This window comes from Adiantum capillus-veneris, chromosome 7 (assembly GCF_014529385.1).
Source record: "Adiantum capillus-veneris isolate H3 chromosome 7, ASM1452938v2, whole genome shotgun sequence".
Classification (NCBI taxonomy): Eukaryota; Viridiplantae; Streptophyta; class Polypodiopsida; order Polypodiales; family Pteridaceae; genus Adiantum; species Adiantum capillus-veneris.
Genome location: NC_140937.1, coordinates 74,931,565 through 75,075,743, shown reverse-complemented (window position 1 = coordinate 75,075,743; position 144,179 = coordinate 74,931,565). Strand labels below are relative to the sequence as shown.

The following is a 144,179-nucleotide window of genomic DNA, read 5'->3' as shown; positions in this document are numbered from 1 at the left end:
TCTCTCTCATTTACACGCTCTCTCTCGCTCTCTCTCCCTCACTCCCGTTGACTCTCCCTCTCTCGTTCTCTTGTCGGCAGCCCATAGGGCGCATAAGCTCTCTCTCTCTCCCTCGTTACCTACACACACACACTTACACACCCACACACAACCCCATACACACATACACACACTCACAAGCACCTAGACCCTCACACAGTTACATACACCCACACACATACGCACTTACGAGCACCTGCACATACATACACGAGTGCATTACACTCGCACGCACACAATCAAACAAACACAGCACGCCATACACATGCACAAGAAGGCGAAACCAAAGAAGAAACTCGAGATCGACGCCCAACACAACAACAAAAAGACGTCAAATCATGAGATGGCGACCACGGTTCAGGAAATGATGCTGAAGGCATGCCCCGGTCGACCACGAAAGTGGAAAACCCGCTACACCGACGCACCAGCGAGGCCCACCATTCACCGACATCTTGTCCACGACAATGTATCTCCGCAATATATCCGTAGGATATTATTTTTCTCATTTTCAAGCCAAAATCTTGTATAAAAACCAATTGTATATTGCCATCTCTCTCTAGGTGATGGTCACAAAGGCCCACCTAGGAGATATTATTTAAAAGTTCTCATAAAACAAAGCAAGCATCAACCATCTGGAACCCGGCTCCTTGCTTTGTCTCTCCTGATTAGAGCCCTAACCTAATCAAATTATCCTAAACTAATGCAGCTTGCACCTATAAAAGGGCACTAAGAGGTCACTATCAAGGGCGACGGGGAGAGCATTTTGGGTCACTTGAGCACTTGGGGGACTAGGGCACTTGCAAGACTGGCAGCACTTGGTGGAGCACTTGGGAGTCAACACTTGAGAACGAAGCCATACACACACCCTGACTCCAAGGGTCGCCACACACGAGTAGAATCTTTGTGTATATGGAATTTTCTCTAGAGAACACACTATAGGCTCTCTATCTCTCACCATCTCTCTCTATCTCTCTATCACCATAGTTGCCATCTCGTCAAAACTAAGGTTTCTGTAAATATCGCTTTGAATCAAGATTCCCTCACATTCAGAGGGGTTTTCATCACCTACGTCTCTCTCTCTCTCTCTCTCTCTCTCTCTCTCTCTCTCTCTCTCTCTCTCTCTCTCTCTCTCTCTCTCTCTCTACGGTGTGCAGTGTTTGTGCTATTTTAAATTAGCGTTGTCCGCATCCTAGCCGCTCAAAGCTAGGTGGTGCCCCCTGTTCACTTACCGTGACAAGCTCGACATGCACGGTCCTGGCGTTGGCCATCAGGGTCCGTTTTGCGCTTTGCGCCTGTCAGTGCTACTAGCATAGAGAATTAACAACAAAGAGTTTGTGATGTTATCCATAGGGTTATTGAGCTGGAAAGGCAGAACAAAGGGATCCATATGCCTTCAATGGGCCTCATGAGATTCTTGGATAAAGGGAAGCCTAGGCAACTAACTTTATCACAAATGGAGACTCCCTCGGTAAGTCCGATGGATCCTCCAGATGTTGTTTTGCTAGGGGTCTCAATACAATCTGAGCCCACAAGTGATAGCTTTACCTTTCCAAGTTTAGCTCATCTCTCTCTTGATGACACCATGACTACCATGCCTACCCCTGTGATGGGCATGAAAAAAAACACGCCATGGACCTCATTTGTTAGTAAAGCACCGCTACATGGTAGCCCAATGCCTGCAACAGTACCTACAAGTGTGTATCAATCATATGCACATATGGTTCCTCATGCTCATGTAGCTCCTACCCCTCCCATTGTTTCCACAACTTATGCTCCACAACCACAACATCCAAGCTCTTATTTCAATGGGACCATACCGGCTAGCATTAGCATGTCACATCTAATGTCTGATATGCCTAGGGCCACACATATGAACTCTGGGCCACCACATGGCACAACATTGTACCCAACTTGGAACCCAAAGGCTGTATATACGCCAAGCCCAATGCCAATCCCCATTCCACATGCAATCTCGAGAGCGCTTGTCCCCACTATACCTGCTCACTTAGGTGACTTGGAAACCTTTGCTCAAGCTATTGGTCGATCCATTGCTGAAAATATGCGTAACACGTCGGATAGAGAGCCTAGAAGTAAAGCAATGCAAATAGCCAAGCTCACACAAAAATATAGTGGAGACGGGGACATGAGAAAGCATATCAAAGTATTTGAAAAAATATGCGATTCCCTAGGAGAACACAATGACCTGCATAAGAGTAATGCTTTAAGCCTGACCTTGAGTGGGAAGGGTGGGGATTGGTATAGAACCCTAAGGGTGGAAGAAAAAACTATTTACCCTACTCTTAGGAGACTGTTCTTGAAAGAATAAATACAAGAGGGATTGCTTTGGGTGTAGCATCTCAGCTCCAGAAAGCCCAATGGGAGGAAGGAGAGTCCGTGAGAGACTTTATTAGTCGCTTGAAGCATTTGAATTCTTGTTGTAATCCAAATGAGCGCTTCAATAATAACCAATTGCTTGATAGATTCATTACGGGACTAGGACATGAGGATATATACAATGGCCTAGTCATTAGAGGTATCACCACTTGGGAAGCAGTCACCACCAATGCGATCCAATTGGATGATAATTTAATGATTCAAAAAGAAAGAGCATTTGTTGAGCCTAAATCTACTAGCTCGCAAGCATCGGGGCATCAGCCAACAACCCTAAAGCCTATTGCTAAGGTGCCAAAGATATATGAGATGACTTTAGTAAGTCTCACCAAGGCCATTCAAGAAAGTCTTAGAGACAATCATGCTCCGCAAAACAATCATATGTATCCAAGAAGAGAGCAACAATGGTGCTCGGTTTGCTATGGTCCGCATAGTATTAGTGAATGCCCTACTTTTAGAGTAAAATTTAATGGAAATTGCAATGCTTGTGGGAGGTATGGTCATCAAGCTAAGGATTGCATAGTATTTAAACACGGGATGACAAATAGACCAACCTTAGCATGGATGGATACACCTCGAGTGCCTACATTGATGCTAGTCCCACCTCTTGAACAAACATCACAACATATGGTCCCTAGGGCCCAAAATGTTGTTCAAACAACACCCTTATCACCTCCAGTGCTACAACCACAACCACCACATCCGAGAATCACTTCTGTGAATCAAGTGGGTTGTGAGACACCTATTGTTGCTTTGGAAGGCTGTGAGGAAGATATAGACCCTAATGTTGCCTATGGGATTGATGCACTTGAAGGAAGTCCACAATACTACATGGAGGACTATTGGGGACAAGTCAAACCCGTCTATCGAGTAGCTGCTCTTGCGACAAGATGCCAAATATCAATTACACTGCCAAGAGACTACCTCTTCAATGCGATGAGTGTGGAGGTCCACCTCGTGTAGCCAAATGTCCTATTAAATTACGCAAGAATGCCACACCAATGCAAACCAATCAGGTGAGCACATCTACAATGTTGATACTCATCTGTAATCGATGTGGCATAGATCATTTGATTGCCCAATGTCCTAATAATCCAAATGCACCAAAGATAATGCCTTTGAATTTAATTGAGGTTATTGAGGAGCCAACACAAAGTACGCTTGTGGTACCAGTAAATGTACTCACACAATCGATGCTGCAGAACCAAAATTATATCCAAAGGAGGGAAAATAGGGATCCAAAGGGGGACCATCTCCAGAAGAGCAATGTGCAAGTAATTGGCTTCAGAGACCTAAGGTTTAGTCCATTAAGACTTCCAAAATGCTAAGGTTCCAAAATTCAAAGGTTAAGTCTAATGGTCAATGCTTAGGAAAATTGGATGCTTGAGAGTGTACAAAAAGTCTTTGCAAGCTCCTAAAGAGGAGGGGGTGAGTCCTTTTAGTAGGGGATGAGAGAGAAACACACACACACACACACACACACACACACACACACACACACACACACACACACACACACACACACTCATGCAAGCCCCTTTACACAAAGGACATAGTGGACACCTGTCAGCTCCCTAGCCCAATTGCCCACAAGGTGCATTCAAATCCTATTGGATGGCCATAGAGGTGGACCGATAAGAATTAGGCTAGAGTCTACTTTAATTCATTTAAAATCACTTAATAAAAGAACCAATAAGAATTAAGCTCTCTAGAAGAATATTGGCCAGTCTCCCAAGGGGTCCAATGAGCATTCAACAACCCAATGACTTGCCTGATTCCTATTGGCCAGAAGACTAAGGGGTCCAATGAGAGTTTAATTGCATTAATAAAGCTCTCACAAAAGGGAAAACGGGGACACATGTCACCAGGCTATCACGTATGCTTCTTAATTATCATTGGCTAGGCTTTGCAGGGTCCAATGGGGTGTCAACATGAGTAAAAAGCATGAGGGGTCAACCAAGAGAGAGAGGGGGATGATTTTGTCAAGGCACTATCACACACACACTCACACAATCTCATGTGTGAAGCAAAGAAGACTCTATCTCCTTCTCAAGCTTTCATGTAAAGCTCATCACCTACTCCAAGCTTGTGAGAAGGGAGACCTACACTAACAACTCTTGGCTTTGTGATGCAAATCCAACCAAGAGCCAAGCTCCAATGCATGCTCATCTCCTCTCCCATGCTAATTACTAAGCTATGCTAAGCTTTTATGAGTATTATGTGAGGAGATATACTTATTTCTTATAAGACTACTCCTTATTCCTCTCAATCTACTCTCATACTCCACTAGCTCTCACCATCTTCGAAGGTGTGTGAGATCTTGGGTCTGAGACCGTGAGGGAATTGATGTGTTTTATAAGTGTGTGCATGCCGCTTGAAGCTTCCATCTTCATTGCATCAGCAAGATATTGAAGGAACACAAAGTATTGTATTGTAAAATGTCTCCCTTGACGGGAGAAACCTATAATACAAAGCCTTTTGGAGGGGGGACCGGCTCCATGTAAATCCGGTCCTCAAATGTTTTCAATAGCTTAATTTCTCTCTCTTTTGAAGTATTGTTTATGCCTATCTAACTAGGTGTTATGCTTTTTGTTGCTCTCTCCATCCAAGCACTCTTGCTATGCTCATTAGGCATCTATTCTAATAAAATGCTCACTATGTCTATGCTATTTTCCGCTACACACAAGTTACCAGGCCATTATATGTTACACAAACTATATGGAGACCCCGAGCTATTCTTAGCTCTTCGAGCTTTCCGCAATGGAGAACTAAAAGTCGGGCTACCACAATTGGCACAGATGGATGGAGCTAGGGAGATGCCAATGAAGAAGGAACACTTAGATCCACAACCCAACCTAGACGAGAACTCTGTTGTTGAAACACTTGTTAACAAGTTGGGATAATACTTTGAAGGCAATGAATCCAATGCAACCATACCAATGACTACCAAGGGATTAACTGTGAAGGGAATCCTTGATGGTGGCGTTGGGGTTAGCATTGTGACTAAAAATTGTTGGGAAACTATGGGAAGACCTCACCTTGGGACCACAAACATAGTGATAAAGATGGCCAATGGGACTATTGTTAAGCCTATTGGGATACTAGAAAATCCCAAGATCAAGATCTTTGGACACAAAATAAGGAATAACTTCATTGTTATGGATTTCTCCAAGCACACTATGTCATATGAGATGATCTCAGGATGTCCTTTCACGAGGGAAGCAAAAATGGTGCATGCCCGGTCTAGAAACCATGTCTACTTGCAGTTCCAAGACTCTGTCATTCGAGTGGATCTTTTAACTGTTCGGGTACATCCTCTAAGAATTAAGCTAGGGTAAATCTACTTTTATTCATTTAAAAACACTTAATAAAAGAACCAATAAGAATTAAGCTCTCTAGAAGACTATTGGCCAGTCTCCCAAGGGGTCCAATGAGCATTTAGCAGCCCACTGGCTTGCCTGATTCCTACTGGCCAAAAGACTAAGGGGTCCAATGAGAGTTTAATTGCATTAATTAATTTCCTAAAGCTCTCACAAAAGGGGAAAGGGGGACACATGTCACAAGGCTATCACTTATGCTTCTTAATTATCATTGGCTAGGCTTTGCAGGGTCCAATGGGGTGTCAACATGAGTAAAAAGCATGAGGGGTCGACCAAGAGAGAGAGGGGGCTGATTTTTTCAAGGCATTATCATACACACACTCACACAATCTCATGTGTGAAGCAAAGAAGACTCTCTCTCCTTCTCAAGATTTAATGGAAAGCTCATCACGTACTCCAAGCTTGTGAGAAGGGAGGCCTACACCAACAACTCTTGGCTTTGTGATGCAAATCCAACCAAGAGCCAAGCTCAAATGCATGCTCATCTCCTCTCCCATGCTAATTACTAAGCTATGCTAAGACTTTTATGATTGATTATGTGAGGATATATACTTCTTTCTCGTAAGACTAATCCTTCTTCCTCTCAATCTACTCTCATACCCCACTAGCTCTCACCATCTTCGAAGGTGTGAAGTCTTGGGTCTGAGACCGTGAGGGAATTGATGTTGTGTTTTATAAGTGTGTGCATGGTGCTTGAAGCTACCATCTTCATTGCACCAGCAAGATATTGAAGGAACACAAAGTATTGTATTGTAAAATGTCTCTCTTGATGGGGGAAACCTATAATACAAAGCCTTTTGAAGGGGGGACCGGCTCCATGTAAATCTGGTCCTCAACTGTTGTCAAGAGCTTAATTTCTCTCTCTTTTGAAGTATTGTTCATGCCTATCTAACTAGGTGTTATGATTTTTGTTGCTCTCTCCATCCAAGCACTCTTGCTACGCTCATTAGGAATCTATTCTAATGAAATGCTCACTATGTCTATGCTATTTTCCGCTACACACAAGTTACTAGGCCATTAAACGTTACATTGGTATCAGAGCAAAAGATTTCTCTTTTCTTTCTCAAGAAGTGAGGTCCTCGGGCTAGCTATAAATGGTTGGTATTATTAATTGCAATTAAGTAAGTAAAATAGGGATTTTTCAGCCTTGCAATGCGCCTGCCTTCGTGCAGATAACGAGGCATCACCATCGAGAGCTATGGTTTTAATAATGGAGTCCTACGGGGCTTGCCTACGGCTTAATCACTATTGAGTCATTAGAAGCTTGACAAGAGTCGGTACTGTTTTGGTGTTGAAAGATCCTCTCTTCTATTCCTTGCAATTAATGATATTTGAGCCACGGGTACAGTAGCTTGAGTGCTTTTCTAAAGGGGTAAAGAGGAGCAACAACTAGGGCTTCAAGTGATAAAGTACACCTTAAAAAATTGTTAGAATGGCTGACAATAGTAAAGAGAGTGAAATTAATGTTGATAGCTTTGATTTTGCTAATGAGCAGGCTACTAATGATGCCCCTATACTTGTTAACTACCTTGTTTCTAGGCTTCAGTAAGCCGTGGGAAATCCATCCCTCCAAAGTGAAGTGCAATAGTAGGTACGTGCTCATGGGATCCTCCAAACTCCCCACCATGACTAGAGAGTACCTAGGAAGCCTCCTTGCGAGACTTCCAAACTCAAGAGCCCCCACCAAAAGAACGAGAGAGAAATGAGTCTCCTGCCACCTCGGCGGAGATGGCTCCACGAAGACGGCGGGAAAAACGCTCCCCATCACATCCTAAACAGAGAAGATCATCGCACACCTCTCCACACCATAATTCAAAGAGGGATGATAAAACACAAGAGAAGAAAAAGGCGAGAAAGAGGTCACCCTCTTCTCCATCTTCTTCATCCTCTTCCTCTTATGAAGAAAGTGATGGTGTAGACAAGGAGGACCAAGGCAAGAAAAAGTTTCTTGCAAGAAAAGGTCACCCTCTTCTCCATCTTCCTCAAATTCTTCATCTTCTGAAGAAAGTGATGGTGCAACTTTTGAACCACCAAAAAGAAGAGGCCATAGGAAATCCTATGCCGCGTGGAAGAGGTCGCCCAAGCTCAAGAAGTTCAAAGAGGGAGGAAACAACATCTCTTTCCTTACCTATGATGGCACCTTTGGTGCTACGGACAAAGTCTTGGCTTTCATCCAACAATTCGATGTGGCATTTGGAGATGAGGGCTTCACGGAGTCCTCTAAGCTACGCCATGTAGCTATGCATTTTCAAAAGTCCACCAAGAAATGGTGGTCTAGCCTACAAGCAAACGGTGAAGCTCCACAAACATGGAAAGCTTAAAGAGCTTCCATCATGAAGGAGTTTTTGGCTACCGATGCCAAAGACAAGGTACTCACTGAATGGCGAAGCTTGAAGCTCTCTCCTTACGAATCTATTCATAAATATGTAGACAAGTTTTGGGACTTACATCTCGAAGACACTGTCTTAAAAAAGATAGATTTTGGAGAGCAAAAACAACAATTTTTGCGGGCTTAACTGAAGATATGGCGGAGTATGCCAACTCCCAAAGGCCACGCACTATATCTGCAGTCATACACCATACCATGGTGGCTTCATGAATCAATTTCCAAATAGGGGCTAAGAGAAATCTTAAGCCCATGGAGAATAAGGACCGTAACAATGAGCCTAAGGGGAAGGACAATGTCCAAAAGTCTCCTAAAGGCAACGCCAATAACAACAAAGCTAAGGATAAGGGAGTTTATAATGGCAAAAATAAACTCTCTCCTAAAGAGCTTGAGCATTATTGCAAAGATAACCGTTGTTTCAATGCGACGAGCAAGGGCATGCGTATCGTGCTTGCACCCAAAAGAACACCTGCCATGACCCTCTTAGAGCTACCTTGGTCAAAATCCAAGAAGAGGAAGCTCACCACAAAGGATCTCCTCTATGTCATGCTTGGGGAAAGGTAAGAGAACATGATGCTTTTATTCTCTTTGAGCCTGGTTCTACTCACAATTTCATATCCACAGTGTTGGCCATCAAGCTAGGCATCCAAGCCTATGAGATGGGAGATGTCCTCCCCGTCAATGGTGTTTTCAAGGGGCAAGAAGCTTCAGTCACTCCCTTAATCAAGAAATTGAGGCTCCATGTCCAAAGCTATGTGGACAAAGAGGACTTCTTTATCTCTCCTCTCAAGCACGAGGATGTAATCCTATGGGCACCATGGTTTGATTGCATGGCTGCCAATGTTAAATTCCCTGAAAGAAAAATTTACTTTAGGTTCAGGAAAAAAGATATGTACATAGATGCTAAGGAGTTGGGTAACACCATACTCATTGTACATACGCAAGCTTTCAATAAGTCAATAAAGAGCTCTATTTCCGTGTACATGATTTTTATTAAAGATTCTCAAAATGAACCTAATGCTTTAGCAAAAGAAAATATAAACAATCACAAGAAATTAGAGTTATCCAATTTTCTCAAGGGATTTCAAGATGTTTTTATTGACGACATCCCTTGTGAACTACCTCCTAAACAAGGCAATGATGACCATGCAATTGAACTTCTTCTAGGAAGTTCACCGCCTAATAAACCTCCTTATAGAGTTTCTCAAGCTCAGCAAGAGGAGATTATGCGGCAAGTGCATGAGTTAGTTGAGAAGGGCATGGTTAGGCCTAGCTCATCTCCATTTTGCTCACCCGTGTTACTAGTGCAAAAGAAAGACGACACATATCGTATGTGTGTCGACTATAGAGCACTAAATAGGATCACTATCAAGAACAGGTTTTCCGTTCCACGGGTAGAAGACCTATTTGATAAGCTGCAAGGTCAACCTACTTCAGTAGGATTGACTTAAAAAGTGGCTACCATCAAATAAGGATAGCTAATCAAGACATTGTAAAGACCGCATTTCGCACTACGTTTGGTCTTTACAAATACATTGTCATTCCTTTTGGCTTGATCAATGCACCATCCACATTCAACCGCTTGATGAAGAAGCTATTGAGGCCTCACCGAACCTTTACTGGAGTGTTCTTTGATGATGTTATCAGCTACTCTAATTCATTAGATGAACACAAGCAACATCTCCAGGTAATATTTCAATTCTTACGAGTGAATAAACTTTATATTAATCGAAAGAAAAGTGAGCTTTTCTTGCAAGAGATTCAATATTTAGGTCGCATTATCTCTCAAGATGGCATCCAAATGGATCCATCAAAGTTAGAGGTAATAAAAGGATGGCCTAATCCAAGGAATCGTCATGAATTAAGAAGCTTCATAGGTATGTGTGCATACTATAGACGCTTCATAGAAAAGTTCTCACAAATCGCGGGACCATTACATGACCTAACAAAGAAAAACATTAAGTATACATGGTTTACCAAGGAGAACAATGATTTCAAAAAGCTTTAAAAGAAGCTTATCTCTCAACCTGTGCTTACATTGCCGGATCTCTCAAAGCTATTTGAGCCCCAATGTGACGCGTGTGGTGATTGCCTTGGAGCTGTTTTGCTCCAAGAAGGGCACGCCATAGCCTATGAAAGTCAAAGGCTCGACCCTGTTGAGCAAGCTCTAGGCAGATATAAAAAGGAACTCCTCGCAATTCTACATGCCTTAGACTTGTGGAAGCACTATTTATTGGGGACTCCTTTTATTCTGCAGACGGATCACCAAAGCCTCTAAGTACTTCATGACGTAGACCAAGCTCTCCGACAAACAAATGAGGTGGGCAAATTTTCTTTTGCAATTTCATTTTCATATTGCTCACATTGCTGGCAAGCATAATCAAGTAACAGATGCACTCTCAAGACGGCCGAGAGTGAATGCGGTTTCCATAGGAACTCACAATGATCTATCTTCCATGATAGATGAGTAGGCTATTGATCCCGATTTTAGTAATGTGATTTCATCCCTGGCATTAGGGAAGAAAGAGGAACCATTTACTTTACAACATGGTTATCTTCTCTATGGCAATAGACTATGCGTTACTAACTCACTATGTGAGAAAGTAATGTATGAATCTCATGCTCATCCTTATGCAGGGCATAGAGGGATTCAGTCTACCCTAAAAGGAATTGAAACATATTTCTATCGGCCTTCCATAAAAGCAAACATACAAAAGTATGTTTTTAAATGTGTGGTATGCCAAAAGACGAAGTTTGATAGAGGGAAGCAACCTGGATTGCTTCAACCATTGCCAATCCCTAATTTACCATGGGAGAGCATATCCATGGATTTTATCTTTGGATTGCCCAAGTCTATCCATGGGAATACGGGAATATGGACGATAGTAGACATGTTCAATAAACAAGCTCATTTTATACCTATCAAAAAGACTATCAAAGCCCATCAAATGGCAACCCTCTTCATCTCACAAATCTTCAAGTACCATGGCTTGCCGATGTCCATAGTGTCGGATAGACATCCTAGAATAACCATTAATTTTTGGAAGGGTCTCTTTGAGAATTTAGGGACAAGGCTAAACTTCTCTTCGGCTTATCACCCCCAAACAAATGGCCAAAGTGAAATAGAGAACCTAACAATTCTTGATCTACTAAAAGCTTATATAACGGAAGTAGATCAAAGATCCCAATGGGAGAAGTACTTACCCTTAGTGGAGTATGTCTACAATAACACTATACATACTTCCACGGGAAAAGCACCTTTCGTTGTAATTGAGGGAAGATCCAAAAGTCCCCTGCTACTTAAAGTACACGGGAAGATCTTCGTGGCAAATGAGAATAGCCGAGACCTACAAGAATCTTCCTGAAAGATTAAGTATGCTATCTTGATCTCTCAGCAAAGGCAAAAGGCTATTGCTGATAAGTACATAAGAGCCCAAAATAGCTGATAAGTATAGAAGAGCCCAAACCTTTAAAGAAAATGATTGGGTCTTGCTTAAATTTCCCAAGGCTCGATTATGAAACACCACGGGCAAGAATCCTATGGTACACCAAAAGTACTATGCTAAGTTAGCAAAAACGTACTATGGTCCCTTCCAGATGCTTCGACCAATCAATGAGATGGCCTATCAACTTAAGTTGCCCAGCCATTGGCTCATACACAATGCTTTCCATGTGAGCCTACTAAAGCCTTACAGAGGAGAGCCACCTCAAGAACCAACTATTGAAGATCCACCAGAGATCAAGGACCAAGAAGAGGTGTTGCAACCCGATTCCATTCTTCGACATGAAGACAAGGTATTAAGAGGCAGTAAGACTATCTGACAATATCTTATTAAGTTTAAGAATTATCCTTTTCAAGATGCTAGATGGATGCAAGCCATACAATAAAAGGATAACCTAAACCTTGTCAATGCTTACAATGCTTCCCTAGAGTAAGCAATGTTTAAAATGAACAAAGTTTTTGTCTTAGAAGACTCTCTTTTCTTTATTGAGCACAAATGCTAAGTAGTATGCATGTTTAGAATCAAGTTTGTGGAGACGACGTCTTCCAAACACCAAGTAGAGCTTGTTACTCTACTATGAAAGATTGATAGGACTAATACGTAGACATGGTTGCGCAACCTTAGGCTCTCAAGCGCCAAATGGATTAGTCATCCATTCTGGAACGATGTCGTAGGGTAAGATAGGGATGCTCTACCTGCTAGGAAAAGGATCAATGCATAGGCTTTATCTTCTCTACCCCATAGTCGAGGACGACTATGATTTCAAGAGAGAGGTAATGTCATAATAACTAATATCTAATTCTCCTAACTGATTTTCTCATGTTAGACTGGTCGTCTAATATGGGGAAGTACTAGGGGAGAAAAATCTAGATTATTGGTAAGGCTAGTAGATTGGTCACCGTAGGGATCCAAAGGAGGGAAAATAGGGATCCAAAGGGGGACCATCTGCAGAAGAGCAATATGAAAGCAATGGGCTTCAAAGACCTAAGGTTCAGCCCATTAATTAAGACTTCCAAAATGCTAAGGTTCCAAAATTCAAAGGTCAAGTCTAATGATCGATGCTTAGGAAAATTGGATGCTTGAGAGTGTACAAAAAGTCTTTGCAAGCTCCTAAAGAGGAGGGGGTGAGTCCTTTTAGTAGGGGATGAGAGAGAAACACACACACACACACACACACACACTCATGCAATCCCCTTTACACAAAGGGCATAGTGGCATATGTCAGCTCCCTAGCCCAATTGCCCACAAGGTGCATTCAAATCCTATTGGATGGCAATAGAGGTGGACAGATAAGAATTAGTCTAGAGTCTACTTTAATTCATTTAAAATCACTTAATAAAAGAACCAATAAGAATTAAGCTCTCTAGAAGAATATTGGCCAGTCTCCCAAGGGGTCCAATGAGCATTCAACAACCCAATGACTTGCCTGATTCCTATTGGCCAGAAGACTAAGGGGTCCAATGAGAGTTTAATTGCATTAATTAATTACCTAAAGCTCTCACAAAAGGGGAAAGGGGGACACAGGTCACCAGGCTATCACGTATGCTTCTTAATTATCATTGGCTAGGCTTTGCAGGGTTCAATGGGGTGTCAACATGAGTAAAAAGCATGAGGGGTCGACCAAGAGAGAGAGGGGGATGATTTTGTCGAGGCATTATCGCACACACACTCACACAATCTCATGTGTGAAGCAAAGAAGACTCTATCTCCTTCTCAAGCTTTAATGGAAAGCTCATCACCTACTCCAAGCTTGTGAGAAGGGAGGCCTACACCAACAACTCTTGGCTTTGTGATGCAATTCCAACCAAGAGCCAAGCTCCAATGCATGCTCATCTCCTCTCCCATGCTAATTACTAAGCTATGCTAAGCTTTTATGAGTATTATGTGAGGAGATATACTTCTTTCTTGTAAGACTAATCCTTCTTCCTCTCAATCTACTCTCATACTCCGCTAGCTCTCACCATTTTCGAAGGTGTGTGAGATCTTGGGTGTGAGACCGTGAGGGAATTGATGTTGTGTTTTATAAGTGTGTGCATGGTGCTTGAAGCTTCCATCTTCATTGCATTAGCAAGATATTGAAGGAACACAAAGTATTGTATTGTAAAATGTCTCCCTTGATGGGGGAAACCTATAATACAAAGCCTTTTGGAGGGGGGACCGGCTCCATGTAAATCCGGTTCTCAAAGTTGTCAATAGCTTAATTTCTCTCTCTTTTGAAGTATTGCTTATGCCTATCTAACTAGGTGTTATGCTTTTTGTTGCTCTCTCCATCCAAGCACTCTTGCTATGCTCATTAGGCATCTATTCTAATAAAATGCTCACTATGTCTATGCTATTTTCCGCTACACACAAGTTACTAGGCCATTATATGTTACACAAACTATATGGAGACCCCGAGCTATTCTTAGCTCTTCGAGATTTCCGCAATGGAGAACTAAAAGTCGAGCTACCACAATTGGCACAGATGGATGGAGCTAGGGAGATGCCAATGGAGGAGGAACACTTAGAACCACAACCCACCAACTTAGATGAGAACTCTATTATTGAAACATTTGTTAACAAGTTGGGATAATACTTTGAAGGCAATGAATCCAATGCGACCATACCAATGACTACCAAGGGATTAACTGTGAAGGGAATCCTTGATGGTGGCGTTGGGGTTAGCATTGTGACTAAAAATTGTTGGGAAACTATGGGAAGACCTCACCTTGGAACCACAAACATAGTGGTAAAGATGGCCAATGGCACTATTGTTAAGCCTATTGGGATGCTAGAAAATCTCAAGATCAAGGTCTTTGGACACAAAATAAAGAATAACTTCATTGTTATGGATTCCTCCAAGCACACTATGTCATCTGAGATGATCTTAGGATGTCCTTTCACGAGGGAAGCAAAAATGGTGCATGCCTGGTCTAAAAACCATGTCTACTTGTAGTTCCAAGACCCTGTCATTCGAGTGGATCTTGTAACTGGACGGGCATATCCTCTAGGAAACAAATTTATAATTGAGCATAGATCTGACACCACAGTTCACTCGACCCCATTGCAATATTGTTACACGTGAAGAATGGATATTGATGTTGGGGAAGATTCTCCTTATATGGATGTTCTACCTGGGATAACTGAGTCTGAAAATGTGGATTGGGTCCACCTAGCAGCAACCATAGACACTTGGGGAAATAGGGGGACGACTTGGGTAACACATGAGGGGGATGAAATGCCACCACTGTACCTTTAAATATGATAAAAGCAATGCATATAGCTTCTGATGACCTACCAGATGAAGGCTTGACTGACATTGGGAACAGTAGCGTCTCAAAAGACTATAACCTACACAATTTGGAGTCAAAATCATCAATTGAGATTGACTATGAGGACAAAGAATCTGAGTTAAATCTTGGTGCAAATGTGGGGACAAACCATTCAGGGCCCAGTGGTACCCTAGATAACAATCTATCTGAAAAAGGAAAAGACATGAGTAGCGATTCATCTAGTGACTCTTCACTAAAGATCGGCCGTAATAAAAAATTATACAAGAAAGAGTAAGAGATATAAGAGGTGATGTTATTGAGAAAATGTGTGTGGTAGAATAAATGAAAAGAAATCTACCGCAAAAACGCTTAATTATATAGGGGCATGTGATGCTCATTGGAAGTTGGTAGATAACTAGGTGAATACCTTCAAAGCGTTATGTGGTGGTCCACAACCCATTGACATCGCACAGCTAGAGGCTAAAGAGAAGCCAAAGTTGAGCCACACCATAAGGAGACGACAAAATCGTGAGTTATCTCAACAACAAAAGGAAGCGAAAGACAAATCACAGTCCATAGAGCAACAAGACCCTACAGACTTGCACCCTGCACACCTGATCATTTCAAATCCTACACCACAGAGGAACATAAGGTATACAAAGGCCCAGAGAACACCTATCGATGGAATTAATGGAGTCTATGATGTTCCAGCTATGGTTAAGGAAATAAAGTTAGCAGACCCAGGTTAGGAGTCCAAACCTGTTTTCATTGCCCAAGATCCGACAGAGGCTGAGGAATATTTACTTAAAGAACTTCTCAAGGAATTTAAGGACATATTTGCTTGGACATATCATGATATGAAAGGCGTTCCACCTTCCGTGGTGCAACACACAATCCCCATGAATAGCATGGCTAAACCAGTCCAGCAACGACCCTACCCATTGAGTCCTAAGTATGCAAAGATTTTTCAAGAAGAGATTGAAAAGCTTGTCAAATGTGAATTCATATACCCTATTGAGCACTCAAAATGGGTGTCTCCAATAGTTATTGTGCCAAAAAATAATGGGAAACTCAGAGTGTGTGTGGATCTCAAGAAGGTCAATGCCGCCACTAGGAAGGACCATTACCCATTGCCATATTCAGAACATGTGCTTGAAAGAGTTGCAGAAAACGAAGCTTATAGCTTTTAGATGGGTACTCAATACAATCAAACCACAATTGCACTAGAGGACCAAGCTAAAACTGCTTTTATAACCGAATTTGGAGTGTTCACATTTTTTGTTATGGCTTTTTGGTTAACCAATGCCCCTGCTACATTCCAAAGATTAATAAACACTGCTTTTAGAGAATATTTAAGGGAGTTTGCGAAGCTTTCTTAGATGACCTTTGTGTTTATTCCTCTTGGAAGGAACATCTATCATGCTTACAAAAAGTGTTTGAGAAGTGCAGATTGCATCGCATCTCCTTAAACCCTTTCAAATGCCAATTTTGGGTTTAACACTTAGTCATTCTAGGGCATATAGTGTCCAAAAATGGGATTTCCACAAATGAGAGCAGAATTAAAGCCATTTCCAATTTTCCACCACCTACAAACTATAAAGGAGTTCAAAGGTTCATGGACCATGTTGGTTATTATAGGCGGTTTATTTCAAACTTTACCGAGATAGCTGATCCTTTGTAAAAGATTTGTATTGAGTTCCACTGGACCGCAGAGTGTGACCATGTTTATGAGTCATTAAAAAAGACCTTAACCAATGCTCCCATTCTATGAGTGCCCGATTGGAATGTAATTTTCCATGTGCATATCGATGCATCGAACTTTGCTATTGGTTGTGTTCTAGATCAACTAGCAGAACATAAATTGGACTATCCCATTAGCTTTGGAAGTCGTCAATTAAATGATGCTAAGAGGAACTACACCACTACAGAACGGGAAGGTTTAGCTATGATTTATGTAGTGAAGAAATTTTGCTACTACCTTCTTGCCAACAAGTTTGTTTTCTATGTTGATCATCAAGCATTGTTGTATCTACTAAATAAACCTTGTTCCACGGGAAGAATTACACGATGGTTGTTAATTCTTCTTGAGCTTGATTTTACCGTTGTGGTGAATCCCGATAAAAGACATCTCATGGTGGATCATTTGTCTCGCATATCCAATGGTGAAGCCCCTACTGGAATCGATGATGAATTGCCTTGTTCCTAGTAGAGACCATGCCTGAATGGAGTGATAAGATTGTAAAATTTTTAGTTAACGGTTTTCCACCCAAGGAGCTTCGTAAGGATATAGCCCAAAATCTATTAAAAGAATGTGAACCTTATTCTCTAATTGCATGAACTCTCTACAAGCTAGGGAAGGACGATATTCTTAGACGTTGTGCCTGTGAGGATGAGTATTTATACATATTACAAGAAGCCCACATGGGTATAGCCGGAGGACATTTCTCAGGGGAACTAAGTGCTAGAAAGGTGTTGCAATCAGGCTATTGGTGGCCTACCTTATTCAAGGATACATCACTTTTTGCAAAAGGGTGTGATGAATGCCAATGTTACAAGATCACACAACAAAAGGATAAGATGCCCTTACATCCTGTTACTTTAACTCAACCATTTGAAAAATGGGGTTTAGACTTTGTAGGCCCAATTAGTTCGGCAACTCGTAACACTCAATCTCGATATATTATCGTTGCCACTGAGTACGTGAACAAGTGGGCGGAAGCCAGGGCAACATGCAAGGCTGATGCAAGGTCAACTGCCAAGTTTCTCTTTGAGAACGTTATTACAGTATTTGGTTGTCCCTTTGAAATTGTGAGTGACAATGGTACTCATTTTATAAATGGAGTGATAAAGGAACTCACAACAAACTTCATGATAGCTCACCATAAGTCTACATCGTATTATCCACAAGCAAATGGCCAAGCTGAGAGCACTAACAAGACCTTAATTTCTATCTTGACCAAAATAATGGAAGTTCATCGCACAGATTGGGATTTGAAGCTGAAATCAGCTCTATGTGCTTATCGCACTTCTTACAAAGTGGCTATTAATTGTACACCATTCAAAATGGTATATGGCCAAGAAGCAGTTATGCCATGGGAGTTTGTAATTCCTAGTCTATGGGTAGCTTCACAAGAAGGTTGGGATGGTAACCCTTTAGTTGAGAGTTTATATATCCTTGAGAGGTTAGATGAAGAAAGGCAATTGGCTGTGCAAAATGCACTTGTGGAGAAAGATAGGAGAAAGAAATGGTTTGATCGTCATCTAAAGAACAAAGATATCAATGTTGGTGATAAAGTCCTTATGTATGGAGTGCAAAATGAGAAGAAGAAGTTGAAATATGCAGGAAATGGACCATGTAGATTATGCAAAATCACCCCACAAGGTACCATTCGTGTGGAAACTCTTGATGGAGTCGAAACCATTGGATTCCTCAATGGGAGCAAAAGATACTATGATCCTTTAAGCCAAGAGGAGCTACGTGCCATCCATAAAAAAAGGCAGCCAAGGCACAAGCAGAATTGAAGAAGATACAAGCTCAAGTTGAGGCTAAGGAGCGACAACAACGCATAAGACGCCAACGAGAGGCCAACCCTGGAGTTACACATGCATTTCACGTTGAAACAAAGGATGATTGGTTGGAATCTAACACAACTCTATGATACCCTATTGAGCTAAATAGCGCTTATGGGAAAGTATATAACGCCTTATTGGACACAAGTGCTAAATATAATCTATTGTCATATGGAGCGTGGTGTCAGTTGGGAAAGCCATCTCTATCTGAGATTACTATTTAAGTCAAGGGTGTCAACAAGAAAAAAACTATGGTTTTTGGAATTTGGCACACTTCTGTCAGTTATGAGAACGGGGTTGTAGCTTAAGACTTTTTGGTCATGCCTGCTGGATGGAATGCAATATAAAGATAGCGATCAAATGCACTATTGATTGGGGGATTGGGAGTGTCACCACATAGAAACCAACTCTTAGCCCTGCCACTCAAGCGATAGTCCTTGAGAAATCGCCTCCCGAGAAAATACAACCCAAAACAATGCATGTTCAAGAGGTTGAACCATGTCCCTATAGCCCAACTCTCTAGAGCTTCAACTTCTATACTTGAAACAAAGCTTGAGACACACAAGACCCATCCTAATATAACGAAGAAACATACAAATGAGTCCCTAAAGCTTCTTTAGCGCCAATTTTTTATGCTAAAAAACAGAAACCTTGTAAGAGATGCCCCACTCCCTCGAAGAAATGTAAGAAAACGTTGCGTTGGATTCCTAAAAGACTATTGGAAGCCCAAGGCTACTATCAAGGAAATGATCAAATCTAGGTGCCAAAATGTAAATTGTGTTCTTACCTGTCACCTGACCCATGTGAGACAAACCTTGTAACGATAAAGCCGATTGAATATCACGGGAAGGGAAAGATCACAGAACACTATACACCTAATCTGGAGCTAATTTGGGTGCCCAAGCGAGAACGGCTTGTTTCTCGGCTCAATTATAGAAAATGCAAATGAAGATTCTTACTCTTCATGTAGTTCATATACGGAAATAGAAGTTTCAACACAACCTCCACCTACCATTGTAAATATCCATACAAACAAGAAAGAATTTGCACCTCCTATTGTAAGTTCACCACCTACAACAACGTTGCAAATAAAATCGTAGGATAGTACCTTACCACCCTTGCAACTAGATGAAACACCTAGGGCGGTCAACAACTATTGGTCAAAGTCTTCACCCATGACAACTTGGAACAATTGGTTCCAAAAGGTGACGACATCATTCCAAAAGGTATGATCTACCCAAGGAAGGGGGAAGTGTTTCCTTATATCCATCATTCACTTGCTCCCCTCTTAGACTTCCTCCCTCACTTCTCACTCTCCCAATCTTAGGGAATATATATATATATAGCCCTATACTCAAGAAACCAAAAATTTAAAAAGTATAAGAGCAAGAGCCACCAAACAAAAAGCTGGAAACCTACAAGTCCTAGTACATGATCCAAAATTATAAAAACACATTATGCACAAGGACACGACCTTTTAACACGACCCTTATAATATTTGCACACTAACCATCATCTATCTGTGTGTGTACATATATGGCTAGTACGCTAGAGCCATCCACTCCTACCTTGGGTGAGAGGTACCCTCTTACTTTTCACAAGTGTTTCACACAGTCTACTCGTTGCTTGCCTGTGAATGGGATTTGGTAGATATGCTAGCATGTGAGAGGAATTTCGAGGAATTAGAATGGGTGATACGTCTCTTGACCACGACTGATCCATACTTAGTAGAGACGTCTCTCCGATTGCACAAGCTTACCCGCTTGACCAAGATGACTATAGACGTCTAGTGACGTTCTTAGTAAACATTTGTGTCTTTAATGACGAGGAAGAGTTAGATTATTACATAGATGGCACGTATGGTCTCACAGATGATGACTTTGTTTTTCTCGACGATGATAAGGATAGGGGTTTAAACCTAGGGCTACCTACCCATCTATTAAATATCCCGTTCCCTTTACTCTTTAGGAGGGTGCAAATAATTAGGTTAGGGTTCCTTATGTTGTTTGATTGTGTTCAATAAACATTGGTCCTCTTCCCACTGATGTGCCTCCTAGAGGTATTCTCTAGTGTGTACAGGAACGCATTGCCATTGTTAGCATTTTTGAACTTCATGGAATCTTTCTCTCGTTCACTGTTCGAATCGAGTGCGATCATTAACACGAACATGTGTTTCTTGTCCATTAGCATTGCCTCTTGTCTTCTTTTTAGCATCAATATTTGTCTGCTTTATATGTGATTGGTAGCACAATATTCATCACATTTGCTTAAATTAAACATTAGATTCTACATAATTTTCTGTCATAATCCCTTGTCTTGGTTTCAAAATCAAGTAGTCTGACTATGCGAGTTTGACCAAGTTAGGAGTTACAATGGTTACTTTAGATTCTTAATCCGATTTAGGCAGTTGTGTGTGCAAGGAACTAGTGCTTTCTAGCGGGCTTAGTCCCTATTGACCTTTAGCTTAAGTATTATAAAGGGAGTTTACTAGTGTGATGAGCCTGGGAGGGAAACAATGTCATATCACCCCCCAAAGTTCAAAATTGAAATGCAATAACAAAAAAATTTTAAAAATCAAAAAGTGCCACATTGTAAAATATTAAGTTCGAAGACAAATCCCAGCTTGATTTGGTACTTCACTCACATATATTGCCTATGGTACTAGAGCCCTAGAGGTTCCTAGTGTGGGCGCTTTTCCTTGAAAAGAAAAAGCCCAAGGCATACAAAATAAGCACACACATCAAAATTCAATCAATGTGAAAAAAAATTTGGGGGTCAAAGAAAAGGGAATAAGTCAGTCGATGATTTCATGAGCAATTCCTTTTATCGTAGCTTAACTACAAGGTCTTCTAGGTATAGCCTCTAGTCTGCAGCCCTCATACATGAAATACTTGGCTCTCGCGATTAAACAACTCAATTGACCAAAGAGAATTTAGAAGCTTGCCCTCTTTACAAGTGCTTATGTGTTTGATTATATTACAGTTTAATGTTTTACTGCTAACAAATTGTTTAATATTCTGTTACCAATCAATTTGTGTGCCTACAACTGCATATGCTTTTTAATTGTATATGAGAATGCAATTGAACTGTGCCAATTTTGGTTGATTTTGCAGTGATTGAAGAAGGCAACGGACATTCAATCTCAAATGCTCTTCCATCTCGACGAACGGGCTTCATCAATATAGCTTCCGAGGACGGAATCTACATCAGGAAGGGGGGCATGTTAACCCTAACAGACACCCCATCACCTTCAACGGATGCCTTATTATTTATTTGATTGAGTCATGGACCGGGCTTGTCGGTCCAATAGGTGTGTAGGTGATTGGCGATGAGAGGCGCACCACTTATCTTATTTTTACAGTAGTTTTGCAACGACCGGCCATTGTGGGCGCCCATGTATGAATGTGTCAAACTCTTATAAAAGGTCCATTTGACCTAAAAATCCTCATTCTTTGAGGTGCAAGCTAAGAAGTGCTCTTGCTCCATCTTTGTCTCCTTCTCCTTCGTGTGCTCACGTGTGTATGTGTGTGTGTATGCTTGAGAGAGAGAGAGAGAGAGAGAGAGAGAGAGAGAGAGAGAGAGAGAGAGAGAGAGAGACAGCATTGCGGCGGCAAGGCGGTTGAGCGCGGCATCAGCGACGACAGCTCCTTCTTCATGACCGAAGCATTGAGCGATGAGTGGCACACCATTGTTTCTTTGAGCTTGCTAGGAATGTCTAGTTGTGTGCTTGCAGCCTTTCGAAGCTCGTATACATTGCACAGGCAAGCTCCCAGCCTCCAACACGTGCGGCAAAGCGCACCAAAAACATTGGAGTCTTTCTAATCTTTGTGAGCAGGTGCTTATGATGGGTACATAATGCAACTTTCAAATTGAATTGTCACAAGGTTTAGGTTATTTAGAAGGCATTATTTGTTTTTGGAGTTTCTATCTACGGGTGCTTACATTGATCTTGCAATGCTCTATCTTTGTAGATAGGCAAGTGGAAAGAGGAAAAAATAAAAGACTACTGATAAACAAAGCCGTAGAAGGGTTAGACAATATTTTGATGCCTATTGCGAGTGTGAATTAGTGAGTGGAAAGCTTGGCCCAGTGGCCCAAGAATAGACAATCCTCTATATCTCAAACCAAGGATATCTATCACATCCTAATGCTTAATACTGATTGGTTCTCCCTCGAGGGCTCAATAAGTAGTGGGGTAAGCAATGGCATGAACCTAGACAGTAGTCCATAACAAGTAACATTTGGGACCAGTGGCCCCTTGCAATGAAAATATTTATGTGGAAGGTGCTATGGGGGGCTATGCGGACATGCGTTAAGATTTTTTCGAGAGGTATTGGCTCAGATAGGTTCTCGAAATGCAAAGTGGCAAGTGAAGATCCCCCTCACTTATTCAAGGAGTGTTCGGCTATTAGAGGCCTTGTGGGCAAAATCTGCAAATAAATACAAAAGACCTAGAAGATTGGGTTTTTCAAGAACGATCTATTCTTGGGAGGATAGGTTGTGAAAAGATAAGCTATATTAATCTGCATGCAAATTGTTGTCTTATGCTACTTTAAGCAAGTCTAGAAGGCTAGGAATAGGCGGGTCTTCGAAAACAGCCTCTCAACAGCTAGCTTCGCAGAGATTATCCATATCCATTAGAAAAAGGAAGAGCTCAGATGAGTGGAGTCAAGCAATCCTTGCCCTCATGGTCACAACTAGGAAACATTGCGTTGGGAATCTTTTGAATTGGATCACCCCCGTCTGGGGCTATGTATTTCCTTGATGTATTTTGTGGCCCCTCAAGGCTCGTCCAGAGCTTGAGGGTTTTTTATACATTTCTATATTGAGAACTTGACACATCCACTTACAATTGTGAGTATGGCAAAAAAAAAAGAAGAATTCATCCTTGAAGGGCGTCTTCAAGAAACACTTGTCTTTTAAAAAAGAAAACCAGAACTCACCATAGGGGAGTGAAAATTAAATTAAAAAATCCAAAAAATTACATGAACAGCTCATGCACATACCGTGCCATTAGACCAAGATGTACCATAGAGTTCAAGGGTTTCATAGGGAGCCATAACCCGCTACAAGGATCAGGAGCAAACCAAAACGTACACACATAAAGTTCGAGGCTTTTACAGGGAGCCCTGACTCGCTACAAAGAGTAGAACAAACATAGCAGAGACAGATGTATGCCGAAAGGGCAGGGCCCAAGGTCCCCATCAGCAAACGAGCCCTCTTGGGGTGCCACCATGCCGTTGCCGCCGCCACCAACAGACTGCATGCCCAAAGAGGAGCAGCGAACAATCCAAACACCCATGCTGACAAGGAAGGTGACCTTAGCACTGACTAGACACCGAACAAAAGTACCTAGGGCAGGGCTGCCACAAAACGGATGCTCCTGCCACACTCCCCCTTCAATACCCGAGTCCCATGAAGCAACACTTTGCATCAAAGGGGCGCCCTCCATTGAGGCTAAAAAGAGAAGGGTTTGGTGAAGAGAGGAATGTTATCGTAGTGCGCATCCCCAGCCCATCTTCTCAAACCAAATCCGTTGTTGTTTCGTCAACACCAAGTGATGTCACCCCCCGTAAAGACCGATCCACGCCTCGCCTTACCGCAACACCCCTTCTGAGCCTCTCGCTTTGAGGCCTTGCAGACAACAAAACAATAAAGCAGACCCCGTGTGAAACCCTTTAAAAGTCGGAGAAGCGCTCTTTCTTAAAGAAGGGCTTCTTGTGAGGTTTGTCCGTCATTGGGAAGAGCTATGAAATGTTTGCCGTAAATCTCAAAAGAAATGTGAGAAGGGTTGTGATACGATTTGTCCTACTTAGTAAGTCTTTGCACTCTTCATACACTCAAAAAGTCATTGCAAATGGTCATTATTCCTTCCACTAGATACATACTCACACACATTTACATATATTAATGTACCATATGATTGATGGTCCTATGTAAGGCATGATAATTGCTCATTTCGTCCAATTAATAAATAACAACCAAATTGATTACGTTGGTCTAATCAATAAATAAAGACCAAATTCATTCTAGAGGTATTAATTAAGGGTTATCGTCGCGAATGTACAATAGGAGGTTTTATAAAGACAAAAAGGCAGGTCACGAATGTACAATAGAGGGTTTTATAAAGACAAAAAGGTAGATTTCACAAAAGTATTAAATAAAGATCAAGGATTATTGTATGGTATCACTAGAATGTACAATAGAGGATTTTATAAAGGCAAAAAGGGTAGATTTTACAAAGGAAAGTCTCGTGTATAGGTGTCAAAACGGCAATTACGATGCATGCAAGTGATGTCTCCCAATTACTAAACAAATTTTAGGCTACAATGTGGTCAATCATGGGGGCTTTCTTTGTGCAAGTTTGAAATCAAGCATAAAAAAGAAACTTCAATTTAAACCTTGTTAACACAAATTTTTCCATACGTACACGAAGAGTACCCATTTTTCCAACATAATGAGAAATAGGTTACGTTGTATGGAGGCTCCAGAGTCCAGCTCTCAATGTTGATTCCTTGTCCTTCATTCCACCATCATTTCAATGAGAAGGAAGAGCATACTTTCTAATAGTACCACTCACAACCTCAGGGGAGAAAAAAAAAAGCGTGGAAGGACACATATTTTTTTTTTTTGCAAACTTAATGTAAACAATAAAGAAATCATCTAACTTTTGAAAAATTTAATGAGAGCAATTATAAACAGGACTAGTGTGGCCAGTGGCCTTCGGTTGCCTCTCCTTCTCTCTCTCTCTCTCTCTCTCTCTCTCTCTCTCTCTCTCTCTCGGGCACTGAGTGCACTGTCTCATCGGAGGAGCAGGGCACACATGTCGAAGGAGCACATGCCATGTGGAAGGAGAGGGGGGGAGGGGGGGGGGGGGGAAATCCTTCCCCCTTTTATAATAGTATAGATAAATGTTTAAATTTTTTTTAGATAGCATGAGAATATGTAATAACAATACTACTATTTTTTAACACACTTTTTTTTCTGGGTTACAGTTCAAGCATTCTCGCTCATCAGATACAAGAGAGCACCTTTGGACATTACTCGGTCGCAATCAAAACCATGACTCGAATCATGGAGATCGAATGCTCCACCAATCGAGCTAGCTCTCGTCGACTTAACGGTCTTTTTTTAAAGAAAAAAAGGGTAAACATTCCATCCATGATGCCTAGAGCCATGTTCATAAAGGACAATTTTATAAGCAAAACCAAAAATTGCGATATTGAAAGTTTATAAGTTTTATTCAAAAATTTGTATGTATTTTTGGAAAACTAAAAAATTATAAAATTTTATTTCACAAGTAAAAACCAAAACCTAGCAAGTGCATTGTAAATGGTAACCTAGAGGCAAAGGCACCGAAAAGTCTAATGCAACGTGTGTTAGAGCTTAGATACTGACACAACTCTCACACTCACATGCCACATACCCAACTAACTGAACTACCCCTCCTTAGTTTCTTTAATAGTTTTGCTTGAAGGTTGCAATTGGACAACGTAGCCATACTGAGCCTAGTATTTGTTATATGTTTTCTTGTCTTCCAAGGTTTCCCTTTGAGGAGCTGATTTTGACGTAACCTTAAAAAGTAGTATCAATTCCTCTCTGTTTAATATCCCATGGCCAGCTAGTACTACGTATACGTTTCACCGCGCCTTGCAGTCGATGCAGCTCTCATTTCTTTCGTTGAAAGACAACCCATTTTGCTCGTGCGGGGGCGCGAGGTGGGTTTCCTCTTGACATTCAAATTGGGCAAGCTCGTCAGTGGAGCCGTCATGGCGGACTCACAAACTACACAGGGAGCTAGGTTTCCGCTAGGCCAGCACGTTGAGGTTTCTCTTTCTGGATGCCTTTTTTCTTTGTAATTTTCTTCAATGCCATTTCTCTGCATGCTAGTTTCTGCATGCCCCAATTGCGCCTGCTGCCGCTATCTTCACTCAACCTACATTGTGCTTTTTCTTCCATAAGCTTCTCATTCACCTGCTACACGAGTTCTTTTGCAGTGCTGACGTGTGCATGGTTGTACTGAACTTGAATGGCTCTCGAGTTGCCAGGTTTTGCAGACGAACCAAGCTTTGCGAGGTTCTTGGCAGATTGCGACCATTGTCATGGTGAAAAATGGGCGGAGAGAAGTGGAGTACAACCAGATCTTTCAGAGCGATGGCTTGCTCAAGGTGAAAGAGTCATTCTCTGTCACTAAAGATTTAAAGATGGCAATCGGAAAGAGAGGATTTCTTAGACCACTTGGACCCAAAGTGACCAGCAGGATCTGGACAAAAGGGTTGCTGGTCGATGCATATAACAAGGGGGCCTGGTGGGAGGGTGTTGTTTTAGAAGACACCAAGAATGCCGAAGTAAAGGTACTGTTCCCTGACCGAAAAGAAGAGTCTGTCGTTCATTCCAAACTATTGAGAGTTTCTCATCAATGGGATGAGTTCACAGGCGAGTGGGAGGCTCGAGGATATTGGAAAGGCTTTTGTGTTTCAGGTGGGAAGGACACCTCTTACCAAGAGGTAAAAGATTTGGACTTATACATGCCTCACAAACGCTTAACCTGCCACAACCAGCTGCATCATGTGGAGAATCTTGAGGATTGTGCCTCTCCTTGTCCAAAGGATACAAGAAAACTTGTTCAAGCCAAAATGAGAGCTGCAAGGGAGTTCCTTTTTGACATTGGTTATACATTGGAATTTCACCAACGCATTGGTCGGGGGCGGGAAGCTGTGTACATTGCTCCTCATGGTAGGAGATTTTATTCTCTAACCATGGCTTGCAAAGCCTTGAAGAAAAAGCACAGCTTGCCTTGCAACATTGAGGCCTGCAAGAGTAAGGCAGAAAGACTTCTCTGCATTTATGATTTTTCAAGCCTGTCTTGTTTAGAATCTTCTCAAAAAGACAGTAAGGGACTCAAGGCTATTGTGAACTATGCTGATGTAGTGCCCATTGCTGCTCATGAAAATGATAAGTTGAATGTTTTGTGCATTGAAGGAGGATGTAGGCGTGGACGGAAACGCCGCCTTAGTGCCACTACAATTATTTCTTCTGTAGATAATGCAGTTACAACTGGTATTATAAACAGAACACCAGAAGGGATGGTGGGCAGTAGGGCTTCGGTTTCAAGAGAATCACAATTGGTAACTGTGTCTAAATTTAAGAAAGCTTACAACCGGCAAGGCTGCTTGCAGGATTCTCAGGCAATCCAAACTGCACGACCTCTTTGTAATAAAGATAAACAAAGGTGTGGACGAAAACATGGCCTTAATACCATGGCAGAGCTTTCTTCTGGTTATAATGCAGCTACAACCAGCACTACAAACAGGAACAAGTCAATAGGGAGAGTTGGCCGTAGAGCCTGTAGAGCCCTTGTATTAAGAGAACCACAGTCAGTAACAAGTTTGCAAATTGAAGAAACTAACCGACCAAAAATTTCATTTCTGCCAGCTCTAGATACACCTCTCAGAAAGCAAGGGAAAAAAGCTTCTATTAACCATGATTCTGTTTCGCCAACCTCAACATCTTCGTCAGTTGTAACTGAAGTCAACCTGCAGGTGGTTAAGAATGATAAAGCTGATGAAATCTGCAGTGCTTGTGGTGATGGTGGAGACTTGTTGTTGTGTGATTATTGTCCTTCAACATATCATGCTGAGTGTGTGGGTCTACAGGTATGCATACCACAATAAAGACTAATTGGTTTTAGAATCGTCTCAGATTCATTGAATCATAACTTTTTCTTTCACAGGTTATACCTGAAGGAAATTGGTATTGCTTTGGTTGTTGCTGTGCATCTTGCGAAGAATTCCTTTTTGAAAGAGAAGATTGCGGCCTGCCACTCACCTGCAAACAATGTGAAAAGAAATGTAAGAGCCTTGAGTTTGCATTTTTTTGAACTTTTTTTGCTAAAGCTCAGAGAGGAAAATTTCATGAGGCTTCTCTAGAACCTCAGATTAGCCTTTATTTGACTTATTTTCCGCGGAGAGAGAGAAATGAAATGTTATATTAACCTCTTCAAAAGGCCAAAATGACCTATGAGACCAGATTGTTACAATGTGGTGGATCTGTACAAAGTCAGAGTAACAAAATGAAATGAAAAAATGAAAATGAAATACTATGAAATCCTAAGCTGGTAATGTGAACTAAGCAGCTAGAGAGAGAGAGAGAGAGAGAGAGAGAGAGAGAGAGAGAGAGAGAGAGAGAGAGAGAGAGAGAGAGAGAGAGAGAGAGATGAAATGTTATATTAACGTCTTCAAAAGGCCAGAATGACCTATGAGACCAAACTGATACAAAAGTGGTGAATCTGTTACAATGTCTGGGTACCTTAGTACTGAAGTACTAAGTGTGAAAAGTGTGAAAGTAAATGTGAAAAAACTAAATACAAAGTATTAAATAAACTTCTTAGGAGCATTCTGGATGTCTGGCTAGAATGCTTCTAATCGTTTGTTGTAGTCTCCTCCGGTGAAGTGTGCTTCTGCATCTTGGTCGTGGTCGTCTCGATTTCCTAAGCTCAATCACTCTGTCAATTAGGGTGCCTTTGGTATGAATGTGGGTACTCCTTTGTGTTGGCTGCTGGCCTCTTGCTTCCCCTTCCACTCCCGCTTCTCTCGATCCGAAGAAGTCTGTGATCTGCCTCTGAGGCGGTAGTGCTCTTTGTCTTCTCATTAGATTATCCCTGTGCCGATGTAGTTCCAGTAGGTACAAGCCTAAGCATCTATGATCTTGGTATTGCATGATTCAATCTAGAGGTCCAAATCCTTCTTTAAAGAGGCAATGCAAACACCCACGTATCTCATAGTATACTGTGCAGTGGCATATATAGTGTAATTCTGTCCCCGGCTCCATTCCGCATAACTTGCAAATTCTGCTCTCAGGTGGGATTCCCCTAAATCTGCCAAATTCAATTTCCAACTGGTGTGAGGATGTACGAATCTGACCAATAGCACATCTCAAACCATGAGACAGGTGGGTATCCATGTAACTCGGGCGAATCACAAATCCATCTTTAGATAGTTGTAGGAAGTTTTCTTTGTAGTCGGCCATCTTCGTGCCCAATTCTTGTGTAGGGTCTACCCATGTCCTCTTAGTATCCAACTATATAAGATCCTGTCGGATGATTTTATTAATCTCCGTTCGTGTAATTGCCAGTGATGGAGCCTCAAGAGAGTATTGGAAGGGGGGTAATCTTTCCATACTGAACCCAGTGTCTCTGGAACCACGAGGACAGTTGCGCATACCAGCATGATGTATCCCCTTTCATTGCCAATTGTCGAGAGGATTCGAGGGCTAGTCTAGTATATCGGCCATTATTTGTATCCCACAAACCATGTATAAAGGACACTGATCTGGTAAGAGCTTCAATTTCTATTGGAGGGGCCGCTAGTTCCGCTCGGGTAATCGCGTGTGGTACGGAGGCCTTGGCTCTAATCATTCGGGAAATCATAGATACCAAAGGTCTCTCCATTGACTTCCAATTATCGTGATCCACAGATGGTCCCCAAATCTGGACCCCATAAAGCATAGCCGAAGCCACCACAGTATCAAAGAGCCAAAGTTTTGTTCGTGGTTCCTGAAACTGCACTTGTGAACACATCCTCTCCAACCCTCCGAGGGCTGCAGAGGCTCTGGATAATCTAGCATCCGTTGCTTTCTTAAGAGTAAACTTCGGTCCTGTAAATACCACTCCAAGGTATGTGTATGCATCTATGTACTCTACTGTATCCTGGCCATATGCAAATGTAGGTGCCGATCTCCTAACCCACTGCGGTGTGGTGTTAAACACCATAACTTTGGTTTTACCCAAGTTTACCGACAGTCCACTGTCCTCCGCGAATTTATGTAATGCATCTAGCTGCCTTTGCATTCCATCTGGTGATTCTGCTATCAATACAATATCATCTGCATACAACAACAAAGGGATCCATGACCCTGCAAGTTGAGCACCTTTGTCACCTTCTCTATCAATGTAATCTGATACCTCATCTATGTACATACCAAATAAAGTAGGGGACAGTGGGCATCCCTGCTTTACTCCAACGGTGGAATGAACAATGTCGGAATCCCCTTCTGGAGTACGTACATAGCCAGTTACTGACCCGTATAAGGCCATGATCCCCCAGATAATTTCTTTGGGGACCCCTAACTCTTGGATTCTGCGCATCAATCTGGCCCTTGGTATTGTATCAAAAGCTTTCCGAAAATCCACAAAGCAACAATACATCCTTCTCCCGCTTGCTCTTCCTTCCTCAATAATGGTTCTGAGCGTAAGAATATGATCTAAAGTGGAATAACCCCTTCTGAATCCAGCTTGTTCTGTTGCCCTTATGCCCTCATTCTCTGCCCGTCTACTCAATTTTTGTTCAAGAATGGATGCGTACAGTCGGGTCAAAGTGTGACCTACCATAATGGTACGGTAGTTCCCAGGTATCATAGGATCCCCTGACTTGAAAATAGGTACGATAGTAGATAATTTCCAAGATTCAGGTAATCCTTCACACATGAACCGATTAAACAGACGAGCAAGGACTTCTGAAAGTAGATCCCGGGCATGGATCAGATGTTCTGCTACTAAACCATCATGATCATATGCTCTTCTTGTCTTCATCTTATCAATGGCTTTTTCCACCATTTCCGTAGTAAAGAAAGTACTAGTAGCAAGGCATGGCTCTAGCGGATCTGGTAATGGAGGCTGTCCAGATACCATATATAATGATGTTACATATTGACCCCAGATCTCAGGAGAAGTAATCATCGGAGGCTGTGAGTGCTCGTGAAATAAGCGCCAGGCCTCATGTGAGTCCTGACTCAAGAAGAGCTGATATAAATCCTTCTCCAGTTTGGCTAAAAATGCCCTTTTCTTGCGACGTACTATACACCGAAGAGCAATCCGAGACTGCTTATATGTGACGATCCCAAGTGTAAGCTCTTTTTGGACCTGGGTTCTCATCTCTCTGCATTCCTCGTCATACCAACTGTTTTGAGGCATGTTCCCAGATCCTCTCTTTTGATCAGGTTGAGTATGTGGGTATGCCTCTTGTGCTGCTCCATGTAGTATCTCTGTTAATTGAGAAGTAATCTCCTCTACAGTATATACTGGCTCGGCTGTCCACATCCTATTATAGATCTCTTCCACAGACTGAATCAATTTCTGGCGTGAAAGTATATCTTGTGTGTGTCTTCTTCCTTTGTACTTGAGAGGCATTGTATTGGAAGGAGATTGATAAGGTCAATAGAGCATGATCCATTGCAATCCCAACCGGTCTGGGTCCCACCTTAAATTCCTTGATACTAGAAATAAAGCTTGGTGAAGTCATGACATAATCCATTGTACTGGCCCCATGCCTGTGCGGGAAGCATGTGAATCCCCCAGATAACGGGAAATTCTCTAGACCATTAAGTATGGCCAAACCATGTATAGTTGCCATCTCCATGAGATGTCTCCCATATTCAGTGTGTTCTTTATCCTGTGAGTTTCTAGTAAGCCCCCTCTGTGATAAATCCACTTCTTTGAGCATTTCCTCAGAAGTATCATAGAATACTCCTTGAGAGTTGGCCGTTCTGGCATTAAAGTCTCCTAAGAGAACGATGTCTCCATCTCTAGAGAACTCCCATATGTCATTATTCAATATGGAGAAAGGGGATTGTCCTTTACGTGAGGAGTAGACTGAGGTACTCGGAGGGAAGTAGCATATAGCGATATATAGAAATCTACTCGTCTTGGCTCTCATTCTCACCCACATATACCTTGCTTGCTCATCTTTCCTGATAATTTGTAGTAGTGGTTTCAGCTCCTCCTTAAATAAGACTGCTACTCCTCCCGAACCCCGGCTACCCTGTAGAGATCTCTTGTCTGGTTGACCAGCTGTTTCCCATAAATAACCCTTCACATGTGGCATACGCTGTCCCGGTATCTGCTGTGTCTCTGAGTAGAAAACTATGTCTTTGTCCCTAAAGCTGTCTTCAAAGGCACCTACATCTAGCCTATATGATCCATTACATTTCCACGCCGCTATCCGGAGCGTCGCCCCATAGGTCTCGCACTGTCATGCTGAGCGGTTTTCGAAAACCACTACTTTCCCTCCTCTATAAAAGGCGATTTTCCCCTTTTCTCTTGCTACCCTGATCTCTGGCATCAACTCTTGCATGTGTGTCACTTGTGCCAATGTAAGGTCATCTCCCAGGAAAATACCGGTTTTCTTAAGAGTTGGCCTCTTTTTTAGAAGTTCTTTCCTTATTTCTATATTCGGGAATCGGAGAATAAGTGCCCTATCCTTTACGTTTCCCTTCTCATCGATTCCTTTCTTGCCCACTCTCCATGCACTTGTGTGAGTAGGCTCTGTGATGCCCATGCGTTGTAGCAGTTCCTTCACTTCTTCATCTATATTCTCTTTGTCTTTGACTCCTGTGACCCGCACATGCAGAGCCCGAGTCTTCCTTTTCTGCTCTTTCTCAATGGTCATATTAATAATGGTAGAAGTAGGTGTGGTCTCGAGTATTTGGGCCTTCCCTTTCTTCGCATCCTCAATCCATTTCTCTGCTTCAACAACCTTTTCTTGTGTCTTCACAAGACGTTCTGCCCATGAAGATGGCGTTTTCGATTTTTTTCATCTCCTTACCGTAGAGTTTTCATATGATCCTTCATGTCCTCGAGCTCCTTCAGCACCGAAGGTTGGTCGTCTCCCTTCTCCTTAGTTGCAGATTTGCAAGCCGCAAGTTCTCCTTTAAGCTCATCGATTATTGCACCCTTTTCCCCCATGTGTTTTTCCATATTTGTTCTCCATGCTTCAAAACTTGCTACTGCCTCATCGAGTTTCTTTTGCATAACGCATTCTGTTACATTTACTTCGGCCTTGATTAGGTTTCGTAATTCCGTTTTCAAGATCTGAATCTCCTCATTCTGTATCCCCCGGATCTCTCTCCTTAGTTCTCTCATCATGTCTCCATACATGGAGTTTCTGTAGCTCTCAGCGCTCGCGTGCATTTCCTTCCTGATGTCATCTCTCATGTAGTTTAGCTCTGATTTGAGCATCACTTGGACCTTCTCCATCATTAGTTCATCATGTATCTTGGACGTTTTCCCCACTCGTAATGATCCTGGTGATAGTACAATATCTCTGTTTCTCCGCTTAAATGTAGCTGTTGTTTTTTTTTGGGGTGGTGTAGCTATCTACACCCGGCTCTTCCCCTTCGGTAGGCGGATCCATCGAACCCGACCCGCAAATGTGGCGACCCTTGCTACAAGCTGATGGAGAATGGAGATCGTATTAAGACTCTTCAGGCTGGCGCACACGTGAAGGATCAGCAACTGACGCGCGTGTGAAGGAGCAGCAACTGACGTGCGTGTGAACCAAACTCCGGCAACTGACGCGCCTTTTGGGGAATTTCTCGCGCGTGAAGGAGCAGCAACCGGCAGCCTTAGGCGATAGAGAGATGGGCAGCCTTAGGCGATAGGCTAACTCAATAACACGCGATAGGCAGCCTTAGGCGATAGGCTAACGCAACAACTCGCGATAGGCAGCCTTAGGCAATAGGCGATAGGCAGCCTTACGCGATGAAGCTCACGATAGACAGCCTTAGGCGATAGAGAGAGAGGAGCTGACTGCGTGTGTCTCCAGGCCACCTGCATATTGCTCTCCCGTTCGCCCTCGCTGCCCAAGGCAGGTGCGCTACCTCCTCCAGCTCACCCGCGACCAGTGCAGGTGCAGGTGCGTGCAGCCTAACTGTTCGCCAGAGAGAGAGAGAGAGAGAGAGAGAGAGAGAGAGAGAGAGAGAGAGAGAGAGAGAGAGAGAGAGAGAGAGAGAGAGAGAGAGAGAGAGAGAGATGAGATGAAATGAAATGTTATATTAACGTCTTCAAAAGGCCAGAGTGACCTATGAGACCAAACTGATACAAAAGTGGTGAATCTGTTACAATGTCTGAAAAGTGTGAAATTGTGAAAATAAATGCGAAAAACTAAATACAAAGTATTAGATAAACTTCTTAGGAGCATTCTGGGTGTCTGGCTAGAATGCTTCTAATCCTTTGTTGTAGTCTCCTCCGGTGAAGTGTGCTTCTGCATCTCGCTCGTGGTTGTCTCGATTTCCTAAGCTCAACCTTCCTGTCAATGAGGGTTCCTTTGGTATGAATGTGGGTACTCTTTGTGCTCGCTGCTGGCCTCTTGCTTCTCCTTCCATTCTTGCTTCTCTCGATCCGAAGAAATCTGTGATCTGCCTCTGAGGCTGTAGCGCTCTTTGTCTTCTCATTAGATTATCCCTGTGCCGATGTAGTTCCAGTAGGTACAGGCCTAAGCACCTTCGATCTTGGTATTGCATGACTCTATCTAGAGGTCCGAAGCCTTCTTTGAATAGGCAATGGAAACGCCCACGTATCTCATAGTATACGGTGCAATGGCGTATGTAGTGTAATTCAGAATTCTGTCTCCGGCTCCATTCCGCATAACTTGCAAATTTTGCTCTCAGGTGGGATTCCCCTAAATCTGCCAAATTCAATTTCCAGCTGGTGTGAGGATGTACGAATCTGACCAATAGTACATCTCAAACCATGAGACAGGTGGGTATCCATGTAGCTCGGGCGAATCACAAAACCATCTTCAGATAGCTGTAGGAAGTTTTCTTTGTAGTCGGCCATCTTCGTGCCCAATTCTTGTGTAGGGTCTACCCATGTCCTCTTAGTGTCCAACTGTATAAGATCCCGGTGGATGATTTTATTAATCTCCGTTCGTGTGATTGCTAGTGATGGAGCCTCAAGAGAGTATTGGAAGGGGGGTAATCTTTCCATACTGAACCCGTGTCTCTGAAACCACGAGGACAGTTGCTCATACCAGCATGATGTATCTCCTTTCATTGCTAATTGTCGAGAGGATTCGAGGGCCAATCTAGTATATCGGCAATTATTTGTATCCCATAAACCATGTATAAAGGACACTGATCTGGTAAGAGCTTCAATTTCTATCGGAGGGGCAGCTAGTTCCGCTCGGGTAATCGCCTGTGGTACGGAGGCCTTGGCTCTAATCATTCGGGAAATCATAGATACCAAAGGTCTCTCCATTGACTTCCAATTATCGTGATCCACAGATGGTCCCCAAATCTGGACCCCATAAAGCATAGCCGAAGCCACCACAGTATCAAAGAGCCAAAGTTTTGTTCGTGGTTCCTGAAACTGCACTTGTGAACACATCCTCTCCAACCCTCCCAAGGCCGCAGAGGCTCTGGACAATCTAGCATCCGCTGCTTTCTTAAGAGTAAACTTCGGTCCTGTAAATACCACACCAAGGTATGTGTATGCATCTGCGCTTTCCGAAAATCCACAAAGCAACAATACATCCTTCTCCCGCTTGCTCTTCCTTCCTCAATAATGGTTCTGAGCGTAAGAATATGATCTAAAGTGGAATAAGTTATAACCCCTCCTGAATCTAGCTTGTCCTGTTGCCCTTATGCCCTCATTCTCTGCCCATCTACTCAATTTTTGTTCCAGAATGGATGCGTACAGTCGGGTCAATGTGTGACCCACCATAATGGTACGGTAGTTTCCGGGTATCATAGGATCCCTTGACTTGAAAATAGGTACGATAGTAGATAATTTCCAAGATTCAGGTAATCCTTCACACATGACCCGATCAAACAGACGAGCAGGGACTTTTGAAAGTAGATCCCTTGCATGGATCAGATGTTCTGCTACTAGACCCTCATGATCATATGCTCTTCTTGTCTTCATCTTATCAATGGCTTTTTCCACCATTTCCGTAGTAAAGAAAGTACTAGTAGCAGGGCATGGCTCTAGCGGATCTGGTAATGGAGGCTGTCCAGATACCGTATATAATGATGTTACATATTGACCCCATATCTCAGGAGAAGTAATTGTCGGAGGCAATGAGTGCTCGTGAAATAAACTCCAGGCCTCATGTGAGTCCTGACTCAAGAAGAGCTGATATAAATCCTTCTCTTGTTTGGCTAAAAATGCCCTTTTGTTGCGAGGTACTATACGCCGAAGAGCAATCCGAGACTGCTTATATCCGAGAGAGAGAGAGAGAGAGAGAGAGAGAGAGAGAGAGAGAGAGAGAGAGAGAGAGAGAGAGAGAGAGAGAGAGAGAGAGAGAGAGAGAGAGAGAGATGAAATGTTATATTAAACGTCTTTAAAAGGTCAAAATGATCTATGAGACCAAACTGGTACAATCGTTGAATCTGATACAAAATAAAATAAGATAAAGACTAAATGGCTACTATCATGACTCTAAGTAGCTCAGAGCTTTGTAGCACTATAAAGTGTGGGATGATGAAACAGTGGGTAGTACAATCTCATTGTATGCACATCAATGTCCGAGGATGTTGGACATTGGTTGCTGTCCGAGGATGTCCTGCATCGGTTGCTACAGAATATCATCGATGCCCACCATTGTAAGTGCTTGTACTGGGCATCTCGCATGTTGAGCTAAAGTAATCCATATCCTCTATCATACTCTCCGTTGATGTTGTGAGGTACCCCCCTGTCACATGTGTCTGGGTCTCCCTAGATCAACGTACCTCTGGTGTGGGTGATATCTAGGCTCTGCTGAGTGGTCTGTGTCTCTGTCTGCCCAGTAGGTGGTTTAAAAAAATCTGTAATCTGCTTCTGAGACTGTCTCTCTGCTGCTATCCGCAAGAAGCTCTCTCTATGTCTGCGTAGCTCGAGTAAAAATAGCCCAAGACATGTCTGATCCGGATATCTCATGACCTTAGATATTGGTCTCTGAAGAGAGAATGAAATTGCCCCCGTATCTCGTAGTACATCGGACAGTGACATATGTAATGCAGCTCTGTCTTAGGCTCCAAATGGCATAGTTGGTATATCCTAGCCTCTGCAGGTATCCCCCTAAATCCACCCTTCTCGACCTCAAGCTGATGTGAAGAAGTGCGTAGCTGACCAATAGCACACCGTATCCCCCAAGATTAGTTGGAGAAGATGCTCTCTATAGAAAGCCATCTTCATGCCCAACTCTCGTGTCGGCTAAATCCAAGTCCTCCTAGTGTCAAGCTGAGACAGGTCATTACGGATGAGCCTGGTGATCTCTATGCGCGCAATAGACAAAGAGGGTGCATCCAAATAGTACTGGAAAGGAGGCAATCTATCCATACTGAAACTGTGTAACTGAAACCATGATGTCATCTGTCCATACCAGCAAGTAGTATCCCCCTGCAGTGCTAGCTGTCGGGAAGACTCAAGAGCTAAGTGAGCATATCTGTGCCTGGGGAGATCCCATAAATTGTGCATAAAGGAGACTGATCTGATGAGTGCCTCGACCAAGAGTGGAGAAACAGCTAGCTCTGCTCTGATAATGGGGGGGGGGGGGGGGGAGAAAGAGATATGATATGATATGTTAACGTCTTCAAAAGGCCAAAATGACCTATGAGACCATCGGATACAAAGTGGTGAATCTAATACAATGTCTGAAGTACAAGTACAAAAAGTACTGAAAGTACAAAAAATGAAAACTGAAAATGAAGTGTGAGATATGAAATGTGAAATGTGAAAATGTAGAAAAGGCCCTCAATGGCAATCTGGGTGTCGTGCTAGAATGCCTCTGATCCTCTGCTGGAGTCTCTGTCGATGGAGTGTGCTCCTGTGTCTCGGTCGTGGTCGTCTCGATCTCCCGAGCTCAGTCGCCCTGTCAATGAGGGTGCCTCTGGTATGAATGCGGGTACAACCCTGTGCTGGTGGTTGGTCTCTTGGCTCCCTCGATCCAAAGAAGTCTGTGATCTGTCTCTGCGACTGTCGTACTCCATGTCTCCCCAACAGACTATCTCTATGGTGTAGCTCAAGTAGATATAAGCCAAGGCATCTCTGGTCTTGATACCTCATGACTCTATCTAGGGGTCCAAAACCCTCCCTGAATAAGCAATGGAAGCGCCCTCGTATCTCATAATACACAGTGCAGAGGCGTATGTAGTGTAGCTCTGTCTCTGGCTCTCTACCACATAGTTGACATATCCTAGACTCTGGTGGTATCCCTCTGAATCTACCCGTCTCAATCTCCAGCTGGTGTGAGGATGTGCGAATCTGACCAATAGCACATCGTAGACCATGAGATAAATGAGTGTCCATGTAGTTCGGACGAGTCACAAACCCATCTCCTGAAAGTTGGAGAAGGTGCTCTTTGTAGAAAGCCATCTTCGTGCCCAACTCCTGTATCGGCTCTACCCACCCATGTCCTCCTGGTGTCCAACTGTATAAGATCCTGACGAATGAATCTAGTGATCTCCGTCCGTGTGACTGGCAGGGAGGGTGCATCCACGGAATATTGAAAGGGAGGCAATCTATCCATGCTGAGACCATGCCTCTGAAACCATGAGGTCATCTGTGTATACCAACATGATGCATCTCCCTGCATCGCTAGCTGTCTAGAGGACTCAAGAGCCAGTCTAGTATATCTGCCTCTATGTGTATCCCATAGACTGTGCATAAAGGACACTGATCTGGTAAGAGCCTCAATCTCTATAGGAGGGGCGGCTACCTCCGCTCAAATAATCGCATGTGGTACAGAGGCCTTGGCTCTAATCATCCGGGATATCATAAATACCAAGGGTCTCTCCATGTTCCTCCAACTGTCATGATTCACAGATGGTCCCCAAACTTGGACCCCATAAAGCATAGCTGAAGCAACCAAAGTATCAAAGAGCCATAGTTTTGTTCGTGGTTCTTGAAACTGAACGTGCGAACACATCCTCTCTAGCCCTCCCAATGCCGCATAGGCTCTGGATAGTCTAGTCTCTGCTGCTCTCCTCAAGGTAAACCTCGGTCCCGTGAATACCACCCCCAGATATGTATATTCATCTGTGTACTCCACAGTGTCCTGGCCATATACGAGTGCAGGTGCCGATCTCTTGACCCATTGTGATGTGTTAAACACCATAACCTTGGTTTTACCAAGGTTCATAGACAGTCCACTATCCTTTGCAAAGTTGTGCAATGCATCCAAATGTCTTTGCATGCCCTCTGGCGACTCTGACATCAACACAATATCATCAGCATATAATAATAAAGGGATCCATGTCCCTGCCAGCTGAGCGCCTCTGTCACCCTCTCTGTCAATGTAGTTAGAGACCTCATCTACATACATACCAAAAAGTGTAGGGGACAAAGGACACCCCTGTTTCACTCCAATAGTGGAATGAACAATGTCAGAAATCCCCTCAAGAGTGCGCACCTGGCCAGTCACTGAGCCGTATAAATCCATGATCCCCCATATGATCTCTGTGGGTACTCCCAACTTCAATAGCCTGTGCATCAATCTGGCCCTCGGCACTGTGTCAAATGCCTTGCGGAAGTCCACAAAGCAACAATACATCCGTCTCCCATGTGCCCGACCCTCCTCAATAATGGCTCTGAGTGTAAGAATATGGTCCAAAGTGGAGAAACCCCTCCTGAATCCAGCCTGTCTTGCTGCTCGTATGCCCTCATTTTCTGCCCATTTACTCAGTTGCTGTTCAAGAATGGATGCATACAACCGTGCCAATGTGTGCCCTATCATAATAGTACGGTAGTTCCCTGGCACCGTGGGGTCCCCTGCCTTGAAAAGAGGTACAATAGTAGATAATCTCCAGGACTCGGGTAGTCTCTCACACATGACACGGTTAAACAACCGCGCAAGAACCTCTGACAGTAAATCTCTAGCATGTATCAAGTGCTCTGCCACCAAACCATCATGATCATATGCTCTCCTAGTCCTCATCCTGTCAATTGCGTTCTTCACCATCTCAGTGGTAAAGAAGGTACTAGTGGTTGGACATGGCTCTAGAGGGTCTGGCAATGGTGGTTGCCCAGGTACTGTATATAATGATTCTGCATATTGACCCCAAATCTCGGGAGAGGTAATCACTGGAGGAGGTGAGTGCTCATGGAAGAGACGCCAGGCCTCACCTGAATCTCGGCTCAAAAAGAGCTGATACAAATCACGTTCCATCTGGGCTAAAAAGGCCCGTTTCTTCTGTCGCACTAAACGCCGAAGGGCAATCCGAGACTGCCTATATGTAATGACTCCAAGTATAAGCTCACTCTGAATCTGAACTCTCATCTCTCTGCTCTCCTCATCATACCAACTATTCTGAGGCATGTTCCCAGAACGTCTTCTTTGATCTGGTTGAGTGTGTGGGTATGCCTCTGCTGCTGCCCCATGCAAGATCTCCGTCAATAAAGTGGTGATCTCCTCCACTGTATATATAGGCTCGGCTGCCCCCATCCGTCTGTAAATCTCTTCCACATAAACTGAATCCGTCTCTGGTGTAAAAGTATACCGTGTGTGTGCACTCCTCCGTGGTGTCTGAGAGACACTATACTGGAAAGAGACTGAAAAAGTCAGGAGAGCATGGTCCACTGCTACTCCAACAGGCCTAGGGCCCACACTGAGATCCTGAATATGAGAGATGAAGCTCGGTGAAGTCAAGACATAGTCCACTGTACTGGCCCCATGTCTGTGTGGAAAGCATGTGAATCCCCCAGACGAAGGAAAAATCTCTAGACCATTAAGTATGGCCAGACCATGCGTAGTTGTCATCTCCATGAGATATCTCCCATACTTTGTGTGCTCTTTATCCTGTGAGTGTCTGTCAAGTCCCATCTCCGATATATCCATTTCTCTAAGCGGCTACCTCCGCTCGAATAATCGCATGTGGTACAGAGGCCTTGGCTCTAATCATCCGGGATATCATAAATACCAAGGGTCTCTCCATGTTCCTCCAACTGTCATGATTCACAGATGGTCCCCAAACTTGGACCCCATAAAGCATAGCTGAAGCAACCAAAGTATCAAAGAGCCATAGTTTTGTTCGTGGTTCTTGAAACTGAACCTGCGAACACATCCTCTCTAGCCCTCCCAATGCCGCATAGGCTCTGGATAGTCTAGTCTCTGCTGCTCTCCTCAAGGTAAACCTCGGTCCCGTGAATACCACCCCCAGATATGTATATTCATCTGTGTACTCCACAGTGTCCTGGCCATATACGAGTGCAGGTGCCGATCTCTTGACCCATTGTGATGTGGTGTTAAACACCATAACCTTGGTTTTACCAAGGTTCATAGACAGTCCACTATCCTTTGCAAAGTTGTGCAATGCATCCAAATGTCTTTGCATGCCCTCTGGCGACTCTGACATCAACACAATATCATCAGCATATAATAATAAAGGGATCCATGTCCCTGCCAGCTGAGCGCCTCTGTCACCCTCTCTGTCAATGTAGTTAGAGACCTCATCTACATACATACCAAAAAGTGTAGGGGACAAAGGACACCCCTGCTTCACTCCAATAGTGGAATGAACAATGTCAGAAATCCCCTCAAGAGTGCGACCCCTGCTTCACTCCAATAGTGGAATGAACAATGTCAGAAATCCCCTCAAGAGTGCGTACCTGGCCAGTCAACTGAACTGTATAAAGCCATGATCCCCCATATGATCTCTGTGGGTACTCCCAACTTCAGTAGCCTGTGCATCAATCTGGCCCTCGGCACTGTGTCAAATGCTTTGCGGAAGTCCACAAAGCAACAATACATCCGTCTCCCATGTGCCCGACCCTCCTCAATAATGGCTCTGAGTGTAAGAATATGGTCCAAAGTGGAGAAACCCCTCCTGAATCCAGCTTGTCCTGCTGCTCGTATGCCCTCATTTTTTGCCCATTTACTCAGTTGTTGTTCAAGAATGGATGCATACAACTGTGCCAATGTGTGCCCTATCATAATAGTACGATAGTTCCCTGGCACAGTGGGGTCCCCTGCCTTGAAGAGAGGTACAATAGTAGATAATCTCCAGGACTCAGGTAGTCCCTCACACATGACGCGGTTAAACAACCACGCAACAACCTCTGACAGTAAATCTCTAGCATGTATCAAGTGCTCTGCCACCAAACCATCATGATCATATGCTCTCCTAGTCCTCATCCTGTCAATGGCGTTCTTCACCATCTCAGTGGTAAAGAAGGTACTAGTGGCTGGACATGGTTCTAGAGGGTCTGGTAATGGTGGTTGCCCAGGTACTATATATAACGATGCAGCATACTGACCCCAAATCTCGGGAGAGGTAATCACCGGAGGAGGTGAGTGCTCATGGAAGAGACGCCAGGCCTCACCTGAATCTCAGCTCAAAAAGAGCTGATACAAATCACATTCCATCTAGGCTAAAAAGGCCCGCTTCTTTCGTCGCACTAAGCGCCGAAGGGCAATCCGAGACTATCTATATGTAATGACTCCAAGTATAAGCTCGCTCTGAATCTGAACTCTCATCTCTCTGCATTTCTCATCATACCAACTATTCTGAGGCATGCTCCCAGAATGTCTTCTCTGATCTGGTTGAGTGTGTGGGTATGCCTCTGCTGCAGCCCCATGCAAGATCTCCGTCAATAAAGTGGTGATCTCTTCCACTGTATATACAGGCTCGGCTGCCCACATGCGTCTGTAAATTTCTTCCACATAAACGGAATCCGTCTCTGGTGTAAAAGTATACCGTGTGTGTGCAATCCTCCGTGGTGTCTGAGAGGCACTATACTGGAAAGAGACTGAAAAAGTCAGGAGAGCATGGTCCACTGCTACTCCAACAGACCCAAGACCCACACTGAGATCCTGAATATTAGAGATGAAGCTCGGTGAAGTCATGACATAGTCCACCGTACTGGCACCATGTCTGTGTGGAAAGCATGTGAATCCCCCTGACCATTAAGTATGGCCAGACCATGCGTAGTCGTCATCTCCATGAGGTATCTCCCATACTCTGTGTGCTCTATATCCTGTGAGTGTCTATCAAGTCCCATCTCCGATATATCCATCTCTCTAAGCATCTCCTCCGAGGTATCATAAAATACCGTTTGGGAGTTGGCCGTCCTGGCATTAAAGTCTCCCAAGAGAATGATATCTCCATCTCTGGAGAACTCCCATTTGTCATCATCAAGTATAGAGAAAGGGGATTGCCCTCTAGGTGAGGTATAGACTGATGTGCTAGGGGGCAAGTGACATATAGCAATGTATAAGAATCTGCCTGTCTCAGCTCTCAGTCTCACCCAGAGAGAGAGAGAGAGAGAGAGAGAGAGAGAGAGAGAGAGAAGAGAGAGAGAGATGAAATGTTATAGTAACGTCTTCAAAAGGCCAAAATGACCTATGACACCAGAGCGTTACAATGTGGTGGATCTGATACAAAGTTAGAGTAGCAAAATGAAATGAAATGAAATGACAAAAGGATGAGATATAAATACTATGAAATCCTAAGCTTGTAGGTACGAAATAAGCAGCTAGCTGGGATAGCTAAACCACAAGTCACTAGAGATCCAACATTGGTTGCTGGCGGATCTCATCAATCTCTTCCATGGTCAACAGTCTGACCGGGCGTCGTGCATGTCGAGCCAAAGTGATCCGGATCTTGTGATGTAGCCTCCGTCGATGGTGTGTAGTCTTCCGCATTCGTGGGCGTCTGGATCTCCCCACTTCAGTCGCTTGGTCGATTAGTGTTCCTTTGTTGTGAGGCAACAAGGTCTGCTGTGGTAGTAGCTCCTCCAGGTGTCCAGTGTCTGCTCTAAAGAAGTCTGTGATGTCTTTGGGACTGGCTGACCTCTCCTCTCAGCAGGCTCTCTCTGTGTCTACGCAGCTCGAGCAGAAACAAACCCAGGCATCTCTGATCCTCGTATCTCATGACTTTGGGGAGAGAGAGAGAGAGAGAGAAGGAGAGAGAGGCTGAAGCAAAGAGTGAAAATTTTGAAATTCGAGATAAAAATGCCTGCAGTCCTCGCAGTCATCTTGCGTGACTCTTTGCCAAGGTTTGGCAGTCTAAAATGAAGGCTTTTTTAACGTGATTAATACTTTAGTATCTAATGTGTTTTTTGTAAGTTAACTTGCAGACCATGTAAATTGTTCACCATCAGAAGGCTGTCATGATATTCCCAAAAACAACTGGTTTTGTGGAGTGAGCTGTGAACAGGTATTGATGTGGACATAAGCAATGCCATGTTATTGGTCACATAGAATAGTGTGATAATGTGCAATTTGCACGTGGTTTGGTATCTATGTGTTTGCAGCTATACAAAGGGCTGTGTAGACAACTTGGTAACTCTTATCCTCTAGAAGCGGGAGGTCTTTCTTGGATGCTGCTAAAGTCGAACCAACAAGAAGGTTGCTTGAATAAGGAAAGCAAGCTTTCCATGGCTCATGTTGTCCTGCAGGAATGCTTTGTTCCAATTATTGATGTTTGCACCGGAGTGGACATAATTTCACAGACCTTGTTTAGTCAGGGGTGAGTATTTTCCTTTTACAGCTTAAGATGATCAACCAACCTTTGAAGTTGTACAACTAATGTTATAGTCACTTTATTGTAGACACATGAGAAGGATGATATTTAGGTTGAAGTTATGTAACCAAAGGTATTTTGAAAACTCTTGAACTTGCAATTTTAATAATTATTGCTTCCAAGCATTAAAATTTTCAGTAATGTTGGCATTGAAGTATCTATTAACAGAGGTTACAGTTAGCATATGTGAATATTCTGTTTTAAAGCATCTCAATGTTGACTGTATTCTACACAATCCTGTTGAATATGTGAAATAGATTCTGCAGGTCTCCTCATCAAGAACATTAATAATTGGAATATGCACTTAATGTAGTGGTAAATTTCTCTGGATTCCATTCAATGCTGTAGAAGAGTGCAGACAACTGTGAACATTCTGAAGTAGAAACATGCTGCCTTGCCCATTCGACATAATAATAAACAGAGGCATTCTTAAGAGGGATTCTGCTGTGCCTGATTGTTTACAGTCACGATAGAGATTCTTATTCTTGTCAATAAGCAGTTTAATGTGTGACTCGACCGATTCTTCTGTATGCAAATTGCTGTATGTATTGCTGTTTTTAAGGAGAAATGTCTTTGTTAGATTGTGAGGTAATTTTTTTTGAGCATTCCTAAATGGAAAGCCATCAACATTTGTGTGGAAGGTTGAAATACATCCAACACAATCTACCATCCTTTTTTGTGTTGTAAGATAATTTATATTTCTGCTGCTCTTAAATTGCGATTGGCTGCATAAATGCCATAAGCTGGGTGAGTCACCTATGAAACTGGAAAAATCACACCTTCCTGTAATTTTAATGAGATTTTTTCTAGACAGCATGTACTCTTTGACACCATACTGTACGATAACCACACCACATCCGACTCACACAGATTGCAGGCATACAAGTATGCACGTGCATCTGCGTGCATTCGCGCACACACACACACACATTTTTTTTTGGTAAATCTTTGGGATTAATTTACAAATGGGAAACCTCAAGGCGAGGAAAACCCTCAGAAAAGATCATGTACAAAAGAAAGAACATAGAAGTGTTTGGCTGTGAAAGAGGGGCTAAAAGCATTCATAGGAAAGCTGATGCATCTCTGGGGTGATATCACCAACTTCCAAGGCAAAACATAAAGATTGCCTAAGGGAAAGCTTGAAAAATTGAAAAGAATCTTCATTAGAGCAATGAAACATACAGCCATTACGTTGATGCCACAGGGTCCAATAAGCCCAAAATCTGATCCACATAAAGAAGTCCGCAAATCATTGTAAGGAAGGTGGGAGAATGCCAAAAGCCCAAAACAGTTTATAGAAGATCATAGAGGGGAAATAGAGCCGCATGCAAGCTGATATGCGGCGAAGAAAAACTCTAGTACTGGAGCAATCCCAAAGCAGGTGACTAACAGTCTCTTCTGAAGTTGAACAACGAACACAACAAGAAGAGCAGAAATGACGTGCACTAAGAAAAGTGCCCACCGGGAGAACTCCAAGCAAGCATCTCCAGAGAGACAATCGTTCCTTCAAAGGTAAGTGATGCTTCCAAAGGGCACAGAGTGGCTTCTTTTACCAGGTATCAGGATTGTGCATGGACCATAGGGCATTATAATGTTCAGCAAGCCAAGGCCACGGTAGAAGAGCATAAATCTGATCGGCAGAAATGGCCTCAAAAGGCATGTCTTGGAAAATTCAATCAGACATGCGGGAACCATTAGCCAAAGGCGCAATGGGTAAAAAGTCAACCAACATGTGTTGAAGCTCTCTCTAGAGCTGATGGTAATGCATACCCAATCCAAAACGGCGAGCGGCAAGGGGAAACTTAAAAGTATAGCCCGCCTCATCAACCACATCACCAACTACGCGAAGGTCATGACAAGAGAGAAAGTATGCTTGGCGAGGCAAACGGTCAACCAAAGTAAGAGAGAATGCCTAACTCCAATGAAGACTCTCCAAATGATGCGAATTCTCTTCTTGCTGTTGTCGACCATGCCATGATAAATGAATTGTAACATCTTTCCAAGGAGAAATCAAACTGGAAGTAAAAGGACATCCATGAATTTGTCCTTCCATCTTGCCAAACACGACCACTAAGAGAGACGATTGCCATTGACGAAAGGAGGAAGTAATACTGACACATGTAGGCAAGCATAAGAGCCCAAGGCTGAGTTTGTTGCACAAGAGTAGGCAACAACATGGCTTCTCTAACAAGTCCAAGATATTGAGACCACCAAAGTGCTTAGGAGTGCAAAGTTTCCCAATAGATGACATAAGATAAGTGAGACAATGACGAGGCCAATGCAACAATGGCAAATAGAACTGGACATAAGCCATCAAGATACTTTGAATGATTTGCAAGCGAACATGTAATGGCCATGTGGATAATTTCTAGTAATGCAATTTGACATTTAAGCGTTGCATAACCAATCTAATTTTTGAATGTGAGTGACATTCCATCCAACTGGATAGCTCAAATGCCTGGCAATCACATTCAGAGGAACAATCTCTTAAGCGGCAGAAGCGTCGATTTGCAGAAATTGACTCTAATACTAGCCGAGCCTCCCCCCCCCCCTCGCGCGCGCGCGCACACACACACACACACACACACACACACACACACACACACACACTCGTATACGTTTATCTGTTGTATCGTACTATATTACATTGTTCAGCTTATGTAGGCAGGGTTTATTTGCTTATCTGATGAATACATGCACAAGAATGCATTAAATTTGATCCTATGGATTTAGCTTGGGCATGCATTTATAATTTCTTATGGTGGCAGGTCAGCTATGACCCGCTTGAACTGTCCTGGTTTTTACACATTGATCCTAGAAAGAGGATGTGAACTGATCTCAGTTGCAACAGTCAGGTTATTGGTGCCAGAACCAATTTTATTTTGTTGTGTACTAAGGTTTTCTCCAGATGCATTAAACCTTGTGATTGTTTGGTTTGGCTGCTGCAGGATTCATGGCTCCAGGCTTGCTGAAATGCCATTTATTGGCACCCGATTTCGACATCGCCGCAAAGGGATGTGTAGGCAGCTAATGGGTGTGCTTGAGAAGGTCATTTTTTAAATTATTTATACTTTGTAATTACTGTTATACATTTGAAAATTCAAAAAAATTTCATTTTCTATTTTGATCGTGCTGTCTCTTACAGATGCTCCATGAATTGGGGGTGAGAAAGCTCTTACTTCCAGCTGTACCTCAGCTGTTGAACACATGGAAGCAGAAGTTTGGTTTCCAACATATCAATAGCTGGGACAGGTTCGAGATGAGGCAAATGAATGTGATGCGTTTCCCAGGAACCTTTATTCTGAAAAAAAATGTGGTCCAATTACGGCTCGAACCACATGGTTTCTTTTCACTGAGCACACAGGTACAGTGGTGAATATTGAGAACACAAAGTTTTCATAGCAGTGAAGTTTGATGTGGTAAAAAATCAATCAAACATGGTTTTTTCAGCAGGTCATTAATCCGTCTGGACCATCTCCTGGATGCAGAGAAGAATTCAGAAGGTTCAATCGGATGTGCATTTTGCAACTAGTTCACATAAGATCCCAATAAAACTCTAACTTTTGCTTGTCTTTTGTTTCATGGATCTTAGACGCAAGAGGTCAAGATTTAAAACACAACGGCAAGACTTGGAGGTTGGAGACACTAAAGTTCTTGTTGCGACAACAAAATATAACCGCATGGTAAGCAATTATAATCTATCTGTTTAACCAGTCACTCACAGACTACAAGCAGTAGGCACTTGTGGCAGCTAGGGCATTGACAGATCCTTGTTAAACCTCATTGTTTGAAAAAGGTAATAGATTCAGCCAAAGTCTCTGAAGAATCAGATTTGTAGCTGGGAATGTAATATGTGTAACAGACACCACACTTGATGTCACTAGTTCACTACTTGATATGGAATAAAGAAGTGATGGTTTAAGGTTTACGTGCTGGCTGGCTGTACGGACGGCCGGGATTCGCGCTGTCAGTGTTGACATGGTAGCGTACGGAATTCCGCAATTCACACTGGCTGAAAACGCTGACCAACTTTTTGGGCAATTTGCTTTTGAGTTTGGATATTTTCATGTAACTGCTTTTCAATGGCTAAGGGCCTTTAAATAAGACCCAAGGGCCACTCTCTCGCTCAGTTGTGCTGACGAGCCTTTGAATAGAGAGGACCCGCGGGCAATTGTACTTTGCTCAAGCATTAATGTAAAAAGAAATACTGAAAGGGGCGCCAGTCTTTGGGGCCAATCTCTGGGCACGGAACTATGCCGGGCTGTGTCGACTCAATTGAAATGTGGTTTAAGTGTGAAGTATTTTTAAGTGATTCTAATGTGTCGCGCCAGATCCTGGACTTGGGGTGCCCAAGTCTGTTACAGTGGTATCAGAGCTCAGCCGATTTCTCTTCTACCGGGAAATCCGATCCCTTTTTCCGCGCGACACATGGGTTCTGGTGATGATTCTTACAAGAATCAAACGAACCTTCCTGACACTTCCTTCTTCCGGAATGCGGAAAATTCAGATGGAACAACAGATAAAGAATATGAGTCACCTCGGCTCACGGAGTATCAACTAATGGAGATGCAACGTCAGCAGCAGGTTGATGATTGCGCAAAGCAGATGCTCTAATTTTCGAAGGATCCATAGTATGCCAAATTTTTGACCCGGCACCCGATCGAGTGCATACTTAATGGCAGAAAGCCATTGATTCCCAACTAAAGTTAAACCTCAAGAAACCTCCTGTCCCAAGGATGTTTACTGAAGATGAACTTGGCGACGTTGTCGAAAGATGAGGCCAAAATAGAGACTATCCATGATTGGCCCGAAGTGAAAAATGTTCATGAACTTTAAAGTTTCCGAGGCTTGTGCTCTTATTATCCTCTGTTCATTCGAAAATTTGCAAAGATTGCTTCTCCCTTGCATATTCTGACTTAGAAAGGAGTTCCTTTTACTTGGGGACCAAAAGAAATTACGGCCTTTCAGGTTCTCAAGGAAAAGATGACAACAGGACCAGTGTTGGCCTTGCCAGACTTGCAAAAATCATTTGAAGTTTACTGCGATGCTTGTGGTCGCAGTCTGGGCGCAATTTTGGTGCCGGAAGGCCATGTCATTGCTTATGAGAGTAGGATGTTTTCACATCCAAAGATGGTAGCACAAATTTATGAGAAAGAGCTATTGGCAGTTATCCATGCTCTTACGCAGTGGCGACACTATTTACTTGGAGCTGATTTTACAGTCTTTACGGATTATCATAGTTTACGCTACTTGTCACAGAAGCAGCTTTCGGAAAAGCAGATGCGGTGGGCTAACATCCTGTCATAGTTTCACTTCTAGATTGTCCATGTTTAGGGACATAGGAACTTAGTGGCAGATGCATTGTCTCGGAAGCCCTTGGTTCTGGCTATTTCCGCTATACATCACCGAAGCTTCGAGGATATGGTCGACTAGTACGCCAAAAATCTTGATTTTGTTGACATTTTTATACGGATATAGAGGGGAAAGACAGTTTCAGGCTATTTAATACGGGACGCCGAAAACGATGTTGTGCGTTACACATCCTTTGAGAAAAAGGTTTTGACAGAGTGCCATTGTCTACCTTTTACGGGCCACCGCGGCATAGATACCACCTTGAAGGGTGTTGAGCGTCACTTCTATTGGCCAAGGCTCAAAAAGGATGTGGATGACTTTATTCACAATTGCTTAGTATACCAAAAGGTCAAGTTTGACAGGCATAGGGCACCAGGACTTCTACAGCATTTACTCATTCCCTCTTGCCCCTGGGAAAGCATTGCTATGGATTTCATTTTTGACCTTCCCAAGACTCAAAGTGGGCATGATGGCATTTGGACAATTATTGACAAATCTAGCAAGCAAGCTCACTTTATAACAGTAAAAAAGACGGTCAAGCCTGTTCATTTGGCGAGACTGTTCATTGCACATATTTTTTGGTTACATGGCTTGCCTAAGTCGATAGTCTCGGACAGAGATCCTGGATTCACGAGTTTGTTTTGGAGGGAAATCTGGGAGAACATTGGCACACGGTTGCAATTCTCATCCTCATTCTACCCACAGTTAGATGAGCAATATGAGATAGCCAATTTAGTGGTTCTGGATTTATTGAAGTCTTACATTTCGGATTAGAAGACTCAAATGGGAAACGTACTTGCCTTTTGTGGAATTTACCTACAACAATACTGTTCACTCTTCAACGGGGAAGGCACCATTTGAGGTAATCGAAGGTGCTAAGAAGGTTCCTCCCTTTCTAAGCACCAAAGACAAGATTTTTGAAACAGATCAGTACACGAGGGATTTGGACACTGCTTTTGCAGAGGCTCTAGAAAAGTCTCAAGCACGGCATAAGAAGGCAGCAGATAAACATAAACACGACTTGAAGTTGAAGAAAGATGACTGGGTGCTCTTACGCTTTGAGAAGTCACGCCTATGAAAGGGAAAGGAGTGGCTTTTTCTAAAGCTTAGCATGAGGTATTATGGCCCTTTCCAGATTCAAGAAAAGATAAATGATGTATCCTTCAGACTCAAGTTGCTAGACACTTGGAAGATTCACAATGTTTTTCATGTGAGTCGCTTGAAACCTTTTAAGGGTGAGGTGCCAGTTGACAGGGAGCCGGATGAGCAACCTGAGGTGGAAGAGAGCGAGGAGATACTCGTTCCAGAATAGATACTATCACTGATTTCCCTTTGGATTTCAGGGATACTGCTGTGCTGACATGATTCTGCTGTATGACTTTATGAATAAGAAAATTGGAAATGGGAATTCCTGAACTTGAATCTGATTGATGTGTACTCTCTCATGTGATTTTGTTTGAGTGCAGGATCGAAAGACGAAATGGTTGCAACATTTCAGTCTTGAGATTCTATAGACATGATCGCAATAAGAATTAGTTAATCCGACATCAGTGAGGTCCGGTGTGGATCTAGATGCGATTACTAAATACATTGCCAAGAATCATGGTCTTGGATCTGGATGGAATTTTATGTGATTGATTTAGATATGATCTGAATGTGCACTGACTAAGTCGTTGTTAGGGGCTCACAGCCCTAACAAGTATTCAGTAAAAAAACATGCAATATAAAGGAAAACGACTACAGGAGACTGCTCATTTAATCATAGAACTGCAAAGTATATGAATAAGAAACACCATAATTAAGATAAGAAAGTATTGCTTCACTGTGTATTCATCATCACCATCAAAACTACAGGGCAAAACAGCAGTATGGCTACAGGGAAACTGCAAATTGCCCGTTTGTTACATCAAAAACTGCTACACGCCATAAGACATTCCGGGTATTTTAAACTACTCAAGCAAAGGTACTTGTGTAAACATGCCCTTAAGGTTTTAAAGCTAAGACCTTAGTTAAAACTCCAAAAAGATAAGTGCCTTGACACATTAGGCCCTAACATTCGTCTTTGTGCAAGTGCTAGATTTGTGCCGTCTAGTGCATTGGTACTTAGAGTCGGTGTCTGAATTGGTTTATGGCTTCTATCTGTTTTTGCAGGTGTAATTGAGGGCAATTACAATTCTTTTAAAAGGGGGGTATGTCACAAAATTATGACGTGGCATGAATTAATGACAAAGACCAAATGCCATAAGTTGTTCCAACTTATGGGCACCTACCAAGAGGGCCCCAAGGGCCACTAGGAATTTAACCGAAGACAGGAGACAGACTGTACAAACCCACTAGAAAACGTGCTGGTTGGCTGTACGGACGGCCGGGATTCGCGTTGACAGTGATGACATGGTAGCGTACGGAATTCCGCAATTCACGCTGGCGGAAAACACTGACCAGCTTTTTGTGCAATTTGCTTTTGAGTTTGGATATTTTCATGTAACTGCTTTTCAATGGCTAAGGGCCTTTAAATATGACCCAAGAGCCACTCTCTGGCTCAGTTGTGCTGACGAGCCTTTGAATAGAGAGGACCCGCTGGCAATTGTACTTTGCTCAAGCATTAATGTAAAAAGAAATACTGAAAGGGGCACTAGTCTTTGGGGCCAATCTCTCTGGGCACGGAACTATGTTGGGCCGTGTCGACTCAATTGAACTGTGGTTTAAGTGTAAAGTAATTCTACCGTGTGTAGTGCCAGATTCTCGACTTGGGGTGCCCTAGTCTGTTACACTTTGAGGGTGTGTGGAGCTCGTTCTCATCCTCTTCTGATAGTTCCAATAGCTCTTCCTCTTCTGATTTCAGTGATAGGACAGAAAGTCCAAGAAATGAAGAAAGACCCAAAGACACAGAAAGAACAAGAAGAAGGCTAAGAAGAGCAGAACCCACCGAAAGATAGCTCGTTCCAGAATAGATACTATCACTGATTTCCCTTTGGATTTCAGGGATACTGCTGTGCTGACATGATTCTGCTGTATGACTTTATGAATAAGAAAATTGGAAATGGGAATTCCTGAACTTGAATCTGATTGATGTGTACTCTCTCATGTGATTTTGTTTGAGTGCAGGATCGAAAGACGAAATGGTTGCAACATTTCAGTCTTGAGATTCTATAGACATGATCGCAATAAGAATTAGTTAATCCGACATCAGTGAGGTCCGGTGTGGATCTAGATGCGATTACTAAATACATTGCCAAGAATCATGGTCTTGGATCTGGATGGAATTTTATGTGATTGATTTAGATATGATCTGAATGTGCACTGACTAAGTCGTTGTTAGGGGCTCACAGCCCTAACAAGTATTCAGTAAAAAAACATGCAATATAAAGGAAAACGACTACAGGAGACTGCTCATTTAATCATAGAACTGCAAAGTATATGAATAAGAAACACCATAATTAAGATAAGAAAGTATTGCTTCACTGTGTATTCATCATCACCATCAAAACTACAGGGCAAAACAGCAGTATGGCTACAGGGAAACTGCAAATTGCCCGTTTGTTACATCAAAAACTGCTACACGCCATAAGACATTCCGGGTATTTTAAACTACTCAAGCAAAGGTACTTGTGTAAACATGCCCTTAAGGTTTTAAAGCTAAGACCTTAGTTAAAACTCCAAAAAGATAAGTGCCTTGACACATTAGGCCCTAACATTCGTCTTTGTGCAAGTGCTAGATTTGTGCCGTCTAGTGCATTGGTACTTAGAGTCGGTGTCTGAATTGGTTTATGGCTTCTATCTGTTTTTGCAGGTGTAATTGAGGGCAATTACAATTCTTTTAAAAGGGGGGTATGTCACAAAATTATGACGTGGCATGAATTAATGACAAAGACCAAATGCCATAAGTTGTTCCAACTTATGGGCACCTACCAAGAGGGCCCCAAGGGCCACTAGGAATTTAACCGAAGACAGGAGACAGACTGTACAAACCCACTAGAAAACGTGCTGGTTGGCTGTACGGACGGCCGGGATTCGCGTTGACAGTGATGGCATGGTAGCGTACAGAATTCCGCAATTCACGCTGGCGGAAAACACTGACCAGCTTTTTGTGCAATTTGCTTTTGAGTTTGGATATTTTCATGTAACTGCTTTTCAATGGCTAAGGGCCTTTAAATATGACCCAAGAGCCACTCTCTGGCTCAGTTGTGCTGACGAGCCTTTGAATAGAGAGGACCCGCTGGCAATTGTACTTTGCTCAAGCATTAATGTAAAAAGAAATACTGAAAGGGGCACTAGTCTTTGGGGCCAATCTCTCTGGGCACGGAACTATGTTGGGCCGTGTCGACTCAATTGAACTGTGGTTTAAGTGTAAAGTAATTCTACCGTGTGTAGTGCCAGATTCTCGACTTGGGGTGCCCTAGTCTGTTACACTTTGAGGGTGTGTGGAGCTCGTTCTCATCCTCTTCTGATAGTTCCAATAGCTCTTCCTCTTCTGATTTCAGTGATAGGACAGAAAGTCCAAGAAATGAAGAAAGACCCAAAGACACAGAAAGAACAAGAAGAAGGCTAAGAAGAGCAGAACCCACCGAAAGATAGCTCGGAGGAGGCTTCATCCTCTTCTGAGAGTTCGGACTCCGATGAATTGATGTTTTATTCTAAGAGGAAGCATTTTTACAGAGCCAACCAATATGACTTTCTTGAGGACGAGCAAGAAAACCAAAGATTTCAAGGAGGGTGGACAAGGACTAAAGTTTGATACTTTTTCAGGCTTCTGAGATACCCACAAGGCCCTCGCTTTTATTCAACAATTCGACATAGCTTATTCAAGAGGGCGCTATTCAAAGCACTCCAAGGTCAGGAGGGTAGCATCCTATCTGAAGGAAAATGCACAGACTTGGTGGTCCACTCTTTTGTTAAGAGAGGAAGCACCAACGAAGTGGCTACAGTTCAAGCGGCTTATCACTTCCTCTTGGCTCACTCAGGAGTACGAACGTGATGTGGTTACTGCTTGAAACTATCTTCGAATAACAAAGGAAGATACTTTGGATACCTACTGCCAGAGATTTTGGGATACTTTTCTACCGGTGTCTTCTTTTAAAAAGATCACCTTTAAGGAACAGATCGAGCGATTTTGTTGTGGTCTACCTAAAGAGATACGAGACTACCGTTCATTGCAAAAGTCCAAGTCCATTCAACAACTGATGAGACATGCGAAGCAGGGATTTTCAATGCATGCGGATACTCTTAGTATCCAATTAATCAACTCTTGACAACAAGGACCGTACAAAATTCCAATAACGGTAATAGAAGACGAGAAAGGTTTCAGAAAAAGAAAGACACGCGTCCCCGATTGACGGACGAACGGTGATCTGACTATCTAAAAACAGGGAAGCGACTTGAATGTGGAGAACATAGACATGTGTGAGCACGGTGCCCGCAAAAGGCACCCAAAGGACAACCAAAAGACAAACTAGAGAGTTTCAGAGCAGTCGAAGAGCGCAGAAGAAAAGGAAAGACGAAAGCAGGACTGGTACCAGACTATGTGGGGATTGACTTGGATCAGATGGACGAAAGCATTGAACTTTGCAGAGCATGGGGTAAAATGCGAGACCAAGAAGCCCTAATCTTCTTTGATGGAGGAGGCAAGGCCAATTTTATTTCACCTGAATTGGCAGCTCGACTTGGAATTATGCCCGAGGAAATGGGGCCACAGGCTGAGGCTGTTCTAGCGTCACCCTGTTGCCATTATACCTGTCATTGGAAAGTTTGTTTGCATTGTCAAGGATATTTTGGGCACGAGGACTTTTACATCATGCCTTTGGAAGGGTGTGACGTCCTCCTAGGAATCCCTTGGTTCCATAAGAACACTGTCGTGGTCGATTATAGGGCAAGGAAAGCCATCTTGAAGAATGAGAAGGGCCGAGAGATTGTACTTGCTGTGGAATTGAAGGGTGAGTCTATCCCACTTGTATCGGCTTCGGCCATTTTCAAATTTATGAAATCCAATGTTTTTGTTTACTCGATCTTCTTGAAAGAACTGAATGATGAACAAAGGTCAAATATGTCTGATCTAGAAAAGGAACGACAAGAATTTCTACTGGTGTAGGCTGACTATTTCTCTGAAGGCCTACCAGGCGAGCTATCTCCTTCACGTTGGTGCAACCACAAAACTAGACAACACCTTGAGCAAACCAAAAAACACTATCGTATGTACAGATGGATCCGATTGTGCGGTGAGTGCAAGAGAGAGAATGGAGAGAAGGGGGAAGGGAAAAACAATATAGAGAGTTCTTTTGGTGGAGCTTGAGAGAGTGAAAACACTCTCCTCCTTATTATCTTTATGAACAAAAGAACAGACTAATAGAAGGGGGAAGGGAAAAACAATATAGAGAGTTCTTTTGGTGGAGCTTGAGAGAGTGAAAACACTCTCCTCCTTATTATCTTTATGAACAAAAGAACAAACTAATAGGCGTCCGGCCATGGCCACCGGGCACTTGGCCTAAAACCCAATAATCTTGCACTTGAAGGCCAACGTGGCCCAAGTGGCTAAAGAATGTAGGTGCTACTATGTACAAATGTACAAAACGTGAAGCATGACCCTAGCTTCACCCTACGCCCATCATCTCTATGCAATGTGCGAACCGCTCTGCTCTTTGTTAGAGCATCCGTTGGGTTTTCATTTGTGTGAACTTTGACTAACTCAATGCGTTTGGTAGCCAAAATATCTCGTACCACATGATACCTGACCTTTATGACTTGGAGTGAAACACGGGGTTCTTTACTAACACAATCGCACTCTGGCTGTCGCAATGTAGCACTGGAATCTGGTGTTTACCAAAATCTCCCACTAGACGAGATAACCACACAGCTTCCTTATTGGAACTAGAAACTGCAACATACTCTGCCTCATTGGTGGAAGACGAAGTGCAATTCTGGAGACATGACCTTCAAGAAACTGCCGCTCCAGTGAACAAGAATTTGGTGGAATTTGCCTACAATAACACGGTTCACTCTTCGACGGGGAGGGTGCCATTTGAGATAATTGAAGGTGCTCAGAAGGTTCCTCCCTTTCTCAGTACTAAAGACAAGATTTTTGAAGCCGACCAGTCCACGAGGGACTTGGACCCTGCTTTTGCCAAGGTCTGCAAGGCTTTAGAGAAGTCTCAAGAATGACATAAGAAGGTAGCAGATCGACATCGACGAGATTTGAAACTAAAGGAAGACGATTGTGTACTCTTATTTTTTGAATAGGCATTGTTGGAATTAGGGTTGCAGAGAAACGCACACAGCTTGGAGAAGACGAAGGAAGCTCAAGGCACACAATAGAGAGTGTCTTACTTAGTGTGCAATGGAAAGATGGATAGCCCTAGAGTGATGGGCGTATATACAATGCACGGGGGAAAAAACCTCCTAAAGAGGGAAAAAATGCCCCTGCGGTCCTAGTGTGTTCACACACATCACTACCACATGTATATGGTAACAAATCCCCCTTGGAGTGATGCGGTGAACGAGAGCTGGCACATGAGTAAATGGAAGTGCCATGCCCTGAGGATATGATCAATCCACAAAGGGGAGTAAGCCCAAAGCTTTGCGGAAATCTTCGAGCCACTAGGTACTGCATCCGTACATCATTCGTGAAGCAGGTGCTAGGCCCAACCATGACCTTACATGCCTCAAAAAGTGGAGATAAAAACACTGCACTGCTTGCAAACGCCTTAAGCCTTTGAATAGGCAGGAACCCAATATGATTGCATAGTCCAAGAATCCCAATTTGCAAAACAGAATGAGGCTCCACAACAAAGAGATATGCTCGGTTTGGATCCAACGCATCTTTATCTTCCATAACCATAGTGAGAGGAAAATGACCTGGTCCATGCTTGCAGATGAACCTTGCAACACTTTCTGCACAACACTCTTCTCGAAAAGAGGGATTACCATAAGGTGGAGTAACACCGCAAATAAGGTTAAGCTCCATTCGTGATGGCATAACGAAAAGCATTAACAACAACGGGATGGCAACCAGGTGAATGCAAGCCACAAGAAAACAACCAAAAGGCTCTTTATCTTGCTCGTCTGCTGCGAAACATCAAAAGACTTGCTTCAGAAACTCCAAAAGCTAGCAGCCCTGGCAGAGCAGAGTGTACAAATTGCTTTCTTTTTTCAGCATATTTTCTAGAGAGGAAGGGGTGGGTAGAGCTAGACAGGGGTGAGGGGGCTAGGGAGGCTAGATAGGGGCGAGGGGGAAGTGGGTAGTAGGGGCGAGGGTAGTAAATGGCCGAGGGGTGGGTAGGTAGTAGGTAGGGGGTGAGGCCTAGGTAGGGGGAGGGTGAGGGGTTGGTAGGGGGGCGAGGCCTAGGTAGTGGGACGAGGTAGGTAGGGGGTAGGGCGAGGGGTAGGTAGGGGGGCGAGGCCTAGGTGGGGTAGGGGGGACGAGGGCGAGGGAGGGGGTGGGGGGCGAGGGGGGGGAGGGGGGGGGGGTAGGGGGGGGGGGGGGGGGGGGGGGGGGGGGGGGGTCAAGGGCGAGGGAGGGGGTGGGTAGGGGCGAGGGGAGGCTAGATAGGGGCGAGGGGTGGAAGGGGGTGGGTAGGGGCAAGGGCAAGGCGAGGGTGAGTGGGCATGGGCGGGGGGGGTGTAGGGGGGGGTGAGTGAGTGTGAGGGGGAGGGTAGGGTGTAGGGGATAGGGGGTAGATGGGGATGAGAGGGTGTGAGGGGTGGCAGATAGCAAATTTATATTCATCTCCAATGCAAGGTATAGCCGGAAGAATTCGTGTTCCATTGTATATGAATTCCATGGTCCACTGGTTGAGAGAGGAGATTCTACAGAGCGCAGCAGTTGATGGAGAGCATGAGGAGGTACCATGAGCAAGACAACTATCATGAGCAAGGAATTCATCAAGCAGGACGGGCTCTGTGAAGGCAGATCGCTAGACACAGAGGAGAGCTTTGTTCTGGTCGGAGAAGCAGACACCACTAGGGCTGATGTTTGAGGGGGGTTGAACTCTTGTAGAGGTGATCCCGCTTCTATGATTCTTCATAGGCTCACCAAATTCAAAGGCTTCCACCAAGGGCGCATCAGGAGCAGCTTCTGTGACTTTCAACCTTTGAGCTCGCTCAGGTGGCTCATTAGGTTTAGTTACTGTGGAAACATTGGAAGAGGGTGTACCTTCAGGTAAAGAGCGAATCGAGACTCCAAAACAGGCATAGATTTGGTAGCATCCAACCACTCCAACAGATCATCATTTGACCCGTCAGGTGGAGTAGGTTGTTCCAATTCAAGGCTGGTTGCTAGGGACAAAGAACTATGTTGCACGATGGGATCCATGCCTCCTTCTTGGCGAATTGGTTGCATCGGGGAGCCAGGAGTATGTATCCACATGGCATCGTTTCCCCAATCATGAAGTGCTTTAGTATGTCGTAGCCATGGTCTACCGATAAGCAAGGGAAATCCGCCCTCCACCTGTGGAAGACGAATCACAACAAAATCCAAACTAAAAGTGAAATCTTGTACGTATAGAGGCATGTTTTCCACTATGCCCATAGGGTGTACAATCCTCTGGTCGGCCAATGTTACTGTGAAGGGGGCAGGTTGAGTAGGCTGCAGGCCTAAAGCCATCATAGTGAACTCAGGCATCATATTGATGCCAGATCCACCATCCACAATTATTCTTGAAAATTGTTGCCCCAAGATGGACACGGTGAGACAAGGGCTTCTATAATCCGTGAGGGGAGCAGCGTGATGGGATATCATATAAGACTTGAATGGTTGCACTGGGAGGTGCCCGCCACTAGGACTTGCTCCGGGGTAAAGTGATTGAATAATTGTAAAGCTGTCACTTCGAAAACTTGCATCTAGCCGGAGCATGTCATAGAGCGACACTTGTTGAAAAGTGTTCTTCAAGATTGTCTTTGCTGTAGGCTTTTCTTTTTCTTCTAGTGGCTTTTCTGGTACCTTGATCTGCTGTAGATCAACCACTGCTTCCATGAAGGCTTCATCAATATCGGAGAGCAAAGATTTGGATTCTTGCTTCTCACTGAGTGAAAGCTTGGCGCCAACTGAAGGTAGAGTATCCATTGTTGGGAGAATGTGTGGGGAAGTTGAACGTGTTGGAATACTAAGACCGAGAGCGGCTCTCTGGGCCCGGGTGAGGACGCCCGCTGGCTCCTCTACCAACTGCAACTTCTCTTGAGTGGTAACCACATGGACGGAAGGGGGTGGTTGAGGAGTCGTGCTAACTGCTATCAAATTGAGCTGGGGAAAGGTAAACTCATTTTGGCTTTGACTTGGGTTCTGTTGACTTGGGTTCTTAGCCGTGGATGCACGAAGTTTAGGGCAATCTTTACTATAGTGATCCTTCGTTTCAGGGCAATGACGAGACAGGGAGGGGACCCTTCAAGCAGAGGGCATTTGCTTTGGTAAGACCATATTTTCCGTATCTGTAGCACAAAATGGGCCGATTCAATGGACGAGTTGGAGGACGAGGTGGTCCTTGCTCCTGGTGCATGGAGTTGGAGGTGGAGGCATAGAAGCTATGAGGTGGGGAGGGAGCATGGGTGTGATAAAACGCTCTGAGAGGTAAAAGTGCTCTGCATACCTTGCATAGGAGGGGCTGACAATAAAGGTGGCATGTGGTGTGGATGGCCACAGGGAGAGACCATGTTGGATGCAGGTGTTGTCCATTGTTGAAGAGTAGGACCAAGACTTTGTTGTATTTGTCGCAATCCCTGGAGGTAGTAGCAGTCCTTGTCCTCATGCCCAGACTTTTCGCAGAAGTGGCAATAAGCTAGAAGGGGACAATCTTGTGGAGGGTGTCCTGGAGAGCGACACGGCTGCACCATACCATAGCTTTATTCTCTTGCTGACACCGAAGCTCTTCTAGCTATCTCTTGATTTGATCCAAAGCCTCTTGATGTGGGGCCTTCTCCTGTCTAAGAGAGATTGATTTCTCCTCTTGAAGAGCGTGTTGTAGTTTTAGGGCTTCAAGTTCCCTTCGTAAGGAAGTCAAAGGGTCATACGGACTCTCCAAGAGTACAGAGGAGTCTTTACCTGAGAAGAGCTGGTAAACAGCTTCCGTGCCCCCTCTATCCTAGTAGCAGCCGCAACAAACTCCTCCAAGGTGGCATCAGGTCGGAGATTCTCTCTCAGTTTTTGCTGAGAAGTCTTTGGAAGTGCCTTCTCTACCCATTTCTTGACCATGAACTCACCTGGTGGTTGAGGAAGCTTGGCGACCAAAGACTTGGTTTTAGTCATGAGTTCTGCAAAAGTCTCCTTTGGCTGGAGCACCATGTTGGTCAACTCATCCAAAACCTTTTCAGGGTAGTCATCTGGCCCAAATGCGGCACAAAACTGTCGTCTTAAAGTTGCCCAAGTTGCAAAATGGTTCTCTGCGAACTGGCTGTACCACTTGTCTGCAAAGCCATCCAAGGTAGATTGAAAGAGTACCAAATAAGAATCTTCTCTATTAAGACCACGACCTCTACAGAGAGAGACAAACCTCCTTGCATGGTCGTCTGCATCTTTTGAGGAGAGTCCCTTGAAAGTAGGAAACTTGATGTTTACCTTGGCCAAAACACTGGTCAAAGCCTCCATATCCGTTTACTCAGGAGCCCGTTGCTCAATTACTTGCCGTAACAAAATGGGAGAGAGCTTTATTGGGGAAGGTGACCTGGAAGATGTAGAACCGGATGGAGGTATGGGTGATGAGGTTGGTGGACTTTTACTAGGTACCAAAGGTTGACGTCTTCTGTTGTAGTACTGCAGAGGACTCAGTAGTGCGCTTTGTCGCTCTAATGACCGCCTTGTATGTGTCATGCAGTGACCACAAACCCAACAAAGCTTTGGGCAAGAAAACCTTTAACTGGTTGAACACATGTCTAGACTCTACTAGACCGGGGCGAGTGACTAGACCACCTGGCTGGACCAGAGACGAGGAAGGACTAGACCAGGGCAAGTGACTAGACCACCTGGCTGGACCAGGGATGAGGAAGGACTAGACCGGGACGAGAGCTTGGTTGGATCAAGGCGAGGCGAAGTAGGCTAGGTTAGGTAAAACTAGCTAGCTTCTCGATTTGTACCTCAACAGAGAGTGAGACTTCAATTGAGGTCCCACTGGGCGTGCCTAAAATGAGAGCACCTGTAGCGCGGATAGTGTCGTGCTCTCTATAGTGGGTGCTCCTCAGTGCAATGTGCGTGACATCTCACTCAAAACAGAATGAAAACAAAGGAAACAATAGATAACAGCTGATCAACACATAGACACAGCAACAACAACAAACCAGAACATATGAACTTGACTATCTCAAAGAATCTATACAAACTCTGGCGTGGTAACACACTCAGCTCCAGCCCAAAACTCACAGGTACAATGGGGGTGTCGAGGCTCAGATGTGGAGGGATGATGCAGACATGCTGTGTGTATAGACTCGCTGCCCTAGATGACGACGCTAGACCATATATGAAGAAGATGAACCTCCTGACCCAACAGATACTACTCACATGTACCACCATAAAGAGCCACCAACGGCTCATAAATGTCAGCCATCTAAGTCTATCTCCAGACTGAGTGGAGGTGGTGACCTGGCCACGATGTCCACTAGACCACCGTCCGTATCCCTGCCACGTGTCACTGCTAGGTCAGAGAGTCCGTCCAGTGTGAACCAGACCATACCAACTGTACTAACTGTGTGTCCTGTGAAAGTGACTGTAGCATGCTACAACGTCCGAGCCATACACACTCAACCGTAGCTGTGAAGATTGCCTTGTACTCAGCCTCTCAACTCGAAGTGGCCACAGTAGGTTGCTTCTTGCTCAACCATGATATACATGAACTGCCAAGTATGAAACAAAAACCACTTGTGGACACTCGCGTGTCAAAACAACTAGCCCAATCTGAGTCCAAAAAAGCATGTAAGTCTGGCGGCAATGATCCCCACTTGGGATAAAACAAGCCAAGATGTAAAGTGCCACTAAGGTAGCGAAAAGTCCTCTTGACAGCCTGCCAATGCTTAGACCCTTGGCTATGCATAAATCTGCTGACTTGTGAGACTGCAAACTAAATATCCGGCCTCGTGTTGCATACCTAAATGAGGCATCCAACAACAGTTTGGTAAAGAGTGACATCAGCAGGATCACCAGCATCATGTAGACTCAACTTCAAACCTGTTTCCATAGGAGTGGCAATAGGTTTGCAATCCTCAAGTCCAAACTTACATAGCAATGTCTCTATGTAACTTTTCTGACACAAGGCAATACCACCATCACACTGCTTAAACTGTAGACCCAAGTAATGATGCAACAGTCCCAAATCTTTCATCTTGAAAGTAGCATTCAAATCAGCCTTGAATTCAGCAATATGTCTCTCATTTGGTCCAGTGATCAACAAATCATTACATAAAGAACCACAATGAGAAGTACATCACCCTCACGCTTTACATACAATGTGCGTTTTGTTGGACTGTTACGAATGCCTTGTTTGACCCGATGAGTGTCAGCTTTCTCATACCAAGCACGAGGAGATTGCTTCAACCCATACAAAACCTTCTTACATTTGCACACTTTGTCCTCTTGTCCTTTTATGACAAAACCGCGAGGCTGCACTACATAAACTTCCTCAAATATGTCACCATTCAAAAAAGCAGTAACAATGTCTAATTGATGTACATCCCAAACAGAATGAGCTGCCAATGCACATAGAAAACGCATAGTAGTCATACGACAAGTGGGAGCAAAAGTCTCTTCATAATCTATGCCTTTTTGCTGTGTATAACCCTTTGCAACAAGTCGAGCCTTATGGCAATCAATCTCACCATCTGGTTTGCGTTTCAACTTGTAAACCCACTTCGTATCAATGGCCTTTTTGCCAGAGGCAAATCACATAAAGTCCATGTGTCATTTTCTATAAGTGCATCATATTATTCTGATTGCATGGCATCCATCCAATTTTCTGAATTCTGTGCTTCATCAAAAGAGATGACATGTTGATTGCTGGCAAACACTTGGAAGAAATTTCAGCTTTGAAGTCAAAGATGGCAAAATCGTTTGACATGAAAGACATGGGTGAGGCAAGTCATATACTTGGTATGCACATTGAGAGAGACAGATCAAAGAAGTTGATTTGGTTATCTCAAACAGAGAATATTGACAAGGTTTTGCAACGTTTCAATATGGAGAAGGGAAAGGCATTGAGTGTTCCATTGCCACCATATGTGAAACTTAGCAAACAAGATTGTCCTGTGTCTGAGGAAGAAAAGGCTGAAATGGATAAGATTCCATATGCGTCTGCAGTGGGTAGTTTGATGTATGCAATGATTGCTACACGTCCGGATATTGCATTTGCAGTGGGAGTGGTTAGCTACATTCAGTTCAGTTTTGTATCAGTTTTGTTTCATTTGTCTTTCCGACAGACGGATGACATACACACCATGTACATTTGATTTGTCTCATAGGCTGATTTCGGCTTGACATAGACGTTAAAAATCTTTCTTTCTTTCTCTCTCTCTCCCTCTCGGTTTGGACAATATGCAGCGCTGATCATATCAACACTTTTGAGCAATATGTATGAACACTAACAGCCTCCTTCATTGCGATGACAATTTAGCAGCTTTCAGGCCTGTACACTTTGCCATATCCTGCGTAATGTGAGGAATAAATATGTTTTAAGCTGTCATGCTTGCAGCAATGGCATAACATGCAACTTTCAGACATGTGATTCAGTCCTACTGTTGGCTTCCATTCCCTAAACAATATTCAAGAGCCTGTCATCTACAAGCTTCCGTTGGGAGATACTGAATCAATGGCTTACTCTCATAGGCATGCAACCTCAACCGCTCTCTCACAGCCGCTTCATCTGAATCATCCGCTTGCACGCTTAGCTGGGAAATGCATTCTTGCGAAGGCAGGTGCGTGTTGCTTCTCATATCCTAGTTGAGCCCAGCTAGGGTGGACTGGGGGACTCCCCTCCCTGGTCTACTGCTGCAACCAGTCCCCGCCAGCACGGACTGGTTGCAGCAGTAGACCAGGGAGGGGAGGGTCAGATTTTCTTTTAAAACATCAAGCCGCGAGGACTGGTAGGGTCATGCGAGTATATGTGCACAATTTTTGGAAAATCGTTAAAGAAGGGAATCTGATGCGATTCGAGGTAAGGCGAAAAGTCACTAACAAGGCAAGTCAATGCCAGGTGTCCGCGTAGGGAGTCAACGGTCGGCAGAGGGCAGCGATGGAACTGGTTGGGCCGTGAGCACGTGGCTGTTGTCGTCTGGGGACGTTGGGCAGGAGTATCCGCAATGTCGTCATGCAGAACGACCAAGGGGCAGACGGGGGGAGGTTCGTCGGCTGGATATAAGGGGGGTATGGGCTGCGTTGAGAGCGTAAAGGTAGCAAGGAGGTCAGCAAGCAGCAAGCATCATGTATGTGTTCATGCTACTGTCCGTGACAGAATGGGACTGTCTAGACGGAGAAGTTGGTGGGTGCAATTGTGGGAAAGCAGGAAGTAGCGACGATGATGTTTACAGGGGTACGTATGCGAGGTCGACAGGAAGAAGCGCTTCAAGGCGAGGGCTGATGAAATCGCGTCGAGGTGCATTGTGGACGATGAGAGAGAGCAGAGTTATAGGCATGATAGGTCGAGAGAGACAGGTGGTGACGTTGAGCACTGGTGGGCTCAATTGTTGTGGCGAGATACAATGTAAGGGAGGAACAGAGGGAGGCAATGCAAGCTGGCATGGAGAGATAGACAGAAGGCGGTGCAGAGAGAGACAGCAGGTCGTGGTAGGCAGTAGGCAAAGAGAGAGCATAGCGACGGCCGTGGCGACAGGCAGGGTAGAAATGGACATGTGATACCTTTGAGAAGTTTAATGGGATTGGCATATGCTAAGGAATCTGAACATCTAAATTAATTTCTTTAATTTATGCCAGTATAGGGATAGGGTCATGCGAGTAGGGGGTACCGGCAGTAAAAAAATTCCAAAAATGAGGCGAATCAAATGAGATCCCTTTGGCAGGGACTAATGGCAGGTGGAGGACACCGCAGCAGGCACAGATCGAGTAGGAGCGAATGAGCTCACGTGCATACGGCGCAGCAGGCACATGGCATGCACGTAGAGCTAGAGGGCGATGGACGCAGGAGTAGTAGACGCGCAGAGATTTAGGAAGTTTTCTCTTATTAACGGGGTTACGTTGCAAGGCAAGATTACATGCTTGGTGTGCTGGTTACAGAGATTGATCATTTACGATTACCGTCCTGTCTGTCTGAGTTCGACTTCTTAATTTCCTTTTAAAGGGTGGAGGAAATCAATTCCAAGGTTATGACCCAGGGATGAGATTTGGGGGTATCTAAGCTGCCAATAGAGTAGGGTTAGTTCTTTTAAAAAAAAAATATCAAGCAAACTAGGGAGCTATTGTAGTAGGCGGTGCCACAGGCAGATAGAACGGCACATGGAATGGTTTGTGGCCGGAGATCATTTAATTGTGTACCTCTTGGGCATGATGGCGATGCGGTATGAGGTTGAGGTATTGAAGGCGAACAATAGTACAACCATTGCAACTGGGATCTTGGAGAATCCTAATTGCCACATGGGATTGAATTATCTATGTTTCAAGTATGAAGAGATTGCTTGTGTCTCAAATACTCAATTTTCATAATGGTTTTAAAATATCGTTTTTTTTTTCCGATGAGTGTTAGATTTGTGATAGTGAAAGTAACGTGCATGGAACTATTTTTTTCTTTTACTATTGTTGCTCTTGTATCAATTTGCTGGAATTTATCTTCGCTCGATTTTTTTTGCTCGGTGATTAGAAATCCCCGTCACAGACTGCTTACGTGGCATGACCCTACACTAATAAAGTTGCCCCAACTTATGGCCAAGGGACGAGGGGCCCAAGGGACACAAAGACCTTAAAGAAATTGAGTAGAAGATTGCTGACGTGACAGCTGTCCAGACGTCGTAGATTGCGCTGACTACTAACGTGGCTGCACGGATTTCCATAGATCGTGCTGATAGCGTTGACGTGGCCATAGTTACATGGGATGGCGGGTCAGGGTCGGGAACGGGGATGGGGACGGGACAACAAAAGTTAGGAAATGGGGATGTGGGTCGGAACGACAAAAAAAAAGAGCTTTTTTGGCATTTTTTGACCTACACACATGCCACACATAGAGCATCACTTTGACCACAAATTTACACTAAATAGACCAAAGAGCATGACTCATATAGGCGTAAATGTGCCAATAAAACATCGATGGGTACAAAATGAAAAGTGCATGCCATAAGGGCTCAAAAAGGACAAGCCTCAAGGATAACAAAGGGCTAGATAGACTCAGTGATCAGTGATCATCAAACTCCGGAAGTGCTGGCCTGCTGAATCTCCATATCATCGTCGTACTCGAGGTCGTCAGCGACATATGAGGCCTCGCGAGGCTCGCATTGAGGCTCGTACTCCTCCTCTAGCTCCCCCAAAAGTGTCTCGGCCATAGATGGATTCTCTTGTGCCATCTCCCACTCAGTGAAGGGATCTGCCTTGTGTGTTACGCTCTTGGCAAGCATGTGCAAGTTAGCGCTCACAAACACCAAATCATTGGCCCTCTGGACCCCAAGGCGATTCCTCTTCTTAGAGTCAATGTGGCTGTACACACTCCATAGTTGCTCCAAGCAACTAGTGGTACATGCTTGGCTAAGGACACGAACAGCCAAGCGCTGCAAATGTGGGCCATCTCCTCCATAGTCTTCCCACCACAACATCGAGCCAATCTTGCTGCGATCAACCTGTGCATCTACACATCGATAGGAGCCCTTCTTTTGCCTGTAGTTGAGTAGCTCATCTCTAATCTTGCGCCTAATGTCACTGCTAGGCTCAAAGTGCTCCAATGCAAGCCGCCATCCGTTGCTCACCTCCTTGTCGGTCTCTTGACGCCTTCTTTGAAACTTGGGGTCAAGCACATAAGCTGCCGCACGAAGTGGAAAGTAGTATCCATTCCACCTCGACTCACACAAGCCACGAATCTCCGCATATTGAATAGGGTCAGACACAAGCTTCTCAAGTGTCTATCATCTGATCCATGGCTTCGTACACTTTGCCAATGCATGGCTGCAAGCTATCCACAACTGAAGTAGGTGTAGAATAGGCTTGACCATGGTGTCAAGAGTCTTCACCTCCTCCCACCAAGCGGCGTCGTCGGCCCATTCTCGGCATTTCAATCCTGTTGCTGATGTAGACTCCGGCATGGCCTGGAACTCATCACTAAGAAAGAGGCCCCTTAAGGCTCCGCCACATGTAGACAAGCGGCTTAGCATAAGCCAATTGAATGCAAATCTTGTCTTTGAATATTTGAGCAAGGAGAAGTGGCTTCTCTTTGAGAACTCATGGCGCACTTTTTGATGGCTGAGCACAAAGGAGACAATTTGAGAGGCATCACTAATGGTGGGTGACATCCATGACAAGCTCCCTATGTCCTTGAGGAGGTTGTTGAGGCAATGCGCCATCCAAAATGTGACATGGATGCTGGGATACATGTGCTCAATGATAGCCCCGGCTGCCCTATTTGACGCCTCTCCATTTGCAACCATACAGAGGACATTCTCCGGGCCGATAATCTCTATGGTGCTTGTCCTCTCTGCAGCAAGCATCTCCGCGGCCTTGTCACTGTCGGATGCATCATGTGACTCCACAAAGTACATCCCCCCCCCCGAGAGTAGGCCACCACTCCGTGGATGGACCGCTTGCGGGTGTTGCTCCATTCATCTACAAGGAGAGTGTCATAATAATCAATATCTAATTCTCCTAAATGATTTTCTCATGTTAAACTGATCATTTAATATGGGAAAGTGCCAGGGGAGAAAAAGCTAGAATATTGGTTAAGCTAGCAGACCGGCCACAGTAGGGATCCAAAGGAGGGAAAATAGGGATCCAAAGGGGGGGCCATCTGCAAAAGAGCCATGTGCAACAATGGGCTAAAAAGACCCTAAGGTTCAACCCATTAAGACTTCTAAAATGCTAAGGTTCCAAAATTCAAAGGTTGTGTCCAAAGGTCAACCATGGGGCGAATTGGATGCTTTGTGTGTGTCCCAAAAGTCTTTTCAAATCCCTACATAGGAGGGCGATGAGAGAGAAAGTCACACACACACACACACACACACACACACACACACACACACACACACACACACACACACACAAGCTCCCTTTACACAAAGGGAATGAGGGACACATGTCAGCTCCCTAGGCCAGATGCCCACAAGGTGTACCCAATTCCTATTGGATGGCCTTGGAGGTGGACCAATGAGAATTAGGCTAGAGTAAATCTAGTTTAATTAACTTAAAAATACTTAATAAAAGAACCAATGAGAATTAAGTCCTCTAGAAGACTATTGGACAGTCTCCCAAGGGGTCCAATGAGCATTCAGCAGCCCAATGGCTTGCCTGATTCCTATTGGCCAGGAGGCAAAGGGGTCCAATGAGAGTTTAGTTGAATTATTAAATTACCTAAAGCTCTCACAAAAGGGGAAAGGGGGACACATGTCAGAAGGCTATCACTTATGCTGCTTAATTGTCATTGGCTAGCCCTAGGGAGGTCCAATGAGAGGATAGCAAGAGCAAATAGCAAATAGCAAGAGGGGTCGCCCAAGAGAGAGGGGGGGCTGATTTTTGCAAGGCATTATCACACACACACTCACACAATCTCATGTGTGAAGTAAAGAAGACTCTCTCTCCTTCTCAAGGTTTAATGAAAAGCTTACCGCCTACTCCAAGCTTGTGAGAAGGGAGGCCTACACCAACAACTCTTGGCTTTGTGATGCAAATCCAACCAAGAGCCAAGCTTCAATGCATGCTCATCTCCTCTACCATGCTAATTACTAAGCTAAGCTATGCTAATATGAGGGATTATGTGAGGAGATGTACATCTTTCTCGTAAGAATACTCCTTCCTCTCAATCTACTCTCATACCCTGCTAGCTCTCACTATCTTTGAAGGTGTGTGAGGTCTTGGGTCTGAGACCGAGGATAAGTGATGTTGTGTTTGCTAAGTGTTTTGCTTAGTGCATGAAGCTTTCATCTTCATTGCACTAGCTAGTCTTGAAGGAACACAAAGAACAATGTCTCTCTTGATGGGAGAAACCATAATACAAAGCCTTTTGGAGGGGGGACCGGCTCCATGCAAATCCGGTCCTCAACTGTTGTCAATAGCTTAATTTCTCTCTCTTTTGAAAATATTGTTCATGCTATCTAACTAGGTGTTATGCTTTTTGTTGCTCTCTTCACCCAAGCACTCTTGTAATTCTCATTAGGAATCTATTCTAATGAAATGCCCACTATGTTCATGCTAATTTCCACTACACACAAGTTTTTAGGCCATTAATTGTTACATTGGTATCAGAGCATAAGGTTTCTGTTTTCTTGCTCAAGAAGGGAGGTACTCAAGCTAGCTATAAATGGTTGGTATTATTAATTCTCTGTGAGTAAGTAGAATAGGGATTTTTCAGCCTTGCAGTGGGCTTGCCTTTGTGCAGTTAACGGGACATCACCGTCGAGAGCTATGGTCTTAATAGTGGAGTCCTACGGGGCTTGCCTACGGCTTAACCACTATTGAGCTATTAGAAGCTTGACAGGAGCCGGTGCTGTTTTGGTGTTGAACGACCCTCTGTTCTATTCCTTGCAATTAATGGCATTCGAGCCACGGGTACAGTAGCTTGAGTGCTTTTTCTAAAGGGGTAAAGAGGAGTAGCAACTAGGGCTTGAAGTGTCAAAGTACACCTAAAAAGTTTACACCTAAAAGTTGTTAGAATGGCTGACAATAGTAAAGAGAGTGAAATTAATGTTGATAAGTTTGATTTTGCTAATGAGCAAGCTACTAATAATGCTCTGATGCTTGTTAACTATCTTGTTTCTAGGCTTCAATAAGCCATGGGCAATCCATCTCTCTAAAGTGAAGTGCAACGCAGCTCCGTGCTCACGGGATTCTCCAAGCTCACCACCATGATGAGAGAACACCTAGGAAGCCTCCTTGTGAGACTTCCAAAAGAGGTCTCTCTCTGATTCGGGAAGAAGAAGAGAATCCATACGAAGGGCTCAAGAATTTACTTCTTGATGATGCATCTCCTTCCCAAAGGAGAACTCAAGAGCCTCCACCAAAGGAATGAGAAAGAAGTGAGTCTCCCGCCACCTCGGCGGAGATGGCTCCACGAAGACGGCAGGCTAAACGCTCTTCATCACCACCAAAGCGGAGAAGACCATCGCATCCTTCTCCACACCATAATTCAAAGAGGGATGATAAAAAGCAAGAGAAGAAAAAGGCGAGAAAGAGGACACCCTCTTCTCCATCTTCTTCGTACTCTTTCTCTTATGAAAGTGATGGTGAAGACGACGAAGATCAAGACAAGAAAAAGGCGAGAAAGAGGTCACCCTCTTCTCCACCTTCCTCAAATTCTTCACCTTCTGAAGAAAGTGATGGTGCAACCTTTGAACCATCAAAAAGAAGAGGCCATAGGAAATCCTATGCCGCGTGGAAGAGGTCGTCCAAGCTCAAGAAGTTCAAAGAGGGAGGGAAGAGCATCTCTGTCCTTACCTATGATGACACCTTTGGTGCTACTGACAAAGTCTTGGCCTTTATCCAACAGTTTGATGCGGCGTTTGGAGATGAGGGGTTCACGGAGTCCTCTAAGCTACGCCATGTAGCTATGCACTTTCAAAAGTCCGCCAGGCAATGGTGGTCTAGCCTACGAGCCAACGGTGAAGCTCCGCGAACATGGAAAGCTTTAAGAGCTTCCATGATGAAGCAGTTTTTGGCCACCGATGCTAAAGACAAAGTACTCACCGAATGGCGAAGCTTAAAGCTCTCTCCTATGAATCCATCCACAAATATGTAGACAAGTTTTGGGACCTACAACTCAAAGCCACTGTCTTCAAAAAGTTGGATTTTGGAGAGCAAAAGCAACAATTTTGTGCGGGCTTAACCGAAGAAATGGCGGAGTATGTCAACTCCCAAAGGCCACGTACCATATCGGCGGTAATACACCATACTATGGTGGCCTCTCGAATCAATTTCCAAACGGGGACTAAAAGAAATAATAAGCCCACGGAAAACAAGGGTTCCAACGAGCCTAAGGGGAAGGACAATGTCCAAAAGTCTCCTAAGGGCAACTCCAACAAAGCTAAAGAGAAGGGAGTTTACAAAGGCAAAAACAAACTCTCTCCTGAAGAGCTTGAGCGTTATCGCAAGGATAACCGGTGTTTCAAGTGCGGCGAACAAGGGCATGAGTACCGCGCTTGTCCCCAAAAAAGCAACCGCCAAGATCCTCCTAGAGCTACCTTCTTCCAGGAAGTTCACCGCCTAACAAACCTCCTTATAGAGTTTCTCAAGCTTAACAAGAGGAGATTATATGGCAAGTGCATGAGTTAGTTGAGAAGGGCATGGTTAGGCCTAGCTCATCTCCATTTTGCTCACCCGTGCTATTAGTGCAAAAGAAAGACGGCACATATCGTATGTGTGTCGACTATAGAGCACTAAATAGGATCACTATCAAGAATAGGTTTCCCGTTCCACGGGTAGAAGACCTATTTGATAAGCTACAAGGATCGACCTACTTCTGTAGGATTGACCTAAAAAGAGGCTATCATCAAATAAGGATAGTCGATCAAGACATTGTAAAGACCGCATTTCGCACCACATTTGGTCTTTACGAAAACATTGTCATGCCTTTTGGCTTGACCAATGCACCAGCCACATTCAACCGCTTGATGGAGAAGCTGTTCAGGCCTCATGGAACCTTCACTAGTGTTCTTTGATGATATTATCATCTACTCTAATTCATTAGACGAACACAAGCAACATCTCCAGGTAATATTTCAAGTTTTAAGAGAGAATAAACTTTATGTTAATCGAAAGAAAAGTGAATTTTTCTTGCAAGAGATTCAATATTTAGGTCACGTTATCTCTCAAGATGGCATCCAAATGGATCCATCAAAGTTAGAGGTAATAAAAGGATGACCTAAACCAAAGAATCTTCATGAACTAAGAAGCTTTATAGGTATGTGTGCATACTGTAGACGCTTCATAGAAAAGTTCTCACAAATTCCGGGACCATTACATGACCTTACAAAGAAAAGCGTTAGGTACACATGGTCTGCTAAGGAGAACAATGCTTTCGAAAAGCTTATCTCTCAACCTGTGCTTACACTACCAGATCTCTCAAAACCATTTGAGGTCCAATGTGATGCTTTATGGTTATTGCCTTGGAGCTGTTTTGCTCCAAGAAGGGCACGCCATAGGCTATGAAAGTCGAAGGCTCGACCCTGTTGAGCAAGCTCTAGGCATATATGAGAAGGAACTCCTTGCAGTTCTACATGCCTTAGACTCATGGAAGCACTATTTATTGGGGACTCCTTTCATTCTGCGAATGGATCACCAAAGTCTTAAGTACTTCATGACGCAGACCAAGCTCTCCGACAAACAAATGAGGTGGGCAAATTTCCTTTCGCAATTTTATTTTCATATTGCTCACATTACTGGCAAGCATATCAAGTAGCTGATGCACTCTCAAGACGACCGAGAGCGAATGTGGTTTCCATAGCAACTCACAATGATCTATCTTCAATGATAGATGAGTATGCTATTGATCCCGATTTTAGAGATGTGATTTTAGCCCTTGCATTAGGGAAGAAAGAAGAACCATTTACTTTACAAGATGGTTATCTTCTCTACGGCAATAGACTATGTGTTACTAACTCACTACGTGAGAAAGTAATGTATGAATCTCATGCTCCACCTTATGCGGGGCGTAGAGGGATTCAGTCTACCTTAAAGGGAATTGAAACATATTTCTATATGCTTACCATGAAAGTGAACATACAAGAGTATGTTTCTAAATGTGTGGTATGCCAAAAGACAAAATTTGATAGAGGGAAGCAACTTGGATTGCTTCAAACCTTGCCAATCCCTAATTCACCATGGGAGAGCATATCCATGGATTTTATCTTTGGATTGCCTAAGTCTATCCATGGGAATACGAGGATATGGACGATAGTAGACAGGTTCAGTAAACAAGCTCATTTTATACCTGTCAAAAAGATTATCAAAGCCCATCAAATGGCAACCCTCTTCATTTCACAAATTTTTAAGTACCATGGCTTGCCAATGTCCATAGTGTTGGATAGAGATCCTAGAATGACCAGTAATTTCTGGAAGGGTCTCTTTGAGAATTTAGGGACAAGGCTAAACTTCTCTTCGGCCTATCATCCACAAACGGATGGCCAAAGTGAAATAGCTAACCTAACAATTCTCGATCTACTAAAAGCCTATGTAACGGAAGTAGATCAAAGATCCCAATGGGAGAAGTACTTACCCTTAGTGGAGTATGCTTACAATAACACTGTACATACTTCCACGGGAAAAGCACCTTTCGAGGTAATTGAGGAGAGATCAAAAAGTCCCTTACTACTTAAGGTACATGGGAAGATCTTCGCTGCAGATGAGTATAGCCGAGACCTACAAGAATCTTTTCAAAAGATTAAGGATGCTATCTCTATCTCACAGCAAAGGCAAAAGGCTGTTGCTGACAAGCACAGAAGAGCCCAAGCCTTTAAAGAAAATGATTGGGTCTTATTAAAGTTTCCCAAGGCTCGATTAAGGCACACTACGGGCAAGAATCCTACGGGTCACCATAAATACTATCTTAAACTAGCAAAAAGGTACTATGGTCCCTTCCAGATTCTTAAGCCAATCAATGAGATGGCTTATTAACTCAAGTTGCCCAATCATTGGCTCATACACAATGCTTTCTATGTGAGCCTATTAAAGCCTTACAAAGGAGAGCCACCTCAAGAACCAACTATTGAAGACCCACCGGAGATCGAGGACCAAGAGGAGGTGCTGCAACCCGAGTCCATTCTCCGACATGAAGACAAGGTACTAAGAGGCGGTAAGACTATCCGACCTTATTAAGTTTAAGAATTATCCTTTTGAAGATGCTAGATGGATGCAAGGCATACAATTAAAGGATAACCTAAACCTTGTCAATGCTTACAGTGCTTCCCAAGAGTAAGCAAATGTACAAAATGTTAAAAATGAACAATGTTTTTGTCTTATAAGACTCTTTTTCTTTATTGTGCACAAAAAAATGAAGTAGTATGCATGCTTAGATCAAGTTTGCGGAGACGACGTCTCTCAAACACCAAGTAGAGCTTGTCACTCTACTATGGAAGACTGATAGAACTAATGTGCAGACATGCTTGCGGCAGCCTCAGGCTCTCAAGCGCCAAATGGACTAGTCATCCATGGTGGAATGATGTCGTAGGGTAACATAGGGATCCTCTACCCGCTAAGAAAAGGACTCATGAATATGCTTTATCTTCTCTACACCATAGTCGAGGACGACTATGATTTCAAGAGAGAGGTAATGTCATAATAATCAATATCTAATTCTCCTAAATTATTTTCTCATGTTAAAATGATCATTTAATATGGTAAAGTGCCAGGGGAGAAAAAACTAGAATATTGGTTAAGCTAGCAAATCGGCCACAGTAGGGATCCACAGGAGGGAAAATAGGGATCCAAAGGGGGGGCCATCTGCAAAAGAGCCATGTGCAACAATGGGTTAAAAAGACCCTAAGGTTCAGCCCATTAAGACTTCCAAAATGCTAAGGTTCCAAAATTCAAAGGATGTGTCCAAAGGTCAACCATGGGGGGAATTGGATGCTTTGTGTGTGTCCAAAAGTCTTTTCAAATTCCTACATAGGAGGGGGCGAGCCTAGCTTGTAGGGGATGAGAGAGAAAGTCACACACACACACACAAGCTCCCTTTACACAAAGGGAATGAGGGACACATGTAAGCTCCCTAGGCCAGATGCCCACAAGGTGTACCCAATTCCTATTGGATGGCCTTGGAGGTGGACCAATGAGAATTAGGCTAGAGTAAATCTAGTTTAATTAATTTAAAAACACTTAATAAAAGAACCAATGAGAATTAAGTCCTCTAGAAGACTATTGGACAGTCTCCCAAGGGGTCCAATGAGCATTCAACAGTCCAATGGCTTGCCTGATTCCTATTGGCCAGGAGGCAAAGGGGTCCAATGAGAGTTTAGTTGAATTATTAAATTACCTAAAGCTCTCACAAAAGGGGAAAGGGGGACACATGTCAGAAAGCTATCACTTATGCTGCTTAATTGTCATTGGCTAGCCCTAGGGAGGTCCAATGAGAGGATAGCAAGAGCAAATAGCAAATAGCAAATAGCAAGAGGGGTCGCCCAAGAGAGAGGGGGGGCTGATTTTTGCAAGGCATTATCACACACACACTCACACAATCTCATGTGTGAAGTAAAGAAGACTCTCTCTCCTTCTCAAGCTTTAATGGAAAGCTTACCACCTACTCCAAGCTTGTGAGAAGGGAGGCCTACACCAACAACTCTTGGCTTTGTGATGCAAATCCAACCAAGAGCCAAGCTTCAATGCATGCTCATCTCCTCTACCATGCTAATTACTAAGCTAAGCTATGCTAATATGAGGGATTATGTGAGGAGATGTACATCTTTCTCGTAAGAATACTCCTTCTTCCTCTCAATCTACTCTCATACCTTTCTAGCTCTCACCATCTTTGAAGGTGTGTGAGGTCTTGGGTCTGAGACCGGGGATAAGTGATGTTGTGTTTGCTAAGTGTTTTGCTTAGTGCATGAAGCTTTCATCTTCATTGCACTAGCTAGTCTTGAAGGAACACAAAGAACAATGTCTCTCTTGATGGGAGAAACCATAATACAAAGCCTTTTGGAGGGGGGACCGGCTCCATGCAAATCCAGTCCTCAACTGTTGTCAATAGCTTAATTTCTCTCTCTTTTGAAAATATTGTTCATGCTATCTAACTAGGTGTTATGCTTTTTGTTGCTCTCTTCACCCAAGCACTCTTGTAATTCTCATTAGGAATCTATTCTAATGAAATGCCCACTACGTTCATGCTAATTTCCACTACACACAAGTTTTTAGGCCATTAATTGTTACAGAGAGAGACTCCATTGGTCCCCCACAAATCCTTTGTTGCTTGGGCTGCTTGCTCCACGGAAAGATTCTTTTTGTCAAGGAGGGTGGTGCGAAACCTCTCCGATGAAGGTTGCACATAAGAGGGGCCATATTCCCCTATTTTCATAACCATGGTTCGAAAGTATGGAGACCTATCCACACAAAATAGAGCATGTTGTGTTAGCATGGAGAGTCAAGACCCCATAATGAAATACGAAATGGGAGATTGCGATGTGCATATCCCATAAGTCACAATGGAAACTCACCGCGAAGCATGGAAGACAATGTTGTCGTGGAAGAAGAATCGGGAAACCGACCTATCCACCTCTTCCTTCAATTTAGGATTCCAATTTTCGTCGAGGGTGCTTTGGCGATGCGCAATGGAAGCCTCCGATGTAGATGCATTTGTCTTGAACGCTTGAGAGGTGGAGCCAAGGTTGGCTTGCCTTTGCTATTGCGGTGTTGCCTTTGCAGAGGGATCAACGGCAACAAAACGGCCCCTCTTAGGCGCTTCCGCGACCTCATACACCGCGAGCTTCTCAAGAAGCTCCAACCTCTTCTCGGAAGATACTCGAGGGCAAAACTTCACCTCGTGACTGGGTTCATGAAGAAGATGGGCTCGCACTTTGTTTGCACCACCCGTTCTCTTGTACATGTATAGCTTAAAAGTCCATGGTCTTGCACCGCCACCTTGACCACGCGCGGTAGAGTCGAATTCATCCCACCACAACCATGTTTGCACGGCAGGCCTCCTGCGAGAAGAGCCGGCTTGAGAAGTGGAGTTAGCTTGAGATGACATGATGGTGGAGAGAGTAGAGGAGAGCTTCAAAGTTGAGAGGGTAGAGGAGGGAGAGAGTGGGTAGAAAGACTCAAGGGTAGAGCTTGAGCGTAGAGAGACTCAATGGTAGAGCTTGCTGAAGGTAGACCGTAGAGAGGATTGGCTTGAGCCTTGAGAGACCCAAAGGGTGCGTTTATAGCCTCCCCCCAAAAACAGACGCTGAGCTGCCCTGGTGACGTTTCAAACGGCTAAAAATTTGAATTTTAAAATTTTTTTCCATTCCCTGCCGGCCATTTTCCGTTCGTCCCTGGACGTCGCATCCGTTCCCGGTGTGTCCCCGTCCGCCATCCCCGAGACGGCAGCCAGCGTTCCCACCTGGCATGCACCCAGCCGACCGTTCCCAATCGCCCAGCCCGGTCCCTGACTTGGTTACGGCCGTCCCCGCCCCTAAGCCCCATCCCCTCTGTCCCCTGTAACTATGGACGTGGCATTGTACAGATTTCCGTAGGGTGCGCTGATTGCTTTTGGCTGCCAGCTTTTGGGACAGTTTGCTTTTGAGATTACTTGCTTTTGGGGCTCTGCTTTTAGCACCCCTTGTAATGTTTATAAGGACCCAAGGGGGGCTCACTTCTCAAAGCATTTGGACGCAAAGTCTGAGAGCGAGCACCCGTGAGAGTTGTACTTTTCTCAAAGATTAATATAAAAGAAATATTGAAAGGAGCGCCAGTCTTTGGGGCCAATCTCTCTTGCCATGGAACTACGTCGGGCTGTGTCGACTCTTGAATTGTGAATTGTTTTGAAGTGAATCTCTGTTGTGTCGCGACAAAATCTAGACTTGGGTGTTCATGTTTGTTACAATTCCCCTTCAGAAAAGATGTTGCCTTTCGTACTTTAGAGGCTTCTAAAAGTTGCCTCTAGAGAATGTAGTGTCAAACTTCTTTATGAAAGAGAGAGCTCGATGGGCATCCTTGAACTCCTTTGTTTTCTTCTTCTTCTTTTTTAGGTTGTCGTACTGAGTGGCTCGTAACTGATGTACCAAAATTGTGTGAGTCATTGTCGGAACCGTCAAAGGTGAAAGAGGTTCCCTCCTCGAACTGTTAAATTTCTTTTTGTGCTTTCTAGATTTTTTTTTGCATTTTCTTTTCTTGTTTTTTCTTTGCTTCTTCCGTTTCTTCTCATCCTCATTGGAACTAGAAGAAGAAGAAGAACTATCGTAATGTTAGAAGACGAAATTGTCCTCAAGGCGAACATGCTTCTTTGATTGTTTGTTTGTTTTCTTCTTCTTCTCTTTTAGGTTGTCGTACAGAGTGGCTCATAAAATGTGATTCTTCTTCTTTTTTTCTCCGAGGAAGAGATCCTTCTATTAGTTAATGAAACTGCCAATAGGGCTACAACCACCTCTACTAGAGAGGGCTACAACATAAGGGGAGACTCTCCTAATGAAAAAACAGCATATGTACAATGAGGCTAAATCAGGAGATGGGAGGAGGGAAAATCCACATAGGTGGACGGTAGTGCCATATGAGCACATCTTGGACCATGGTGAAGAAAGGCCCAGGGCGCTAGAGTCAAAGGAACGCCTCTCTATGCTCCCCCATGCGGTCGAGCTGCCCTAGAGTCTCTCGAACTGTCCTCTGAGAGTATGGATCAACTCTAGCCAAAAATCTCGAACTGTCTCTGCTGGTGGTACAGGGCGAGCCTCAAAGATGTTGTTGGAATTAGGGTTGCAGAGAGACACACAGCTTGAGAAGACGAAGGAAGCTCAAGGTACACAATAGAGAGTGTATTACTTAGTGTGCAATGGAAAGATAGATAGCCCTAGAGTGATGAGCGTATATACAATGCACGGGGGAAAAAACCTCCTAAAGAGGGAAAAAATGCCCCGACGGTCCTAGTGTGTTCACACACATCACTACCACATGTATATGGTAACAAATCCCCTCTGGAGTGATGCGGTGAACGAGAGCTGGCACATGAGTAACGGGAAGTGCCATGCCGTGAGGTCATGATCAAAGGGGAGTAAGCCCAAAGCTTTGTGGAAAGCTTCAAGCTTCTCACGAGACAATGCCTTTGTGAAAAGATCTGCAAGGTTGTCTTGTGTTGGCACATAAGCCAAGTTGATCTCTCCTGCTGAGAGCCTCTCCCTGACATAGTGGTAATGCACCTCAATGTGCTTTGTGCGAGCATGAAAAACTGGGTTCCTCGCAACTGCCAATGCGCTCTGACTGTTAGTGTAGATAGTGTTGGCAGTGTCGTGTCCAACACCCAAATCAGCCATAAGACGTCTGAGCCACACACACTCAACCATAGCTGTGAAGACTACCCTGTACTCAGCCTCACAACTCGAAGTGGCCACAGTAGGTTGCTTCTTGCTCAACCATGATATATATGAACTGCCAAGCATGAAACAAAAACCACTTGTGGACACTCGCGTGTCAAAACAACCAGCCCAATCTGAGTCCGAAAAAGCATGTAAGTCTGGCGGCAATGATCCCCCCTTGGGATAAGACAAGCCAAGGTGTAAAGTGCCACTAAGGTAGCGGAAAATCCTCTTGACAGCCTGCCAATGCTTAGACCCTGGGCTATGCATGAATCTGCTGACTTGTGAGACTGCAAATTGAATACCTGGCCTCGTGTTGCATACATAAATGAGGCAGCCAACAGCAATTTGGTAAAGAGTGACATCAGCAGGATCGCCAGCATCATGTAGACTCAACTTCAAACCTGTTCCCATGGGAGTGGCAATACGTTTGCAATCCTCAAGTCCAAACTTACATAACAATGTCTCTATGTAACTTTTCTGACACAAGGCAATACCACCATCACACTGCTTAAATTGTATACCCAAGTAATGATGCAACAACCCCAAATCTTTCATCTTGAAAGTAGCATTCAAATCAGCCTTGAATTCAGCAATATGTCTCTCATTTGGTCCAATGATCAGCAAATCATCAACATAAAGAACCACAATGAGAAGTACATCACCCTCACGCTTTACATACAATGTGCTTTCTATTGAACTGTTACGAAAGCCTCGTTTAACCAAATGAGTGTCAGCTTTCTCATACCAAGCACGAGGAGATTGCTTCAACCCATACAAAGCCTTCTTACATTTGCACACTTTGTCCTCTTGTCCTTTTATGGCAAAACCGCGAGGCTGCGCTACATAAACTTCCTCACATATGTCACCATTCAAAAAAGCAGTAACAATGTCTGATTGATGTACATCCCAACCAAAATGAGCTGCCAATGCACATAGAAAACGCACAGTAGTCATATGACAAGTGGGAGCAAAAGTCTCTTCATAATCTATGCCTTTTTGCTGTGCATAACCCTTTGCAACAAGTCGAGCCTTATGGCGATTGATCTCACCATCCGGCTTGGTTTCAACTTGTAAACCCACTTTGTACCAATGGCCTTTTTTGCCAGGAGGCAAATCACATAAAGTCCATGTGTCATTTTCTATAAGTGCATTATATTCTGATTGCATGGCAGCCATCCAATTTTCTGAATTCTGTGCTTCATCAAAAGACAGAGGCTCCTCAACATCATGTAAGCTAGACACCGCCAAAGCATAACAATCTGATGCATAAGATGCATGGCGAGAGCCTGAACGAGTACGACTAGGCAAAGGTGCATCCAATTCACTGTCACGCAAAGTGTGCACCAGCCATTTTGGCATACCTCTAGCCTGCTCATTTTCAGCTCTTTCCTCATCAACTACATCATGTACATCTGCATCAGTAATCGGCTGATCTATAACATTTTCAGAAACCCCCATAGGTTGTACATTTGCCTCATTGGAAATTACATTCGTATTTCCACCACTGAAAAGAGGCAACAAAGTGTCATAAATGTCCTGTGAGCTTACATTATTGTCTCTAGTACATGACAGCAAGGGCTGAACAGAATCTTCCACAAACACTACATCCCGTGAAACCAGAATACGTTTTGTTTGTGGATGATACAATCTGTAACCTTTGCTTTCAGCACTATAACCAACAAAAATACATTTGATAGCCTTATCATCCAATTTTCTGCGCTGTGTTTGTGGCACCAAAGCATATGCCAAACTGCCAAAAACACGCATGTGCTCAATAGAAGGTTTTCTATCATGCCATGCTTCATATGGAGTAATAGACTGCAAAGCTTTCGTAGGACACCTGTTTAGTACATAAGTGGCACACATGATGGCCTCAAGCCAAAAAGAATGCGGTAAAGCTTGACTTTTGACCATACATCGTGCCATTTCCGTCAGTGACCTGTTTTTCCTTTCAGCAACACCATTTTGCTGAGGTGTATAAGACACTATACATTGGTGTTTTATCCCACGACTAGCCAGAAATGCATTAAATTCATGAGACATATACTCTCCCCCCGATCGGAACGGAGGGTGCCCATAGTACATTTCGAGACATTTTCAGCCATAGCCAGAAATTGCTTGAAGCACATACAAACTTCGGACTTCGCTTTAAGCGGAAATACCCATGCATGCCTGGAGTAATCATCAATGAAAGTCACAAAGTAAAGGTAATTGACCAAGGACGGAGTTTGCATGGGCCCACAAACATCACTATGCACAAGCTGCAACTTACATGTGGCCCGAACTGAACCATCCTTTGGAAACTTAGAACGCTGCATCTTACCCAAAATACAGCCTTCACAAACATGTTTTTGACAGGTGCTTCAAGAGGTGGCAAAGAAGCAACGATATCAGATTTCTGCAAACGCAACAAACTGGCAAAATTCAGATGACCAGAACGTGCATGCCAAAGTTTTGCATCTGAAATAGCCCTTGAATGTGCAATAGCATTTGCAAAATTTTGTCCACACTTGTCATACAAAGTAAGCTTATACAGCCCACGACACAGAAGGCCAGATGCAACAATTTCATGACCAAAACTGAGATCATGAAGTGTACATCTGTCATCCACAAATTTTGACTACAAGTCTAAGTCTAGCAAGTGCGGATACAGACAAGAGATTCTTCTTGATCCCAGGTACATAAAGTGCATCAACAAGTGTGAAGGGATTGCCATTTGCAGCAGTAAGCACAATCTTTCCAACTCCCTGAACCGGATAAGAGGCATTGTTGGCACAAGTGACAGAATTCCCATGAGGGTTAGACTCGAGAAAGGTAAACAATTCACGATGTGAGGTAATGTGCTTTGTAGACCACTGTCGAAATACCACACATGTGAATCTGCAGCAATTGACAAGCATGCATCATGGACAACAGGATTGTAAGTGCACTCTGCGCTAAAAGCCCATTCTGCATCAACATCAGCATCACAGTCTCCTTTCACATAAGACTCAACAATGGTTGCATTTGTAGTGGAACCAGCATTTGTAGTGGAACCACCCTCTTTCTTCTTAGCCTCTTTGGCCTTCAACTTAGGACACGACTTGATCAAGTGATCATTAGCTTTACAATAATGGCAACGTATCTTCTTGTTGCCCTTATCACCAGAATTGCCAGACGAAGTGCTGCCAGCAGAAGCATTAGGAACAAAATTTTTGCCACTCGTAGCAGAACCATAAGAAGTGGCTACATTTCTGTTACCACCCTTTCTTTGAGAAGCAATAAAAGCCTGTTCAACTGCACACTGCCTAGTCCTGTTTTTTCTGGAAAGTGACTCTTGCAACAGCAATGTGCATAATGCATCAAACTTGACAACTTCTGGATTTCCTTGGGTCATAAGTCTCCAAGTACTAGCAAAAGTCTAGTAGGAATTTGGTAAAGCATCAAGAACAGTCTGCACAAGGGAACTGTCTGAAATGACTTCACCTGCAGAAATAAGTTGCTCATTGATATCCTTGACACTAGCAAGGAAAGTGTCCATATCATCTTCCTCATGCATAATCTTCGACTCCAGCTCTTTACGCAGCAAAGCAATTTTAGCCTCATTGCGGCTTGCATAAAGACCTGCTAGAATATCCCAAGCTTGTTTTGTAGATTTTGCTGAATGGATGTGAGGAACAATGGTGCGCTTCACAGACAACGCAATCAATGCATGAGCCTGCGCATCCTTTACATCCCAACGAGCTTGTTCTGCCGTAGGCAAAACAACGCTAACAGCAGCAATCCTTGCAGCAAGACCTGCAACATCCTCAACATTGCCTACATCCTCAGAACCGGGACGTACATCAATGCCCTGCACAATATTCCAGACGCCCTTTGACACAAGCACATGTTGCATCATATAAGCCCACATAGGGTAATTGTCCCCATCCAACCTGTCCTCAACAGCAAACATCTTGAACACATCTGTGTTGTTGTTGTCAGCCATGGTAAATGCTGCACCTGATGTGAAAACTGCCCGAAAATAGGAGAAACGGAGCAGGAACAACACGTGCTATATAGCACAATCCGTAGAAGACTATAAGGCACCTGTTATACAGAAAACGGCATTGACAGAAATTCTGCACAAAATGACGAAATAGCTTGTGCAGTACTCCCTGTAGTGGAAACAGAGGCCGAAATGAGCCCAAATCAAAAATCTGACCAGACCAAGCTCTACGAGCTTGCTCGAAGTATTTGTCGCCTTCAAACGCTCGCCAAAGCTCACTGAAATCGGAGAAAGTGAGCAGGCGTGTACTGGAGCAGCTGGCGACTAAGCCCGGGAGGACGCAACCTGCTCTGATACCAATTGTTGGAATTAGGGTTGCAGAGAGACACACACAGCTTGGAGAAGACGAAGGAAGCTCAAGGCACACAATAGAGAGTGTATTACTTAGTGTGCAATGGAAAGATAGATAGCCCTAGAGTGATGGGCGTATATACAATGCACGGGGAAAAAACCTCCTAAAGAGGGAAAAAATGCCCCGGTGGTCCTAGTGTGTTCACACACATCACTACCACATGTATATACGTTAGATAGCGCATTTCAATGTCATAAAGTTTCACAACGCTGCACCAATCGCATAATCACTAGCATCCGTTTCGATTACAAATAATTTGCTAGGATCCACAATACGCAATATTGGCGCGGTAGTCACCAAGTGCTTTAGTGTCCTGAAGCTTTCGTCAAGACGCTCATTCTAGATAGGGGGATTACCTTTACGATGAGGACCCGAAGTCTTCGGTCATTTCCTTTGCTGTAAGAGCATGAAAAGCAAAGTTTTCAACACTTTTCAATATTTCAGAATATTATAAAAACTCTCAAACGGTTAAGATTTTGAAGAAATGGTGGAATTAAAAGGTGATCCGCTCAGCAAGCTCTACGCATTGTGTGAGCGGATTTCAATTTCAACCAGCTTCAAAATTAGGGTTTCAGTAGCAAAGTAGTGTTTTTACAGAAAATGGCAGCATCTGTTCGGTTGATACTTCTTGATGCTCTTGGTTTAAAGCATATCACCGAGAGGCTATGGATGATTTCCTTGGTTTTGACATCAATAAGACTGATTTGACCTTATGTGGGAAAAGTCAAGTCAAGCAGGAATTGCGTGAATCACAAAGAGTCTTGAATGGATGCATGGCTTTCATGGTTCAAGAAAAGATGGGCTTACATACGTTTGGAAGGGTATGAAACTCTCAAAGTATCTACACCAAGATATGGAGATGGAGATCCATTCTATGGGTGAGTGGATAAGTATATGTTTTGCATTTGGTTGAATTCTCGATTGAGAATCTGTTTGGAATGAATGTTTGAACTTACTTTAACCTGTTTGGTCATGATTGAACTTGTTCGGACCTACTGGAATTTGTATGAACCTGCTTGACTTTGTTTTGACTTGTTGAGACCTGCTTTGAGCGGTTTTTCCCCCTGTTGCACGTTTTATTGAATCGTCCCACACGGTCTCCGTACTCACGGAAGCGGTCTTTCTCGATCCACTTGAGACACAATTGTGGCTTAGTCAAGACCCCGGCTTAATGGTCAAGTGTCTATCCTGAAACCCGTTCTTGTGGTCATACTCTCAACCCTACGTAACGGTTTGATGGCATCCCAGGATCCATTGGATGCCACCCCTCGGACCCATTGCACTAAATACTCGAGCAATATCCGAAGATCCATTTAGAACAGTTTATGTAACCCTAAATGTTATCTTATTCAGTGTTTGCATAAGCTGCATTTGTGGATTGCATGCCATATGTGAAAGCATACATTGATGAACCGGTGTGACTACTGATATGGCTTCTTGAGTTTGGTTGTGACTAGTTTGATTGACATTGGTTACCCTTTTCTAAAAGGGGGGTATGTCATAGTCTGATGACGTGGCAGTGTCATGCCATACAAAGAAGACCAGAGAAAGAGATTGTGGATCAGATGATGATATGTCACATGTACAGAGTGATGACCTGTCACCGATCGGCGATATTCAAGCTCACCAACACTGTTGGTGCAGGCACGTGAATCGTGGCACGATTTCCGAGCTCCTCTTTGCGGATTCGGTCTTCCGGGTTCTACTCTGGGCCGGCTATAATCTGTTGGATTTGGTTTGGTTGAGCCAAGCCACCACTTTGTGAGACGATGAGATGATCCCCCCCCTCCCCCCCCCCCTCCCGTTTTTTTCCCCTATCTTGTCACCCCTATAAAAGAAGAGTAATTGCCCTCGATTACGCCACCAACATTGATCCATTGCTTCAGATTACCATGATGCACTTTTAAGTTTTTAATGCTGAACCAGTTTTCGATGAGGAGGTTTGGTCACATGTAATTCTTGTGGTAACTACGGAGATGTCACTTGCTACTGATGCAGTTTGTGGTATCAACAGTGCCTCTTGTCTGGAGAGGATGGTCTGACTCGTCAGTGCTTGTTGTAGTATTGGGATTTACTATGTATGCTGCTGTAGTTGTGTGCTCCCACTTGGTGACATTCGTCTTCCTTCTCTAGTATGTGCAGGTGCCAAATACTTCTTCCAGTTCCAATTATTGTGGCTGAAAGACCTGCAGCCTGAAAATAATAATTCCAGGGTGCCTTATGCAACCACTGCTGAGGTCCCAGCTCATGATTTGGTCTGTTAATCGAGAAAATTAAATAGAGTAATTTCAGGTCTGAAAGTGTGTTTACAGAATAACTGTCTTCCCTTTGCAAGATAAGAATCTCCCTTCCGATCTAGCAAGGCTTAACACTTTCTTGTTTGGATTTCTAGACCTAGCTTTTCTAGTCTATGAATGTGGATGTGGATTCCCTTTTATCTGAAACTAGAGATGACGTTATTACTGAAGTGGCAACTTCAAATCAAGGTAATTGTCACTCTTTTTTGCAGGTGATATCACCTAAATGGTATGTGGACTCTATGAAAGATCTCTCCAATGATGCAAAACTCTTACAAGAGAGGAGATCAAAACCTTCGAGAAAAAACCAAACTATGACAAAATTGGTTGCCAAGAATAAGAGGAGAAGACAAACAAAGCATGGGACTATTGCATTTAGATCAAGGCTCAAATCAAGCACACCTGCTGATGGAAATCCAGACCAAGGTAGTCTTGATTTAGGCAATTGCAACTTGGAAACTTGAATTGTTTCTGGGAAAACTTTGCTAAAATTCTTTCTCACCCTTTTGGGCTGGTAAAATCAGTAGCTTACTGTAAATAAAGGTCTTTTGTCAATACCTGGATTATTGTAAATTTCAACAACTAGAGCTGGCTGGAGTTTGTCCTCTAATGGATCTTTCAAGGCAATCACGCCTATTGTTATCAACTCCATTTTGGAAAGAGCACAATCTTTTATAACCTCATAAGTTGGATAAGGTAATTTTAACTATCCGACTTGTAAATATTTTCAGGTGCAAATAAATGTAATTGGTAAAAAGACCCTTATCCTAATACAAATGTGGACCTCTTAAATAGTCGTATGCCAACTTGCTGTGTGCCCTGAATCGTGAACATGTACCCTGAGTTTGCATATCACAAGGGTTTTGGTTGTTTGCATGTTTAAAGGTTTCCGACGCTCGTCATAATACATGAGCCCTTTTTTTTCTAAATGAAAATCCATCTTTCTCATTTAATGACTTGTTTTAATCTCTCCTCCTCTACTTAAAATACTATTAGCTAGAAGAAATGCACAATCTATTTGAGGGTTACATCTTTTGGAAAGCTAGCGTCCTTTACAACATAAGGTCTTATTACACACAAAAATATTTGCAACCTCAATCCAACTGCAAAAAGTCTTTATATGAGTTTTTGAGCTCTTAATCTTATGTCTTAATTTAGTCCTTTGGAGCCGTAGAGTTAAGAGTTTCACACAAGATGTTTCGACACCCTATCAGTCCCAACCTTTTAAAAGGATTGCATGCATTGGCTTTCCCAACAAACCAAGCAGTGAGGTTTCTGATTAGCTTGCATTAGGTACAACTCTCGCCTCAACAGTGCTCAGCAGTGCAGTTTTAAACAGTGGAACTACCAAATTCCTTCATCAACTTGCAGGAATGAACTGTTATTTTTGGTCTCGTCATCCAAGGTGGCCCTAAAATAGTACACACTGCCACCGCTTCCTACTGTGAGTCTCCTTTGTTGAGTTCTTGTCGACAGTCAAAACATTTCATTCTTTACATCAACTTCCAAGCTAAGCTGTAGTACTCAGCATACACTTTTTGGCTGATTTTGTATTTTGCTTGCACTGAATGATTGTCTCGATGCTGCAAACAATGACGGGTACAGGCTATCATTGCCAAAGATCCTGCTTGATTCTCACTTTGGAGGAGATTGATGCTATCCTGCAGAGACCCATGCAGGAATTCAATAGATGATCCTCCCACATATCTACTTCACTGTTCTCTATCTACTTTTGTATCATCCAATCCCTGATTTTAGTTTCTTTGCCTATACGGAAACTCACGCACCGGTCTCTTATTGCTGGTTTGTACATACCTCATTTTTATTTCTAGGCAATTGTATCATTCTTGTCGTGTATCTAACTTTTGGTCGCATAGTTCAGTTTGGCATTTTGTGTGAGGTCCTACTGTGATCTCTCGCGATATATATATATATATATATATATATATATATATATATATAGATATATATATATATATATATATAGAGAGAGAGAGAGAGAGAGAGAGAGAGAGAGAGAGAGAGAGAGAGAGAGAGAGAGAGAAAGATGAAATGAAATGAAATGTTATATTAACGTCTTCAAAAGGCCAGAATGGCCAGAATGACCTTTAGAAATTCTTTCCTTGTTTCTATATTCAGGAAGCGGAGAATAAGTGCCCTATCCTTTACGTTTCCCTTTTCATCGATTCCTTTCTTGCCCACTCTCCATGCACTTGTGTGAGTAGGCTGTGTGATGCCCATGCGTTGTAGCAGTTCCTTCACTTCTTCATCTACATTCTCTTTGTCTTTGACTCCTGTGACCTGCACATGCAGAGCCCGATTCTTCCTTTTCTGCTCTTCCTCAATGGTCATATTAATAATGGTGGAGGTAGGTGTGGTCTCGGGCATGTGGGCCTTCCCTTTCTTCGCATCCTCAATCCATTTCTCTGCTTCATCAACCTTTTCTTGTGTCTTAAAAAGACGTTCTACCCATGAAGATGCCATTTTCGATTTCTGTTCATCTCCTTCCCGTAGAGCTTTCATATGATCCTTCATGTCCTCGAGCTCCTTCAGCACCGAAGGTTGGTCGTCTCCCTTCTTATTAGCTGCAGATTTGCAAGCCGCCAGTTCTCCTTTTAGCTCCTGGATTATTGCATCTTTTTCCCCCATGTGCTTTTCCATATTTGTTCTCCATGCTTCAAAACTTGCTACTGCCTCATCGAGTTTCTTTTGCATAACGCATTCTGTTACATTTACTTCGGCCTTGATTAGGTTTCGTAATTTTGTTTTCAAGATCTGAATTTCCTCATTCTGTATCCCCCGGATCTCTCTCCTTAGTTCTTTCATCATGTCTCCATACATGGAGTTCCTGTAGCTCTTAGCGCTCGCGTGCATTTCCTTCCTGATGTCATCCCTCATATAGTTTAGCTCTGATTTGAGCATCACTTGGACCTTCTCCATCATTAGCTCATCATGTATCCTGGAGGTTTTCCCAACTCGTAAGGATCCTGGTGATAGTACACTATCTCTGTTTCTCCGTTTAAATGTAGCTGTTGTTTTTTTTGGGGTGGTGTAGCTATCTACACCCGGCCGTTCCCCTTCGGTAGGCGGATCCATCGAACCCGAGCCACAAATGTGGCGACCCCTGCTACCTGTGTGAATGTTGTTGCCGCCTACGCGTATGCTGATGCCGCTCGTGCTCTCTTGCCGACTTGTACGTTGCGGTTCATGCTACGCTGAGGTTCCCTGCGCGCTTCCCCTGCAGCCCCGCCCCTTGCGCGCTGCAGTCCATCTTGCTCGCGCCCTGTCCTGCTCGCCAAACAACCCCGCCCCTGCACGCTGCCCCTTGCAACCCTGCCCCTGCCTACTCAAAACTCGCGTCACCTCCGCCCCTGCGCGTTGCTCCTTGCAGCCCCGCCCCTGCACGCAGCAACCCCCTGCTCCCTGCTATTGCACCCCTTCGCGAAGCTGCCCCTTGCATAAAAGCTGGATAGCAGCAGCTGGTGGTCAATAACGCAGGCAAAAACAATGCCGACGGAAAGGCCAAAATGACCTATGAGACCAAACTGTTACAAAATTGTGAATTTGATACCATGTCTGGGTACAAAATACTAGAACAAAAATACTACTACTACTAGAATCCATCCTCATCTGCACTCTGGATGTCGAGAGAGTATGGCTCGAATCCTCTGTTATAGTCTCCGTTGATGCTGTGTAGCCCATCTCCTCAATCGTGGCCGTCTGGATCTCTGTAGCTCCAGTGCTCGGTCGATGAGAGTGCCGGTAGTGGTCGAATGAGTGTGGGCCGAGCTCTGCAGTGATGGCTGCTCCTCTGCCTGTCCCATATCTAGTGAAAAGAAATCTGTAATCTGTCTCTGGGACTGTCTCTCTCTAGCTCTCCCCAGTAAAGTGTCTCTATATCTGTGTAACTCAAGTAGATATAGCCCAAGACATCTCTGATCCTCATAACTCATGACCCTAGAGAAAGGGCCGAAACCCTCTCTAAATAAGCAGTGGAAACGGCCCCGAATCTCATAGGACACTATGCAATGACATATGTAATGTATCTCTGTCTCTGGCTCTAGCCGGCATAAGCGGCATATCCTGTTGTCTACTTGTATCCCTTTGAATCTACCAGTCTCAATCTCCAGCTGACGTGAGGATGTGTGTATCTGACCAATGGCACACCGCAAACCATGAGACATATGTGTATCCATGTAGCTGGGTCGAATCACAAACCCATCTCCTGGGAGGTGGAGAAGATGCTCTCTATAGAAAGCCATCTTCGTGGCCAACTCCTGTGGCGGCATGTCCTCCTGGTATCCAGCTGGATTAGGTCCTGACGAATGAGTCTAGTAATCTCCACCCGTGTAAGAGACATTAAGGGTGTCTGAAGAGAGTACTGGAAAGGGGGCAGCCTGTCACCGTGGAAAGGGGGCAGCCTGTCTACGGTGAAGCCATGCGTCTGAAACCATGATGTCATCTGTGCATACCAGCATGAAGTGTCCCCTTGAAGAGCTAACTGTCTGGAAGACTCAAGGGCCAGTCTAGCATATCTGTCTCTAGTAGTATCCCACAAGCTATGCACAAAGGAGACTGATCTGGTAAGCACCTCAATCTCCATAGGAGGGGCAGCTAGCTCTGCTCGAATGATACCGTGGGGTACGGAGGCCTTGGCTCTGATCAGTCGAGAGATCATAGATACCAAGGGCCTCTCCATACGTCTCCAACCATCCTGGCTTCCCACATCTGCACCGCATACAACATAGCTGCGGCTACTAAAGTATCAAAGAGCCATAACTTTGTCCGAGGTTCGTGGAACTGAACCTGCGAACACATCCTCTCCAAGCCTCCCAAGGCCGCATAAGCTCTGTTGCTCTCCCCAAAGAAAACCTCGGCCCAGTGAAGACAACCCCAAGGTAAGTGTATACATGTGTATACTCTACAATCTCCTGACCATATGTGAAAGTCGGTGCTAATCTTCTGATCCACTATGGTGTGGTGTTAAACACCATAGCCTTGGTTTTACCAAGGTTTATAGAGAATCCACTATCCTCTGCAAAACTGTGTAATGTATCCAACTGTCCCCTGCATACCCTCTAGTGAGTCAGAGATCAACACAATATCATCAACATATAACAACAATGAGATCCACGTACCTGCCAGTTGGGCACCTCTATCACCCTCTCTGTCAATGTAATCAGACACCTCATCAACATACATATCAAATAGAGTAGGAAACAATGGGCAACCCTGTTTCACCCCAATGGTGGAGTGAACTAAATCAGATATCCCCTCCGGGGTGCGTACATGTCCCATCACTGATCTGTATAGAGCCATAATTCCCCAAATCAACAGTGTCCGCACCCCCATTTCCTGCAGTCTGCGCATCAATCGAGCTCTTGGTACCATGTCAAATGCTTTGCGGAAATCCATAAAGCTACAATAAATCCGTCTTCCATGTGACCTGCCCTCTTCAATGATGGCTCTGAGTGTCAGAATATGATCAAGAGTGGAGAAACCCCTCCTAAAACCGGCGTGGCCCTTTGCTCGTACACCCTCACCCTCTGCCCAATTACTCAACTATTGCTCAAGAATTTATGCATACAACCGTGCCAATGTGTGCCCAACCATAATAGTGCGGTAATTCCCAGGCTGTGTAGGATCACCTGCCTTGAAGATAGACACAATAGTAGACAACCTCCAAGTCTCAGGTAACACCTCACACATGGCACGATTGAACAACACTGCAAGAACCTCTACCAGCATATCTCTAGCATGTATAAAGTGCTCTGCTACTAGACCATCATGATCATATGCCCTGCTGGTCCTCATCCTGTCAATGGCTCTCTTTACCATCTCAGTGGTAAAGAAGGTGCTGATAGGTGGGCATTGTTGGGGTATAAAGCCCAATGTGGTCGCCCAGGTAAGTGGGCGGGCCGCCAGGTATGTACACATATTCTTTTGTTAAAACCTAATAAGAACTCACTATGCTCTACACATTACAGTAGAGCGAGTTCACCATATCGTCGTGCTCTTCTTCTCGCACTCTCTCTCACGTCGCACTTCCGCTCGTACTCCTTCAACTGGTATCAGAGCTCAGATCGAGGCTCGGGGCAGCACTGCAGGAGGCTAGAGTCACCAGCTCAGATTGGAGTGAAATTCGACAGGCGAAGACACGGCCCCAAATCCTGTGGGAGAGCCCAATGGGCTTGGTGTTCTCAGAATTTCATTCTGAGGTCATCTCGGCCACCGTTCGACTTCGACAAAGGTCTGCGCAGGCCATTTTCGACTACGTGGTCTTGGCGGGTGCAGATCAGACTCTGCAAATTTGGGGTTTTTGGCTTACGACTGCAAGTGCTGAGGATATCGACACTCCCAGAGTGTTGATTTGTGGCTGTCTACACATCGAAGGACGGCTCACAGTTCTTGGAGGCGTATCACATACGACATGGGCGCATCTACACACAGACTGTAGGCGACATCCACTAGTTCATCAGGTAGCTTGTGTTTGCTGCTTGATATTCCAGATTTCATCCTGACATTGCAGGTACTTCCACATGGGATGTATTGTCAGAGATGATGTATGTTTGTTGAGGGTTTGCTGGCTGTGAGTCACGCAGCAAACAATCGCCGCAGCGGTTACAACATATAGTGGGAAATTTGTGGATGTATGACTTTGTGGTAAGTCTATGTACTGTCAGATTTACTGCAGCCTTTGTTGAGGGTCGAGTGAGGTTTTATTGAGCTGGGGGATTCTCGAATGTTGAGATCCTTTCGGTGATACAGGTCTTGGAGCGATCCCTCGAGCACCCTTAGATAGGCAGCTAGGATGTATTGACTGTGAGTTAGACAGTTGGGATTGCATCTTTGCTTTACTGCCGTCGAGGCATTGTCACAGTCTATGCTTACAGGACAGTGAGAGACAGTACAAGTGCAGGACAGGTTTACCCGCAGCTTACAGTGTCAGAGAGACAGTGTTTTTTGAGATGTTTTTTGGTCTGTTTTTGAGTACACCAGAGCCATTTTACAAAGGAGACTCTGCCGAAATTTATGCAGAATCTGAAGCTTTCTTGGTTCATTTGACAGGTTGATATTGGTTCAGAGGTCAGTTTACAGGGGAAACTCTGCCGAATTTTTCCTAGGAAAGTAAACCACTGTGAAGCGTAGCTATGGCTGGATCACAGGACACTGCTCTTTACAATATCAAGAAGCTGGATGGAACCAATTTCCCATTGTAGAAGAAGCAGATTTGGCACGTGTTGGTACAAAAGAAGCAGATAAAACCTATAAAGCTCAAGGGGATAAAACCAGAAGATATGGACGAAGATGAATGGAGCGAAATGGATGAATTGACACTTTCTACCATTATGCTGACTTTGGCAGAAAACGTTTACTTCAATGTAGCAGACGAGATGTCGGCTTATCAAGCATGGTTAAAGCTGAGTGATCTTTATGAGAAGCAGAGTACAGCTTCACAGGGATACTGGCTTAAGAAGCTTGTTGACTTGAAGATGAAAGAAGGGACACCTATGTCCAATCATCTGAATGAATTCAACACAATCTATAGTCAGTTGTCAGCTCAAGGTGTCAAGTTTGATGAACCTGTTAGAGCTATGTTCCTGTTGATCACATTGCCGGAAAGTTGGGACACTTTTCGCACAGCTTTGAGTAATTCTGCACCTCCAGATGGTTTGAACATAGCAGGTGTAGAAGGAAGTCTGCTTAGTGAAGAAACCAATAGAAAAACAATGGACAAAGACAAAGGAACAACCTTAGTTGTCAGGGGAAGGACCAAAGAAAAGTACAAAGGTGGAAAGAGGAATCAGTCTCGTAGCAAGTCCCGCAATGCTAAAGGCAAGAGTGACATAGAATGCTACCATTGTGGCAAGAAGGGTCACATGAAAAGAGACTGCAGAGAATGGAAAGCAGAAAAAGGCAAAGAGAAAGCTGAAGACCATGGTGAGAAGAACAAGTCCTCAGTGAAGATTCAAGAAATAAATGTGACAAACACTGTTGCAGAGGATGACAGTCTAGTGTCAGGAGACATCTACTTCTTGAAGAATACAATGGACTCAGCTCTTCTTACAGCATCTGATGGAAATGCACTGAGTGACTGGATTATAGACCTAGGGGCATCACTTCATGTGTCTCCAAACAAGGAGTGGTTTACCTCTTATGTGACCACTAAAGATCATGTTCGGCTAGGCAATGGGCAGACATGTGAGATCTTAGGTGTTGGAGATGTTCAATTGAAGTTTCAGAATGGCTCTTCTTTCACGCTGAAGAATGTGAGACATATTCCCGCAATTACAAAGAGCTTGATCAGCACAGGTTTACTTGTTGATGCTGGCTACGTCACCACTTTTGGACAGAACATGTGGAAGATATCCAAGGGTTCTATGACAGTAGCACATGGAGTAAAGTCTGGAGGACTTTACATGATTTATGTATCAAATGTCTCTAAAAATGTAATCAATGTAACCGAGTAGCCGAACGTTTCTTTGTGGCATAGCCGGTTAGGACATATGTCCAAGAAGGGAATGGAAATCTTGTCTCGTTCTGGTTATTTGCTCGGCTTTTTATTTAATGATTTTGAATTCTGTGAACATTGTCTGTATAGTAAGCAAACACAGCAGCCACATAAGCATAGAAGCAGTAGAAGAGATACACAATTGGCACTTGTTCAAAGTGATTTGTGTGGACCTATGCCTAACCTATCTCTAGGGGGAGCTTCTTACTTTATGACATTTATAGATGATTACTCGAGGAAAGTATGGGTTTACTTTCTCAAGCACAAGGATGAAGCGTTTAGTGTTTTGAAAACGTTTGTGACACTTGTGGAGAATCAGAGTGGCAAGAAGCTTAAATGCTTACGCACTGACAATGGTGGAGAGTATGTTTCAAAGGCCTTTCAGGACTTTTGTGAGTCAAAAGGTATAAAACGTGAACTTACTGCTCCTTACAATCCTCCTCAAAATGGTGTTGCTGAGAGGATGAATAGGACCATACAAGAGAAGGTCAGAAGTATGTTGTCTAATGCACAACTGCCAAATGGGTTTTGGGTTGAAGCTGTATCAACAACTGTTCATCTTGTAAATAGATCTCCTAGCAAGGTTTTGCAGAAGGATTCAGTGCCAGAGATGGTATGGTTAGGCAAGGTGCCCTCATGCAAGCATCTCAGAGTCTTTGGCCGTGAGGCATATACTCACGTTCCAAAGGAATTTAGGAACAAACTTGAGCCAAAGAGTAGAAAGTGCGTCTTTCTAGGCTATGGTAATTCTGGTGAGATGGGGTACAGACTTTGGGATCCCGAATCCAGAAAGGTTGTCCGCAGCAATGATGTTCACTTTAATGAAGCCAAATATCATTCTAAACCAGAGAGGGTTGAGGAGATTAGAAGAGTTGTCTTCCAAGAAGATGGACCTGCACGTGCAAGACAAAATGTCAGGGCTCAAGAGGAGCAAGGACAGGATAGAGTGGAACCACAGGTTGTGGCTGAGCCTGAGCCACCTATTGTGCGTAGATCTGGACGTGTCACGCGACCTCCTGATAGGTTTGTTCCATCTATGAACTATGTCATGTTGACTGATTGCAATGAGCCTTCATGTTACAAGGAAGCAGTGCAAATGAAGGACTCCGGGAATTGGCAATTGGCCATGCAATCAGAGATGACAGCTCCGCATAAAAACCAGACATGGAAGCTAGTTAAATTACCACGGGGCAAAAAGGCTCTACCTTGTAAATGGGTCTACAGGTACAAGATCACCGCTCATGATAGTCAGCCAAAGTACAAAGCAAGGCTTGTTGCCAAGGGCTTTAAGCAAGAACAAGGCATTGACTTTGATAAAGTCTTCTCTCCGGTGGTCAAAATGACTACATTGAGATGCTTTCTTGCATTGGTTGCCATATTAGATTTGGTGTTGCACCAAATGGCTGTCAAGACAGCGTTCTTGCATGGTGATTTAGATGTGGAAATTTACATGCAGCAGCCAGAAGGTTTTGTTGAGAAAGGCAAGGAAGATTGGGTATCCGAGTTGTTAAAGAGTCTTTATGGCTTAAAACAATCACCGAGGGCATGGTACCATAAATTCCACAAGTTTATGCTTTCTCAAGGCTACAAACGTAGTGAGTTCGATCACTGTCTATATACAAAGAAGGCTAAGGATGGTAGTTGGCTGATCCTTATTTTGTATGTGGATGACATGTTGATTGCTGGCAAGCACTTGGAAGAAATTTCAGCTTTGAAGTCAAAGATGGCAAAATCGTTTGACATGAAAGACATGGGTGAGGCAAGTCATATACTTGGTATGTGCATTGAGAGAGACAGATCAAAGAAGTTGATTTGGTTATCTCAAACGGAGTATATTGACAAGGTTTTGCAACGTTTCAATATGGAGAAGGGAAAGGCATTGAGTGTTCCATTGCCACCATATGTGAAACTTAGCAAACAAGATTGTCCTGTGTCTGAGGAAGAACAGGCTGAAATGGATAAGATTCCATATGCGTCTGCAGTGGGTAGTTTGATGTATGCAATGATTGCTACTCGCCCAGACATTGCATTTGCAGTGGGAGTAGTAAGTCGATACATGTCAAACCCAGGCAAGAAACATTGGGAGGCAGTGAAAGGAATATTGAGATACCTGAAAGCTACAAAGAGTATGTGTATATGCTATGGGAGTCAGGAGCTAAGTGTAAAGGGTTTTACAGACTCAGATTATGCAGGTGACTTAGACAACCGAAGGTCTACGTCAGGGTATGTCTTTACATTGGCTGGTGGAGCAGTATCATGGCGTTCTAGATTACAAGATTGTGTTACTCAGTCTACTACAGAGGTTGAATATGTTGCAGCATCAGAGGCATGCAAAGAATCAATTTGGCTTAATCGACTAGTAACAGATTTGGGAATCAAAGAAGAGATGCCTGTGTTATATTGTGATAGTCAAAGTGCTGTACAATTGGCTCGCAATCCAGTTTATCACTCAAAGACAAAGCATGTGGATGTGAAGTATCATCTCATCAGGGAAATGCTCGAGGATAAGCAACTTCAGCTTGTCAAAGTTCACACCACAGAACATCCTGCTGATCTACTTAGAAAAGGACTTCCCTCAGAGAGCTTTGCGCATTTTCGCAAGCAGTTAGGTGTAGGGTAGTACATCACTTCTCTACATTTCTTGTATATTAGCTTGTATAGTAGCTTCTCTCACACTTAAAGTACCACATTGGACTTTAAGTGGGAGGTTGTTGGGGTATAAAGCCCAATGTGGTCGCCCAGGTAAGTGGGCGGGCCGCCTAGTATGTACACATATTCTTTTGTTAAAACCTAATAAGAACTCACTATGCTCTACACATTACAGTATAGCGAGTTCACCATATCGTCGTGCTCTTCTTCTCGCACTCTCTCTCGCGTCGCACTTCCGCTCGTACTCCTTCAGGCATGGCTCTGTAGGATTTGGAAGGGTTCCTGTCCAGGAACTGTATATAACGATGTCGCATAGTGGCCCACACATTAGGAGAAGTAACGACTTGGGGAGGGGAGTGCTCATGAAAGAATCTCCATGCCTCTCCTGAGTTTCTACTCAAGAACAACCGATACAAGTCTCGCTCCATCTGGGCCAAGTAAGCTCGTTTCTTCCGTCGCACAATGCGCCGGGAAGCAATACGAGACTGTCTGTAAGTGATGACTCCTAAAAGAAGATCTCTCTTGAGCTGGGCTCTCATCTCTCTGTGCTCCTCATCCTACCAACTATTCTGGGGCATGCTCCCAAAATGTCGCCTCCGACCCGGCTGAGTGTGTGGGTATGCCTCTGATGCTGCACCATGCAGTGTCTCAGTCAGTAAAGTGGTGCACTCCTCCACTGAGAGACCAGGACTAGCTGTGCATAGACGGCTATAGATCTCCTCTGTATAAACCGAGTCAGTCTTTGGTGTAAATGTATAATGGGTATGTGACCTGCCTCCTGATATCTGGGCTTACTATACTGAAATGGAACGGATAATGTCAAAAGAGCATGATCCATTGCTACACCCACTGACTTGGCTCCCACTATGAAATCCTAAATACAAGGAATAAAGCTCGGTTGTGCCATAACATAGTCCACTGTACTGGCCCCGTGTCTGTGTGGAAAGCATGTGAAACCGGCTGCTCCAAAAAATCGCTATAAGCCATTAAGTATGGCTAACCCATGTGTGGTCGTCATCTCCGTGAGGTATCTCCGATGCTCCGTCTGCTCTCTATCATGTGAGCATCTGTCAAGCCCCAACTCACCCACACCCAACTCTCTAAGCATCTCATCCGAAGTGTCATAAAGTCTGTCTGAGAGTTGCCCGTTCGGGCATTGAAGTCCCCTAGGAGGATGATATCACCATCCCTAGAAAACTCCCATATATCATCATCTAGTATAGAGAAAGGCGTCTGTCCTCTGGGTGCAGCATATACTGACATGCTGGGGGGGAAGTAACATATGGCAATGTATTAAGGCATTTATGCATGTGTCCAGTGCCCGTTCACATGGGCGGGCACTGGACACAGGCATAAATGCCTTTATTCCCAACAACCTCCCACCGCAAATGCAATGTCTGGACATGTAGCAACCATAGCATACATTAAACCGCCAACAGATGATGCATAAGGAATCTTGGTCATTTCAGCCCGCTTATCATCAGATGTAGGGCTGTCATCACCTAAATGCCCTTATGCCCTTATGTTATGTACATTGAGAGGACTTTTAATTTAAGTGCCCGTTCATATGGGCGGGCACCTGACACAGGCATAAATGCCTTTATTCCCAACAACCTCCCACCTAAAGGCAATACGCCTTTTAAGATAGAAGAAAGATTTGAGACAAACTGGAGTAAAACTACTTCCTTGGTAACTTGTGTCTTAAAAAACGTGAGACCCATAGAGGATTATTTTATCAATAGATAGAACTCAAGGTCTAATCTATAGGAACAATATGCCTAACTCCATACAGAATTGGACAAGCACATACACTTGTATAGTTGTAACTTGCTTCCTTAGAATCTTTGCCAAAACTTTTTCGTTTTCCACTTGTGCTTTAGAAAATGTACTCACACAAGCGTGCAATGAATATCCAATACACACCGACATAGGAGTGACCGAATCTGTAGGGCCATACTATTGTCGGTGAAGACAAAACATGGAGATGGTAGTCCAGGCTCTAACAAAACCTCCTCGAACTGTCGTTATAGTCAGCTGAGCATGTGGTGTAGCTAAGCATTTGGCACCACATGCTCCACCTCTAGGCCTCATCCTTTGAAGTCAAATGTGTTAGACTTACATCACTCTACTGCTTCACATGTCTAGGGCATACTTGTACGACTAGTATGCCTCCGAGCTGGCCACCCATAATCTAGGTTGTACCTGGTCGGCCGCCCGAGTTTGGGGTCCACCACTCACCTTTGTCCGGGCGCCCTCATATATTTCATTTATTTCTTGTTCGGTCGTGAGGGATTTTTCTAGGCATTGTCCTACCTCCCCTTGGGCACCTATTTATGGGGCCAGGGGGATACCCACTTCCACGTCTGCTAAACTGAGGTTCTCTTGCTCTCTCTGATCCGGTGAGAGAGAGAGAGAGAGAGAGAGAGAGAGAGAGAGAGAGAGAGAGAGAGAGAGAGAGAGAGAGAGAAATGAAATGAAATGTTATATTAACGTCTTCAAAAGGCCAGAACGACCTATGAGACCAAAATGATACAAAGTGGTGAATCTGTTACAATGTCTGGGTACCTTAGTACTAAAGTACTAGGTGTGAAAAGTGTGAAAGTGAATGTGAAAAACTAAATACAAAGTATTAAATAAACTTCTGAGGAGCATTTTGGGTGTTTGGCTAGAATGCTTTTAATCCTTTGTTGTAGTTTCCTCCGGTGAAGTGTGCTTTTGCCTCTTGGTCTTGGTTGTCTTGATTTACTAAGCTCAATCGCTCTGTCAATTAGGGTGCCTTTGGTATGAATGTGGGTACTCCTTTGTGTTGGCTGCTGGCCTCCTGCTTCCCCTTCCACTCCTGCTTCACTTGATCCGAAGAAATCTGTGATCTGCCTCTGAGGCTGTAGTGCTCTTTGTCTTCTCATTAGATTATCCCTCTGCTGATGTAGTTCCAGTAGGTACAAGCCTAAGCATCTTTGATCTTGGTATTGCATGATTCTATCTAGAGGTCCAAAGCCTTCTTTAAAGAGGCAGTGAAAACGCCCACGTATCTCGTAGTATACTGTGCAGTGGCATATGGAGTGTAATTCTGTCTCCGGCTCCCTTCCGCATAACTTGCAAATTCTGCTTTGAGGTGGGATTCCCCTAAATCTGCCAAATTCAATTTCCAACTGGTGTGAGGATGTACGAATCTGACCAACGGCACATCTCAAACCATGAGACAGGTGGGTATCCATGTAACTCGAGCGAATCACAAATCCATCTTCAGATAGTTGTAGGAAGTTTTCTTTGTAGTCGGCTATCTTCGTGCCTAGTTCTTGTGTAGGGTCTACCCATGTCCTCTTAGTATCCAACTGTATAAGATCCTGTCGGATGATTTTATTAATCTCCGTTCGTGTAATTGCCAGTGATGGAGCCGCAATTGAGTATTGGAAGAGGGGTAATCTTTCCATACTGAACCCGTGTCTCTGAAACCACGATAACAGTTGCGCATACCAGCATGATGTATCCCCTTTCATTGCCAATTGTCGAGAGGATTCGAGGGCCAATCTAGTATATCGGCAGTTATTTGTATCCCACAAACCATGCATAAAGGACACTGATCTGGTAAGAGCTTCAATTTCTATCGGAGGGGCCGCTAGTTCCGCTCAGGTAATCGCGTGTGGTACGGAAGGCTTGGCTCTAATCAATCGGGAAATCATAGATACCAAAGGTCTCTCCATTGACTTCCAATTATCCTGATCCACAGATGGTCCCCAAATCTGGACCCCATAAAGCATAGCCGAAGCCACCATAGTATCAAAGAGCCACAGTTTTGTTCGTGGTTCCTGAAACTGCACTTGTGAACACATCCTCTCCAACCCTCCCAAGGCCGCAGAGGCTCTAGATAATCTAGCATCCACTGCTTTCTTAAGAGTAAACTTCGGTCCTGCAAATACCACCCCCAGGTATGTGTATGCATCTGTGTACTCTACTGTATCCTGGCCATATGCAAATGTAGGTGCTGATCTCCTAACCCACTGCGGTGTGGTGTTAAACACCATAACTTTGGTTTTACCCAAGTTTACCGACAGTCCACTGTCCTCCGCGAATTTATGTAAAGCATATAGCTGCCTCTGCATTCCATCTGGTGATTCTGCTATCAATACAATATCATCTGCATACAACAGCAAAGGGATCCATGACCCTGCAAGTTGAGCACCTCTGTCACCTTCTCTCTCAATGTAATCTGATACCTCATCGATGTACATACCAAATAAAGTAGGGGACAGTGGGCATCCCTGCTTTACTCCAACGGTGGAATGAACAACGTCGGAATTCCCTTTTGGAGTACGTACATAACCAGTTGTACATAACCAGTTACTGATCCGTATAAGGCCATGATCCCCCAAATAATCTCTTTGGGGACCCCTAACTCTTGCATCCTACGCATCAGTCTGGCCCTTGGTACTGTATCAAAAGTTTTCCGAAAATCCACAAAGCAACAATACATCCTTCTCCCATTTGCTCTTCCTTCCTCAATAATGGCTCTGAGCGTAAGAATATGATCTAAAGTGGAATAACCTCTCCTGAATCCAGCTTGTCCTGGTGCCCTTATGCCCTCATTCTCTGCCCATCTACTCAATTTTTGTTCAAGAATGGATGCGTACAGTCGGGTGAAAGTGTGACCTACCATAATGGTACGGTAGTTCCCGGGTATCATAGGATCCCCTCACTTGAAAATAGGTATGATAGTAGATAATTTCCAAGATTCAGGGAATCCTTCACACATGAACCGATTAAACAGACGAGCAAGGACTTTTGAAAGTAGATCCCTAGCATGGATCAGATGTTCTGCTACTAAACCCTCATGATCATATGCTCTTCTTGTCTGCATCTTATGAATGGCTTTTTCCACCATTTCCGTAGTAAAGAAAGTACTAGTAGCAGGGCATGGCTGTAGCGGATCTGGTAATGGAGGCTGGCCAAATACCATATATAATGATGTTACATATTGACCCCAGATCTCAGGACAAGTGATCGTCGGATGCGGTGAGTACTGGCGAAATAAGCACCAGGCCTCATGTGAGTCCCGACTGAAGAAGAGCTGATATAGATCCTTCTCCAGTTTGGCTAAAAATGCCCTTTTCTTGCGACGTACTATACACCGAAGAGCAATCTGGACTTGGGTAAGCTCTTTCTGGACTTGGGTTCTCGTCTGTCTGCATTCCTCATCATACCAACTGTTTTGAGGCGTGTTCCCAGATCCTCTCTTCTGATCAGGTTGAGTATGTGGGTATGCCTCTTGTGCTGCTCCATGTAGTATCTCTGTTAATTGAGAAGTAATCTCCTCTACAGTATATACTGGCTCGGCTGCCCACATCCTATTATAGATCTTTTCCACATAGATTGAATCAGTTTCAGGCGTGAAAGTATATCTTGTGTGTGTCTTCTTCGTTTGTACATGAGAGGCATTGTATTGGAAGGAGATTGATAAGGTCAATAGAGCATGATCCACTGCAATCCCAACCGGCCTGGGTCCCACCATAAAGTCCTTGATACTAGAAATAAAGCTTGGTGAAGTCATGACATAATCCACTGTACTGGCCCCATGCCTGTGCGGGAAGCATGTGAATCCCCCAGATAACGGGAAATTCTCTAGACCATTAAGTATGGCCAAACCATGTATAGTTTCCATCTCCATGAGATGTCTCCCATATTCAGTGTGTTCTTTATCTTGTGAGTTTCTAGTAAGCCCTCTTTGTGATAAATCCACTTCTCTGAGCATTTCCTCAGAAGTATCATAGAATACTGCTTGAGAGTTGGCCGTTCTGGCATTAAAGTCTCCTAAGAGAACGATGTCTCCATCTCTAGAGAACTCCCATATGTCATTATTCAATATGGAGAAAGGGGATTGTCCTTTAGGTGAGGAGTAGACTGAGGTACTCGGAGGGAAGTAGCATATAGCGATATATAGAAATCTACCTGTCTCGGCTCTCATTCTCACCCACATATACCTTGCTTGCGCATCTTTCGTGATAATCTGTAGTAGTGGTTTCAACTCCTCTTTAAATAAGACTGCTACTTCTCCTGAACCCCGGCTACCCTATAGAGATCTCTTGTCTGGTCGACCAACTGTTTCCCATAAATAACCCTTCACGTGTGGCATACGCTGTCCCGGTATCTGGTGTGTCTCTGAGTAGAAAACTATGTCTCTGTCCCTAAAGCTGTCTTCAAAGGCACCTACATCAAGCCTATATGATCCATTACAATTCCACGCCGCTATCCGGAGCGTCGCCCCATACTTCTCGCACCGTCATGATGAGCGCTTTTCGAGAACCACTACCTTCCCTCCTCTATAAAAGGCGATTTTGCCCTTTTCTCTTGCTGCCCTGATCTCTGGCATCAACTCTTGCATGTGTGCCACTTGTGCCAATGTAAGGTCATCTCCCAGGAAAATATCGGTTTTCATACCGGTTTTCTTAAGAGTTGGCCTCTTCTTTAGAAATTCTTTCCTTATTTCTATATTCGGGAAGCGGAGAATAAGTGCCCTATCCTTTACGTTTCCCTTCTCCTCGGTTCCTTTCTTGCCCACTCTCCATGCACTTGTGTGAGTGGGTTCTGTGATGCCCATGCGTTGTATCAGTTCCTTCACTTGCTCATCTACATTCTCTTTGTCTTTGACTCCTGTGACCCGCACATGCAGAGCCCGAGTCTTCCTTTTCTGCTCTTCCTCAATGGTCATATTAATGATGGTGGAGGTAGGTGTGGTCTCGGGTATCTGGGCCTTCCCTTTCTTCGCATCCTGAATCCATTTCTCTGCTTCATCAACCTTTTCTTGTGTCTTAAAAAGACGTTCCGCCCATGAGGATGCCGTTTTCGATTTCTGTTCATCTCCTTCCCGTAGAGCTTTCATCTGATCCTTCATGTCTTCGAGCTCCTTCAGCACCGAAGGTTGGTCGTCTCCCTTCTCCTTAGTTGCAGATTTGCAAGCCGCCAGTTCTCCTTTTAGCTCCTCGATTATTGCATGTTTTTCCCCCATTTGCTTTTCCATATTTGTTCTCCATGCTTCAAAACTTGCTACTGCCTCATCGAGTTTCTTTTGCATAACGCATTCTGTTACATTTACTTCGTCCTTGATTAGGTTTCGTAATTCCGTTTTCAAGATCTGACTGTCCTCATTCTGTATCCCCCGGATCTCTCTCCTTAGTGTTCTCATCATGTCTCCATACATGGAGTTCCTATAGCTCTCAGCGCTCACGTGTATTTCCTTCCTGATGTCATCTCTCATGTAGTTTAGCTCTGATTTGAGCATCACCTGGACCTTCTCCATCATTAGTTCATCATGTATCTTGGACGTTTTCCCCACTCGTAATGATCCTGGTGATAGTACAGTATCTGTGTTTCTCCGCTTGAAAGTAGCCGTTGTTTTTTTTGGGGTGGTGTAGCTATCTACACCCGGCCCTTCCTCTTCGGTAGGCGGATCCATCGAACCCGGGCCCCAAATGTGGGGTAAGGTACTAGGGTGGGGGACTGAGAATAGGGCCTGCTCGCTCGACGCGTAGGAGGACCAGCTCGCGAATGGGAGAGAGAGAGAGAGAGAGAGAGACACGTGTGAACCCACTTCCCGGGCAATGAGCCAAATTTACCTTAGGCTTAAGAGTTTCTTTAAAACTTGAGCTATTGACTTCCTACGCGTAGATGAAGGGACTTGCTACGCGTAGGATGTCGGGACCTACTACGCGTAGTACTGTCGAGCACTCTGCAGCCCTGCGCGTGCTGTGTTGCCTCTGTTTTTCTGCGCGCCACCTCTGGTCTACTCTGCGCCACCTACAGCGCGCGATACAACTCCAACGCTGTGTCCTGATTTCCTTGCAATCTGCACGAATTGTGTTGAGCCCCCGTTGGTCTGCCGCGCCCCCTACTTGCACCTTTGCCCTGCATCAGAACTCCCTTGCCCCCTCTGCTGCTAGTTCCCCATCAGTGCCGTCACCGAGCCCCCTGTTGCCGCGTAGGAGATGCCCGCGTAGAGAGAGAGAGAGAGAGAGAGAGAGAGAGAGAGAGAGAGAGAGAGAGAGAGAGAGAGAGAGAGAGAGAGAGAGAGAGAGAGAGAGAGAGAGAGAGAGAGAGAGAGAGAGAGAGAGAGAGAGAGAGAGAGAGAGAGAGAGAGAGAGAGAGAGAGAGAGAGAGAGAGAGAGAGAGAGAGAGAGAGAGAGAGAGAGAGAGAGAGAGAGAGAGAGAGAGAGAGAGAGAGAGAGAGAGAGAGAGAGAGAGAGAGAGAGAGAGAGAGAGAGAGAGAGAGAGAGAGAGAGAGAGAGAGAGAGATGAAATGAAATGAAATGTTATATTAACGTCTTCAAAAGGCCAAAATGACCTATGAGACCAATCAGTTACAAAATAGTGAATCTAATACCATGTCTGGGTACAAAAGAACTAGAAAAGAACTAGAAGTGGAACAAAATACTACTACTACTACTACAATCTAAAACTACGTGGGTGTAGCAGCTGATACAATAGGTACCCGGTAAACTGGATGTAACAGTGTGTGAAACAAAGATGGAAGAAATGGTGAGGATCCATCCTCATCTGCACTCTGGATGTCGAGAGAGTATGGCTCGAATCTTCTGTTGTAGTCTCCGTCGATGCTGTGTAGCTCCTCTCCTCAGTCGCGGTCGTCTGTATCTCTGTAGCTCCAATGCTCGGTCGATGAGAGTGCCAGTAGTGGTCGAATGAGTGTGGGACGAGCTCTGCAATGGTGGCTGCTCCTCTGGCTGTCCCATATCTAGTGAAAAGAAATCTGTAATGTGTCTCTGGGACTGCCTCTCTCTAGCTCTCCCCAGTAAAGTGTCTCTATACCTGTGTAACTCAAGTAGATATAGTCCAAGACATCTCTGATCCTCATAACTCATGACCCTAGATAGAGGACCAAAACCCTCTCTGAATAAGCAGTGGAAACGCCCCCGTATCTCATAGAACACTGTGCAATGACATATGTAGTGCAACTCTGTCTCTGGCTCTCTCTGGCATAATCGGCATATCCTGCTGTCTGCTGGTATCCCTCTGAATCTACCAGTCTCAATCTCGAGCTGATGTGAGGATGTGCGTATCTGACCAATGGCACAACGCAAAGCATGAGACATATGTGTGTCCATGTAGCTGGGTCGAATCACAAACCCATCTCCTGTGAGGTGGAGAAGATGCTCTCTATAGAAAGCCATCTTCGTGCTCAACTCCTGAGGCGGCTCTATCCATGTCCTCCTGGTGTCGAGCTGGATCAGGTCCTGACGAATGAGTCTAGTGATCTCCACCCGTGTAAGAGACAGCGAGGGTGCCTGAAGAGAATACTGGAAAGGGGGCAACCTGTCCATGGTGAAGCCATGCGTCTGAAACCATGAAGTCATCTGTGCATACCAGCATGAAGTGTCCCCCTGTAGAGCTAACTGTCTGGAAGACTCAAGGGCCAGTCTAGCATATCTGTCTCTAGTAGTATCCCATAGGCTTTGCACAAAGGACACTGATCTGGTAAGCGCCTCAATCTCCATGGGGGGGGCAGCTAGCTCTGCTCGAATGATCGCGTGAGGTACGGAGGCCTTGGCTCTAATCAATCGGGAGATCATAGATACCAAGGGCCTCTCCATACGTCTCCAACCATCCTGGCCTACAGAAGGTCCCCATACCTGTACCCCATACATCATAGCTGAGGCTACTAAAGTATCAAAGAGCCATAACTTTGTCCGAGGTTCCTGGAACTAAACCTGCGAACACATCCTCTCCAAGCCTCCCAAGGCCGCATAAGCTCTGGTCAGTCTAGTCTCTGCTGCTCTCCCCAAAGAAAACCTCGGCCCAGTGAAGACTATCCCAAGGTAAGTGTATGCATCTGTATACTCCACAATCTCTTGACCATACGTGAAGGTCGGTGCCGATCTCCTGATCCACTGCGGTGTGGTGTTAAACACCATGACCTTGGTTTTACCAAGGTTTACAGACAATCCACTATCCTCTGCAAAACTGTGTAATGCATCCAACTGTCGCTGCATACCCTCTGGTGAGTCAGAGATCAAGACAATATCATCAGCATATAACAACAATGGGATCCACGTCCCTGCCAGCTGGGCACCTCTATCACCCTCTCTGTCAATGTAATCAGACACCTCATCAACATACATACCAAATAGAGTAGGAGACAATGGGCAACCCTGTTTCACCCCGATAGTGGAGTGAACTAAGTCAGATATCCCCTCTGGGGTGCGTACATGTCCCATCACTGATCTGTATAAAGCCATAATCCCCCAAATCAACACTGTGGGCACCCCCATCTCCTGCAGTCTGCGCATCAGTCGAGCTCTCGGTACCATGTCAAATGCTTTGCGGAAATCCACAAAGCTACAATAAATCCGTCTCCCATGTGACCTGCCCTCCTCAATGATAGCTCTGAGTGTCAGAATATGGTCAAGAGTGGAGAAACCCCTCCTGAAACCTGCCTGTCCCTTTGCCCGTACACCCTCACCCTCTGCCCAGTTACTCAACTGCTGCTCAATAATGGATGCATACAATCGTGCCAGTGTGTGTCCAACCATAATAGTGCGGTAATTTCCAGGCTCTGTAGGATCACCTGCCTTGAATATAGGCACAATAGTAGACAACCTCCAAGTCTCAGGTAATCCCTCACACATGGCACGATTGAACAACACTGCAAGAACCTCCATCAGCATATCCCTAGCATGTATAAAGTGCTCCGCTACTAGACCGTCATGATCGTAAGCCCTCCTGGTCCTCATCCTGTCAATGGCTCTCTTTACCATCTCAGTGGTAAAGAAGGTGCTCGTAGGTGGACATGGCTCTGTAGGATCTGGAAGGGGATCCTGCCCAGGAACCGTATATAACGATGTCGCATACTGGCCCCACACATCAGGAGAAGTAATCACTGGGGGAGGGGAGTGCTCATGGAAGAGTCGCCATGCCTCGCCTGAATGGATGCACCCTCCCTGCCAGTCACACGGACGGAGATCACTAGACTCTTTCGTTAGGATCTTATAGAGTTGGACACTAGGAGGACATGGGTAGAGCCGATGCAGGAGTTGGGCACGAAGATGGCTTTCTACAAAGAGCATCTTCTCCAACTGTCGGGAGATGGGTTTGTGATTCGTCCGAGCTACATGGACGCTCATTTGTCTCATGGTCTGCGATGTGCTATTGGTCAGATTCGCACATCCTCACACCAGCTGGAGATTGAGACAGGTAGATTCAGAGGGATACCACCGGAGTCTAGGATATGCCAACTATGCGATAGACAACCAAAGACAGAGCTACAGTACATATGCCACTGCACTGTGTATTATGAGATACGAGGGCGCTTCCATTGCTTATTCAGGGAGGGTTTTGGACCCCTAGATAGAGTCATGAGGTATCAGGATCAGAGATGCCTTTGCTTATATCTACTTGAGCTACACCGACATAGAGATAGTCTGTTGAGGAGACATGGAGTACGACAGTCACAGAGGCAGATCACATACTTCTTTGGATCGAGGGAGCCAGGAGACCAACCACCAGCACAGGTTGTACCCACATTCATACCAGAGGCACCCTCATTGACAGGGCGACTGAACTCGGGAGATCGAGACGACCACGACCGAGACACAGGAGCACACTCCATCGACGGAGACTCCAGCAGAGGATCAGAGGCATTCTAGTACGACACCCAGAGTGTCATTGAGGGCCTATTCTACATTTTCACATTTCACATTTCACACTTCATTTTCAGTTTTCATTTTACATTCAGTACTTTTTGTACTTGTACTTCAGACATTGTATTAGATTCACCACTTTGTATCTGATGGTCTCATAGGTCATTTTGGCCTTTTGAAGACGTTAATATATCATTTCATTTCATCTCTCTCTCTCTCTCTCTCTCTCTCTCTCTCTCTCTCTCTCTCTCTCTCTCTCTCTCTTCCGCACACGCACACTCTCACATGGTGTCAGCAGCTTGAGGCTCCGCTGTGTCTTAAGGCACATCCTCGCATAAGGTTCCTCTCCAAAAGGATCAGATCTGCCAGCATTTTTGCAGGAACCAGAAGATCAGCCAGCGATCTCCTTTTGCAAGGCCAAGCGCTAGCTTTCTGCAAGTTTTCGTCATGGGAAAAGTGCAGAGTTTGCCTAGCGTTTTTCAGCAGCATCAGCATTTTTGGTTCAGGCTGAGTTTTTTGGCCCTGTTGGCTGCGATCTGCTGCTCCCTCTCTTGGCGTCCCCTCCTTGCAGAAAAATGCACCACCCAGCTTCAGATCAGCCCTGCGTTTTCCAAGGCCAGATCTGCGTTTTTCTGGCAGCCTTGAGTTTTTGCCTTGCTGCTGCGTTTTCAGAAAAACGCTGAGCATTGGCATCAAAGGGAGTCTCGAGATCTTGCCCTCCACACCGGCTTGGCATCCGGTGCCTTGGCGGTCCCGTATCCTCTCCATCTTCATCAGATTTTAGCCATTACCCCTTGCTGTTTTCTCCGTTTTCAGCCGATCTGGGGCAGTGATAGGGATTCACCACCCTTCCCATACTCCTCTGCACCGCTCTGGACTGTGTCGGGAGCGTACAAGCACCCTGAGAATCGCTGGACAGCAGCATTTTCATCACCTTGCAATTGCGTTTTTGGGTGGACAGCAGACACATGGCTTGTGTTTTTTACAGATGATGAAGTTACCTCCTGCCAGGACACCATCCGTTATGGTCAGTGCGGTCTCTTACTGATTGCTGCAGTACACGATATCTTCGACATCGGCTTGATCATCTACGGGCGTACGATCCTTGGGAGATCCATTCATTCCAGCCATCATTCGGCGGTTGCGCACTCCAGAGGGGGTGGTGACTTGTGGTTTGCTATGGATACACCTATGCACTCATTAGAGGAGTTCACACGAGATATGGGCATGCTCATGGCATATGGGATTCCGACATTCTCAAAGAAGACACCACCATCTTGGGTGGACAGACACTTACCACATGACCTCGACACGTCAGATCACTTGCTTACACAGGAGCATCTACATGGACTTAGGGAGAGGATCTTGGATCTCTTCTTGGATAGGTTCATTGCTTGGATCTACAGACTGGAGTGGAACTTCAGTGCTTTGGACTCTTTTGGAGAGTTTACCCGCAAGATGCGGGAGATCAGACATCATTACGCACCTACATCAAGAGTCACCCGGAGCTTGGCTTGGATGGTAGTGCAGTTGCTCTTCTACACTCCTGATCATTTGGATTGCTACCTTCAGAGTTGCTTACACTCACCCCCTGTAATCTTACCGCTGACTTATCCCCGACCTGGGGCAGTAGGCCACTCCCAACTCATTCACATTGAGAGCCACACTGAGTTGCGGTTTGGTGTTGGTGTTGGTGCGGATTTTGTTTTGGTTGACTCCGGAGGATTGGAGGGAGGAGATATAGGCAAGACGGCGCAGACAGATTGGTTTGGCCTTTCCTCTTCTCAGAGGATATTCATAGCGCAGACTGTTCAGTCAGGCTTCCCTTCTTCATACAAGATAATTATGGTGCAGACAGCTTGGTCTGACCACACCTCTTCTCAGAGGCCCTTCATGGCGCAGACAGATTCGTGTGGCCTTTCCTCTTCTCAGATGATATTCACAGCGCAGACTTATCAGTCAGGCTTCCCTTCTTCATACAGGAGGATTATGGTGCAGACAGCTTGGTCTGACCACACCTCTTCTCAGAGGCCCTTCACAGCGCAGACTGTTGAGTCTGGCTTTCCCCTCATCTTGGATTACCCTACCTACTGATAGGACACCATTTGATGGTGGTCCATGCAGTCTCTTGGTGACTACTGTAGCTTACGGTAGCTTCTACAGTGCAAACTGTTTAGTCTGGCTTTCCTTGTTTCGAAGGACGTTTACGGCGCAAATTGCTACATCTGGCCTTCCTGGAGTTTTACACAACTTAACCACCTGGCCACACTGGGTTACGGTCATTCTCATGACGGCATGTGGGCTTCTCTATTTTCTCCAGACAGTTTGACTACAAACACCACAGATCCTATTTGGCGGGACACTTGCAGGTCTATTGACACTTCTTTCACGACAAGAAGTTTTTTCAGACTCAGTTCGGGACCTTCACGCAATAGCTTCCCTTGTATCGATGGAGTACAATAGTTGCTACACTACTCGTGACGGCACTTTACCATGGAGATTTCTTGGCGGTTGGGACACCCCAGACTGCTGATACACTCGCGGAGTTCGCCAGAGCATTGTCCTTCAGTGGACATCGCAGCAGACATCTTTATCATTTGCCTCACATCTTCGGCTTCACGCGGTTTGTTCAGCATCAGGTGCTGAGAGGGGGTGTTAGACTTACACCACTCTGCTGCTTCACTTGTCTAGGGCATACTTGTACGGCTAGTATGCCTCCAGGCTGGCCACCCATAGTCTAGGTTGTACCTGGTCCGGCCGCCCAAGTTTGGGGCCGGCCACCCTCGTATATTTCCATGTATCATTTATTTCTTGTTGGGTCGTGGGGGAATTTTCCAGGCATTGCCCTACCTCCCCTTGGGCACCTATTTATGGGGGCAGGGGGATACCCACTTCCACATCGGGAACCCACTTTGACATCGAGGTTCTCTTGCTATGGTAGTCAATGGACGGCCTGATCGCCCCCTTTCCTACACATAGCGTTTGTAGTCTCTCTCTCTCTCTCTCTCTCTCTCTCTCTCTCTCTCTCTCTCTCTCTTCAGCACATGCTCACTCTCACAAGATGATCATACAAGAAGTGGTACTGGAGATATAAGAATCCCCCTCTGCCTGCCAAAGCCACCTCCAACACATGGACTGGAACATGCACCTGGTCCATTGAATAACGAATGATCAAGAGTCGACTGAAGCCAGAACGGAAACTTCCATCTAAAAAGATAAAAGTACATCCTCTCCTTCTAGGAGGAATCCCCGTGTGTCATTCAAAATCCGCATTCCGCAAGCTGGTACAAAAGATGCAACTCTGTCATCAACTTGCTACCCCTCTATGAAGACGGGCCAAAACTCCACATTTGCATGTGCAAGAGAAGGCTGGTACTCCAGATCAGCCTACATGAAGTCCTCCATAGGGATAACTCTGTCAATAACTTCAAGAGAGTTGAACAAGATGGCACGTCTGTCCAAACACTTATCTCTATGATGAAGGAAGCTAGATTGTCTTCTTATGGATCCGACAGCCGCAAGCTTGCTCTGCTTGTGGGAAGCCTTGGCAACACTTGGAAAACCAAAGCAATCTAGCAATGTTCCACACCCTAAATCCTTTACGGGGTTCCCCTTGGCGAAGAGAGGCCGGAGTTAAGAAGGGTAGATGATAGTGAAATCATGACTGCTAGAAGTGTTCGCCCATGTGTGGGCTGCCCTAAGGAATTAGTGTTGCGGGAATGCCTCCTGGCTGAAGTTGCCGAATTGACACAGCTCCAAATCCGAAATTGAAAGAGATTGCCTGGCTGCCCAAAAACGTTGGGGATGGGCCGTACCCCAAATACGCTTGGAGGCTCCCTCCCAATAGGCTGCCCATCCCCCCCCACACTAGGACTGCCCCAAGAGGGGGCGCCTTGCAAGCTAAGCACACTACCCTAAAAAGCCTCCCCCTCCCCTACCTAAAGAGGCAAGTACGAGTGCTTCCTGACCCATTCCTCCAGCCCCACGACAAGTATTGGCTGTTCAGATGCATACATGGATGGTTTTACATAGCCCTAGTATCGATGCTCTCCCTTTTGGATTACAACTTGATTGCTTCGATCTCACTCCGTTTGCATGTTCAAGGGTATGTTGGACGGGGAGGGCCTTTCACATCATGCTTTTGGAGGGGTGTGATGCTCTCTTGGGGATGCCTTGGCGCTACAAGAATAGTGTCGTAGTGGATTCTCCAGCTAGGAAACTCCAATCGACGAATCAGGATAAGGACCTTGTTGTTGATGTAAAATTCTACCCTACTCTGTAGTTTTGAGGATAGGGGCTATGCTGATATAGCGAACTCTGGGTCGGGAAAAACCTCTCAGAAATAAACAACACAAAAACTATAAAACAAAAGTTGGGCAAAATTCATCATGCAAACGCCTAGAATCACTACCAAGAAGGTGAAAGGGTGGCCAACCTACAGCACCAAGGGCCCGAGTGCACGTGACAAAAGTTTTAAGCAGGAGTGAAAGCAGCTGGGAGGTGAATGTCAAGCTTTGACCCCCCCACCCCCCCCTTCCCCTCCCCCAACAACAGATGCTAAGAAGCTGCTGAGGAAGATACCAGATTCATAACAATTTTGGAGAACCAAATTGAGTGCCAAGCCAAAAATGACGAACCATCTAGTGCCAAGAGATGATGATCAATGGAGGTTGCACTAATTAAGTCGAACATGGAAGCTGAAAATATGGCTGAAAAATGGAATAAGTGGCAAAAGAGGTTGAAATTGAAGTTTCAAAGATGAGTATATCATAGCTCATCAGCTAATGGTGAAGCAGGTGGAGAGAGGCAAAAAAAAGGTAGCCCCTCTTGAAATAGAACACTCTAACCAAAGGAGAAAGGTTGCCTAGGTCGAAACTGGAAATACTCCAAGTCCAAATGAAGTAGCATAGAAGTAGGGCAAAGGGAGAGGCTAAAGGGCAATGCTGGCAGCCAATATCTCGGCCAAGGCATCGGGAGGAGCAAGGGTAGAAGCTGTCCCGCTCCCAAGTGAACTATCACCATTGCATGTCTGTGACGATCAAGCCGTCTCCGATAATGTCTAGTTGCTATGTGCTCATGTCTTCCTCAATAGGTTTAGGACATTAGGTTGATTTTGCCAGATAGCGGACTATGAGGGAAGCTTGACCAATCGTCGAGTAGCCATATCCTCTGAAGTGATCACCTTGCCACATACAGCAAGCTCAATTCGAAGCTGTTGCATGTGAAACATAAGAGCTCAAAGGGAAGAGAATTGCGACAATCGAAGGTTTAGCAGAGTCTTTACGATAGCAAGCAATCAACTGGGGATAACCGCCTCGTACAAATTGCAGAGATAATCTTCAACCTTATGTGTTGACCAAAATGATGCAAGAAGTGAAATCATAGAATTCGCACAATCGATGCGATAGGAAAACACCTTGCGATTGGCCTTGTTCCACGTATCAACCATGGCTTGAGTAAGAACCGATGATGAAGTACCAGATCTAGTAGATAAATCGCTAGTAGAAGAGGTAGGAGTTGCGGATCCAGAAGTAGCAGTCGAGGAACCCAAAACAGTAGGACAAGTGGCATTATTTTTGTCCATAAGTCTAGTCTCATAAATCGTTCCCCATAAGAAAAATATCTTCATCTTCCAAACCATAAATTTCGAACTGTCCAACTTTTCCAAGGGATGAAAGATCTGCATTTCATTGCTGAAAGTCGACATATCTGCAGTTTCGTGAAGTAGAGACACAGGTTCAAAGGAGATTTGAAAGCCACGCTCGATGAAGCACAAAAGCCGATGTGAGGATGAGGGGTAAATGATTGGAGTAAATCAAGGAACCCACGAAGCTGCCGATAGAGCAAGTATTAAGCTGTCCACACCAAAATGCCAACGTCGGAGGCTAGTAGCACAGACCTTGGGCTTGTGGTGGAGCAATCCTAAACTTGAAGGTGATAGAAAGAGGGTACCTAGCTGAAATCTGCAAGCTCCAAGAATCCGAAAGAGGGTGATGTTGAAGTCACACGGGAGGAAGCAACTGGGAATAGGATAACTCGCCGAGGCTGAGCATTGGTAGAAGTCGGCATAGGAAGAAGCTCGAGGCTGCAAGGGGGGTAGTAGCGATGTACAGTCAGAGTGAGATCACAGGCAGGATAAAACATTAGGAGATACAGTGCCCCCATGAAGTAAAAAGACGCTCCCAACTTTTTTTTAATAAAAAGCTCTAAGGCGTAACTGTTAGAAAACATTGGATTTTATGCGGGTAGCAAACGATGCTGCAAGCTGAAACAAAAAATGATGCCGCTCCAAGGCAATGAGAGGCGCTCTATCTTAACCCTTTCTCGAATCGTCCATTTCACCCTTAGCCCTTTCCTGAGCCTTAACCTCTACCAGACTAGCCTCAGCCATAACCTTCGTGTAGACACTTTGAGGGGTGAGTAGGATTGGGGTGATAGCAGTGAGTAGGATCGACAACTACGGTTGGGGATTAGAGGCTGGGTATGCAGTGACCGAAAGAGCGGGCAGGTAGCTGATGTCGTCCTCCTCCTAGCAGCGCACACTGGTGTAGGGTTACAGCAGGCAGCGCGTGCAGGTCTGGGGAGTGAGCAGTACAGCAGGAAGGGCAGCATAGCGAGTAGACAAAGAAGCACACAGACTTCGCACCTTGTAGCAGCACACAGCACAGCATGATTGTGTAATTGCAGAGGTAGGCAGACAGCAGACGGGCAATTTTTTGGGCTTCTCTCTCTCTCTCTCTCTCTCTCTCTCTCAGGTCACACACCCGCTATACATTTACACCGGAGACTGATTTCGTTTATACAGAGGAGATCTGGGACCGTCTATTGGAAGGCACAGGTGGCACAAATGGTACAGGCCTCTCAGTGGAGGAGTGTACCACTCTAATGACTGAGACACTGCACAGGGCTGCATTAGTTGCATACCCACACACTCAGCGGGGCAAGAGACGACAATCTGGGAGCATGCCCCAGAATAGTTGGTATGATGAGGAATGCAGAGAGATGAGAGCCCAACTTCAGAGGGATCTTCTTTTAGGAGTCATCACTCACAGACAGTCTCGGATTGCTTTCCGACGCCTTGTGCGACGGAAGAAGCGAGCTTACCTAGCTCAGATGGAACAAGACTTATATCAGATGTTCTTGAGTAGGGACTCAAGAGAGGCATGGCGACTCTTCCATGAGCACTCCCCTCCCCCAGTGATTACTTCACCTGATGTGTGGGGCCAATATGCGACATCATTATATACGGTTCCTGGACAGGAACCCCTTCCAGACCCTACCAAGCCTTGCCCAGCTACGAGCACTTTCATTACACCTGAGATGGTACAAATGGCCATCGACAGGATGAGGACCAGGAAGGCATATGATCATGACGGTCTAGTAGCGGAGCACTTTATACATTCCAGGGATATGCTGATGGAGGTTCTCGTAGTGTTGTTCAATCGTGCCATGTGTGAGGGATTACTTGAGACTTGGAGGTTGTCTAATATTGTGCCCATCTTCAAGGCTAGTGACCCTACAGAGCCTGGGAACTACCGCACTATTATGGTTGGACACACATTGGCACGGTTGTATGCATCTATTCTGGAGCAACACTTGAGTAATTGGGCAGAGAACGAGGGTGTACGAGCAAAGGGTCAAGCCGGCTTCAGGAGGGGTTTCTCCACTCTTGATCATATTCTGAGTCCTGACACTTAGGGCCATCATTGAGGAGGGCAGAGCACATGGGAGACGGATCTACTGTAGCTTTGTGGATTTTCGCAAAGCATTTGACATGATACCAAGAGCTCGATTGATGCGCAGACTACAGGAGATGGGGGTGCCCATAGAGGTGATTTGGGGGATTATGGCTTTGTACAGATCAGTGATGGGACATGTACGCACCCCGGAAGGGGTATCTGATTTAGTTCACTCTACTACTGGAGTGAAACAAGGCTGCCCATTGTCTCCTACTCTATTTGATATGTATGTTGATGAGGTGTCTGATTACATTGACAGAGAGGGTGACAAGGGTGCCCAGCTGGCAGGGACGTGGATCCCATTGTTGCTATATGCTGATGATATTTTGCTGATATCTGACTCACCAGAAGGTATCCCAGAGACTCACCAGAAGGGGATACATCATGCTTGTATGCACAGATGGCATCATGGTTTCAGACACATGGGTTCACCATGGACAGGTTGCCTCCTTTTCAATACTCTCTACAGGCACCCTTGAGGTCTTTGACGCGGGTAGAGATTAATAGACTCATTCGTCACGATTTGATCCAGCTGGACACGAGGAGGACATGGATAGAGTCGATACAAGAGTTGGGCACAAAGATGGCTTTCTATAGAGAGCATCTTCTCCACCTCACGGGGGATGGATTTGTGATTCGACCTAGCTATATGGACACGCATTTGTCTCATGGTTTGTGTTGTGCCATTGGCCAGATACGCACATCCTCACATCAGCTCGAGATTGAGACTAGCAGATTTAGAGGGACACCCGCAGATAGCAGGATATGCCGCTTATGCCATCTAGAGTCAGAGACAGAGGTACATTACATATGTCATTGCACAGTGTACTATGAGATACGAGGCCGTTTTCATTGTCTATTCAGAGAAGGTTTTAGGCCTCTATCTAGGGTCACGAGTTATGAGGATCAGAGATGTCTTGGGCTATATCTACTTGATTTACACAGGCATAGAGAAACTTTACTGAGGAGAGCTGAAGAGAGACAACCCCAGAGACATATCACAGATTTCTTTCCACTAGATATTGTACACCCAGAAGAACAGATAGAGGAGCAGCCAACAGTGGAGAGGTCTGCCCGCACTACTGGCATTCTCATAGACCGAGCATTGGAGCTAGAGAGATCTAGACGACCCCCATGGAGAAGAGGAGTTACACAGTTTTGAAGGAGGATACATCAAAGGATTCAAGCCATACTTTTTCGTCGTCCAGAGTGCAGATGAAGATGATCTCTTTGAAGATGGATCTCTACTTCCCTCCCATATTTTCTACACATTGTACTGCTTAGTTCACACATTTCACGCCTTTCACCTTTCACACCTATCAGCTTAGCTTAGGATTCCGCAGTATTTATATCTTGTTATCCTAGCTTAATTTATATTGTTAATCTGACTTTGTATCAGATACACCGCATTGTAACTTTCTGGTCTCATAGGTCACTTTGGCCTTTTGAAGACGTTAATATAACATTTCATTTCATTTCATTTCTCTCTCTTCCAAGCAAAGTAGCACCGAGAAGGTTTGTGCAAAGCAAGTACCACAAGGGACAGATAGTGCAAGCGTGTGAGAGAACAAGTTCTACAGGGCCGTGCTGGTTGTGGGGGAGATGGACCAATCAGCCGACCTCGGAGATGAAGATATTTATGAAACCCCGCCTAAATCGAAGCAACTTTAGGCGGAGGATCGAGAGAGCACACTATCACCAAGTTCTATGTGAGCAAAGAGACTTTCTAGAGTCAAAGATGACTTAATGTTTGAGAAGGTACATGTCATGATTAAAGTGGAGCTGAGCCTTTTGAGGGGTGACATTGAAAAAGAGATATATGCAAAGGCGGAGACTTACAAAAAAGCTAGGTATGCAGATATGAGGAAAGTATAGTAAGTGGGACAAGATGTACACATCATTGAAGGCCGAAATGCAGACGATTGTGAGTGTAAAGTGAATGTAATGGAATGTATGATGCAAAAAAGATTAGAGGATGCACTTGCTGCGTTTGAATCCTGGAAATAAAAAATGGAAGAACGCATGAATGAAAAGGATGCATTGATCGAAGCACTTGAGGGAGACCTCGCAGCTTGCAAAAATACCCCCACAAAGGAGGGAGAAAATCAACCTCAATGACAAAGGAGCTTGAATGAAAACTCTATGGAAAGAGGAAGAGGAGAAGGCACGAACAACCTCTTCATGGATGGAGCACCTATTCAAAACACAAGAGAAGGTTGATAAAGCTAAAAAGTGGATTGAGGACGCAAAGAAACGAAAAGATAAGATGCATGAAGCCACAACGACATCCACTATCATCAATATGACAATTGAGGAGGAGCAAAAGAGAAAGACTAGAGCCCTTCATGTGCGCGTTACAGGTCTCACAGACAGTGGAAAAGTAGTAGTGCAAGAGCTCTTGACGCGCACGTGTATTTTTGAACCCACACACACAGGTACTTGGAGAGTTGGCAAGAAGGAAGTGATGAGAAAGGAAGGCCCAAGGAAAGAGCACTCATTATACGTTTCCCTATGCTGGAAGCTAGGAAGGAATTCCTGAAGAAGAGACCAACACTCAAGCAAACTGGGATATTTTTGGGTGATGACCTCACTCTAACACAGGTAGCACACATGCAAGAGCAGATGCCAGAGGTGAAGGCGGCGAGCGAGAAAGGGAAAATTGCCTTTTACAGGGGAGGGAGAGTAGTGTTTTGCTTTGTGGATTTCCCCAAAGCCTTCGATACAGTGCCCAGAGCTAGATTGATGTGCAGACTGCAGGAGATAAGAGGAGTTGATTTGGGGGATCATGGCTCTATACAAGTCAGTAGTGCGACATGTATGCACTCCAGAGGGGATTTTTGATTTGGTTCACTCCACTATTGGGGTGAAACAAGGCTGCCTGCTATCTCCTACACTATTGGGTATGTATGTGGATGAGGAGGTTGTCTCCATTGTGAGGGATGGTGATAGAGGAGCACAATTGGTAGGGACATGGAGCCCACTATTGTTATATGCTGATGATATTGCGTTGATTTTTGCCTCTCCGGAGGGGATGCAACATCATTTAGATGCTTTGTACACATTTGCCCATGATAGTGGATTGTCTGTTAACCCGAGGAAAACCAAGGTTATTGTGTTTAACACCACACCACAATGGGTCAAGAGGTCAGCACCCACTTTTATATATGGCCAGGAGATGGTGGAGTATACAGATGCATACACCTATCTTGGGGTAGTCTTCAGTGGACCGGTGTTTTCATTGAGGAGAGCAGCAGAGACTAGATTGACGAGAGCTATTGCAGCCTTGGGAGGATTGGAGAAGATGTGTTCGCAGGTTCAATTTCAGGAACCTCGATCAAATCTGTGGCTTTTTGACACTCAAGTGGCTTATACTATGAGATACCAGGGCGATTTCATGTCTATTCAGAGAGGGCTTTGGACCATTGGCTAGAGTCATGAGATATCAGGATCAGAGATTCCTCGGGTTGTTTTTGCTAGAGTTTCGCAGACACAGGGAGAGTCTCTTGAGGAGAAGTGGGAGACATTCACAGAGGGAGATCATTGACTTCTTTAGAGCAAGGAATCAGCAGCTAGATGAGCATGCTTCACAACAGACTTCAGAGCCAACTTATACCAGAGGTATATTAGTGGACAAAGCCACTGAGCTTGGGAGAGCTAGATGCCCACGTCTACGAGGGTGACCACGACATCGACGGAGGCTCCACCAGAGAATCAGGACTATTCTAGCACGACATGGGAGATGCCCAGTATGACTATTTACCGAGGCGGACATTGACGAAGCTCTTCAGTGACCTTTGCTATACTTTCTCAAACAACGCCCGATGCAGGGCATCCTCAGGCATGGATGATGATGATAATGATGATTTTCAGTTTGACGGTTTTAGTCTTTTTAGTTTGTCTTTCACTTTATTTTATTTTTGTACCCAAGCATTGAATTAGATCCACAAGGATTGTATCAGTTTGGTCTCATTGGTCATTTTGGCCTTTTGAAGATGTTTAATATAACATTTCACCGCATTTGTGGTATGAGGGGTTTACTTTAGCTGCCTTTGAGGTCAGATGCCAGGTCCAAAAAACGCAAAAACGCAAGTACGTACTTGAAAAACGCAAGTACAAAAGCACGTGCTTTTAAAGAGAATTTTTGGCAGAGTTTTGAGAGAGAGAGAGAGAGAGAGAGAGAGAGAGAGAGAGAGAGAGAGAGAGAGAGAGAGAGAGAGAGAGAGAGAGAGAGAGAGAGAGAGTAAAACAGCAAATTCTATAGAGAGAAATGAAATGAAATGAAATGAAATTTTTTATTAACGTCTTCAAAAGGCCAAAATGACCTATGAGACCAATCTGTTACAAAATGGTGAACCACATTTTTTGAGAGAGAGAGAGAGAGAGAGAGAACAGAAAATGAACACTCACTAGAGAAAGTGAAGAGCATCTAGAGAAAGAACGTAATGCGCGCACAGAAGGATTCTAGTTTTGACTAAGAGTTTCGTAGTGGACTACGTTTTTAGAGAGGGAGTGCCTGTGACTAACCAAATGGGAGCCATGATCAGTTGCATCTTTGGACTCGATGCAAAACTCAACTCTAAACCCGGTCACACTCACACACTCGCATGTGCACGCACGCGCGCGCACACGCAGAGACAGAGGCAGAAGCTTTTGCCTTTCAATTCAAAACAACAAATTGCAATCCCTTCAAGAACTGAAAAATCAAAATGATGTAAAGACCCTTATCTGAATACATTCAAATAGTTTGCTCAACTGCTCATCTAGTTGACCTTCCTGTTTAGTGATATTTGAATCCAGCATCAGTTTGATCATTTAATCATGTCTTTGTTTATTCAGGTGAGGCTGTTTTGTTAGATTCAAGGAGCATGATGACAGGGATGACCGATCTATCAGTTTTTCTATCTCACACGCAAGATCCCCCGAGTTGTGCGAACTTCTATACACGAAGAAAAACAAGCGGTGAAACTTCTGGGCTTGAAATCTCAGGCTTACATTCCACCTGTAATTCCACGTGGCAGCAAATTGATTCTTCTTAGGTCCGGAGCTTGCTCAGCTGTAACCCTGTATTTTTATGGGATGCCAATTATTAGCTCTTTGCAAAAGCACAAAGACTGCCTCCAACCCTGTCCAACAGCGTACAGCCGACGGCCACCGCGGCCCGCCACTGGCAACAGCAGCACAACAACCATCAGCAATGTGGGCATGCGCTTGCCCGCGAGGGGGACAACCCACAACACCATCCACCATAGCCAAGGGAGGAGAGCTCCGTTCCTGCTGTACATATTTGTAGGTGCTCTTTTTAGATATTTCCAGTATTTTCATGATTGTGTATGCAGATCATGTGGTTGCTCCATTGTGTAGAAATCGCAGCACTGTCGAATGTAGGCAGTTTCTTAGAGAGGTCCATGTCGAAGTACGATATGTATACCAGGAGATACGTTCTGAACGATGAGGTTAAATTACCTGAGATTTTGCAATAAGATGAGTGCACACATTTTTCTTTGTGCAAATAAATTTTATAAGAGAATTGTACATATTTCACACGTCAAGTTTTCAGATATGCCTACAATTCTTGTACTCAAGTTGTGATTCCATGTTACCTGAAAATACCGGTGGTAAACCCAGACAGATTGGCTCAACAACATTCTTTCCCTTTTGAAGGTGGTCGTTGAAACCTTGGAAGAAAGAAAACAAGGTTTTTTTTTGGGCTCTGGCATGTTGAGAACTAATGTTGCAGAGGCATTCTTTATTTCCTGTCAATTTGTTCAGCATGATACACTGGAGGATCTATTGACCTTTTCTCATAGTGTACAGGTTTAAGGCATTATCACAGATTTCATTACATTTTATGGGGAGAATGTTAAGTAGTGTACACATATTATCAAGATTATGTTCTTGATCCATTGAATGGTCCCTAACATAGTCTTAGTGAGTCCCGGGAAGATGAAAGGAAAATAAAGTCTCATTTCGACTAGTTTACCGACATTCAGCTGAGAAGCCCTTGGCACAAGAAGATTTAGAAATTTTCTCATGTAGGAAAACAGTCTTTCTCAGTGTTTTTCATACAATGCATAACATCATGAGCTTCTGCTTGAGAGGCACCGCATACCTAGCTAAGTACGATTGGGGGCACGGGACCACCGGCCCCCCCACCGGGCCGGCAGTCCCCTGCCCCCAATCGTACCTAGCTAGGTATGCAGCGCCTCCCTCACAGAAGCTCATGATGTTGTGGTAAGTCGGAATGTTGGAAATATTGTGAGAATTTGTCCAAAACTTCTCGTGTTGCTTCAAAGGCCAAAAACTTAAGGGAAGATGTCCGAGTTGCTTAGATTTCTAACAAGCATCTGGAAACAAAGCAGACGCTTATCTGATCAATTACTATATTTGTCGACCAGTATTTGTGTGCTAGATGTGGAGTTTCACATGCACCACAATGTACCATCTTGTATGTCCCTTAAGTATCAGTCTACTTTAGGGATTGTCAAGCAAAGCTAAAATTGGTGCTCATGTTCTGTACGAGGAGTATTTTAAATTGGTTCACATTCTTGAGACAAATTAGGAAGTTTGAGAACAAGAGCTGAAACAAGGTAATTCTTTAGATTAGCAAAACTTGCAGCTTGCTTGTCTTGCTAGTTGATGTTAGCTCCTTGCTTACATAACTACATCCAAGTTGTTGTGATTAGAGTATCTTCATTAGAAGTCAGGGAAATCTATTAGTGATGTCAGATGAGGATTATAAAAATTGTGCTAGCAATGTTGGTCTTTAATGTATTCATCAAACTATATATGTCAATGGCGATGTATGCTATAGATAAGGCTTCATAGTGAGAAGATGTTTTTCTTTGATTTCAATACATCTTTATCGCTTTTCCTTCCCATTTTTCCCTCACTCCTTGAGTGAGACTTATATTTTTCTCTGCTTTCAATACATCTTAATCGCTTTTCCTTCCCATTTTATCCTCGCTCCTTAAGCGAGACTTATATCACCTCCCTCCCTATTTATAAGTTAGAAGGAAAATTATTGCTTATTTAGCTTTTTGCAAAACCCCCTTCCTTTCCCTTATGTGGCAGAGTTTGTTTTCCATGGTAGATCCCTCAAAAAATCGAATTGAATGGTTAAATTAAACATCCTTTTAAAAGAATATTCTTTTGGTCAACAGGGTCATTTACTTGTAGCTCAGACTAATAGGAGAGCCTACCTCAAGCGAGGTGCTCTAATTGAGCGACACTCATTGCTCTCATTGCTCTCTCTCTCTCTCTCTCTCTCTCTCTCTCTCTCTCTCTCTTCGTTCGATAGATCTTTAAGGTCTCTTGGGATAGTTTCCTACGACGTTAAAATACTCTTCTTCTTCTTCTTCTTCTTCTTCTTCTTCTTCTCTAAGCAATTCCTTTTGAAAATTGGAATGCTTTTTACTAATGCAAATTAGTCAAGTGATTGATGAGCATTTGGACTTGTGTATGGTACATGAGAGAAAGTTTGGTGCCTTGTGTTTAAGTCCATGGGTATATTTACTCTCCACATATGGAGTAAATCCCAAACGGTGCTACTCATTAAAAAAGAAAGCTTTTGTGGAGTACCTTTGCTTAACTTTTACAGGATCTCTCAACTTCTAACTTCCATTGTCTTATGGGTGATAGAGTGTGTCCAATCATGTTGCATAAGAAATGAACCTCCATCCTTTGCTTAAAACTTTGCCTTTACACTTGCACATTGCCTCTAGTTTGAGTAGCCAAAACATGATCGTAGATATGATCAAAGCTAACTTCAAATAGTAATGCTAATGAAAAAGCTCAAAATTAGTCACGTAATTGATGTTTAGTTGTAACGATAATAGCCAACTCAGGCATGAGCAGAATTTTCATAAATAGGACGTTACGTACCTTCAAATAAATCCAAAGATTTTTTTAATTAAAAAAAAGACTTGACTTGTGTTTTGACAAGTTTGAGGTATGTACATTAACTAGCAGAGGAAAAAACATAATCTACACCTACTTTGATACCCTATTAGAACATAATCTAAACCTACTTTGATACCCTAATAGAAGTTCAGGGTTAGTAGACACCTAGATTAGGGTTAAGCTATGGTGGATAAACCAATCTTTCATTCATGATTAGTGATCATGGAGATAGAGAGAGGGAAAGAGAGATGCCAAATGGCAAGACATAATGCAAGAGAAAGCTAGATTACTTTATTGATAGAAGTGAGTAAAAAGTGTGATCATATAGGCAAGAGAAAGCCTTGAGGTGGCATTTTAGAGTCCACATGTTTTAATAAACCTCTCCACACTCCATGATTGTGTGGGCTACTTGTTAGAAGCTGGATACACCCCACGGAAACTGACTACTCGGAAGATTATCATTTTTTGTAATTATTCATTTATTGAAAAAACCTGATTTTTCACCTTGTAAATATTGAGACTTACAGAAGTTTCCAGATTGTATCCCCGTTTTGATAGTTAGATGGAGTAGATGGTTGATTTGGAACTTTAGGGTTTGAGAATTGTAAGGTATATATACCACTTTTTGACCTTAATGAAAGAACCTTTTGTCATTTAAAAAAAACAAGTTTTGAAGTCTGTGAGTGAACGTACTGTGTATGAGAGAGTGTGAATTTCATCTTGACGTTATGTGTGCACCGGTAGTGTGAATCGAGTGCGGAGAAGTGCAGCGTGTTGCTCCCAACGAGAGCTATACGCCGATACCTACATTGCGCGCGTACGGTCCGGTTTTGCGAGCTCTTTCTACGAGCTTCATCTGGTGATTTGGTGAGCATACGTTGTCCGATTTTGCATTGTAGCATATCCACGCGTTCACATTGAGTAGAGCTACACATTAGGCACTTTAGATTTCAAAAACGAAGACTTGCAAATTTCGGCCAGACATCCTACGTGATTTGCACCGGGTGTTTGAGAATGTTTGATGGGTGTTCGGCTCTAAACAGCGTTGTAAAAAGTTTCCTCTTATGCACTCTTGAAGGCTGTGACTTAAACAATTGGTAGAGACCTCTGTAGGAATTAGTTAGGAGTCGGTCGAGTGTAGGTTGACATCTTATGCTTGCTTCCACGCGCCTGCAGGTCGAGCTTCGTCCTTAGCTGACAAATCTTGTTAGGTGAGTTCTCGTTGTGCTGACGTCCGTCGCGGCGTATCCGTCCAACATTGGCGCCGTTGCCGGGGACGAAAACCTTAGGTAGGTGACCGAGATTAATCCTTGAGGATAGGGATTTTTGGCTTGCCAAGAGTCTCGTTTTACATTTAGATAGGATCAGAGGGTGGATGACTCTCTAGGTCTTAGAGGGAGTCTAGGAAGCGTGTGTCTGGCTGAGATTCTTCGACTTAGGGAGATTTAGGTAGACTAAGATAGTTTTAGGTATTAGTTGAGTTCTTGAGTAGGAGTTGGAGTGGTAGAAGTGGTGAGAGGAGAGCTTGAGAGTCCGGAGAGGCTAGAAAGCAACCCAAACACCATTATCACCATTTCACATGATGAGTAGGAGTAGAGTAAGTAGGACATCATGATTCAAGATCTAGAGCACTTCATGCATGTATACTTGCTTGGTAAATTCATCACAAGTTTATAAAAGACGTAAAAAGACGCAAAAGGGTGTTTGAAAGCTTAAGTGAAGTCCAAAAGTTACTGTGAGTGTTTTTGATAGAGCTGCAGAGCATCAGGAGCATTTCTGTCAGGAAAAAAATTAATTTCAAGCCAGGAGACATCTTATGCGTAGGATGTCTACAGGCTAATCTGGTGGGAATTTTGGAATTTTGAGTTGACCTGTGTGTTCAGAAGGTGGGGTTTACCCTTTTTTCAACTGGAAAGTGAAAATTTGACCATATCTTGACAGGATAAAGCCAGGTAGACTGAAATTGCCAGACATCCTACCCAAATTGTGCCAAAGCATTATTTTAAGACCAAAACCATAAGATGGCTGCATGAGCATGACTTGCATGATATATTGAGTGACTGAGAGAGGTTTCACCTCATTTGGGTGAGAAAAATTGGGTTCAAAGCGGACTTTAGCACTTTTGACTGAAAAAGACAAGAACAGCTAAAATTGGGGACTTTTGAAATCCAAACCAAAATCTAAGCATACCACTGGGTTGCTGACATCAAGGGGAAGCTGTGGTTCAAATATGGGGTCAAACAGGCCAAAAAGAAATCCTACGCGTAGGATGTCCTTTGTGTGATTTTACAATCCAAACCTAATTTTGAGCATACCAAAGTGATCAGCAACTCAAGGGGAGCCTGTGTTTTGAATTTGAAGCCATTCTAATGAAAAAGACATCCTACGCGTAGGATGTCTGAAGCAAGAAATTGAAACCAGATACTGACTGGGGGCATAGCAAGGTGTTGTATAGCCTGAGACAAGCCCCCTAGTCAATTTTGGTCCAAATTGGAGTTGATTAAACTGATCAGGATCAACAATAGGTTGTCGGAATAGATTTCAGACCCATTGACCAACTTATAGGTGTCCAAATCAAAAAGTAAAAACAGTTGTGGGCTCAGCACATCAAGGGAAATCCATAGTGAAAAAATCCAGGCAAACAAAGCAGAAGACATCCTACGCGTAGGATGTCTACTAGGGCCTACTGAAGAGAAAATTTGAATGGGCTTAGACATTGAGATTCCATTTGGCACAAGGGTTTCTTTCAGAAGTGAATTTGGACTTTGTTTGTCCATTTGACGGAGCAAAGACAGAATTCAGACTTTTTCACGTAAAATTGAGCAACATCCGAGGGAAGTACAGTTCCAGATTAGCAGACCTAATCCAGAACATCAACAGTGTATAAAATACAGTAGTGGTTGAGATTAACTCTCCAGTTATACCAATCATTACTAAGATAAACTCTAGCAGATAAATGCTTTGATTCGATTGCCGAAATTAAACGCTTGTGTACAGGTATATTGAGTAGCAAAGCAAGAAATTGTGCGGAGACAGTTCCTTTGCCAGGTGAGTGGTTGGATTTGTGATAAATTGCATTGATAAGTTTGATGAATTTAAGATCAGGAAGATACATTTTTAGAGACCAGAAGGTGGCAGGTGACCAAAGTAGCTTAGTGTCCACCGAGGAAAGTGTAACTCAGGCAAGGCTAGATCCACTAGCGCCGATTATTGAGGAAGGTAGTGATACTGACACTTCGTCAGACAAATCTTTCTTCATGATGGGTAGTCAATAGCCAGGAGGTTTCACCTATGACGGACCAATGCCAGGAGGAAGCACCTCCCTAAATCCTTTGAATGATTCCAAGCTCACTGTGATCTTCTTAGAGGGAACAAACTCGAGGGGAGCCCTAGTCTATTCTGACTATCGAGGATGCAAGTGCATTTGTATCGAAGAGAGGCCGGCTCAGAGATTGGAGATAATTCGAGTCCATGATGATGGAGATAGATTCCGAGACAAAAAGGGAAACCACTATCTGATAGTTAGTAACCCTGAAGATTACAACAGATATGGAGATAACGTGGCGAAAGGGAAAATGGTTTCAGAAGCTCAAGAACCGCCACCAAACATTGATCGGCCCGGAGCTATTTTTATGTATGATAAGAAAACAACCAGGGTTCCAACTTATAATGAGAACGTGGGAATCTACAAGCATGAGAGTGAGGGTATAGTCGCTTACTTTCGCAGCAAAGAACCATACTTAAACGAATTGAGCAAAGACAAGGTTCTTTACTTATTCTCTTATGAAACTGCTATGGAGAAGGGTATAGTTTTTGTTGATAGATATGGGCGAGAATACCAACGTATTCTCCTAGAGGAGGTAGAAAGGGCAACATGTCCAGGAGCATCAGTATATGCCCCTGAGGAAGTGCCAAGAGCCACCTACACCCCAAGCAAGTCAACGAATCCTTTTTCAGAAGATTATGACACCACCTCACATTCCACCCGACCGCAGGCATTCAACAACCAAAACCAACCAGCAAACCAGTCATCATTGCAGGCATGGCTTCGACAGAGTGCAACATTGGAACAAGACTGAAGCCGAGATGGTTATCAAGCCGCACGAGGGCTAAGGGATTTGCAAGAACCACCACTCTATTCAAGGTATCAAGGAGAGAGTAAGCCAAAGACTCAAGGATCAACAGAGCCTGGAGGGCCACCCATAGAACGAGTTCGAAGAGATGAACCATCTCTGGCGAGAACTGTTAGAAATTATGGCTTAGGAGCACCACTGGCAAAGGAACCAGCCTACTACAGAAGACCTGAGGAGGTATATCGATTAGGACGTGGAGATCCAATGATAAGGTTTGTAGACCATCGTAGAATTAGACCTTCTCAAGTGCAAAAATGGGTAAACAAGAAATACACAGGAAACAGAGACCCAAGAGATCATGTAGCAGCCTTTGTGCATGTAATTAGAGCCGAAGAGGTGTTAGACTTCCCTACCCAATTTGCAGGGTTTGGACTAACCCTAGAGGATGACGCTGCCACTTGGTTTGACTCTGTAGAGTGTAAAGACTTTGAGTCTATGGAGGAAGTGTTTGACAAATTTATCGAGGAATTCTCACAAAGGGGGATAGCTCATAATAGCGTCTCACAAATCCATAAATTCAAACAGAAAGATGGGGAATCTGTACGAAAGGCAGCCCTAAGACCAAAAAGATATGTTAAATTCTGTCTTGTGGAAGAACTGTCAACTCAGTCCAGACTTATGTTTATATTCATCCAAGGGCTAAGGAATGCGGATCTCCAGAAAGACTTACATATGAAGAGGAGCACGACGTTGAATGAATTGACCAAGGAGGCTCTTTACCTTGTGGACAATTGTGCGGTCTACAAAGAAGGGGAGTTCAAGGACCTTGACGACGATTCATCTTCACAACAAAGTGGAAGCAAGTCTTCTAAGACAGCACCGAAAGGAGAAGTAGCTGTAAGCCAAGAGCTGCTTGTAGATGAAGTGCTAAAAAAGATTAACTTGTACGCCAAACCCCAGGCTAAACAGCCCAAGTGGTATGCTATAGAACAAAAATGGATAAACCATGGGACCGAGGAATGTTATTATAACAAGGGATATGTGAGAGAGAGACCTTACGCTCCCCAAGCTCTGGTAGCTTCTCCTCGAGTTCCACCGATGCCTAGGTATCAAGCAGGCAACCTACCGGGACCTGTAGGTGTAGAAAGACCACAACCGGTGTTGGGGCAACAACCACCCCTACCAAGATTACGAGTAGTTGGTATAAGATACACACCAACCGTAACCGAATCAGCGGATAAGGCTTTGGTGCCTATGCATGCATATTATGAAGATCCCAATGGATATGCGGCAAACTCTATCTATTATCCACCGGAAGAACCCTCGACACCAGAACCATAGAGCATGATAGGAAGTACAGGACCACCAACAGCTGCACAGGCAGCAGGACAAGGGAGATATAGCTTAGATGAACGAACATTGTTGTTCATAGCCAATGGAGGCATAGGCGGACAGAGACATGCATACCAACAAAGGGGAGCTCAAGGAGAACCTCAACAACCCAAGGGACCCTGCTACAAGTGTGGTGGAGACCATTGGCTAAGAGATTGTTCTCATGATGAAATCATTAGAGTCAACGCATATTGCACCGAGTGTGGAGTTACTCATTTGATTCCCGATTGCCCTAAAAATCGGAGCAAAGGAGCAAAAACCACCTTGAACATGCTAGAAACAGTACCTTCCAGTGGAGGGTCAGAAAATGAAATAATCATACCTATTCAGGCAGTAACACGAGCCCAAGCTCAAAGAATGACGAACGAACCCATAGTTGAAGAGCCAAAAACCGATGCCCAAAGTTCAGAAACGAAAAATCTGAGAAGCACTTGGAAAGTTAGAAAGACGCGTATGAAAGCCAGGAAAGAACGAGAGAAAACAGCTCTATCCGAGGAGTTAAAACACACAAAGGTAGATTAGAGCGGTTAGAGGATCTAGCTAGCTTAAGCTCACGCACCACGGCAACCATAGCACCCAAGGAAATAGCAGAGCCCAAAAGTGCAGGATCAGGAGGATCTGTACTGGCAGACAAGGTAAATGAGCAGTTGGATGCGCTTCTAAAAGCTTATGAAGCTAGACTCAAAAAGAACCAAACCCAGGGGCAAAGGTGGATGACGTATCCATATATGGAAATAGAAAAACAGAGGTTGGAAATGTGTAAAAAGATGATTGAAACAGCTCAATCATTGATGGAAGACCCTCTGGGTAAACCTGCAAATTGGCATGAGGCACCAGCTCCAACCCCTATCCAACCAACTTTAGAGGAACAAGTAGAAACAAAGGAAAGAATCACTAATGCCTATGAGTCCAGAGGAGAGCATATCATAGTGCCAAATGCAATAGATGAGGCAAGTGACGGGTTCCAGCCTAAAACATTGACAGAAATGGGAAAGGACTGTAACGGTTTAGATGATCTGTGGAAGCAAATCCGTGAGGCCAACGAGGCTAATAGGATGAGTAACCACATGAATAGCACGAGAAAAGAGAAGAATGTGATTTCACCTCCTATTGAAGAATTTGAGGCAAGGTCACAAATGAACTTTGAGATACATTCACAAGGGGGAGACCAGGGATCAATTAGTTCGGGGCACAGCCAACCAAACTCGCTGAAAACTTTACCTTCTTACATAGGAGAGTATGAGGCCAAGTCTGAAGTGAGAGCAATCCCATCTCAAAGACTTTCTTCTAACAAAGTGATGGATTCACAAGGATTGATTGAGTTATTGTCCACCCCAGTGGCGTGCACAATCACATTATCCGAACTCCTCAGGTTACAACCAAACATGTGGACCACAGTAGGTAAATGCCTAGAAAAATTTGGAGTAAGAGACCCCACCTTGAGGCTACAGGAAGGGATCAGAAAGTTGGAAAGGCCTCAACTAAACACTAAGCCAGTACCATTAAACAAGGTTGGAGAGTATTGCGAGGGAGAAGATGGAAACACCACGCTACCAGTAGAATTCCAAGGAGTAGTTTCCAAAGCTATCCTTGAAAGTGGAGCAGGAGTTGCTATCGCCACCAAGAAAATCTGGAAAAAATGGGAAAAACCAGCTTTAAGAGCTACCATAATGAAATTGCAATTGACAGATGGGTTCATGGAGAAGCCTCTAGGACTCTTAGAAAAGGTAATTGTCACTTCGTGTGGAATCGAGTATGAGCATACATTTGCAATAGTCGATTTCGACAAAAAGAACAATTATGAGATCATCTTGGGAAGTCCATTCATGCGACAATTGAAGATGGTCCAAGATTAGGGTTATGACCACATATACCTCAGACATGGCGAGACAACAACTAAAATACACCTGAAAAACCATAGTTACAAAGAGGTGAACTAAACACCTATCGAAGAGTTTAATTCAGCTACAGTAGTAGGATCGGAACTCCTAGCATGGTTAGGGCAACAAAAAGAGCTATGCATGTGCGGAGCTTCACATTGTGGAAGCTTAAGAAGGGAGGAATGCGTCTTAGAAAGAGCGATAGAGGACAAGGAGCATATTCCAGAACCTTTCCCTGAAGATGCCTTGGAACCTCTAGAATGGGAACACATACTAGCAACATTGGATGTCTGTACCATTACAGATAGTCCAACAACAAAATTTTGCGATAAGGATGGCTATGATGTGCTACCTTACTACATGGTAAACATTATACCAGGAGAAGATGAGACGATAGAACCACCAGGACAAGAAGAGTTTTATAACTCCTCTGAACATCTGGAAGTAAATGATGATGCAGATAATGAGTGTTCAGACACCTCAAGTGAGCGTGGAAGACAAACCGAGAATATCAAGTTTTATGATTTTGTTAATCAGCACCCTAGACGCCAGGAACGCTATAGGAGGAAACGAGCAGGAAACAAAGTGAGAGAGAACCTGATGCCCAGGATAAAAGGTACAACTCACTATTTGATGCTTGTAAAAGCAGAGGATTGTGTAAAAGATCAAATATCAAGAAGATTCTCAAAAGATCGAAGGGAACGAACGCGAGAGGAAATAAAACAGGAATGAAAAGCTAAAACAGAAACAAAATCACAAAAATCTCAAAAATAAAAAAAAGAAACAACAAAAGATCAAGAGTGGACCAAACTGGAGCGTAAACAGAAATACCAAGAACTGAAACGGTCTTTACGTGAGATATGGACTACTGAAGAAGATAGTGATGGTAAAGGGGAGTCAGAGAAAGGAAACATGAACGTACCATCACACTATCGAAAATTTACCATCCAGGACAGAAAAATCATCATGACGCCAGCAGTCAGGGAAAGAACCAACCAAGAATCTTACGATGGGCCAGAAAATGCAAAAAGGATAGACCTCGCGGAACCAGGTGAAAAACCTCAGCCGGTCTATATAGCAAACGATTTAGAGCCTGAAGAAGAAGAACGGTTAACACAACTTCTCAAGAAATATAAAGATGTGTTCGCATGGTCCTATAAAGACCTCAAAGGAGTTGATCCATCGATATGCCAACATACAATTCCTTTGAAATTGGATGCAAAACCTAGCAAACAACGTCCTTATACGTATAATGACACATTTGCTAAACAAATCAAAGAGGAGATTGATAAGCTGATGGAAGCTGAATTCCTCTATGAAATCGAACATACAGATTGGGTGTCACCCATTGTGGTAGTTCCCAAAAAGAACGGAAAACTGCGAGTGTGTGTAAACCTCAAAAAGATAAATGTAGCCACCATAAGGGATAATTATCCCTTGCCAATCACAGAACATGTACTTGAGCGGGTGGCCGGAAAACGGGCTTATTCCTTTCTGGAAGGGTTTTCAGGGTATAACCAACTGCCAATAGCAAGAGAGGATCAACACAAAACAGCGTTTGCCACAGAATGGGAAATTTATGCGTATCGAGTTATGCCGTTTGGCTTAACTAATGCCCCAGCTACCTTCCAAAGGTTAATGACGCACATGTTCAAAGAATACCTGAGAATATTCTTAGAAATATACATGGATGATCTTTGTGTACACTCCCTTCTACGAGAGGAACATATTGACCATTTGCAAAAGGTCTTTGAAAAATGCAGGACATATCGAAGCTGTCTTAACCCAGAAAAGTGTATCTTTATGGTTAAGCAAGGCCGCATCTTAGGACACATTGTCTCAAGAAATGGCATAACCGCTGACCTAGACAAAGTCAAAGTCATAGTAGACCTACCCAGGTCCACTAATGCGAAACAAGTGCAATCCTTCATGGGACACTGCGGATATTATCGAAGATTCATATACATGTATGCAGTCATTACACAACCTCTGTATCGTTTGCTAGTCAATTTCGATTGGACCGAGGAGTGTGAAAATTCATTCCAAAAGCTGAAGGAAAATCTTATATCAGCACATGTACTTAAAGCACCGGATTGGGAAAATATATTCCATGTTCAAATTGATGCTTCTGCATATGCAATCGGAAGTATTCTGGCTCAACTTGGAGACGGAACAATGGATTTTCCATTTTGTTATGCAAGTCGACAGCTAAACAATGTGGAAAAGAACTACACAACCACCGAACGAGAAGGGTTAGGAATGATTTATGCTGTAAAGAAATTTCGGCATTATTTGCTCACAAACAAATTTTTGTTCTTCACAGATCATCAAGCTCTTTTGTATCTGGTAAATAAACCATGCAATACAGGGAGAATTGTACGCTGGTTTATTATATTGCTAGAGTTTGATTTCACAGTGGTGGTCAAAAAGGGTAAAACCCATCTATGAGCGGATCATTTTTCAAGGATACACAACGGGGAAGCTCCTGAAGGAGTAGATGATGACATACCAGATGCTTATCTTTTCAACATTGAAATGATAACCAAATGGTCTCAGGAAATTGTTATCATTCTTTCCTTTGAAAGTAGGTTTGATAATATGGAATACAGATCCAAACAACAAGCAATTCGACAAACAAAAAACTTCCAGTTGATAGTAGGACGGCTGTATCATCTAGGCTCGGACCAAATCCTATGATTATGTATAAATCCGGAAGAATTCGAGTGCTACCTTGAAGAAGCACATGTCCAGAATTGTGCATTTCATTGTTCAACAGTGAAAACACACCAGAGACTGAAACAGTTAGGGGTTTATTGGCCAACTATGTATGCAGACACACATTCTTATGTTACCAATTGTACTATATGTAGTGCCAAACCACCAGTGGATCACGCGACATTGTTTCAGGTAAACATTGCACCTGCATGGAGTCAATATATCATTGATTTCTTAACCACCAGGACGTTTCCTGAGAACATAACAAGAGCACGGAAAAAAGCTATAGAACTGGAAGCTGGTGACTTTCAGATAATTGGGAACCAACTCTATAAGCGAGGAAAGGACAATCAACTTAGAATCGGTGCAAGTGAAAGCGAATACCTGCTGATTCTAGAACATGCACATAGCGGACTAAGTGGAGGCCATTTTTTGGGCGATAAGACGACAAAACTTGTCTTAACCGCCGGAGGTATAGGGTGGCCTACATTGCACATAGATGTTGAAGAGTTTGTAAAGCGTTGTGATGTATGCCAGCGCACCAAGGTGCCGATAAAGAGAGATGAGATGCCACTACGGCCAATGATGGGAGCAAGAGAATTTGCAAAATGGGGCATTGATTTTGTGGGACCTATCTCACCCCCTGCATATCTCACCTATACCCAATATATCATTGTGGCTATGGACTATCTCACAAAATGGGCGGAAGCCAAGCCAGCGCAAAAAGCAGATGCACGAACTACTGCACAATTTTTGTATGAGAATGTTTTTGTACGATACGATTTACCAATAGAAATTGTCAGTGATCGTGGGACACATTTTTTTAATGAAGTCATTGAATATCTGCTAGAGGAATTCATGGTCATACATAGGAAATTTGCTCCATACCATCCACAGGCAAATGGACAAGCCGAGGCCACAAATAAAACACTATGCACGGTTTTTACTAAAATAGTGTCAGAGTCAAGAACAGATTGGGATCAGCAGCTACACTCAACACTATGGGCATATAGGGTAGCTTACAAAACATCGATAGGAACAACACCGTACAACATGGTGTTTGGCCTAAATGCTATACTACCCATAGAGTTTTTAATTCCAACTCTACGAGTAGCGAAACGCTTAGAATGGACAGGGCATGAGCTCTCTTCAAGAATAGATGATCTTGAAAAGCTAGATGAACTCCGCTTGAGAGCTGTAGCTTCAATCTATGCTAAAAAGAGAAGACAAAAAGAGTTTTTTGACAAGCATGCGCGCACTAAAGAGTTCAAAACAAGTGATTATGTACTTGTTTATACTTTGAATCAACATGCCAAGAAACTTAAAAAGCGAGGGATAGGACCCTTTGTGATTAGTGATCTATCACAAAGTGGAGCTGTCAAGCTTGCTACATTAGCAGGTGAAGAAATACCGAACTGGATTAGTGGATGTCGACTGAAGAAATATCATCTACCACTCACATAGGATATGCTTCAACAAGTTCATCAAGGAAAACAACGAATGAAGGAAAAATAGAGAGTACGAGAAGAAGCTCAAGCAGAAGCAAAAGAATGCATTGCAAAACAAAGACTTCTACGACAACAACAACAAAGTGGAGCACCATTGCGAATCAATGCCATTCGACTAACAAAGTTGGATAAAGACACAATGGAGCCAATAATTGCAGTCACACTGGGTAGCAATCAAGTTGAATCGACGGCATTGCTTGATTCTGGAGCTCAAGCAAATTTTATCTCTTACGGATTATACCAACAACTCAAATCCGTAGGCCAACTTCATCCTACTCCTCAAGTGCTGAAAAGTAGTACATCACAATCGTTGACAACATTGGGCTGGACTATATTGCATGTACAAGTACATCAATATATTTACCCACACAAATTCTATGTGGTGGAGGATGAAAGCACACAACACCCAATGATGTTGGGACAACCTTGGCAAAAAGAGTACAATGTACAGATACGAATGTAGTCAAAATTCAGTATGCACAAGAACAACAGGTGATAGCCTTTGCTCAGCAATACCGGAATAATCATCTGCAAGCAATGCAATCACTGGAAAAAGAGCCAAAAGCAAGAATGCCACCAAAGAACAACATGATACCCACGGCCAACAGACAGGTAAAAGCCAACCATGCTAACTACAGACATACGAAGTCACCGACCGCAATGCAAAGATCTAGATTACCAAAAGAAGGGAAACAAGTATGGATCCGGAAGGATAGAAATGACATGGCAGACAAACAACAATGCAACGAAAGAATTCAACCAAAGCCGATTGTTCAACCAAAAACCAAGGACATAAAACAGATATGGATCCCAAAGAAAATGCTCAGCAATAACCCAAATGTTACTCGCATTTGGATACCAAAACAAAAGCAAAAGGAACTCCCTTCAGTACAAGCAACAACGGAAGACAAACAACTGCATTTGAAAAAGGACAACCGACTTATGTGGATGCCACTCCGCAACAAAATAGTGGCAACCAGGGAAGCAGCAAAACACCTACAAAAACCGGCAAAAGAAATACGGTCCAAGGCCATTCCGGCCAAGCCAACCCTCTCCATAGAAACAACTACGGCTATATCAACAGTAGCGGCAAAGCGATTTCCTTTTGCAAAAAAGACAATTAAACAGAGAGCAGTAGAGTTACAACTATTACTTGCCAAGAAAACAGGAAACCTCGACGGCAGATGCCAATAAGCATCTTGCTTATACCCTTCTCTTGCACATCATTAATTTTTCCATGCACTGACCGAGTATGCATAAAATAGGGCCACAATAATCGGCCAAGCATTAGCACAAATTTTTCAACCTATGCACAGCACATACTCCGAGGCGATACCTTGTCGTCCGGGAGGACTCCGGCTAGGAGGGGGGCAGGCATTCTCAAATGCGGAACCAATAGCAGAAAGAGCAAAAAGGGCATGATTTTCGACTATTTTAAGGGTTGTTGTTCGATTGCGAAATTTTCTGGACTAACCAAGTACATATGCCCTTATACATCATGTATCTATAGGTATATGGGGCCAAACGCCAAACCAAGCCCCTAGGTGTGTGTATATAAGTAGAAATAGCCATTTTTCGGGCAAAATATTGGTAAAACGGAGAAATCCGGCCATAAAAATTACATGCGAGTGTATATAATGTTTTGCGGTGATGTTTTTGATTTATTATGATTTTTGGGGATTTTTTGGGTTCGATTTGCTATTTTTCTTTTAATTTTGCTAAATTTTGGCATAAAAACTTCAAAAATACAAAAAGCAGGTGAAAAACGGTCGTAATGAAAAACAAAAAATATGGGGATGATCAGTGACGATAGCACAACCTATGGTACAGAGGGGGTGCAATTATGACACTGGAGCGGAAAGCGTGTTTTGGCCAGATTTTAACCGAAATGCCAAATTTTTGGTAAACAGGGCAAATGAAGTCCAAATCAAGAAATTTTTGAGCCTAAACCGCATCTCGCAAGAAGTTATGAGCACATGTCAAATTTCATGAAAAGTGGTTCGGGGACCTCCATTATAAGAAATTTTCACCTCATTTTTAGCTCATTTTCACTATTGATCTTTTGGAGAGAGCTTCTGCCACGTAGAGCGAACGGACCTTCCAGAAGCTCCTACGACGCGCACGACTACCCGACGGGCTTCAGACATGAGAGGTAGGTTCACCACCTTGAGCTTTTCGCGCATGTTTGTCGTTTTGTTACGAAAGCTAGCGTAGGGTTCAAACACAAAGCGGGCAGTAGAAGCCTACAAGTAGAGGCGGCGACCTAATGGCTAACCCAAAAGCAACGAAACTTGATCGGCAACTTACCCTAGCATATGAGACCAGTTTTGGATGTCCAAAGGCAGTAGAAAACCATCGGGAAAAACCCTAATTCCTAAAATCCTGCAAGAGACCACCAAATGGGGAATCGGCGAAAAGGCGCCCAAATGCTACCAAAATTCATGGGTAGGAGCATCTCGACATGCTCGACAAGTTTATGTGACCCACATGACCAAAAAGTGACCCGAAGCGGCACTAAACTTCAGAAACAGCATCAGACACACAAAGTGTCAAATAGCTCGCGCGGCCAAACCGCATGCCCGTTTGCCACCAAACTTCACGAGCGGCTTTCCTAGACTATCAACAACCAAGTCCTATGGTGGTAGACCACCACAAATCATCGAAGATATGTAAACGCAACCATGGGTGCTTCTAGAGCGACAAATTGCCAAATGAAGCTCCGGTGAAGCCAAAATCGACAAAAACCATACGGCAAGGATCCTCAAGGGATCGGGAAGCTATGGAAACCAACATCAAGAAATTTCATTGCCAAAAAGCACTCCAAAAGTTAGAAAACGGCTCGGAGACTCTAAAGTCCACACAGGGAGTTACTTTCTATCCATTTGACTTTTTTGTTGAAATTAGGCTTAAAAGGGACTCAGGGGGACCAAGGGCAGGCACTAGTGGCACATTCAATGAAAAAATCATCTCGAGACATCCTACGCGTAGGATGTCTCAAGGGCAATTTTGGGCACAGATCCCAACATTTTGAAAAATTTTGGGCACAGATCCCAACATTTTTCATCACATACATTTTCTGAATGACCTTTACAGCCTATCCACCAAGTTTCATCACATTTGGACCAAACTTGACCTCATATACATGAAAAACGCAAAGTTAGGGCATAGAGGCAATAATGGGCCATAGACCTACCAAATCTTGTCCAAATCACATGAAACTTGCACAACACATTCACAAGCACATCACCAACCAATCTGTGTGGTCAGAAGCAAAAATTGGTGAAGTAGACATCCTACACGTAGGATGTCTAGGATGTCTATTTGACATTTTTGGCATGCAGAGGATGTTTGTCCATTCCAGATCCAATCACATCACCATCAAGAGCTCATATACCAACTTTGAAGCCATTATAATCATTTTTGACCCCCAACACATTCAAGATACACTTTTTTAGCCCAAAAACACTACACAGGCTCTTACAAGCATCAATCCTTGTCCAAATCCAAATCCAAGAGCATAGCCATATTCCATAGGCCAAGGACTACCCACAGAACAAATCCCATGCCATTTTGATAAAATAGACATCCTACGCATAGGATGTCTCCAGCATAATTTAGACCTTCTGTGCAAAGAGTGACATCATGGGAGCCAATACCATGGTGCAATGGGCCCATATACCAATTTTCAACCCATTTGGACATCAATTGCTACCTGTTATGGACTTTCTACCCAATTTGTGACCTAAAGTCTGAATCACCAAAAAATTCACTTTTTGATGTCCAAATCCATATCCAAGCACATAGCCATGTTCCATAGGCCAAGGACTCCCAGCATGTCAAGTATCACCCAATTCTGATGACAAATGTAGACATGTAGTAGTGTTAGTGTGTATACGCGCTTCACCAGGGGCACTTTTCTCCCACTGGGTTTTTCCCCTTGGACATCTGGTGTGAAAGGGCACCTTATCTTTTAGGGTTTCATATAAGCTTTTTAGCTCTGAGTTTGTATATACACTATTATTCTAATACAGAGAGAGAGACTACAGAGATCTCGTACGCAAGCTCTGTGTCTTCTCCTTCTCCATCTTCTTCCTACTCTGAGTTGTTGTCTTCTTTCCGTTTCCTGTTTCATCATCTTCAACAATTGGTATCAGAACGAGGTGATTTCCAGAGCCTCTACTTACGTTTTCGCGTCCGCACGCGCAATCGCAGTTTTCAGGCAGTTTTCGGAAAATTTGCTCGTGGGAGCATCCTCAACGTTCCGGGAGTATTCTGATTAGGTGACCTGGGGTTTTACCCCCCTTTCGAAGCCGTTCGAGCCCTCAGAATGTTTTTTTGAGCAACGTAGCAGAAGTTACTTTTCGGAGGCGTTTAGATCAAGAGGGTGTGCTTTTCGATAGATTTTCTTCAGGTAAACAGTTCTTTTGGGAAGCAGCTTGTCTTAGCTTTGTGCTGAGATTTTGTGTAGAGTTTTGCTTGCATTGGAGAGGAGATTTGTGAATCTCTTGGAGGTTCTTTTGCTCTCTTGTGTGCATCCACAGTATGGCTCAATCTATGGAGAAAGAGATTTTTGGTGCGTTTACATTCGAAGACAAAATGGATGGTACCAACTATTCTCTTTGGTCTTTTATGGCCAAAAATGTTTTGGTTGGTAAAGGATTGTGGAATTATGTATCTGGAGATGAAGTTCGTCCAGGTAGCATTGCACCTGCCACGCCTGGTCGTGGTGCAGCTGTTGGTGCAGGACCCTCACAAGTCACTCCAGAGCAAAAGAAATGGGATACTAAAGATGCACAAGCTATGGCTGTGATTGCCTTAACCATAAAGAGGACAATCACACCACATATCAGATCTTGCAGAACTTCTGAGGATGCTTGGAACACTCTGAAAGCTATGTTTGGAGGAAGAAACGCTGCCAGAATAGAGTTTTTGAAGAAACAACTTGACAAAATACAGATGAACGAAGGTGACGATATCGTCGAGCATCTTACAAAAATCAGGGATCTTAAAGAGCAATTGCTTAGCATTGATGAAGTGATTCCAGAGAAGGACTTGGTTTCCAAAACACTCAATTCACTACCACCATCTTATTTGACTTTTCAGACTTCTTTGACTCTGTCTTTGCGAGCTAATCCTGAGCCTCTTCATTTTGAAGAGTTAGTGGCTTTGCTATTGCAAGAGGATCAATCACGTAAGAACAAGTCTTTACAGGTGGATGGTATGGATCATGATCTTGTTGTACAGAACAAAAACAAGGATAAAGAGAGTGCTCATTACTCCAAGTCTGGTGCAGGACAGTCTTCAGAGAAGTCTAAAGGTGATTCCGACAAGTCCAAGAAGAAAGGTAAATGTCACTACTGCAAGAAACCTGGTCACTACATTAGTGAGTGTAAAAAGCGAATTGCTAAAGAAAAGAAGAAAGAGTCAAGTTTGGTTGTTTCAGCTTCTGGTGATTCTTCTACAGCTAAAGAAGAGTCTGTAAACTTTGTGCAGGATTCTTATGCTTTCGTAGTATGTTCAGATTTTTCTGCTTACAGTGTTGACAAGACACAAATGATTTGGTACTTTGATAGTGGTGCATCCAGGCATATTACTTCAAGGAAGGATTTGTTTTGTTCATTAGATGCAGCTCCAGCAAGAAAGAAGGTGACATGTGCAAATAATGCTTCTTATCCAATCAAAGGCGTTGGTAAGATTTTGATTACCATTTCAGATGGTTCAGATTTATGCTTGCCAGATGTCTTATATGTTCCAGGGATGAAGAAGAATTTGTTGTCTGTATCCTCTCTTGCAAAAAATGGTCTTCGGGTCATTTTTGAGGATGACAAATGTGTTGTACGAGATCGAGAGAATGGTTATTCTCTTATCACTACAGGTACGCTGGAAAATGGACTATTTGTGCTAGATCGTCATGAAAAGCAGATTCAGGTATGTATTGCAGAAACAAAGACTCAGGCCATGCAGGAAGCTGAGTTGTGGCATGCTAGATTTGGGCATGTTAGTTATGTGGTGCATGATTTGTCTTTATTGGAGATGCCACCAAGACATGTATGTGAAGGTTGCGTTCTTGGAAAGATGCACAGATTTGCATTTTCGCAGGATGGTTCAGTTAGAGGGACATGAAAGTTGCAGCTTGCACACAGTGATGTATGTGGTCCTATGAGGACGCCATCTTTGGGAAACAGCCTTTATTTTGTGACCTTCATTGATGACTTTTCCAGGTTTTGTTGGGTGTATCCACTCAAAGCAAAGTCAGACGTGTTTGCAGTTTTTCAACATTATATCGCCATGGTTGAAAATGAAACAGGTTGCAAAGTACAGACTCTTCGTACCGATCGAGGAGGTGAATACATGTCAGGTGCATTTAAGGATTTTTTGGAAAAGAAAGGCATTAAACACCAATGCACTATGCCATACACACCACAACAGAATGGTATTGCAGAAAGGAAGAACAGGTCTTTAATGGAGACGGCTAGATGTATGCTCAAGGCTAAGAGTTTGCCTCATAAGCTATGGATGGAGGCAGTTGCTTGTGCAGCACATGTTTTGAACAGGTGTCCTACTCGTGCCTTGAAGACCATTACTCCATATGAAGCTTGGTATGACACAAAATCTTCAGTCAGTTATCTTCGTGTTTTTGGTTGTCTTGCTTATGCTCACATCCCTCAGCAGTTACGTGGGAAGCTTGATGATAAGGCAATCAAATGTATATTTCTGGGGTACAGTAGTGTAAGTAAAGGTTATAGACTTTACAATCCTGCTACAAACAAGATTTTTGAAAGTCGTGATGTAATTTTTGCAGAAACTACTTCTCAACCTATGGTTGCTTTTGATGTACCTCATATGCAGACACATGATGTATTTGAAGGTTTGCTTCCTTCTTTTGTGGAGAATCAAGAATCACAATAGGTTGATAATCTTGATCAATCTTTTGATCAGCATGTGACACCTCATGATATAGAGGAAATTGTGCGTGACGAGCAAGAAGTTCTCAGGGAAGAAAAAACCTTGCCTAAATGGGTGCAAAAAACTTTGCAGGATAGCAAGTTGGATGCACCGTTGCCACGAAAAACACGTGCTGGTACTACTTTTGGTAGAGAGCAAGTAGATTTGGGTTGCTTTAGCACTCTTTGTGATGTAGATGAGCCTGATTCATTTGAACAAGCTTTAGAGTGTGTTCAGTGGAAAGATGCTATGCAGCAAGAAGTTGATTCTATTCATAAGAATCATACATGGGATCTAGTGGACTTGCCTACAGGAAAAAAACCTATTG

At 44.0% G+C, this 144,179-nt stretch overlaps 1 protein-coding gene and 1 pseudogene across 8 annotated transcripts; one reads left to right on the top strand and one right to left on the bottom strand.

Annotated features, from left to right (window-relative positions):
* The first annotated feature begins 26,084 nt into the window (after positions 1-26,084).
* On the top strand, positions 26,085-123,055 carry LOC147454072 (uncharacterized). Of its 8 annotated transcripts, none has more exons than XM_086516078.1 (14): positions 26,085-26,346; positions 26,569-28,176; positions 28,254-28,371; positions 44,349-44,428; positions 44,526-44,740; positions 44,823-44,867; positions 47,563-47,649; positions 47,743-47,842; positions 47,940-48,158; positions 48,245-48,297; positions 48,387-48,477; positions 87,107-87,320; positions 88,209-88,338; positions 122,276-122,413. In XM_086516078.1, exons 1-13 carry the CDS (start codon positions 26,290-26,292, stop codon positions 88,307-88,309), a joined length of 2,988 nt encoding a protein of 995 aa, XP_086372204.1. In that variant the 5' UTR covers positions 26,085-26,289; the 3' UTR covers positions 88,310-88,338; positions 122,276-122,413. The 8 variants fall into 8 exon arrangements, with proteins under 8 accessions (XP_086372204.1, XP_086372203.1, XP_086372205.1 ...); XM_086516077.1 differs by having other exon boundaries at positions 88,188-88,338; XM_086516079.1 differs by lacking the exon at positions 88,209-88,338 and having other exon boundaries at positions 26,090-26,346; positions 26,569-27,340; positions 27,503-28,176; positions 122,276-123,055.
* LOC147454073 (uncharacterized) lies at positions 67,454-77,916 on the bottom strand (annotated as a pseudogene).
* Positions 123,056-144,179: the final 21,124 nt, after the last annotated feature.

Excerpts from the sequence above, each read along its gene's own strand:
- LOC147454072 (XM_086516073.1), top strand. The coding sequence starts at position 26,290 with ATGGCGGACTCACAAACTACACAGGGAGCTAGGTTTCCGCTAGGCCAG. Across the intron at positions 28,177-28,253 it reads CTGAGTGTGTGGGTCTACAG|GTTATACCTGAAGGAAATTG; the intron begins GTATGCATACCA and ends TTTCTTTCACAG. Across the intron at positions 47,650-47,742 it reads ATCTCAGTTGCAACAGTCAG|GATTCATGGCTCCAGGCTTG; the intron begins GTTATTGGTGCC and ends TGGCTGCTGCAG.